Here is a 117,971-nt window from a genome sequence, read left to right on the forward strand (position 1 = left end):
CCTTAGATTCTCACAGGAGTGCAAACCCTACTGTGACCTGCGTGTGTGAGGGATCTAGGCTGGACACTTCTTATGAGAATCTAATGCCTGATGATCTGAGGTGCAACGGTTTCATCCCGAAATTATCCCCCTTCCCCACTGTTCTTGGAAAAATTGTCAAAACCGAACCCTGGTGCCAAAAATGTTGGGGACTGTTACTTTATAGAATGTAACTTCACCCATGAACAATCTGGCCTGGGATTCCACAGGATTGAAGGCATGTGGTTTTAAAATGTCACTCTTTTCATTTTGATCTTCTTTTCTATGTCATGGGACATCCTCAGTGAGGTCAACTGTTTTCCATTCACAGGCTGCCAATTTGAGCTGTGGAAATGAGATTGCTGGATTCTTCCTTTGTCTTAGGATTCTCTTGATGGCAGATGATAGAAAGCCAGCCCAAGGAGCTTCGGCAAGAAGGAGCCTGTCTGCCCCAGAGTTGGTGTGTCTGGTGGAGAACACAGGGCCCGTGCCTGGTCCCACCACGTCCCTCTGTCCTTTGTCCCTTCTTGGCTCCAGGCTTCCTGCAGGTGCACCTCACCCAGGGAGTTTCGGCAGCTAGTCCTGTGAGGGCAGGGGCAGACATGGCTCAGGGAGATGGGGGCCTACGAGGAGGGCAGGAAAGGGTCTCCTGTCCCCGGCAGAAGGCAAAGCTGTGTCCCCATCAGGAGCCTGTCTGTGTCCCGGGTCACACTCTGCTCTCTGGGTGGTGAGGCTGAAAGATCCAGGCTTTCTTAGACGTGGCACTGTAGGAAACTCAATTTCTATATCACAGGAGGAGGGCACAGCAACCGTGAAATGTCAGATAAGGAGGAGGAGTGTGCTGGCCTTTCCTTCTCTCAGGAGAGGCCCCTCTCCGGGATGAGATTTTCCGCTCCTGAGATGCTAGCACTGGGACCCAGAGGACTGAGATGCCACCTGAGGGGACAGGGCACCATTACTGCCCCTCCCGTGTTGGCCACACTCAGAGGCAGGAAGTCAGAGGGGCTGAAGGAAAGTCCCCCAGGTCCCTGAGAACTGGATTTCGTAGGGAAGGAGATGCTGATAAACGGGAAGGAAACATTGCTTGCTCTGGTCTTGCTGTTTGCACCCCCCCAAAAATATGTGGGTTAAAACCCTAACTCCCAAAATGATAGTGTGAGGAGGTGGAGCCTTAGGGGGGTGACAAGGTCACGGAGGTAGAACCTCCCGAGTGGGATCAGTGTCCTCACACAGAGGCCCCAAGAGTGGCCTCGGCCCTGGATGCAGTGAGGACTCGGGGACAGCGCCATTCCAGAACCAGAAGGCTCTCACTAGACAGTGTCTGCTGGCACCTGGATCTTGGACTTCCAGCCCCCAGAACTGTGGGAAAGAAGCTCTAGTGTTTTATAAGCTACAGGGACTATGGTGTTTTGTTAAAGCAGCCTGAATAGGCTAAAAAGCTACTCAACAAACACTAATTAAAATTAAATGCTAGGCCACCAGAATATGAAGGAGAAGAAGACAGAAACACTCGCCTCCTGATCCAGCGTCCAGGATGCACTGGGGCCCAGCAAGAGGCTGTGGCTCGCATCTTTCTCATATCTGATCTTGGCCTCCATCCACCTGCTCCCTGGTTCTTGGCTGTGCCCCTGATGCCCCAGTGTGAGAATGTGGAGTTTCTTAAGGCTCCTAGGCAATTCTCATATCATATTTTCCCTAATCGTCACAACAAACTGACAGGAAAGTTGTTATTACACGCATTTTGGAGCTGGGAAGCAGAGCCCCCGTGGGCGGAGCAGCTGGCCCAAGTCCTCAGCCCTTGTGGGGAGGTGTAGCCCGAGTGTGACTGTCCGGGTTCTCAGATGGGGGCGTCCCGTTGAGGCCCTGCCTCTTGGCCAGGCTGCAGCCCAGGACCGTGCCAGGCGTGTGTTATTTATATTTGGACACACGCTGTGCGAAACGACGGGCACCCTGCGGTTATCCGTGTGGTGTAGACGCCGTGGGCATCTGCGGTAATGGCTATAAATAAGCCACGACTTGCCCAGTAGGCACTGCTCCTCTTCTGGGTCGGCAGTTCTTGCTAAAATAGCCCTAAGATGCAATCGAGTGAAGACCTGAGTCGTTCTTGAAATGAAAAAACGAACAAACACACAAACACACACACACGTGCGCGCACACAAACCCACAGGCTTGCACATCTGCTTCCGCCACAGCTGACCCCAACTCGGGAGTCCAGGCCTGCGAATGGCCCACATGCTCACTGAAATCCCCGTCATTATTAAAGAATCCTTCGGGGATATCAGTTTATGTGCCAGGGAACCTGTAGCTCGAAAGGGTTGGAGATATGTCTGAGGATTCACACCTAAGGATTAGAACTCGTGGAGGAGAGTCGCGGGAGGGAGCGTGGGAAGTCAGCGTCCTGCCCTCTCTTTCTGGGTCAGGGGCTGAAGTGTCACACCCGGTTTCCTGCGAAAAGTGCACTTTGGGACTCAGAAGGGACACGTTCCAGTTTTGAATTGTGATTTCCACCGCCCTCCATTTGAGTAAGAAGCTTTTCCTCCTGAGGTCAGGCTGGTGATTTATGATGCAGGCATCGATGTGGGGAGAGGCAGGCCCGGGCGTCTATATATAGCAGCTCCTCAGACCTTAAACTGGAGGGAGGCACAGGCGCCTGCAGGAGTCAGCTCTGCCTTCCTTGGCTGGAGTGTGGGTGGCTTGGTGAGCTGGTGGCCAGGGCTTCTCTCTCCTCCTTGCAATTTTCCTTTCTGTCTGGGTAAGTGTCTTTCTCTTCTTGCCTTTTCTAATTTGTGGCTTTAAGGGGAGGACTGGTAACTTCTGCACTCACATTTTCTAAGTGGCTCTTCTTCAGGGTCAAGCAGAGAGAGCCCGTGCACCCCCTCGCAGGCACCCTTCACCATGGAAAACAGAGCAATTAGTTCTGGGCTCTGTATTTCTTTGACGAAATTTTATGCTCAACTAACATTTTATTTCCCATAGCCATGGTCTTTGCTAAGTGCCGTCCAGCACCCTGCAGTGTGTGCTTTGGATTTTAACCCTGGTCTCAGCATGGCCCCAGGAGCCCCCCAGTCAGGGGACAGATGTCTGCAATTTTCATGAGATTCTCAGAAATGAAAGCCTCCCCAAGGGAGAGAGCTGGCTTATAAAAGTGTGAAATAATAAAACTGGACATTTTCTTAGGGGAAAAGAGTTGAGAGTCATTCAGCTTAGACCTAGTCTATATTATCCAGGGTATGGGAAAGAGAATAATCCTTGCCCAAAAATGACAGCGTGCTCATGGCTGTTTTCTTCTTGGTGCCGTTGGGTGTGCTGTGAACCTGCAGACTTCTGCTGATAGAGGCTGTGCCTTCTCAGGGTGCACTCTTGATGAAACCTGCTGGAGAAAGCCAGTGGGGCTGGGTGGTTGCTTGTGGAAGGGGTTTGCCGTCGCTGGGAACACCTGGCTTTTTCTAATTCTCCATTTCACATTCCTTTCTAAGTAGAAGTAAAACAGGACTCAAAGAAAGCATGGAACAAAGATAATTTAAGGCGTTATTTAATAAACCAAGTCCTGAGCTAAAACTTGTCTTGGGAGCCAAGGACTTAGCCACTTGGGGCACAGGCCAACGCTGTGTGTTTGGGAGTCCATTTCCCCTCTAGAAATGCTTTAATTTGGTGTATTTATTGACTTTGACACTTTTAACTGTACAAACAACAATTTCCTTCATTAAGTGGAAGTCAATGTTTTGTACTTCAAACATTTTTTGCAAATTAAAACACATCTGGTGACATGAGGAATGGGCTCCACATACTGTTGGCAGGAGGATTAGGATGGGGATATCAGACACACAGTGCCCTGCACTGGAGGACAGGCTCACGTTTCATCCTGGTGTCATGATTCCTAAACGTGTCAGGAGCATTCCGGGAGTGGCTGGGGAGCCGGGCTGTGGTGGAAAGTGGGCTGGACGCCGTCAGGAGACTCAGCTGGCGCCTGGGTTCGGCCGTGGCCCTGCCGGTGACCCGGGCGAGTCATATTTCCCTGGGGACGGTCTGTGCTAACAGCGCAGTGTGGCTCCAGGATTACCTACACACACACTGTCCGAGCCGCTGGACTGTTAGCTGCCACCTTGCTCAGCCTCCTGGTTTTACAGCAGAGCAGGTGGAGGCCCCTGAGCTCAAGGTCAGCAGGTCCCCACTGGAGTCGCAGCTTCCCAATGCCCCTGAGCCCCAGGGACTCACACCAAAAACTGCCCTGCCAGGAAAGGCTGTTTGCGCTCTCTCTCTCTCTCTCTCTCTCTCTCTCTCTCTCTCTCTCTCTTTGGTGTGTATAGGGGATATTTAACACATGTCTGAGATAGTTCCTTAAAAAGGAAAATAGCTTTTTGCATAGGCAGTGGAGGGACATTGGGGTGCTGATTGACCTAGGTCCTGCCATTTTCTTTATAGTGTCATAAATAGTACAGGTTGATCATTCCAAATCTGAAGATCAGAAATCCAAAATGCTCTAAATTCTGAAACTTTCTGAGCGCTGGCGTGACTCTCAAAGGAAATGCTTATGTGAGCATCTCAGGTTTCTGATTTTTGGATTTGAGTTGCTCAACCAGTAAATATAAATGCAAATATTCCACAGTCTGAAAAACAAATCAGACATTGGAAACACTTCTGGTCCATGGATTACAGATCCAGCATTCTGGATAAGGGATGCTGGACCTGTAGGGTGCACTTGGCAGGTCCTCTCCAGGGTTCCCTGCACGCAGAAGGGCCCTGTGCCGCCAGGGCTGCAGGCACCCAGCACACGATGAGTCCGTGGGAATTTGCTTCCCCACTGACTCAGGAGGGCCATCACGCCCAGCCAGGAGGTGGTGGCCCAGGCTGGGTGAGGGACGCTGGGGAAGTTCTAACGTAGGAAGTCTCCCGAGGAGTGAAGAGATTGCAATGGGACACACATTCCGGGTGGCTGAGGCTGGACGTGCCGTCCTGCTGGTTTCTGGGTTGGGCATGAGATTGATAAAGGTGGAATTGAGGGCACACTGGCACTGGGAGTCAAATGCACAGAAGACTTGAGGCTGCTACTCCTCTGAGCCAGGAGCTCTAAGATGTTTTCATTGTTGAAATCCAAGGGTTCTGATTCAGGCTTGGCTGGCACATGGCAATTGCCATTCTTGTGGAATGAACTGAGGCTGATGGATTCTGCAAAGCCTCTGACACCTCCTGATTTTGGTGGTCTTGAGCATGAAGTGAGCAGGGAATACACGTGGGGATAAATGCAGCAAAGTGCCTACAACCCCCATCCAAAGACGCCCCAGGGAGACTTCCACAGTACGGTACCATTGGAGTGAGGAGTGCAGGAAGTGTGCACACTTGATCCCAGCTCTGCCTTGCTAAGCACTACAAAGTGTAGCCCCTCACACATGAAGTGTTTGAAGACTTCCAGGCCCAGAGGACTGGGTGTCAAGTCAGTGATACGTGGGCTGCTGGTTCTGCACACACACTGGACAAGACGTTCCAGACTAGTTGAAAGATAGCTAGTCTGTGAGCTCTCAAGGCCTGAGCCGTTTCACGTTGTTCCACGTCTTAGGTCTAAGGAGGACGATTTCCATCCAGGGCGATTCTCCTCTTTTTTCTCCTTTGACCTAATAGGTTGTATTTTTACTCTTCCGTTTGCCAAGAAGTACAAACACATCTGAGGCGTAACTCAACATAAATGTAAGTAAATACTGTGATGACACTTGAGCCTGTGCTGCAATAGCAGGTACTGGGGATGGCTCACGTGTCTGCTGGAGTGGAACTGCCTGGTATTCGTCAGGCCAATCCCAGAAGAACCTTGGATAGGACACTGGATGGAAGCTGAAACATCTTCCCCAACCTTGCTCCAACTTCAGAGAGCTCTTCCCAGCACCCTGCTGGTGAACCCCAGAGAGAGTAAATGGGTTTCCGAGCAGGAAGCGTTTCTTGAAGATCCACCTTGATTAACTCATTGGAAAATCCCAGTGAGCTGCATCGGGGGAGATTTCAAATAGTAAAGCAATACATAGACTTTCTCAGATACCTTTTCCTGTCTGCAGAGTTCTTGAGCCACGATAACAGTCGCAGTGTAACAGAGACAGCTACCGATCTCGGTACCAGGGCCAGTGCCAGGCGCGGTGCAGATTCAATATGGAACACCAGAGCTAGAGGAGCTAGAAGCTACCCAGGCCTCATCCGAATGCTGGAGTCAGAATTCGATCCCAGGTCTACCAGACGTCAAAACCCGGGTGCTTGACCTCTGCGCTATGACGCCGCCTTCGGTATTGGGGCGGGCGGAGGAGATGTGCTTTTACTGTGTTCCGTCAGGTGCCACGTTCTGTTTTATCCGTGGAGTAGAATGCATGCTGATGTACTCTGAAACACGGCTGGGCCCTCCCGGGGTGGGGTGGTTGGTTGACTAGTTGAATTTTAAGAGGCAACAATGAGAGAGTTAGTGTGGCAGAGCAATAAAGGCCCAGAATAAGGATGACCTCGGGGCAGGGGTAGCCTCTTCTACATGGTTTTGAGGAAGAATTTCTCCTTTCTGGCCCGTGTGTCCTGTTTTCTTCCCTGTAGAACAGGAGTTTGGATAATCCCTAGTGATCTTTCCAAGTTCTACAATAGTGTCGTTCTCGGAGATCACAGAGTTCAAAGGAAACAGATCGTAAGGAGTGCCCTTGGGGCAATTTATGTGTTGTGGTAGGTTTTCTAGCACGTACCCTGGAGATCCGAACAACGACACATTCATCTCCCAGCAGCCCTTGGCATTTTCCACCCAAGTCTCATTCCCATGGGCCGGAATGTGGGTGGCCTCCCTGCGGCTGTGCCATGGGGCCTTACCGAGGAGTTTCTGCCTTTAAATAAGGACAGATTCTCCTTGTTTAAACAAAAGAGTCAAAAATGGAGCTCAGGTTGTGAGTCCTTTCACACCTTGTTTGGGAAACTAATGACTGCAGAGATTTAGCAATACGGTCCCCGCATCACTTTGTAGCGATGATCGAGTCACTCAGCATGTTGGCATTTTACGTATTCTGGGTGAACGTGTACAACAGATTGCCATGTCTAATACCTGTAATGCTGCAAGTTCCCAGAGAAAAGGATGGAACGCGATGATTTCTTGTTTGGGGAGAATTTCATCCACGCTCTCGAATTTCCCCACATCCCTGAGGCTTTGATGCCAGGCTCCGTCCTCACTTTCCTGCTCACCTCCTACCACACCGTCTACTGTAACCAGCGAGACTTCAGACGGCAGATTCCGGGGGGCGTCTCCAGCCAGTCCCTTTTTCCATGTCCCCCTTTGCGTGGTGGAACAACCCCCGGCTCCCCAGCCAGACACCAGCCACCTCTGCTTGCGGCTGCATCTTTCCACAGTGATCTCTGGTCACACCCCTGCAAATCTCCCACGATCCTGGATTCTCCTGCCCCAACCTTTGCTCACGGGCTGCCCTCCTTTCCCACCTCCGCCTGGCAGTCCTGCCTGTCCACCAAGGCTCCTCTCAAATGTCACCTGCCTCGCGGGCCACTCGGCCGTCCTCAGCTCCTGCCATTCCCAGGACACCTTCTATCTCCCCCGGGCTCTTGGCTCTTATCGTATGTTCTCTTGTATTGTAAGTGTTTGTTTACTTCTCTAATCTGCTTTAATTATTTTTGTCCTTCCCACTCACATTGCTTTGAACTTTGCCCTGAACACACCAGGGGTTCTAGGAATACTTGTTGAGTTCACAGTTAAATGAAACACCAGCCCAATCTTCCAACTGTTATGGAAGAAAACAAAAAATAAAGTTGGATCCCTGGGAAGTTAATAGGCTTCCTGACTGCTGGTCTAAGGTGATTTCTGGCTACGTAATCTTCCGTTTTTTCCCCTTCCCAAGGGGGTTTTATTAACTGGAGTTCATTTTCCCCTTGGGAATGATGCAGAAATTGCAGAGGCCTCCTGATGCCCGCGAGGGAGCCCAGTGTTGTGTGTGACTCTCTTTGTAGGAGCCAAGATGTCCCTTGTGACCGTCCCCTTCTACCAGAAAAGACAGAGGCACTTCGACCAGTCCTACCGCAATATTCAAACTCGGTACCTGCTGGATGAATACGCGTCAAAAAAGTAAGCTGACGTTGGCTGATGAGACGCGCGGGGCTTTGATTATGGGAGTCTGACATTTAACGGCTTTTCCAGTCCTGTCAGCCCTGCAGAGGCACGGGTTTGCAGGAGTCAGAGAGCAGGGATGGCAGCCTCTCCCGTGCCCAGGTCCCGCCACGGAGCCGCATTGTGTGGAGCTGGCGCCGTGTCCTGGCAGGTCCTGCTGGCCGGGCTCTGAGCTCCTGGTTGAGGTGGGGAGGCAGGAAGTCCTTTGTATAAGCTCATTGATTTTACTGCTCATCGCATGCCTTCCAGAACTAGGATCTAAAAAGCCACCCAAGATAAAGATAAATGAGGTTGAAACTAGTGGGAAAGGCTGTCGGTAGGAGAGAAATTAATGGGTGGCAAAGTAAAGACAGAATGGGAGGCAATATTAGTGATTTTGCTACATTGATAATGGATGTGCCAAGATCAAGAATCTCTGCCTCTGGGGCCGGTGTGCAGCCACACCTTCCGGAAGCTTCTTGGGGATGGCCTCATCCAGGATGGCAGCTCACGCCCCCATGGACACTGTCTAGCAGCAAATCTGCAATCTTAATGGGCTGATTGGAAGGCTGTGGTGAAGAGAGGGAGGGACCACAGGCAGGCGTTCTGCGGCCCAGGTGCCTGCCTCATGTCACCCACACCCTATATTTAGAAACGCTTAGGGTACTTTTATTTAGTTGCCATCCCTTGTACCAAACAAAGCCAAACATTTGCAGCCCCTCCCAGCAGCCTTGGGGTGTCTCAAATCCCTCAAGATATATATAATCCTGGCATGGAGCCAGAAGGACTGTGGCCGGCACTGGCTGGCTCTGAGGGGAGGTGGCACCAGCCACAGTGAGCTCAGGGAGAAAGCACCCCAGGGCGGGTGTGTGTGGGTGTGGGTGTGGGCACACAGGGACACAGGCTTGGTTTGCCTGTGTGTAAGCGTGTGTGCACTTGTGTAGGTGTGTTTATGTGTGCACACGAGTGTGTGTATGCATGTGCATGTGCTTGTGGGAAGGCACGTCCTTGCATTTATGCATTTATTTGCATACACGTGTGTATATGTGTATTGTATGTGCATATGTGTGCATGTGTGGCCGCACACGTGTGTGTGGGCATGTGCATATATGTGTTTAGGTGCATGCCTCTCATATGCCTGCGCATATGTGTGCTTGTGTGTGCTCTGCGTATATGAGTGGTTTGGGGTGTGTAGAGAGAAAGTGATGTGTGTCAGGATAAATTTCTGTACTGTGCCTGCGTGTGCATCTCCTAATTGTGTCCATGTTCCTGAAGGCGAGCCTCCACCCAGGCATCTTCCCAGAAGTCCCTGAGTCAACGGTCATCTTCGCAGAGAGCCTCCAGCCAGACGTCCCTGGGAGGAACCACCTGCAGACTCTGTGCGAAGCGGGTGAGCACGCAGGACGAGGAGGAGCAGGAGAACAGAAGCAGGTGAGCGCGTGGCTTCCCTGACTCTGCCTGTGCCCTGCGTGGTGTCGCAGTGGAGGGACAGTGAGGAGGGAAGGGAAGAGCGACCTTAGCTGAGAGGGAAGACGGAGGAACACAGGCCATACCTGGGGCGAGGGAGAACCCTGCTGTTTCCCAATCACCTGCTTCTCTTTACCATCATTATCTCAATTAATCCGAACAAGAAAACCACTGGGCACAGGCTTCCCACCGTTTTGCAGAAGAGACCGTTGCTGTCCAGAGCGCTCATGCCACTGTTCAGGGTTCCATGTCTCACGCACGTCCCAGTCGGGCTTAGAGCTCTAGGGTCTGTGGCTTCTAAGCCAAGCTCAGCCCCTCTCCACACAGAGCAGGATAAGCACGCTTGAAAACATCAAGACCTAGCAGCGTGAGATTAATTCTGAATTTCCACTTGCAACCTCTGCAGCTATGCAGGAACAGCCGCCGAGGGCTGCAGATTCAAGCAAGGTCATCTTCCTAAGCGGGAGCCAGGGTTTTAAACAGTTGTTGTGTGGAAACTAAAGAGTTGGGAAGGGATTCTATAAATTGTCATGCTTTACATTTCAACAGAGGCAGCTCATGGGGCTAAATGTCATAGGAACGGGATGGATTAATAAAAATGCCAGTCTTAAAATTATTTCCAGATGACGGAGAAACAGGTGGTGATATTGCTTTGATCTTTTAAGGACGAAGTGAACAGTTAAATGTTCACGGAGGCCTTGTTTTATACCTGCTATATTTTTTCCCTCATCTCCCCCTGCTACTTCTGGGAATTTTATCTATAGCTTCAAAGCACTTAAAACCTGAAGGAAAAATGAGATTCGAGTAAACATCTTTCACTTTGAAAGTTTCAGAATGATGAAGCCATCTGTTGAATATAAACAATGTATAGCCAAGGAGGTTAACCTTTATTTTAAAAAATTTGAATTTTTAAAAATGTCATAGGATAATTTTGCCATGTAAATGAATTCTAAAGTGAAGATTTCTTTTGTGAAAGAATCTGTTTGAAATGTAGACGTTAACACCATCCAGATTTTTACGGATTGGATTAAAGAGTTCTTCTACCTATATTTAGGTTTTGGAGGCCACAATAGAATACTTGAGCTTATCATTTTATTTTTTATCATTTAAACATTGATGTGGCCTTGAACATATTGCATAAACTTCCTATGGCTCAATTTCCCCGCTGGTAAAACGGTAACAGTGAGTGGCTTACTGTGATTCATATGGTTTCGGCAGCAAGGACTTTCATGACAGCCTTGGCTGTTGGAAATTGTCCTAAAACCCATTGGGCTATGCTCTTGCAATACCAAATCTGACTCAAAGAAGGGATTTGAATGACTGGTGATGGGTTATGTTCTCACTGCACCTCTGATGCTCACGTTAAATGCCAGTCTGTCTTGTACATAGTAGAGACAGGGGACGAAGCCCAGGGGCTGTCCCAGCCTTGTGTGGAGCCCACGGCTCACGCTCTCCATGAGATTTTCTTCAGCAGCCCCCCAGTGTTGTATTCTCCTAACCCATGTGCATGTCTTCCATGGGGAAGGTGGTTTTGAAATCAGTTCTTTCCTCCTTTAAAGGTAAATATAAGTCGTGGGGATCTCAGTGAGTTGGGCAAGCACTAATTGAGATTTATTGTGAAGCCTCTTCTATTACCATCGCGCAGAAGGGCCCGGGAGGGATGAGTGAGCCCCGTGCTGAGTGATGTGAGCAGCTCCGTGGATTCCAGCCCTTATTAGAATTCACCACTCTCATGGGCTGCAAACATCATTGCAAGCATGTATTTCTCCCCGACCTCCCAAGGTGGATATTAGTTTAATGCACTGGACAAGTGGGTCCTTTGCAAAAGATGAAATTGTGGGCTCACTGATGTGAGTTACTGCTGATGTCCCTGTGTTAAATAAATACTGAAGAGATGTCAGCGCTCTGAAGGCACTCAACACATCCTTCTGGAAGATATGGCCTGTTGGAAATGTCCCTCTGACATCTTCCTTCAGTTCCAGTGAAAAATGGGCCTCCCCGAATCTTGCAAGCAACCTGTCCCAGGGCTTGTCATCTGCAATCAGTACATGACAAATGACATTACTTTGCATGCGTGGGCTGAAGTCACGGTCAACTGATCATCGACCGGCAGAAATATTTCCTCAATGCTCTGACTTGGGGTTGGGTGTGGGAGGAATTCCAGACCAATTAGTTATTCTGAATCATAGAGGGTTAGAGGATAGTGGTGCTGTTGACTTAAGAATAAGCTGAGGCTCTTGTAACTCAAACATAAAGAGCCCATAGAAACGTAAACGGCATCAAGAGAAGACGTTCACGGCGCTGCGGGGCACAGACCAAACTTTGTCTTCTCGATCTCTGCAAGTCAGTGGGATTCACTCCCTGTAAGAAGGCTTGTTCCATGCAGGACGTCTGAGGCCGTAGCTCATTTCTTGGACACATGTTCCTAGAATTCCTCCTGGCATCTGGCACCTGGATACCGGGGGAACCAAGTACATGGATACCGGGGGAACCAAGTACCGGGATACTGGGGAACGAAGTACCTGGATACTGGGGGAACCAAGTGGGCATTTTCCCGCTTGGTTGGGATTCAGAGTCACAGTACAGGGCTGGTGTCATTCAACACGCACATGCATGTGCTTACAGCAGTGGCGAGTGCTGTGCAGGAGGAGGATGAGGACGTATGAAAGAGACCAGCAGGGCTGTGATTTGAGGGTGGCCCCAGGGGAGAGCCTCTGAGGGAGAGACCCGTGTGTTGAAAGCAGGAGGAGCAGAAGCCAGCCCATTAGGGGTTGGGAGGAATCTGCCCCAGGCAGAGGGCATGCAGGACAGTGGAGGCCCAAAGAGACTGTTCCCTAAACGTTGGAGGGAAAGGCGGTGTGTCGGATCTGAGTGGGGACAGGGAGGTGGGAGGTGAGATCCCAGTTTCCTAAGGAGGGAAATCCACATTCCTTTTATGGTTAGATTTTAGTGTTCCTCCCACCCTGTTTCTGTATGAAGAGGCTGCAGACTTTTCTGCAATTCTGACTGCGAACTTCCCAAATGCCTCACACCAGGCCTTAGTCTTATTTGCTGCAGGGGAAGCGCTGGTCCATGGGAGCTGTGTGGGGTGTGGAAGCACCTCAGACAGAGGCCCTGCACCCTGGGCCTCCGACAGCCCTTACCGCCAACCTGCAGCGGGTCTCGGACAGCCCTCCCCATGTCTCCGGACAGCCGTGACCCTGTGGTCTGCTCTAGCTTCGACAGTGGGACTTTCTGTGCCGTGTGGCCCTGGCTGAACAGCCTCTTGGTGGCTCACACAATACCGCAGGCAGCGCTCCGGCTCCACCACCTTTCCCTCCACCGCCTCCTTCCCAGGCAGTCTGTGCAGCTTCCCGTCCCTGCCACTCGGGAACCAACCTCCCCCAGCCTAGCTTAGACTACTGAGTATTTATGAGTCATCTTCTGTGTACTGAATCTGGGGAATACAGAGGTGAGAAGTAGCCAACCCTTTCTCCCGGGAAGGATAAAATGTATGCAAATTATGATCATAAAGGCCCTAAGAGAAATAAAAAGAGGTCTGGCGTTTAAGGCAGAGCGGGGAGAATTAGGAATGGCTCCACGGGAGAGATGGCATTTGAGATGGGCCTTGACGGAAGGATAGAGTTTTGATTGAAAGGGATGGCAGCGCGACTCTTCTCGCGAGTGGGACAGAATCCCAAGACGGCAGCAGAACAGTGAGCGTCCTAATTTCGGCGAGACCTTGGGAACACGATGGTGAGGGAGGGAGATGAGGCTGAAAGAGCTGCTGGAGCATCTCAGAGCATGGAGGCAGCCCGGGCCTGGCAGTGTTGGGGTGCGATTTGTGGGGCTCACAAGATGGCACGTGAGCCGTGAGGATGTGGACATTTCTCAGCCCCTACGGATTGAAGATGCTGAATCTTTTATTTAATCCTTTATTATTATTTTTAGCATTCAGACATTTCTTATCTGTGTTTTTTTTTAACTCAAAATACTTTAATTCAGTCTTAAAATCCCTCAGAAACTGCATTCTTCCCAGGAAAACACACAGCTTTTATTTGCTGCCCTGCAGAGGAAAACTCACACAAAGGGACATCACCATTTTCCTAAATTTTCAAATCATGGAACTGACTTCAGAAGCACCCCTAGCCCAGCAGCACCTAACAGTTTTGAGTCTCAGACCTGGGAAAGCATCAAGCCCTTTGTCTGATAAATCCACAAAGCTTCCCTGATTTCCCGAGGTGCCCTGTCTTTACCGAGCACCTGCGGCATGCGAGTTTCTGGGCACGCGAAGATGCGGAACGACGTTTCTGTTTTTAAGAGAGCAGATTAACTTCCCGACTCTGAGTGGGGGCCTGTTGTCTTTTGCGGCTCACAGCAATTCTCCAAAGCATCTCTGAGGGCCTCCAAGCGGTTGCAATTGTGCACTCTTGGTGGTGAAAGAAAGTTGGGGCTGGCACCTCCTGTATTTTCTTTTTTATTAATAAATCACATACACGTTCTTCTTTACAACTTCATCATGCATGGCATTCACACACCAAAATATACTCTTGACGATAGATACAGATGAGCAGAAGTAGCATTTCTCCTGTTCTCTTCTTGAATGCACTTAAGGAAATCCCAGGGGAGAGAACGGCCTGCTCTTTCTAGTCTCCAGGGGCCCCGTGGTTTTCTCTGTGACTCCTGAAACTGAGGTGGCTTCTTGGCTCCCGCAGGTACCAATCCCTGGTGGCCGCCTATGGCGAGGCCAAGCGACAGCGCTTCCTCAGCGAGCTGGCCCACATGGAGGAGAATGTCCACCTGGCACGCTCCCAGGCCCGCGACAAGCTGGACAAATACGCCATTCAGCAGATGGTAGGAGGGTCTCGGGTGGCTGGGTCTCTGGGATGCGTGGACTAGATCTTAGCTTGTTTGCATGGTGCTCAAAGGGCTGAGGGCAGAGTGTGGCTCGCTGCCTGGGAACCTGACCATCCTTGCTTCTTGGGGCAGATGGAGGACAAGCTGGCCTGGGAGAGACACACATTCGAAGAGCGGATAAGCAGGGCTCCTGAGATCCTGGTGCGGCTGCGATCCCACACCGTCTGGGAGAGGATGTCTGTGACGCTTTGTTTTACTGTGCAAGGATTTCCCACACCCGTGGTGCAGTGGTGAGGCGCTCTGTTCCTAGGGGGTTAAGAAGTCCGTTCTGCGTTTTCGTTAAGAAACATCCTAGTTAAGGAGACCAATGCCATTGAGCCTGTGCTGGAGGCTGCTTGCGTTGAAACTTTATGCGGAAATATGTTTATAGAAACTCTGAACATCCACTTTAACTAATATGCACACATTTTAATTTTCATGACATTGAGTCCACAAATTTTTCAAGGGCTTTTTTTTTTTTTTTTGAGATGGAGTCTTGCTCTGTTGCCCAGGCTGGAATAAGATGGTGCAATCTCAGCTCATTGCAACCTCCACTTCCCTGGTTCGAGCGATTCTCCTGCCTCAGCCTCCTAAGTAGCTGGGGCCACAGGTGCACGCCACCACACCTGGCTAATTTTTGTATTTTTAGTAGAGATGGGTTTTCATCATGTTGGCCAGGCTGATCTTGAACTCCTGACCTCAAGTGATCTACCTGCCTTGGCCTCCCAAAGTGCTGGGATGACAGGCGTGAGCCATGTGCCTGGCCAGAGGGTTTTATTTAAAAGTCACTGCCCTGAAATGAGCCTGGCTGTCGTCCTGTTTGCAAGAGCACACGCGTGATTGCTGAAGGTACACAGAGCTGGAGAGTCTGCTTTTCAATGTGAAAAACTCATAAGTGGAAAGCGTAAACTCTGAAGCTTTGGGACCGCAGGGCTGCAGTTAATCAAGCTGTGATAATTGAAGAATTACATCTTTAAGCCCTTGAGACCCTTTTTGTATCAACATGTATTGCTAAAGTTATACCTAGATCTATGTGCATTTATACGTGGGGTTGGGACTCTGAGCCACAGACCGGGCGCATTGTGGCTGATGGCTGGATGCTGAGGTTCTCTGGAAGGCAGGCTTGGGAGGCGGAGGCTCGCCTGCTCGTGATGTGGAGGTGCCAGGGTGGATGTGGTCCTGCCTTCTGGATGGAGCCATGAAGCCAGCTTCCCTTCCCCAGGGTCAGTGCGTTAGGTCCCGCAGAACTCCCTGAGACACTAGCTCCACTGCAGCTTAAGTAGGTGGGTCCGGGACCCAGCACCCCAGTTTTCCTCATGGAATGACAAGTCCTGAATTCCCAACAAAAGTCAAGCAGGTGTTGGATCTGCCAGGTGGGGAATCCCCTGAGAGTCTGAATGAGGCAAGTGCTGCTCTCGCCTTAGAAATCAAAATCAGTGCGAGCTCTGGGCCGCACCCTCAGGGCTGTGTCCTCCTTCCACCTGAGGCTCTAAGGGAAACATGCAGAAATGGGCAGCAGCACGTCCGAGGGGCGCGGGGGAGCTGGGGCAGAATTGCACACACACAAAATAACAACTCTGCCTTTAAACTAAAAACGTGTTTTCCTCATTTAGGTACAAAGATGGCAGTCTGATTTGCCAGGCGGCTGAACCGGGAAAGTACAGAATTGAGAGCAACTATGGTGTGCACACGTTGCAGATCAACAGGTATGGCCGCGGTGGGGGCTCTGGACACTGGTGTCCAGTAATCAGCACTGCAGACCCCAAAGAAGAAGTCAGATGGGTAACTGGAGGCCAAATCACACCTGTCTGTTTGCACCCCGGGTGACTTTAAATAGCATTTATGAGTTAATGGTACTGGTGCTGGAAGCTTCCCTTTGTTTTTCCTTCGTGTCTGGCCAGAGGAATGCAAACTCTGGGAATAAAGACAGTGGATAGTTTAGGGAAAGGTAACGGCATCGGGGTGGAAAGGCCTCCATGCAGTGCAAGAAGGTTTCACTGACACCTGCTGCCAGGTTCGAGTAACACACCCTAAGTTCAGACTGTTCAAAAAATAATAACCTTGATTTTCTTATAAAAAATCAAAAAAGTATATGAAATGTAGACAAATAAAAGAAAGACAATCATCTGTACATCCAGCACCCAGTATGTTGCTGTATAGCTGGCATTTCTTCTTTTCTCACGTGACACACACACTTCTTTTTTTTTTTGAGACAGAGTTTCACTCTTGTTGCCCAGACTGGAGTGCAGTGGCACGGTCTCGGCTCACCACAACCTCCACCTCCCAGGTTCAAGCGATTCTCCTGCCTCAGCCTCCCGAGTAGTGGGGGGATGACAGGCATGGGCCACCACACCCAACTAATTTTGTATTTTTAGTAGAGATGTGGTTTCTCCATGTCGGTCAGGCTGGTCTCGAACTCCCGACCTCAGGTGATCTGCCCACCTCGTCCTCCCAAAGTGCTGGGATTACAGGCTTGACCCGCTGCCCCCGGCCCACACATTTCATTTTTTAAATAAAAGTGAGACCCTGCTGTTCTTTTTCTGTTTCTCTGTATACACGGTTTTTACTTTTCACAAAGGACCCTGACATTACACAAGTCAGCTTTTTTCACCAGTAGTGTATCATGGCACCTTCCCATGGCTCTAATGTTAATTTTTCCAGTGAACCTGACAGCCTGTTATAGAACTTAAGGAGCACACCCTTGTCCAGGAGCCAGAAGGCCACATTTACCGTGTGACTTTGGATAAGCCATTAACGTCTCCTGAAAACAATTATCAAGAGACAGTAACAATTTTATCTTCGCTATAGGACTCACAGAGTTGCTGCAAGAAGATGCACTTTGTGTTTATATATGTTTATATATATATGTTTATATATATAATGGGATGTTTGGGGGGTGTGTGCTTGTATGTGTGGTCAGTTATATCAAATCCCTTCTAGGAAAACATGAGGGATATTAATAAGGTAAAAAGTAAGCGAGACATTGGAATATACGATTTGATTGATTTTATTCTGACTAAACTGTAAAGCAGTGAGTGTGTCATTGTTAGGCCTCGTTTCTTCAGAGGAAAAGGTGCCCACTGATTCCCAGAGGGAGCTCGGAGGAGCTCAGAAGGTGATCATCCCTGCCTCTTCTCCCCAGAAGCCTGCTTCGAGTGAAAGTCTTGGTTTTTCTGTTTGTTTGTTTTTTGTTTTTTAAAGCTTTTATACATTGGATCCTGTTAAAAAGTTATCTTGACACTTGTTCAGGACGTTAAGAAAGACTTTCTTCCAGGACCACAGGGAGAGAAACCGGGCTCAGCTCTGAGTACAGCAGGAAAGTGGGAGTGAGACCAGGGAGCAGGGTAGGGTGGATGGGAAATTACTCAGAGAGACGGGGGTGACGGGGTTCACGCCGAGCCTCCCCGGCAGGGTTCCGGCTGAAGGCAGGCTGGGGCCGTCAGACATCCCTGGGGATGAAGGGGTGAGGAGCCCATCTGCTGTCAAGGGAGGGGCTTGAGCTTGGCTGAGCTGGTGGGATTCTTACTCTTGAGGGCCCACCGAGCATGGGGACTGGTCCAGAAGAGGGTTCCAATGAGTTGTCTCCGGTTTAGTGAGGGAGGGCGTCTCCGTCCCCTCCAGCCCGGTGTTTAGTGAGGGAGGGCGTCTCCGTCCCTCCAGCCTGGTGTTTAGTGAGGGAGGGTGTCTCTGGCGTCTCCGTCCCCTCCAGCCTGGTGTTTAGTGAGGGGGGGCGTCTCCGTCCCCTCCAGCCCGGTGTTTAGTGAGGGGGGGCGTCTCCGTCCCCTCCAGCCCGGTGTTTAGTGAGGGGGGGCGTCTCCGTCCCCTCCAGCCCGGTGTTTAGTGAGGGGGGGCGTCTCCGTCCCCATCCAGCCCGGTGTTTAGTGAGGGGGGGCGTCTCCGTCCCCTCCAGCCCGGTGTTTAGTGAGGGGGGGCGTCTCCGTCCCCATCCAGCCCGGTGTTTAGTGAGGGGAGGGCGTCTCCGTCCCCTCCAGCCCGGTGTTTAGTGAGGGAGGGCGTCTCCGTCCCCTCCAGCCCGGTGTTTAGTGAGGGGGGGTGTCTGTCCCCGTCCATCCCGGTGTTTAGTGAGGGGGGGCGTCTCCGTCCCCTCCAGCCCGGTGTTTAGTGAGGGAGGGTATCTCCGTCCCCTCCAGCCTGGCGTTTAGTAAGAGACTAGTCTTTGTCCCCTCCAGCCTGGCGGAAAGTCTGGCTCCTGCCCTGTGCCCTCGCCCAGCATCCTCACCAACTCTTCCTCTTCCTGCCTTCCCTTCCTCCTATTTCTGATTCTGCCTGGGGCTGTGGCTTGAGCCAGTTCTTCCTGATGCTCGCCCCGGTGGCCTGAGCATGGCATCTGCCCGGTGGTGCCCTCCCTGAGTCGGGGGTCCGCCAGCTCCTCTGGGTGAGGGTGGCCTGGGCATGGCATGTGCCTGGTGGTGCCCTCCCTGAGTCGGGGGTCCACCAGCTCCTCTGGGTGAGGGTGGCCTGAGCATGGCGTCTGCCCGGTGGTGCCCTCCCTGAGTCGGGGGTCCGCCAGCTCCTCTGGGTGAGGCTCCCTCCTGCCCCCTCTTCCAAGGAGCCTGCATGAGGCCTGCGGCCTTTCTCCTGCTGGAACTGTCCGCCCGCTGCAGATTCACTAGAGTTGGTTGTTGAAAGGCGATAGTTGAGATTGAAATTTGCGGGGCATCCTGCCTCGTTTCCCCAGATAAATCTGCGTTTCTCTATGAAAGCTGTCCCTCTGGCAGGCTCCTCGGCCCTGCTCACAGAGAGCCTGCTCTGTGCCTGGTGCTGTCCTGGAGGCTCGGGAGGATTCAGGGGTCAAGACCTGGATACCGCCTTCCAGGTCCCACTCTCTGGCATCAGGAGGCAATTGTGAGGGAAGGACAGAGCCAGCCACAGCAGCAGTGCTGGGCACGGGGAGGGGCTGCGGCGCGTTGTGGTGTGAAATAGACGCCAGGTGGACCTTCATGGAGATGTCACGTGAGCAAGGCTTGAAGGCCAGTAGAGGACCCAGAGCTGTGGAGTGGGTGGGCCCCTGTCACAGAGGCTCTGAGAGGTGCATCAGGGGTCCCGGGCTAGAGGGTTGGCAGGGGACAAGCTGTCACAGGCATAGCCAGTGGCCCTGCAGATCAGGGGACCCCGTGGGCCATTGTAAGGACATTGGTTTTGCTGGAGGGAGGCAGGGAGACCCCAGAGGGCTGAGGGGAGAAGGAAGGATGTGACCTTCACCTCGAGAGGATCACTCTGACTGCAGACAGGCTGCAGGGCCTAGCAGGCCTGGTGGGGAGCCCTGGCCAGAATCCAGGAAGGACCAGGGGCCTGGGAGCAGGAGGGCACAGGGCAGCGGGAAGAAGCGGGTGCTCTGGGCAGATTTTGAGGGTAGAGCTAGCAGGATTTGCTGCTGGGCTCGACTGGACATTAGTGAAGAGAGGGGTCCAAGTATTCTCAGAGCTGTGGCCGTCACAGCGGGGTGAGCCCTGGCGTGGGCAGGGGAGTTAGGCACAGGCTGCACGGGATGCCTCACCCGGCAACCTCTCCAAGTTTTTCAGGGAGAAACTTTCTCTCCTTGAATTTCCGAAAGTTGTGGGAGTTTTAATAGACCGTGGGCCGTCATGTCTGGCAAGAGACCATCTGCCTTCATTTCGGACAGCTCGTGGGTGTGTGGGGCTGTCTGCTTTCTACCCTGTGTGTGCCGTGACTGTTTAGGGGTAAGTAGGTTGGTCTGAGTTCCAGATCAGCTTGTTCCCAAGCTGTGTTCCAATAATCGTTTTAAAAAGAAAATAACGATATTCCTTTCTCAAGAATGAAAAATGTCACATTGACTCTGGTGTTGGCAACATTCAAACTTTACCTTGGGAACCGTATGGGCTTTGAACGGAATGGACTCATTTGTGAGATAAAGTTGTTTAATCCGCCCCGGGAACACCACGACTCCATGATCCCCAAATATAGGTCTCCTCTGATGGACTTGGATTTTGCCTGAATATGCAAGTATTTGGGAAACTTGGGAAAAGGAAATTTCCAAGACCAACTTTTCTCTCAGTATTCTTCTTGGTCCTGGGAAGCTCCAAACAAATGAAATGTTAATATGCTTCAGGAAAAGAGCAATGAGATAAGCCCACAAATTACAGCTTGTCTCAGCTATTCATTCCAAACTGCTGAGCCGCCGGTCATCGGATCTGTGGCCATTTTCAGGGGTGGAATGTGTTGGCACCCACGTCTTCATTGGCTCAGGAATGAGCTTTTCCATCTGTGAGATGAGTGACATTTATTCCTATGAATATTCTTTGGCCGCTGTAAGCTGAATTCTTCAAGTGCCGAAAAAGCAGCTCCCCGTTGGCACTATTTGATTTTAAATTTGTAATTGGTAATGTTTTATATGCGCGCAAGATTTTCTCATGGGACTCAGGATGTGAGCCCTCATTCTTCAAAGAATATGATGTTCTTATATTTTTATAAAAATATTTATAATAGAACAATCTATCTGGTTTTCCATAAGTAACAGGCTCACTCCCCACTCACTCCTTGCTGAATTATTTTAGGGTGAAACACTTCTTGTACTTTATTTGTAGAGTTTGCTATTTACATTTTGATTTAATTAAATTACAAATCCAGTGTCATCACCGCTTACAATGTGAGAACATGAGGCCCATGAGAATCGATATGGCACTTAACCTCATGTCTGCTCATCTTCAAGACAGGACAGAACCACTTCTCCCAGGGGGTTGTTTTGGGGGCCTTTAAACAGAGACTCTGGGATGGCAAAGGGCCCCATGGACGTTTATATAAATTGAGACCAGAGAAGACTCTCTCCGTCTATTCTGGGAACCTGTCCGAACAGAAAATAAAACCCTTGCCTCTCCCTCACTCGCTTGCAAGTTCTCACAGCATGAAGCAAAGGCTGGAATTAGACTGAGGGTGAGCCGAGTGCTTGTGTGGGGCCTCGGGAAGGGAAGGAAGACTGGGGTCCTTTGGGAACTGCCCATGGACCAAAGCTGTGATTTGCCTCCAAATCCCGAGTGGACAAAGGCTAAGCTGAGGAAGTCTCCACGCGAGAGTGGCTGACCTTCCTCCCGGGTCTGCTCCGTCCTCCGCCCAGGCCCCCTGTTTCCCGGCCTCGGGGCAGCCAGGGGGCAAACCCCCCAAACCCCGTTTCACCCTTACCTCCCTCCCAGGGCAGGTCTGTGCGTTTGTTTATAATCTACACAGGGACCTGTGTTCCAACACATATCACACAGCATGAAACAAGGACGAAAGAGAAATAGAAAAGGGTGAGATAGCGGGGACCATAAACAGAAGGCCTGACTCACCCGTGCCCACCCTGGGGGTGACTGCAAGCTCCTTAGCGGGGCACACCCTGGATGGACTGGGGCCACCGCCATCGTCAGTGGGTCGGGATCTTTGCTCGGGTGATGGGTCTCCTTACAGGAGGAAGGAGAGCGCTGTCTTCAGAATCAATTCTCTTCGGAATCCATGCTCAGGAGCCCCAGCGTTTTGCATCAGTCGCTGCGGGCGGCGAAGTGGATGGAGGGCTTCTTCCCCAGTGGCTGCTGCCTCTGAGCACCAAGTGCTAATTGGTGATTTGACGAGCTAATCAGTGCTAATGCGTGAGGCTGCACTCCCCTGGGATCTTAATGCCTTAAGTCAATTGAAAAACAAGCTCCCTGCCCTTTGGGAGAGGCTGCTGGCCTGGGAGACACATCCCCCTCCTCCTTCTCCTCTCCTGGCACCAGTGATCCTATTTCCTCCATTCTAAGACAAGGTTTATCCCGTTCCTGGGCCCCTCCCAGCTATCCCCTGCCAAGGAGCTGTGAAACAGCAATTTGTGGCAGTTCTCAAAAGACTTGGAAATTGTGCTGCTATATAGGACCATAAGGGCAAGGAGGGATTTCTGTGGAGGAGAGGCCAGAAGGAATCATCTTTGAACTTTTGGATCAGGAATTCAGCTACTGTCTCTTAATTACTGATACGTAAGATGAACATTACATGATGAAACTACAAAGTGTTTGCAAATACATTGTTTTATTTAATCACCAAAGTAAACCTAGTAAGCTGTGGGTGCTCAATACATGTACTCTAGAAGTCTAAAACACCCTCGATGTGTTTCTTGGAAAGTCAGTAGATAAGAATGATTGGGCTGGTCTCATGAAGGCACCGATTTGGAAGGAGAATTTGAGGCTGGCAGCTGCTGGTGTGTAAGAACCTTGGCAGGCTGGGCATGGTGGCTCACGCCTGTAATCCCAGCGTTTTGGGAGGTTGAGGCAGGTGAATCACGAGGTTAGGAGTTTGAGACCAGCCTGGCCAACATGGTGAAACCCCATCTCTACTAAAAATACAAAAAATTAGCTGGGTGTGGTGGCGCGCACCTGTAATCCCAGCTACTCGGGAGGCTGAGGCAGGAGAATTGCTTGAACCTGGGAAGCGGAGATTGAAGTGAGCCAAGATCGCGCCACTGCACTTCAGCCCCAGTGACAGAGTGAGACTCCGTCTCAGAAAAAAGAGCCTCGGTAACTATTTGTGCCCTGAGTTTTCTTATATCTTCTTATTGCTCAAGGTTTCTTCTTCTTCTCTCTTCTTCTTATTGCCTCATATTGAAAAAAATCCTGAATCCCAGACAAGTAGTTGCAAGTGAAAACATTTTTACCTTGACATCTCAGAATATTATCCGATTACACAGAGGTGGTAGGAGAAGCTCTGCCCGAGGCCCCAGTACCCGTGAGTTAAGTGACTGCGTGAGGTTCGAGTTGGGCTTCGATGCCTGACCGGTGTGTGATGTGCTGAGTCTACACTGACACCACAGTTTAAAAACGGCTAAAACGCACGGAAGAAGGAACGTGCAGCACGCAGGGGAGTTTTGAGTTGAGAGCTGTGGGGCGCAGCGTGAATGCCGTCGATGTTACGTAACAGGCAGCAGCAGGGTTTTTGAGGGGACTGGCTGCAGCCCCGTCCATGCAGCCCACACTCCCGCTCCTCGAGGACAAGGGTGGGTCAAGACATTCACCCCTCCTCACTCAGGAACTGGTCATGACGGTGACCTGCTGGGCTTGGGGACAGCCCGTGCCCTTGTCCAGCCAGGTCACATCCCGTGAGTCCTGCCCTGGTCCAGCAGGGTCACGTCCGGCGGTTCCTGCATGGGAACTGCCCGTGCACCTGCTCTGTGCTTCTCTGGTTTAATGGCTCCCTCCTTGCGAGTCTGAGTCCACCTGGATTGTGCATTCATAGGACAGGCTCCAGGTCAGCAGATTCTGATCAAGCAGATTTTTACAGACCGCCTTGCTCACTTCCATATACACTGGCATTTGAATCCTTCCAGCAGTGCCTGTGGGAGGCTGTCGCCCTTGTTTCTCTAATCTGTTGTGTTATTGCTAGTGGGGGTGGGATTGTTGGAGAGGAAGGGTGAGGGCGAATCCCAAAAGAATATCTTTGGGTTTGGAGAATGCATTTATGAAAACATAATGGTTTTATTATTTAGAAGAAGAAACACGAGCACAAAACAAACAAACAAAATGGAGAAATGCCCATGGGTTCCGCAGAGAAGCAGCTCCTCCTTCCACCCCGGAACCCAGTCCCAGGCATGTTCCGAGAGGCAGCGGCAGGTTACGCTCCCTGTGGGAATGTGTATACGAGTATTATGTGTGAATTATATGGGTAGATCAGCACAGGTTGTTAACGCTTAGCATTGGAGAAAGCCTCTACTTATGGGATTTTTATGTGTTTTACACACACTGTTACTTTGCCCCGGAGACATGGCTGTACTTGTGGTGAATCTGGAAATTGCATAGCAGTGTAGCTTCTAATGAGTTCAGGCTGGAATTGTAGCTTTGCTGATGATTTTGTAGTTTGGCTTGTATTCCTCCAAGGTGAACTAGAAGATAATGCTCTTGGTTTGAAGATCTACCCGGACCGGGCTCTGGGTGTCCTTGTCCCTTGAGCGGTGGCAGCCAGGGAGACCGGATGGCTTTCTCTGACATATTGAGGCTGGATTTGAACTTCAGGAGGAGGGGAAAGAATTCTTGGTAATAGCACAGGTCTCAGACACGCTGTTTCCCTTTTGTTGGAGAAATGGAAATTTTTGGTCTGAGAAAATATGTTCAGCTCCTAGTGGAACAGAGAAGAAAATAAAATTACTGATGACTTCGCAGGAATGGATTTTGTCTCTGGAGGCACTGGCTTCTTGATGCATTTGAAAAGTCAGACTTGAGTAACTCTTGCTTTTCTCAAAAGTGGGGACTTTTTGTGTTGTTTCTTTTCCCAGATTAAGATTCTGCTCAGGTGTCCATGGCTTGGAAAGGAGCTGCCAGAAAGAATGCAATTTTGGAGTCACGTGGACCTTGTTAACCTAGCTTCTTAGCTTGCCATGTTGCTTGCTCACCATCCTAGCGGGATAATGACGTCTATTTCGAGGCTACTTGGGGATGAACATGGAAATGCTGACGTAACGTGACCTGAAGAGGACTTAGTGTTGAGTAAAAGCTCAGCTGATCTCAGCGCCTCTTCCTTACCCCCTCTTGTCTCCGTTTCCTGGGGAAGCTGGTGGGAAGACAGTTCACAGCCAAGAGAAGAAGTTTTAGCTTTAGTGCCATGGATAAGGGGAAGCGGAAGACCCACCCCCACAGGGACTTGGGGTTTGTGAGCCTGGGGTCTCTGGCTATTCCTAAGTCATGTTTTTTTGTTTTTGTTTGTTTTTTCCCCAGGGGTAAACATACATCAGTGTCTCAGGTAGAGTCCAACTCAGACATTTCAATACACCCTTGAGTGGGTGATTCGTATCTGGGGATCATATTACTTTGGGATTCTGGACGTAGCTTCTTATGAGCATGGGAATCCTGCTGGGGAGCCGGGTCGGGCTGTAGAATCGGCTTTTGGAACAGGGAGCTTGTCACTTAGGAGTTAATCGGTCTCTGTTTGCACCTTGGAACCCTTTGTGTGTGCCAGGCACAAGCTGTGTTGAGGGCTTTGATGGGTTCTCAGCGGCTTCATTCTGGGATTCTCATCCCAGGGGCATTAAAGGGTGGGGAGCATCCCAGGTGCAGCTTCTCAATGCCTGCATGCACAGGTGGGGGGCATCCCGGGCGCAGTTCTTCAGTGCCCGTGTGCACCAGGCAGAGAGCATTCCGAGGGCGGCCCCTCAGTGCCCGTGTGCACCAGGCGGAGACGCACAGCATCCCAGGGGCAGCTCTTCAATGCCTGTGTGCACCAGGCGGAGAGCATTCCGAGGGCAGCCCCTCAATGCCCCTGTGCACCAGGATCGCCTGGGAGAGTGGAGCAAAGCTCAAGCTCCTGGACTACCTTAGAACTGTCATGGGATGGATTGCCCACCTGGGAACAACTCCCTGCGTGGGAACAGCTCCCTCATGGAATGGACCTGCCGCCATGGTTCAGGGCCTCCCTGAAGCAGCGCTCTGTCTTCTTCTCTAGCAGCATCCTTGCTCCTACACGGAGCGGGTCCAAGGCTTTCCCCCACAGGCTCTGTATCACCCTATCACGAGTGGTTCTGCTGGAACTTGAGGTCGCGGGAGGCTGTCCATTGACAAGATGAAGCCTCACATTCTATAGAGGTAGTAAAAATGGACCAGAATGGAATAGAGACTTCTCCTTGAGAATGAACAAAGGATTTTCAGGAGTGCCAGTACCATTTTATTCTGAAGGCCAAAGCTACACCATCGTCTGGGATCAGGCCTTCATCTGTGTCTATAATTAATACCGAGTGCTGCCTCACCTTTCCAAGGACAGAGCTGGCATTGTTCTTGTACAAATCACTCATGAACAAATAACCCACGCCATGTGATTTGCTTTCGAGGAATGCTTTTGTGCAATCCGGGTCACTGACTTTTACAGGACGGTCCCACAGACTTTCTCTCGCTTTTTCTCTCCAAGGGCAGACTTTGACGACACCGCGACGTACTCAGCAGTGGCCACCAACGCCCACGGACAGGTGTCCACCAACGCAGCGGTGGTGGTGAGAAGTGAGTGTCGGGTGGGCTTTCACGGAGCGCCTTCCTCCTGCTTTTCTCTTTCTTGCTGTGCTCACTTCACTGTCTTGCAGGGTTCCGGGGAGACGAGGAACCGTTCCGTTCGGTGGGACTCCCGATAGGATGTAAGTGGGTTTTCGTTTCCTTTCTGTGTGGTGAAATGTTTAGTGACATAGCAGACAATTTGAAAACATGGTTTCCTAAGGGCCAAATCTTTTTTTTTTTTTTTTTTGGGACAGAGTCTCGCTCTGTCACCCAGGCTGGAGTGCAGTGGTGCCATCTCGGCTCACGGCAAGCCGCGCCTCCCGGGTTCACACCTAAGGGCCAACTCTTTTTTACAAAAATCATATTTCAGAAAACTCCTCCAAGTTTCTCCTGACCGGTGTTAGCGTGCTGACAATTTGTTCCCATGTCATTCTATGGCTAGGCGGTATTTTTAGACTGGTGAAAACATCACTTGGAGAGACTACATTTTTGAATTGGAAAAAAGAGACACATTCAAATTCTTGACCTGAATGCATCCCGTTGCTGTTTTGTGTTTAAGGAGAGATGGTGTTTTTTGTTTTTTTTTTCCTCCAAAAGTCTCTTGGTCCTTGTAACAAAAAACTTCAGGTCAAAATGAGGGCAGTGCAGCAGGCTTTGGCCCAGAAACCCGCCCCAGGCCTGGGACCTGCCGTGGCCCTGTAATGAGGCGAAGCCGTCTCTGGTCCTGGGCTGGCTTCACCCTCGCCGTCCCGTGGTGCTGGGTGACCCATGCTGGGTGAGGTGAGGAGGTCCCCATGAGGGCATCTGAGAACTGGGACATGATGGATGCACTTTCAATGCAGCTTGTTTATGGCTTGGGAGTGAGTTTTAGAATTGGCCTGAACTTCCCAGGAAGGAACCGTACATTCCGATGGAAGCACTGATTTTACTGTAATGCAAGGCTTAGATGCTCCGGGCCGCGTGCTGGGAGTGGAGAGTTGACCAAAGTGACGATGGAGGGTGGAGCCTCCTGGCAGCTGCTGGACACTGTGGGCGTGGCCTCCGCTTGCTATTTCTGTGTGACTTTTATTGCTGGGCTACATTCAACACTCGGTGAGCCTCCAAGACCACCAAAGGGCAGGCAGGGACCGGGCCAAGGTGAGCCTGGGGAGGCCGGGAGATCTGGGCGTCTGTGTGCAGTTCTGGCCCTCAGGACAGCACGGAGTCTGTGTGGAGAGGTGCCCCAGGCACTGATGAGCTGGGCAGGTCCTGGCGGTCACCTGGTCCCATCCCGGAGTTTCTCCTACCTATGAACATTTTATCTTCCTAAACAAGAACCATGGTGCAGGTACAGCATAGATCACCATGTAAGAATGCTCATGTGTTCACCACCCGTGTTTGACAGGGGGAAATATCTTGCTATTTTTGCTTCACTTGTTTTTCATCGAAGTCCAATTTACATAACACAACATTAGCTATTGTACACTGTACCATTCAGGGTAGCTTCAGTTGTTTTCCAAGAGCTGAAACAATCACAGAAATGATGAAAGCACCCAATGCTGCTCCTGTCCGTCTCCCACACCGTCCTGGCATTTGCAGTGGCTTTTTAAATTTTTTATTTTTATTTATTTATTTATTTTTGAGACAGGGTCTCACTCTGTCACCCAGGCTGGAGTGCAGTGGTGCGATCTTGGCTCACTGCAGCCTTGATCTCCCTGGCTCAAGGAATCAACCTCCCAAGTAGCTGGGACTACAGGTGTGTGTCACCAAACCTGGCTCATTTGTTTTTTTTGTATTTTGTAGAGATGCAGTTTCACCATGTTGCCCATGTTGGTCTTAAACTCCTGGGCTCAAGTGATCCTCCCGCCTTGGCCTCCCAAAGTGCTAGGATTATAGACATGAGCCACCATACCCGGCCTGTGGCTGTTGTTTAAACTTCCTTACGTGCATATATCTGTAAATCATACAGTTTTTTTTGGTTTTAAAAATTCAGTATAGATTTTTTCCTGACATGTATGTACTCCCCCTACCACACATATTTTTGAAATTTAACCAGGCTGACACTTCTGGATCTAGTTACTTCATTTGGGCGAACTCTAAACTCTATGGATACAAACACCACCGTTTGTTTTGAAGAGGAGGCAGCCGTGGCCTCCAAGTCCATGTGACTTGCCAGAAGCCACAGTCTGGGGCTGAGGTTGGACTTAAACCTTTAGTCTTCACACACGATCAGGTTCTTAGCCCTGCCTCTAACGACACCACCAGGTCGACTTTGTGACATTTAATTCTTCAGCAGTGGCTTGTCTCAGCTCCGGCTGCTGGAACAACACGCCATGGCCGGGGCAGTTTATGAACAATAAGCACTTATCCTCTCTGTTCTGGAGGCAGAAGCCTGACACTCAGCAGGCGTAGCTTCTGGTGAGAACCCTCCTCCTGAGTTGCTGACGGCACCTGCTCATGGCGTCCTCACGTGGAAGGGAGGAAGGTCTGGCCTCTTCCTCCTCTTCCAAGGGCGCTCATCCCCGTCCTGGGGCCCAGCTCTCATGATCTCATCCCACCCTCATTGCCTTCCAAAGGCCTCACTTCCTCACACCGTCCCACGGAAGGTCAGGGATTCAACCCTAGAATTTGGGACACAGATATTCCATCTGGAGCACAGACCTGGCTGGGGTGTTCCACACCGTGGGGTGGTGACAAAGACATGTTTTTGTGGTGATGGCCTGAGTGTGTCTGCTTTCAAAGATGCTCTCTGCCCTTCGGTCCTGAAAGCCTCCATCGTTTCTGTGCAGTGCCCCTGTCATCAGTGATTCCGTACACGCACTTCGACGTCCAGTTTTTGGAGAAGTTTGGGGTCACCTTCAGGAGGGAAGGCGAGACGGTCACTCTCAAGTGCACCATGCTGGTGACGCCGGACCTGAAGCGGGTGCAGCCGCGAGCCGAGTGGTACCGTGATGGTGAGTAGGACACAGCCCAGATCTGGGCACACGCCAGGAGGATTTGGGTCGAAATGTCCTTTAAATGTGGGTGTCAATGTGGCTTTTGTCTCTACCACTGGGTCAGCTCCAGGCAGCCGAACAAACTGAGGGACTGTAGAGAACTTGGCGGCCCACCATTGACTTTGAACTTCATCCAGGAGAATCCTGGAGAGAAACCCCAAATCTAGAGCAGCCACTTAGAGACTGATGGCTCGTGCGACCACAGACAGAATGATCTCATGCTATTGAGATTGAGTTTAATGCACATTACTGCATGGAAGGGGCTGGTTAGCAGCTTGTGTACTATCTCTAGACAGAAATGCTACCTTAGTCCTATTACGATTCTTTTCTTCCTTCCAGTCCAGTCATTTTGTTTTCAGAGTTTGGTGATGCAGAGGGTCTATGCTGGGTTCTTTGGAGATGTGACAGTAGCCCCTTCAGACGCACGCCCCTGTGATTCCCTATGGGCAGAGGAAGCTGGTTGGGGCAGTGGCCACTCAGCAGAGAAGCAGGGAGCCCCCAGGTGAACCCAGCTTACCTGAGGACAAAGCTGGCGGCCACTTGCAGCATGTCCCACCTTTACCCACTCAAGTGGCAGCCCGTGCTCTGGGCTGTGGGGTGGCAGCCTGTGCTCTGGGCTGTGTGGGTGGCAGCCCGTGTTCTGGGCTGTAGGTGCTCCATTCATGTATGTGCTTCCATGAAGTACAGCTGTTGGGATTTTACCAGGTTGAGGCTCTGCCTTCCGTGGTGTGCAGCTGCACTGCCCTGTCCTGCTCTGAGACGGCGCTGGTGTCCTCAGGCTTTCTTTGCCTGCCGGGGTGATTTCGGATGCAAACCTTGCGTGTTAACGCTTTTTCTTTCAGATGTGCTGGTGAAAGAGTCTAAGTGGACGAAGATGTTCTTTGGAGAAGGCCAGGCCTCCCTGTCCTTCAGCCACCTGCACAAGGACGACGAGGGCCTGTACACCCTGCGCATCGTGTCTCGGGGCGGCGTCAGTGACCACAGCGCCTTCCTGTTTGTCAGAGGTGTGGCAGGGTTGTCAGGGTGCAGACCTTGTGTGTGCCGGGGAGGGGAGGTGGCCCTGGGAGGAAGGAGGCACTGGGAAAAGGAGTCAGGAGGGTGTGAGACCACTTTGATCCTTGGAGACCCCCGTGTGGCACCGATTTTCCCTCGGTGCACGGGCACACCAGGCGCTTCCTGCTGATGAGCAGACAGAGGAATCAGGACACAATCCAGAATAGACCAGAGTCGTCATTCGTTCATATACTCATGAGCATTTGACAAATGGCTCCCAAGAGTGAGTGCACCAGATTTACTGATTCTCAGGGAAGGTAGCCCGAGGACAAAGAGGGGCACAGTGTTGGAGTCCCAGGGAAGAGCTTCCTTACTCTCCTGCCAGCGACCCACTCCCTCTGGACTTTGGCTTAAGAGAAACAGACGTGAGGATGACAGCCAGTGCTGTGACCTCCACCAACCGCTTTAATGAAACTTGTGCTTAAGACGTTTGTGGCCGGGAGCTGTGGCTCACGCCTGTAATCCCAGCACTTTGGGAGGCCGAGACGGGCGGATCACGAGGTCAGGAGATCGAGACCATCCTGGCTAACACGGTGAAACCCCGTCTCTACTAAAAATACAAAAAAATGAGCCAGGCGTGGTGGCGGCGCCTGTAGTCCCAGCTACTCAGGAGGCTGAGGCAGGAGAATGGCAGGAACCCGGGAGGCGGAGCTTGCAGTGAGCTGAGATCTGGCCACTGCACTCCAGCCTGGGCCACAGAGCAAGACTCAGTCTCAAAAAAAAAAAAAAAAGGCGTTTGTGGCCACAACAGCCATCACCACCGGAGGCTTTCTGTCAGGCAGTGTGCTGGGGTCCTACACGGATTTAGTCTTCACGACAGACTCACTATGGAGGCTTCACTCATTCCATTTTATGGAAAGAAAGACAAAATTTGTGATATACATATATATATTTATAAAATGCCTATTGTATACATCCTATAGGTGTGCGTGTATGTGTCTATACTTACATAAACATCCGTGTATACATAAGCCAGAATTCTTACAATAACAGCAAAAGGAAATACTGTTCTCCATTTTCCAGATGAATCCGTTGAGGCTCAGAGGCAGGAGAACTGTCTCTAGGGTGGAGAAGCTGGGATTTAAATTTTGTTGGAGCCTGAGCTCCTGCTATACAGTTGTAGTGTTTTTGGCATCATGTGACTGAGAAGGAGGGGCCACCTACCCCCCAACCCTTTTTTTTTTTGTTTTGTTTTCCTTTTGAGACGGATTCTCACTCTGTCGCCCGGGCTGGAGTGCAGTGGTGCGATCTCAGCTCACTGCAAACTCCGCCTCCTGGGTTCAAGCGATTCTCCTGCCTCAGCCTCCTGAACAGCTGGGACTACAGGCACCCGCCACCGAGCCTGTATAATTTTTTGTATTTTTATTATTTATTTATTAATTTGTTTTTTGAGACGGAGTCCTTGTTGCCCAGGCTGGAGTGCAGTGGTGCTATCTGGACTCACTGAAACCTCCGCCTCCTGGGTTCAAGCGATTCTCCTGCTTCAGCCTCCCGAGCAGCTGGGACTACAGGCGTGTACCACCATGTCAGGATAATTTTTGTATTTTTAGTAGAGACGGGATTTCACCATGTTGGTCAGGCTGGTCTCGAACTCTTGACCATAAGTGATCGGCCCCGCCTCGGCCTTCCAAGCGTTGGGATGACAGGCATGAACCACCATGCCTGGCCTCACCTACGTTTTTATCAGTGTCTATTTCACTCCCCTCCCGCTTCTGCCCTGGGCGGCATCTCGGCAGCCTCTGGGTTTAGGGGCAGCCTCCTTGCTGAGGCACAGCTGACCTACAAGGAAGGCGTCGGAGCGCTCCTGTGCCATGTGGCTGCTGCTCCTCTCCTCTCCGGGTCCCCGGGCTCCTGGCTCCATCCTGATCAGCCGAGTGTCCTTACCTGCTGCCCAGGTTCTCACCTTCCCACCTGCCTCCAGCTCCAGCGGGGTGCAGGATGCATCTGTACATCGTCATGATTATTTTTTCCATTGCATCCATTAGATCAGAGCTTAAAGGAAGGACTCTATCATTAAAGAATATTTCATCTGAAAAGAAATAGAAGAAATGTTGACCAAACGTATCTCACCCTCCTCACTTCCCACACGATAGCCTAAGCTTGCAAGTCTGTGAGGTTAGACACTTCCACCATGTTTCACTGCTATTATTAGGTGGGCGTTAAATGTCCCTTCCATCCTCTGCATGTGCCTGCTGCTATGACGCTCCACCCCATAAAAAGGCAATACATGCAACATGGTTCAAATCGCCTTGCTCACTCAGCAACAACAACGGGAAGAAATTAAGGCGAGGGTGGGGAGTTTAACCATTTTCAATCGCTTTCTGAGGCTTTTGAATGCGAGAGGAAACTACTTGGCTCAATGTCAGGAAATTCTCAGCTTTTAATACCCTGAGGATATGTGAGCAGGAAACTGGATAGTGCTTACACTGCTAAGGATGCGTCACAGGACAGCCATGGCTACTGAATAAATACATAGTTCAGATAAGAGGGTTAACATTCTGTGTATTAACTTTCTAAGTTGCTCTGTTGGTTTTCATGCAGCTGTAATTAAACCTAATTGCAACATGGTCATCAATAGACTGAGAAATGAATGATACAATATCGTCCCAAACATTGGCTCAAAATTGGCCCAAAGAGTAAATCACCCAATTTCCTAAGGATTTTGAAATAGAATAGTATCTCAGGTGATATTTCTCAGGTGTTAGAAATGCTGAATTGTTGTCACTGTTTCATCCACACCTTTCTGGCCACGTGCCGTTATGCAACATAGCAGCACCAAGAGAAGATGAACTGAGTTCGGGATCTAATGACAAAAATTTGTAGACTTAAGTGTTTTATCGAGGATTCTATGTTTTGAAACTTTTTAATTCATAAATAATTTTATATTTCTTGTCACCAATTTCCACCAGAGTAAGAAATATTCTAGTACTTGGAACTTGAGGATTAAACAGGGGATCAAATCAAGGGGATAGAATTGGAGCTTGGAGGAGCTGTAAACAGGCTTTGCAGTGACCCCAGCCTTTAAATGACAGCTGTGTGCCTTTTCTCTCCCCGCCCCAAGATGCTGACCCGCTGGTCACAGGGGCCCCCGGCGCACCCATGGACTTGCAGTGCCACGACGCCAACCGAGACTACGTCATCGTGACCTGGAAGCCGCCCAACACCACCACCGAGAGCCCTGTCATGGGCTATTTTGTGGACCGGTGAGTGTCTTCTACATGGAATCTTACCATGGACGATATATTGAGAAATCTTTCTCAACACAGGTTGACGTTCCCATTGTTTGATTGGTTCTAGGTCCATGGCTAATTGGTCGTATAAGGTCCTGTTTAGGCAATTGGTAAATACGGCCAAGTAGGCTGAGCCCAGCGTAACCACACTGGGTTTCTTTTTGTTGAAAGTGTGGCCTCATTTGCCTGTTGCACAGTAACCAATTGCCAGTAACCAATCCCACCAATGTCTTCAGGCTTGCTCTGAGCCTCGTGCTGTGCTTCCGTTGAGGTACGGGCTATGCCTCATACTGGAGAGGGCCCTGGCTCTAGCAGAATTCAGGTTTGGAACTGTCCTTCCCTCCTGAGAGACAAAGTGGTGTGAAGAATGCCAGCTCATTTCTACCAAAGTTCTTTCCTTTTCCCTACTGGGGAATATGTGTTCTTCTTGTTTCCAAGGGAGAAATCTTGAGCTTTGAAATATTGGGTTTGTGTTTTAGTTGATAACTTACGTTTAGGTCATCATTGGAGCCAGTGGAGTTTGAACTCTTTGACTTCCCGTATTGGGGACAGCACTCGGAGGCTGGGAAGTACACTGAGCACAGCCAGTGGGTTTACTAGATATGCAATTTATGCCCTAAATACAAATTCCGGTTATTGGAGTAAATTCTAGTTGAGAAAATGAATTTAGAAATTAGAGAGTATTAAGAGGATGGTTCTGGCCAGGTACGTTGGCTCACGCCTGTAATCCCAGCACTTTGGGAGGCCAAGTCAGGTGGATCACGAGTTCAGGAGATCAAGACCACCTGGCCAATATGGTGAAACCCCATCTCTACGAAAAATATAAAAATTAGCTGGGTGTGGTGGTGTGTGCTTGTAATCCCAGCTACTTAGGAGGCTGAGGCAGGAGAATCTCTTGAGCTGTGGAGGCGGAGGTTGCAGTGAGATGAGATTGTGCCACTGCACTCCAGCCTGGCTACAGAGTGAGACTCCTTCTGGAAAAAAAAAAAAAAAAAAGAGGATGGTTCCTGCTAGAAATGCAAAATTTTATATGTATATTAAACAGAAAAATAAGGTGATTAGCTCAGGAAAAAAAGAGGGAATTGGCTTACTTTTTTTTACGCTGATTAAATTCTCTTCCAACAAAGCTACTTGTTTGACTTAAACATTCCCCATCAAAGTAATATTTTGATGTGCTAGAGACAGTTCTGCAGGGACTGCTGTTCAGGGCTTACCTTGAATTAAGCAACAACAGCAAGAAAAACAAACCCTCAAAGTGATCTTCTTTTCTCCTGGGACAGCTGATAACTTCTCTGGCCATGTTGACACAAACCATTTCCTGCACTGTCTCAGTTAACAATCCGCATTCCTCCCCTCATTACAAAAAGAGCAAACGTGAACATCAAAGCAACCGAACGTTTTGGGAATGGGGGTGCATTTGGAAGTGGGGGGTGCAGCTACTCCTCTGTCCTTCCTTCAGGCTTACAACTTGCCAGCTGTTGCCTGAAGTTGAAGGTTTTCCCACCAGACTTTTGGTTTTGACCTTGTTGTTTTCTTTGGCTAAAACAGCCCATGACTTGTGGATCAGAGAGCTTTCATTAAAAGTGCTAGATCCTTAGTGGGAGAGCTGGTTCTTTCCCAGATGAAGGCACCACTCTGGGGTTGAAGTGCTCCCTCCAAAGACTGATTTTCTGAACTGGCTCTTTTCTCCTGGGGATTTAACATGAAGAGTTTTTTCTTACATTTTTCAACCTGTGAAAAATGGAGGTTAATCTTTCCTATATTTCCAGGTTTCTGGTCAGGAATTAATATTTTCAAAAGACTTCTACATTCCACTTGAGAAGCATTCTAGAAAGAAATGCCCTAATGTTATTCCAGGAGACTGGAAGCCAGCTTTCCCGGGGACCCGGGCCCTTGGTCCCACAGAGTAGGATGGGAGCTGGAGGCAGAGTGGGCTGAGCCTGTTTCCCCAGCCTGGGCCTCAGACAGGTCACGCCGCAGCTTAGGGGTGCCTTGACCATGTCACATAATTCGGAAAAAGAACTGTTCAGGATATGTCTAAAATAACTTTTTGAGGAGATTTTTGCCTAAATGTGTTTGATGACAGGAATTGATCTTCAACTATAAATTATTAAGATTCATGGGTATATATTACACATATAATAGATAATACATATAATATATATATTGAATTTTCTAAATAGCTCTGTCTTTTAAAGTTTACCTATACAAGACAATATTTTAGCAGCACAGATTTTACTGGCATGAGATATTTTCCTGTTATAATCGGTGTGTGCATGTATGTATATGCCTATATATATTTAGTAGGTTGCCACATTTGTTATTCTCTGTTGTTTTTCTTTTATTAACTTGAAGATGTGAAGTAGGAACGAACAACTGGGTTCAGTGCAATGATGCACCAGTGAAAATCTGCAAATACCCAGTCACGGGGCTTTTTGAAGGAAGGTCTTACATATTCCGAGTGAGGGCGGTGAACAGTGCGGGCATCAGCCGCCCCTCCAGGGTCTCTGATGCGGTGGCCGCACTTGACCCCTTGGACCTCAGAAGGTTACAAGGTAAGCCGCTCACGCCTCAGTATCCACTGTGCCCAGGAAGCTTTGGCTGCTTTGTGTGTGATCTATTCTCTCTTTCCCTCCCAACTCGTTGCGAGCCAAGAGAATGCCCTGTGTGCAGAGTGTAGCACAGGCTGTTTCACTGTTCTCCAACGTCTCTACCAACATCACTGCAGGAATGAGAACAGGATGACATGTACACTCTAAAATGATTGTGCCTCACCTCCAGAAAGCTCTTTGCTGGAATCCAGTCAAATTGGCTCAGAATTAGACCTTTTTTTTTTATTCCATTGGTGATATAATTTCAACACATAATGACACTTAGAAGGCCATCCTATTTCTGAGTTTTAATTTTGCATGACACAGATTCCTCAATGGGACTGGGCCCTTTGTTATGGTTCTAGGTGAGCCACTGTATTTTCCTTACCCACATGGTCCTTTGCATCCACCACCAAGAGCGGAGAAGTGCTGTTACCAGGACACTTCCAGAATCAGCTCGGATGCCCCCAGAGGACTCACAGGCTGTAGTCCTAATGCAGAGGAGATGCAGAACTGGCACAGAATTAGGAAAGATGGGGGCTTTTTGGGAAACCTTCGCATGTCAAATCAAGTGTCAACCTTTCTCTCTGCAGCCGTTCATTTGGAAGGAGAGAAGGAGATTGTCATTTATCAGGATGACCTTGAAGGTAAGTCGCTCCTTATCACTCCAGCTGCTCGTCCCCTGGGGATTTGGAGTTGTAATTGGAGATGGGAGAGATGGACAGAGAACGCCCCCTACTGGGCACAGCCTCTGCATGGAAAAATGAAAACTGCAGGTCAGGCCTGCAAGCCCTAAGAAAAAAACAAGACAGAGTGAGAGGGTGGGAGGAAGGGTGAAGGAGTAGTGAGTCTTAGACTCACCTTTCATTTGGGGTTTACAAAGGCATTCTTTCGGGCACTCATAGAGAAGAAACCCAACTAAAGCTAAGACTTGGTTCCTGGATGACGTAAGATCCGTTCTCATGGATTGCATTGTGAAATCGATTTCATTTTACATTTTCTAAGCAAAAATTTTGTTCCTGACATTTTAACTGAAATGCATCGAGTCTTTCCTGCCAAAGGGTGTTCTTGGTCCTTATTTATATTTGATTTTGTGGCTATTTCTTCTCCCTGATATTCCTTTTAAAGAGCTTTAGAAAGAATGATGTGTTAACGAGAATCCAACATTATTAACCATAAATCAAAAGATTTTAATTGGACTTATAACTAGAGTTCATAGAGTGCCATAGGTGAAAACTTAAAAAGAAAGATTTCGAATTAGTTTGGAGCCACTGGCTAAGAAGCGGTGATTTTGAGCTGCTCTTTAAAATCACAGCCGTGTTCTCTCTCCCAGAGCTGCAGTCTCAAAAACGTTTTCTGGATCGATTTTCTACATCTGAAGCAGATAGGTCCCCATCTAGTATCCACACATTGCATTTTCTGCCACGTGAAGATTTTTCTCTGGGATCTCAAAACAAACATATGTCCCAATGTGTCCCATGAGGGACATAAACTCCCAAAAGAAGACCTTAAGAGTTCTGGTCAAGCCAAGGTAACCTTTAAGCCTTAGTCAAACCCTCTGGCTCCAGAAAGACCTAGAACTCAGGACGGACACTCCATACGTAAGGAATGAAAGTGAGGGCTTTGGGGAGGGCAACTTCTTGCAGCTTCCTGGGCATCTGGTGTTTTGACTCAGCCTAGTATTCTGTCTCATGCATGGTAAACCCTTTCCATTTTGCCGATGATTAAAACATGGATATTTGAATGACTGAAAAATGGCTCCAAATTCTTTTGGAAGAGAAGGCATGCTTGAGGCTGACCAGCCTGTGTAGAATGAGGTTTGCTTCTGGTCTGTGGGAGGAACAGGCAGCCCAGGCTGTGTGGAATGAAGTCTGGTCCTGGCCTGTGGGAGGAACAGGCAGCCCAGGCTGTGTGGAATGAGGTCTGGTTGCCTGTGGGAGGAACAGGCAGCCCAGGCTGTGTGGAATGAGGTCTGGTTCTGACCTGTGGGAGGAACAGGCAGCCCAGGCTGTGTGGAATGAGGTCTGGTTGCCTGTGGGAGGAACAGGCAGCCCAGGCTGTGTGGAATGAGGTCTGATTCTGGTCTGTGGGAGGAACAGGCAGCCCAGGCTGTGTGGAATGAGGTCTGGTTGCCTGTGGGAGGAACAGGTAGCCCAGGTTGTGTGGAATGAGGTCTGGTTCTGGCCTGTGGGAGGAACAGGCAGCCCAGGCTGTGTAGAATGAGGTTTGGTTCTGGCCTGTGGGAGGAACAGGCAGCCCAGGCTGTGTGGAATGAGGTCTGGTTGCCTGTGGGAGGAACAGGTAGTCCCCCTTCTCACTCCTCACAGGCAGACAGATTCAGGGAGGAGACGGGCAGCCCGGACCATGCTGAGTGGATGTGTAGGATTCCAGCCTGGCAAAAATGAGCCACGGTGAGAAGGTGTAACTTGCTTTGTAAACGTCACATATCTGTGATGAGATTTGCCTTCTGTCCAGGCCATTGTGAAGAGCACTGGGGAAGGGAAATCATGTAATGGAATGAAGCTTCCCCAGGCGGAAGCCCTGCCTTTTTGGAGGGACAGTCTATCTTTCTAGCGAGACGTGATTGTGGTAGGATAGACGTAGCCCGCTGTTCATGACGTGTCAAAGGAAGAAAGAGCAGGTGTCCTGAGGCTTGGTTTGCCAGTTGATAAAATGCAAGTTTGGTGTCCAGAAACAGTAGCTCTCATTTCTTGCTGGAGTAAAGACACAGATGCTATTTTCCATGGTCTCGTGTTTTCCTTGCTTTCAGCAAGGCAGGTTTCTGGCTGGTTGGGCCTGTGCCCTCCTCTGTTGGAGGTTTGCTTCTGGTCTGTGGGAGGAACAGGCAGCCCAGGCTGTGTGGAATGAAGTCTGGATTTATTCATCCTCAGGGGACTTTTCCAAGGCTGTGTTTATGTGGTGGGTCATGGGAGGCTGAGGGTGAGACTCTCAGATGGAAAATTGCTTGACTTGGTACGTGGACACTGCCTGAGGCTCAGCCTCCCGGGCTTCAGTTCTCTGACGTGACGCCTTGTGTACAGTGAACAGGCAATTTCCATGGTCAGAAACGAAGTGGGTATGAAATTGAAATTCTGCTACGTTGATATGGGGGTTTGGAAAGTTCATCTGTTCACCTCAGCCATTTTAAACAAGGAGTAACTCCTCTAACTTAAAAAATCTTTATCCGAAGAAAGAGATCTATAATGTTTCGAAGCGAACCATTTCTGGGTTCAAGAATTTGCTATTAGGAAGTTCCCTTTTCTACCTGTGTCTTTTTTCTTCAGCTGATTTTCTTTTTCTTTTACCATTGCTTTAGCTAGAAAACACTTGGTAAATGCCACCTGTTTTAAAGAAACAGAAACTCAGTACTGTTGTTGGCTAAAAATGGCTCCTCTGCTATTTTTGACTTTTTGCTAAGTTTTCCGTATCGTTTTAATCTTGGGCAATGTCTTCCTTCAAACATTTAAACGGCTATCCATGCTCTTCCCTTAACACAAACCCAACTTGCCCAGTATTTCTTGAATTGCTTCGTTGAAAAATGGACACCGTATTCTTGGAAAGGCCAGAATAGACTCTTGCAGAATTTAATGAGAGTGTTTTTACTCTACTGTTTTACCACGTTTTTCTCTCCTAATTATGCATGCAAGCGTTGGCTGTGCTGTCCTGGGCTGGGTCATCTGCAGCCCACGTGCTCAGTCACTTGCTCTGTGCTCTGCAGGACCCTAGAATTCTGTCAAATCTAAAATAAACTCGGCGTTTCATTTACTTAGAGAAAAATCTCCTGGGGAGGTTGTGGTTTCCTTAGGTGGATGAGGGAACAAAATGCAGAAGTTGGAACCAGAAGACCTAAGTCTGGACCCCAATTCAGCCACCCAGTAACTGTGTGATCTTAGGAAAATGTTATGTTTTTATGAGATCAATTTCTGGAATTTTTTTTTTTTTTGAGACGGAGTCTTGTTCTGTCGCCCAGGCTGGAGTGCAGTGGCCGGATCTCAGCTCGCTGCAAGCTCCGCCTCCTGGGTTCCCGCCATTCTCCTGCCTCAGCCTCCCGAGTAGCTGGGACTACAGGCGCCGCCACCTCGCCCGGGTAGTTTTTTGTATTTTTTAGTAGAGACGGGGTTTCACCGTGTTAGCCAGGATGGTCTCGATCTCCTGACCTCGTGATCCACCCGTCTCGGCCTCCCAAAGTGCTGGGATTACAGGCTTGAACCACCGCTCCCGGCCTCAGTTTCTGGATTTTTAAGTGGAGGAAACCAATAGTATCTTCCTCCATACACGAACAGAACCCAAAATAAGATATTGGATGTGAAAGCATTTTACAACAATAATATATATTATATATTAATAATGTATATAACATAATAATACGAGAAGTATGTGTGTGTTTATCTCTTACTGTTTTCATTTAGTATTGACTTGGCCCATTGGAACAGGGCTCGGGAGCCTTCAGGGCTGAAGCAGAGGTGAGGGCAGTGTCAGTGCCCTGGGGGTAGAACCGTTGGCCAGTGTCTCGCCTGTGCTTAGCGGCATCTCCGGTGTGCTTAGCAGTGTCTTATGTGTGCTTAGTGCTGTCTCATGTGTGCTTATCAGTGTCTCATGTGTGCTTAGTGGTGTCTTGTGTGTGCTTAGTGGCATCTAACCTGTGCTTAGCGGCATCTCGCATGTGCCCAGTGGCATCTCATGTGTGCTTAGTGGTATCTTGTGTGTGCTTAGCAGTGTGTCACGTGCTTAGCAGTGTCTTGTGTGTGCTTAGCGGCATCTCACATATGCCTAGTGGCATCTCACGTGTGCTTAGTGGTGTCTCATGTGTGCTTAGTGGTGTCTCGCGTGTGACTAGCGGCATCTCACATGTGCTTAGCAGCATCCTGCATGTGTCTAGTGGTGTCTTGCGTGTGCTTAGTGGTGTCTCTCGTGTGCTTAGCGGTATCTCACATGTACCTGGCAGTGTCTCGTGTGTGTTTAACGTTCTTTTGCTTTCCCTCGGCTCCCCTCTCAGCTGCAGGGTCATTGCTCATGCCCACCCCCGTGCTTCCCTCTCCCTGGCTTGTGGGACCCTTTTGAACCCTTTTCTCCTCTCTCCATGGTGGGAGCATCTGCAAATCCGCAAGGCTCCTGTGATCACATTGTCCGAGGTGATGACGACGTGAAGAATGACTCAAGTGTCTTGCCCCGGCCGGGGATCACCTGCTGACAAAGCTGTGTTCTTTCTTCCCACCTTGTCATCAAAGGAACTGTCTCTCACTCCGCTTTCTCTGGTCTTTTGCTACGTGCAGGGGCAAAGGCGGCAAGACCGTTCCAAGAGTGTGAACAAGATTCTGCAGTCAGCGGCTCACATCTGCTCGCTGCTTCTGTTCGTTGCCTTGTTCTTTCTGTCCCCTTGGTTTGCTTCCCTCGTCAGCACCTCTGAAATAAACCAGGATTCCATTTTGGAATTTCGGCGTGTATTACAGGAGGATGAGTTTTCCGCGTCTTCTCTCTGGAATGCTTTTTTCTGTGGGTCTCGAGGTGTGGACACGGTGCATGGGTGGAGAGCAGGCCTGTGGAGTGTCCCCCGCCCCGGTTACCTCTGCACTTTCCGGAGACACGCTGACTCCTTGTGTGAAATTCAGCACCTTACCAGAATGATCCCAGCTCAGCCTGTGTTGTCTCTGACACGCAATGCACTGTGCAATAGGGCTCAGGAAACGAAACCCAGTCTTGCTTTGTGCTATTTCTGTGTTCAATTCCTGGCCTGCCACAGAGTCCTGAGGGAGCAACTGGATTTTGAGAAGGGCTCAGAGATGTCCCGGGGAGGTTTCAGACCATTTTAATTATGTGCTAATCTAATTGGAGGTTCATAACATTTTGTATCACAATTTCAAGAACTGTGGGTCTGGAAAAACCTCCACCTCCACTCCTTATGAGAATCTCCTATAAATTAAGACAGAAATCCCCACACTTCATAGTATATTTTAAAAAGATGTATGTCAGAAGAGAGGCATATGGAGCATCTCTGACTGCAAATATTCTAGCATAAGTTATTTGCAAAAGGCTTATTAACATCACTCCAGAATTCAAACATACAGACATGGACTACAGTGCCTGTGAATATGGTACTGAGCTTCTGAGGGAGGAGCAGGCAAGGTGCTTTAGAAGCAGATGCATAATTTAAGTGCTCTGAGGGCACACGGTATAAAGAAAGAATCTGGAGGGGATCCTTAGCGGTGGGGCCACCTCGTTCCGCGGTGCTTCGTATTGCAGAACACAGACTGCAAATACGTTCTCTGCACAGATTCCCAGTGCAGTCAGGGCTCCATTTCGGATGCAATGCCTGGTTTCTTCTGGTAAATCCTTCCCCCTCTTCCAGCAGAATCTCTGGAAGACTTTCAGATGAGATTCCTTTCTTATGAACTGCCTTATATCTGTATCGGAAGCAAAAATGATCTAATGGCACCTTATCCTCTGGTTCCGAAGAAGCAGATCTTTGGGGTTTGTTTGCTTTTCCCAATGGAAATAAGACAAAGTGCGATACCCATGTGGTAGCATCCTCCAGTGCCCCGAGGTGGGCAAAGTGCAATACCCATGTGGTAGCATCCTCCAGTGCCCCGAGGTGGGCAAAGTGCGATACCCGTGTGGTAGCGTCCTCCAGTGCCCCGAGGTGGGCAAAGTGCAATACCCATGTGGCAGCGTCCTCCAGTGCCCCGAGGTGGGCCACGGCGAGGCTGATGGGGGTCCTCCAGCACTCACCGAGTTTATTATTCCTCCAGGTGACGTCCAGGTTCCAGGGCCTCCCACCAATGTGCACGCCTCTGAGATCAGCAGAAACTATGTCGTCCTCAGCTGGGAGCCACCCACTCCCCGTGGCAAGGACCCACTCATGTACTTCATCGAGAAGGTAAACTCTCAGTCTGTGTCCTGGAAAAGCAGATCTCTGCGTGGCCCCCCACTGTCATGATCTCTGCGTGGCCCCCACTGACGTGAGCTCTGCGTGGCCCCCCACTGTCGTGAGCTCTGCGTGGCCCCTCACTGTCGTGATCTCTGCGTGGCCCCCACTGACGTGAGCTCTGCGTGGCCCCCCACTGTCGTGAGCTCTGCGTGGCCCCACAGTGTCATGATGTCTGCGTGGCCCCAGTGTCGTGATCTCAGCGTGGCCCCACTGTCGTGATCTCAGCGTGGCCCCACTGTCGTGATCTCTGCGTGGCCCCACAGTGTCATGATATCTGTGTGGCCCCACAGTGTTATGATGTCTGCGTGGCCCCAGTGTCGTGATCTCAGCGTGGCCCCACTGTCGTGATCTCAGCGTGGCCCCACACTGTCGTGTTTGCTCTGTTTTAAAGATGGTCCATCAGTGGGTCCAGACCCTGCACGTTGCTGGGGAACATGAGGTCACACCACAGCTGGGGCGGAAATTGGCACCGGGGGCTGGGCTGTGCCCTAGCCCGACTTTGCACCTTTGTGTGAGCAGGGAGTCGCTTTCCTCTCTGGGTGCCCGTGTTCTCCACTGCCCCGTGGAGGGTTCCACCATCTCCTTCCTGCTGCAGCATTCCAAGCACCTACGTCTGGGGATTCCAGATTCCTCACTGGCCGTGCTTGTGCACAAGCTGTATGGCCACTGGGTGGCAATCGTGTAGAGGAAATTCACACAAGACGGAGAAGCGTTAGAATTGCCAGATCATCCAATAGAAGGCTTTTTTTTTTTTTTTTTTTTTTTTTTTCCTGAATGCATACAAAGAAATACAAAATACATTGTATATTGCAGTTCTGTAATCACACACAAGTGTATGTAGGTAACCTACAGAATTTCACAAATGATAACCTCACCCAGCACACATTCTCTTTTTAGCCTGTCCTGTCACATTAAAAACACAGGTTGTGACCCACAGATCTGACTTGGTGACCCTCTATTGGGTTGTAGACCACAGTTGGATAAGCCTCCAATGTCCTACAAAGGCTGTAACTATGGTTTTGTGATACAAAATTTATATTATAATATGTAATCCAATAGACAGTATGCACGTGACAGAGAATATAACATATATAAGCTTATGCCACCTAGTACAATAATCACATCCAGCACCACTCAATGCAGCATGGCGGAAACAGAAATGGAAATGAACCATATTTCAGACTCCAGAATGGAGGAGGGCCCTCTGGGCTTCTCTGCTTATTTGCAATGCGTGCTATCTAGGGGGTAGAAACTGGAATTATTTCAGGGTAAACATTACATTATTAATTCTGGGTGACAAAATATCGTTATTTGTGTTACAAAAATACAAGTGGTCAGTCCCTCTGTGGGGCTCTCCTGGGGTGGAAGGTATTTTCTCAGGCCCCTCATTCCCCTCATCCTCCACCAATCCCAGAAACACCAAGTTTGCAAACACACTTTTATTTTTATTTTTGAGACCAGGTCTCATTTTGTCACTCGGGCTAGAGTGCAGTGGCACAGTCATGGCTAACTGCAGTCTCCACTTCCTGGGCTCAAACAGTCCTTCTTCCCCAGCCTCCTAACCCCCAGAGTAGCTGGGACCACAGGTGTGCGCCACCACACCCAGCTGATTTTTAATTTTTTGTGTAGAGAGGAGGTCTCGCCGTGTTGCCCAGGCTGGTCTCAAATTCTTGGCACAAGCAATCTTCCTGCCTCAGCCTCCCAAAGTGCTGGGATTACAGGCGCTTCAATGTGTTGACAGGCCAGGTGAGCCACAACACCTGTCCTGCAAACACAGTTTTAGAAAGAGGACTGTACCGTCGAGCCAGTGTGTGGGCAGAACCACCTGCGGTCGGTATTGATGACATGGCAGACACACTTTTTTTGTAATTTTTATTATTTTATTTTTCCATTAGTTATTGGGGTACAGGAGGTATTTGGTTACATGAGTAGGTTCTTTAGTGGTGATTTGTGAGATGTGGGTGCACCCATCACCTGAGCAGTATACACTGCACCGTATTTGTAGTCTTTTATCCCTCGCCCGCCCTCCCAGTCTTTTTTTCCCCCAGTCCCCAAAGTCCATTGTGTCATTCTTTTTTTTTTTTTTTTTTTTTTGAGATGGAGTCTCGCTCTGTGGCCCAGGCTGGCGTGTAGTGGTCGGATCTCAGCTCACTGCAAGCCCCACCTCCCGGGTTCACGCCATTCTCCTGCCTCAGCCTCCTGAGTAGCTGGGACTACAGGCGCCCGCCACCTCGCCTGGCTAGTTTTTTGTATTTTTAGCAGAGATGGGGTTTCACCGTGTTAGCCAGGATGGTCTCGATCCCCCGACCTCGTGATCCGCCCGCCTCGACCTCCCAAAGTGCTGGGATTACAGGCTTGAGCCACCATGCCCGGCCCATTGTGTCATTCTTATGCCTTTGCAGTAAACACATTTTTAAGAAAATGTAATTTCAGCTTTTATTTTAGCTTCAGGGGGTACCTGTGCAAGTTCTGACAAGGGTATATTGTGTGATACTGATTTCGAGGTACAATTGATCTCCTTACCCAGGTAGTGAGCATTGTACACCATAGGTGGTTTTCCAGCACTTGCCCTGTCTGGTAGGTTTCGATGTCTATCGTTGCCATCTTTGTGTCCATGCGTACCCAGTGTTTAGCTCCCACTTATAAGTGAGAACATGCAGTATTTGGTTTTCTGTTCCTGTGTTAATTCACTTAGGATAACAGCCTCCAGCTGCACCCATGTGGCTGCACAGGACATGATTTTGTTCCTCTTTATGGCTGTGTAGTATTCCATGGTGTGGAGGCACCACGTTTTCTCTCTGCAGTCCACCGTTGATGGACCCCAGGGTTGAGTCCATGTCTTTGCTGCTGTGGACAGCGCTGCGATGAACATACAAGCACATGCATTTTCTGGGTGAATGATTTATTTTCCTTTGGGCACATACCCAGGAATGGGATTGCTGGATGGAATGGTAGTTCTGCTTTAGGTTCTCTGAGAAGTCTCTGCACTGCTTTCCACAGTGACTGAGCTAACTGACATTCCCCCAGCCGTGGATAAGCCTTCCCTTTGTGGACCCACATTCTGAGGTAGGAGAGGAAGCTCTCCTATAGACACCTGGACTGCGGTTGCTTGGGGTTGTGAGGGCCTCAGGCCCGTGACGCCCTGGAGGCTCCCACCGCGAACGCCTGGGGCAGATGCAAAATAGCGACTTTTCACTTCCACCAAAATGAGAGAAAATCTCTTCAAATATGAGTCTGATTTCTAGAAGTCTGGGTTGCTATCTGAAATTTTCAGCAGACTGACCAGGGTCAATGTATATCCAGCTTTTACTACCACAAAACTGCTTTCAAAAAAGGAGTTTTATCTCTATGTGAAAAAATAAAATAAAATGTAATCAAGGTTTTTAAAGTAATTATGAAAGATAAAAAATAAATAAGCAGTATATAAAATTTGGGAAAGACAGAGAAGTTACATGGAATGCAATTAAAATCAACAATAATTCCACCATATTAAATAGTTGTATTAGAGTGTGGTACATATAGTTATAGTCTTTTACTCCATAGATTTTAATGTACTTGTTATATCATACCATTTGCATTCTGTGTTACATTCCACAAAATAACGTAATTCCTCTTATTAGACTAAATATCTTTTCACAGTAATTTAACTGGCTATGTGGTTTTTAATCTATGAACATATCATCGTGTGTCTTACTGCATGGAGAGTCATTTTGATTGCTGTCATTTTATCACTACTGCAAGTAGCTGCAATATGGTAATAATTTTAAATTGAAATGTGAACCACTGAGTTATGATGGAATTTTGCAAATATACTTCTAAATTATCTTTTATTATTTGCAGGTTAATTCTATTTTGCTAAAACTACCACCTGTGTATTGATTCTCTTACGTTTTCTATGTTTAATAATTTACTTTAATGGAAAAATATTTATTAGTAAATATGATCAACTTTGGGTAATTTGTGACTTCCTTCTCCAAACTGGCATCATGTTTCATAAAACTCAGTAAAGATGCATGGCCATCCTCTGTGTGCGAGACACGGTGGGCGAGCCTGGTGGACCTGGGTTAGAGAGAACAGAGCATTTCTTTCTCCTCCACACGCCTCTGGAAACCTCTCAGTTTTCACCGCCAGTCTCGTTTCTCTTTGTAGTCCGTGGTGGGGAGCGGCAGCTGGCAGAGAGTCAACGCCCAGACGGCCGTGAGGTCCCCGAGATATGCTGTGTTTGACCTCATGGAGGGGAAGTCGTACGTGTTCCGAGTACTGTCAGCCAACCGGCATGGCCTGAGCGAGCCATCGGAGATAACGTCCCCCATTGAGGCCCAGGACGTGACCGGTGAGCTGTCACCCTGGGTGGCCTCAAGTCAGGACGGGCTAAGAGTGGGGTTGACACCAAATAGCCTTAAATTATGTGAATAAAGACGTTAATGTTATAAACGAGTTGAAGTTCAAATGGACTTAAACTTCACTTTACGAGAGATTAAGAGCTCTCTGCCATGTTTTGTTTGGTTCTTGACATTTCTCCAAAGCTCCATCTTCTCTTTATGAAACTAGTAAGTGAGTTGAAAATATGGTTAGGAAATGGTCACTTTCATTGTTTTATTTAAACTTTTTTTTAACTTTTATTTTAGGTTCAGGAGTCCATGTGTAGGTTTGTTACATAGTTAAACTTGTGTCCTGGGGGTTTGTTGTAAAGATTATTTTGTCACCCAGGTACCAAGCCTAGTAGCCATTAGTGACTTTTCCTGCTCCTCTCCCTCCTCCCACCCTAGACCCTCTGATAGTCCCCAGTGTGTGTTGTTCCCCTCTATGTGTCCATGTGTTCTCATCCTTTAGCTCCCACTTATGAGTGAGAACATTTGGTGTTTGGTTTTCTGTTCCTGCATTAGTTTGCTAAGGATAATGGCCTCTAGCTTCACTCACGTTCCTGCAAAGGACATGGTCTCGTTCTTTTTTATGGCTGCATAGTATTCCATGGTATATACGTATCACATTTTCTTTATCCCATCTGTCATTGATAGGCATTTGTGTTGATTCCATGTCTTTGCTATTGTGAACAGTGCTGCAATGAACATTTGCATCCACATGTCTTTATGGTAGAATGATTTATGTTCCTCTGGGTGTGTACCCAGTCCTGGGATTGCTGCGTGGAGTCCTGGGATTGCTGCGTGGAATGATAGTTCTTTTTTTTTTTTTTTTAGCTCTTTGTGGAATCATGACATGGCTTTCCACAATAGTCAAACTAATTTACATTCCCACCAACCGTGTATAAGTGCTCCCTTTTCTCTGCAATGGTCACTTTTAAAGTAATTCAAATTTTAAGTACATTAGGGTTTGTTTTTTTTTAATTAGTGTTTTTTTTTTTTTAATTGTTTTGTAGAGAGAGAGTTTCACCATATTGCCCAGGCCAGTCTCTTGAACTCCCGAACACAAGGGATCCTCCCACCCTGGCCTCTCAAAATGTTGGGATTCCAGTGTGAGCCAGTGTGCCCAGCCAGGCACTAGAGTTTCTTATCCATCTGGCTTGACGGTCCCTCTTGGAAGGTTGCACATACAAATTACAGAAATTCTGAATTGCAGTCCCTGGAGTCATAACTCCTTCATGGATGGCAATTAACTAGCATGTAAGCGGAGGTACCCTGGAAATCCCCAGAAGCCTTCGTGGGAGGCACGTTGGTGTCAGGAACACAGTTCTGAGTGCCTGGGTGCCCTCCTCCCTCTCTCTCTATGTCCTGTTTCCTGAGAAAGCCAGATATGGAAATGAACGAGGTCATGAGGCCAGCTGCCTCCAGGGCATCCTCAAGTTTCTATCTGGCTCTGGTTTTAATCAAAGCTCTTAGAACTCATACCCAGAACCACAGGCTTGACGAGACCAGCTGTCTCTCAGCAGGGCCCAGCCTTCTTGTGCTTTATGACGCATGTGAAAAATGACAGTGTCCATCATTGAGAAACACTATGGGGTGTGGCCCAGGTGGCCAGCACGGAGGACACAGGTGGCCCCAAGGCCTTACCGGACCCCAGTCCACAGTCCACTAGTGGGGCCTGGCACCAGATGAGAAGATCTAATGGTCAGGTCATGATTAAATTTTGAGTGCCCCTGGGAGATTCCAACAGATCTGATAAAATTGAGTCTTACTTTCTTAAAATTGGTTAATTTCCAGTCCAAAAAATAGTTATTACCCAGGTAGCCTCATCCCCAGTGCCAACAGAGGATCTTTTTTAACTGCTTTGGTGGGGGACAGGAGGCTTCAGGATAGATGTCATCCTGTGTCTCTAGGAGTTGTGTGGGGCTTGGGAAGAGATAGGAGAGACCAGCACCTCCCAACGGCCCTTGGGTGGTCGGCCCTGGGCTCCTCTCCTGCTCCCGGACCCCTCGTCTGAATTTCTTCCAAAGCCCCCAACCTGGCTGTCCAGTTCCCTGTGGAAAGGGCTGGAAGATCTCTGGTGCAGCTTCCAAAGCTCTGATGCCATCTCACCACTCCTTTTGTTTCCTACAAAAAGTTGTCCCTTCTGCTCCGGGTCGGGTTCTTGCTTCCCGAAACACCAAGACGTCGGTGGTGGTGCAGTGGGACCGACCCAAGCATGAGGAGGACCTGCTGGGCTACTACGTGGACTGCTGCGTGGCCGGAACCAACCACTGGGAGCCCTGCAACCACAAGCCCATCGGATACAACAGGTGTGGCCTCCTTCCCCAGCCCTGGAGTCAGCCCTGAAATAAAGCATGAGAAGCAAGACTGTTGAGGCCCCCGTGGCCCTGGCACAGGGAGTACCACGGCCACAAGGCTTCTGTATAAATGAGTCTGTGTTAGCCACGCACGAGGACTGTATAATTTACAGTTTGACCACTTGGATGAGCTAGTTGCTGCACTCGCTCATCTTGACCGAAACGATTTATTTATGGATGAAAGGAGAGTTTCAGAACCTGTTTTTTTTTTCCTGACATAATTAGCACTTAGGCCTTTTCTTTGAATAGCAGAGTTAAAAATAGCGACTACAATGTGAAAGTCGTTTTATTTTTTTCATATTGATTTTTTTGAACTTGAAAGTTGCTTTGATCACGTGCCTGGTAGTTCTATTCTCTAGCGCCTGATGGAGACCCCACCGGGCGCCAACTCTTCACTTGTTGGGGGGGTGGGGGCAGCTTGGGGGGATGCTGGCTGCTTTGCAGGGGAAAGCCAGTGACCCTGCCTTTGGAGACCCTTCCTCCTGCTGCCTGCTGAGTGTGCAGGGATGTCTGAGGTATTAGGCTTCTCTGGGATACACGTCTTAGGAAAATGTCGGCAGCTGTCAGAACCACCCTTGTGGATGAATGATCAATTATGGCTCAGCCATTTCTCCTTTTACAATCTGAAAAAAATACACTGTAAAAAGCGGTGGCTAACAAAAAGAGATGTCATCGAAAAGAATAACAATTAGATGTTCTTCACAGCCCACACCAAATGTGGAAATATCGATCAGAATAAGAAACTTAAAACATGATTCCAGTACAGGGAAATGGTTAGTGAGTATTTATTGACTATCTATGATAAGTAATAATTGCTTACACAGACTGAGTACCTTCCATACACAAGGCACCTGTGCTAAGTTCTCCACCGAGTTTTCCATGTAGTGTCTGCAACAATACTGTGGGGTAGGAACTATCCCCATCTTACAGATAGAAAAACGAAGGCTTACAGGGGTTAAGGAGCTTGATTAAGGCCATAAAATCTGTGAGGATCTGTGAGGTGTCAAAGCCAGTATTCGAGTCTAGTCCCTCTGACTTCCAAGTCTTGGCCTCTAACCACTGCAGTGTGATTACCGCTCACTAAGTTTTACATACATGGGTTCTTTTAGATAAGGAATGGCATACTGTTGGATAATAGACCTTTGATCCAGACGAGGCCCAGAAAGTGCAAAAGCAAAGGTGAACTCACAGAACAAGTGGCTTTGACACCACGTGTAGTCAGCTCCGGCTATAATTGGGTGCTGTGACCTTACTTTTAGACTCTAAATGTTGAGCTAATTAACTGGAATTGAAAATGAAGGATGTATGTCATCCATAAACATTTTTTATGGAGCGTTCAGGATGATTTTCGCTTCTGCTGCAGGAGAGAAAAAGTGGAGCCTGGCAGTTCTGACCCTGATCCCTGTGTTTCTCAGGTTCGTGGTGCACGGCTTAACCACGGGAGAGCAGTACATCTTCCGAGTCAAGGCGGTCAATGCCGTGGGAATGAGTGAAAATTCCCAGGAATCGGACGTCATAAAAGTGCAGGCTGCACTCAGTAAGTCACTCACAGGCTGTTCTGGGCCGATGGCTCCCGTACACTGTCATTTCTGCATGAATAAACATTTATGATGCCATTCGGAAATTTATTGGAGGGAAAAAGGGGACTCGATTGTTGAACAGAGAACATGCATTTCTTTGAAGCCTCTCGGTTGGCTGCTCATCTTAGAAATGAGGGAGAAATGATAATATGCTAATAAAATGCAAATTAAAAATAGAAGACATTATTAGAGGTCACATGTGTTGCCAAATACCTGTACTCGTGTGAAAATGTATGCTGTAGGCCGGGCGTGGTGGCTCACACCTGTAATCCCAGCACTTTGGGAGGCTGAGGTGGCTGGATCATGAGGTCAAGAGATTGAGACCACCCTGGCCAACATGGTGAAACCCCGTCTCTACTAAAAATATAAAAATTAGCCGGGCGTGGTGGCGCATGCCTGTGGTCTCAGCTACTCGGGAGGCTGAGGCAGGAGAATCACTTGAACCCGGAAGGAGGAGGTTGCAGTGAGCCAAGATGGCACCATTGTACGATCTTGTGTGTGTGTATATATATATATGTGTGTGTGTGTGTACATATATATGTACGATCATGTGTGTATATATATGTATATGTGTGCTATAGGGGATACATTTCTCTTTTCAAAATATGTGGTAAAATACAGCAACATCAATGGCCTGTTCTCAGTTTAAGGAACTTTAATCACTTCAGAGAATGTCACGTTTATGTAACTTTGTGACTTTGTTGGTAAATAGTGGTGTTTAACAGTTTTTATTATTTTGATCCAACGAGACAATTGGGATCCTAAATCTCAGGGACCCTCCCTAGAACAGTTGCTGTGTCAAGCTGTGCTGCAGCCTTCTGGCTTTGCTTTCTCATGAAATGCACCATGCCAAGTAAGTGCACATACTCAGAAACATGTTGAAACACAAAGGCCACACACAACACACTTGGATTCACAGTATTATCTTCCCACTTCAGAGGGAACTGTGTTGCTCCTTGATGATTTTTCATCTCTGACTAAATTTGCTACATTTTCAGAAATTAAAATTTGTCTTCTAATGAGATTGCTGTTGGATTTCCAAGGAATGTCAAATCTGATAACACCTAGCTGGGTACCATAGCACTGACTCTTTTGTTTTAAGATTAATCTCTCAATTTTTTCCATGAGGGACTTTCAAACATTCCCATTTTCTTTTTAAAGTCATTCCTACTAAAGGAAAACCCGTAATTTTCTTTTTAGACTTAGAGTCTCGCTCTGTTGCTCAGGCTGGAGTGCAGTGGTGCGATCATAGCTCCCTGTGACCTTGAGCTTTTGGGCTCCAGTGATCCTCATGCCTCAGCCTCCTGATGGGCTAGGACCACAGGGACGCAGCATCAAGCCCAGCTAACTTTTTGATTTTTTGTAGAGATGGAGTTTCACCATGTTGCCCAGGCTGATCTCCAGCTCAGGAGCTCAAGCAGTCCTCCTGCCTCGGCCTCCCAAAGTGCTGGGACTACAGGCATGAGCCACCGCACCTGACCTGTTTTTATTCTACAATAAGAATCACTTAACTCTAGTCACCTGTGTCTCAGGTACCAGAGGATGGCCACATCGAGGTGACTCAGAGCTGGGCAAAGCAGACTCAGGCCCATCCATTCTCGACTGGTTAGGAGAAGGTGGTCTGTTTCGAATGCCCTGCTCAAACAGGGAAACACAAATTCACACTCATTTGAAGGAACCTGAAGCTCCTGTAACTGTGTGGGGAATTAAAACAAACTGGAATCGTATCTGTCATCTCTGGCCACAGATGCTGAGTAGTTATTCCTTATGGTTGTAAAGGTGAAAGCTCCTTCTCAAAGCTTCTTTCACGGGGCAGGGTGGACAGGCCATCTTCTGCTGTGTCAAATGTTCACACCAGATTCAAACGGTTCACCACCCTTGTCCTATGGAAATCTTAGTGGATACACTTAGAAATAGCAATACATATACAGGAGATAAACTTTTGATTTCTTTTTATACTCATCCCCTTTAAAAGGGTGTAAAGACCAAGGTGGTTAAATGTGGGTTAAGAGGGATCAGAGGGCACAGTGTTCAGGCCCTTCTCCACGTTGCTTCCTCCTCGCTCCGCCACACTAGAGCTGGCTGCCCCGGGACAAAACCCCCAGCTGAGGCCCTCGGTAACTCCCTGGCTGTGCTTCCTTGCAGCCGTCCCGTCCCATCCTTATGGGATCACACTCCTCAACTGTGATGGCCACTCCATGACCCTCGGCTGGAAGGTCCCGAAATTCAGCGGTGGCTCGCCCATCCTGGGCTACTACCTGGACAAGCGCGAAGTTCACCATGAAAACTGGCACGAGGTCAATTCCTCACCCAGCAAACAGACAATCCTAACGGTCGGTTGGTTTTTATTTCTTTGTTTATTTTTGCCTGGGTGGTTCTTTACATTTTTTGGGCAATGTTTCTGCGTTTGATGACATTAGATAATTTGATAGACACAAAAATGGATTAAAAAATAGTATCATGAGATCATGAAGTTTTGGAGCTAAAAAGATCCTAGGAATCATATTCTTTTTCTTTTTGAGAAGCAGTGAAGAAGGGAGCTCAGTGGTGGAGTGGGTCTGACAATGAGTCCATGACCTCTGGTGTGACCAGCATCTGGTCCCAGTACCGTGGTAATGTTCCTTGCCCCAGACGCTGAGGCCTGGAGGGCAGGGATGGAGTCTCACGTGTGAGCCTGAGGGGAGAGTCGTGCAGAATGTCTGTTTAGGAAGAGTGATGTTGGCTCTCTGCTTGTCACCCACCGCTTCCCTGAGACATTCTTGTATGTCAAGCCTCCAAGAGAGTCCCTTGCCGCGGTGCCCATGGTGCTCAGGTGCAGAGTGTAGCAAGGACAGACACACCCTTGGCAGCCATTGTCCTGTTTCCCTGCCCGACCCTTGACCCCTCATCTGAGCATGGATGAACGGCCCTCATCTCACACTGCAGCTCCCATCCTGACCCTGGTGAGCCACAGACCCCTGGGAAGTCACTTACACTCCAACAGGAGGGCTTTCCTTTGTGGAGGCGGTAAGGTCTTAGAAGATCTAATCTTTGTCTACTAGAAAATTCTGCCTTATAAATATATCTCTTTATAATATATTTTCAATATTTTATACACATATTATGATATGTAGGCAACTTCCCAGTTTGTTGTGATGTGACTGATATTTTGCCCGCGTTCAACCTCTGTTTTGACCCCTTACAATGTCTAAATGTTCTCAACTTAAAAATTGTTTTATTTTCAATTGACAAATAATAATTGTATGTATAAAGGGGGTACAATGTGATATTTTAATATATGTTTACATTATGGAATGATTAAATCAAGCTATTAACATCTCCATTGCCTCCCAATACTTATAATTTTTTTGTGGTGAGAACATTTAAAAATCTATTTATTTATGCATTTATTTATTTTTTGAGACAGAATCTCACTCTGTCACCCAGGCTGGAATGCAGTGTCATGATCTTGGCTCACTGTAACCTTCACCTCCCGGGTTCAAGCAATTCTCCTGCCTCGGCCTCCCGAGTAGCTGGATTATAGGCGCATGCCACCACGTCCGGCTAATTTTTGTATTATTTTAGTAGAGACAGGGTTTCACCATGTTGCCCAGGTTGGTCTGGAACTCCTTACCTCAGGTGATCCGCCCGCCTTGGCCTCCCAAAGTGCAGGGATTACAGGCATGAACCACCATGCTCAGCTTAAAATCTATTTAAAAATGTTTTTGAAATGTGTCTACAACACGTTATTATGGGCTAACTCATCCCCAAGCTGTGCAGGAAGCACCAGGACTCGCCCCTCCTGTTCCTGCTGGAACTTTGTCCCTCTGTCCAGCGCCCCCGCCAGCTGGCACTTGCCCTTTCGCTCTCCGTCTTTGTGAGTGCTGCTGTTTCAGATTCCACATCTGAGCGAGATCGCAGAGTGTCTGTCCTTTTGTCCTGGGGTCATCTCGCTCGGCACAACAGTTCTTTACTCGGTACAAGATTCCTGAGAAAAGTACCTGCTTACTTTCTGAATGCTTCGCAGCTCGTCCAGTGAGGAGGATGAAGGCCGTCACCATGGACCGAAGCCGTTTATCCTCAGATATCTTACTTTGGAAGCTATTTTTCGAGACAGTGTTTACCCAGATAGTGTTTTTGTCCCACTAGCCCTGTGGAGTCGAGGCTCGTAGTGTTGGCCAGAGGCCTCCCTAGTGCTTTGTCCTCCAGCCAGACAGTGTCCCTGAGGGCCTGGTGGGTGGCCCTGGACTGCAGCACCCCAAGGACCTGGGCAGCCCAGGGGCTCTTGTCCTGTAGAGTCTGAGTGTGGGGGATGTGGTGGGCTCTGTCCCCAGGGTGACCCCGCCTTGGGTCCAGGGCAGGGCCTGCTCAGGGGCCAGTACGTGGCCTGAGTGCCTGTCTCCTCCAGGCCTCTGCCCTTGCATTGGCCCTGGGTGACCGTCGCCTCTCTGTGCCTCAGTTTCCTTACCTGCCGCTGGGGTATCACCTGTCCCCGACCCCCGTAGGAGCCTTTGGGGATTGAGTGAGGGACACGTAAGGTTTCACGTGGCTGCTGCTTGTCGGGCTCCATCAAGGGCCTTCCTGAAATATTTGGTCCAATTTCCCGACACGGTTCCTTCCTCTCATATTTTATTTCACAAACCAGTTATAACAAATCCTCTGCCTCAGTGGACTGTAATGCATCCTTTATCTCATGTATTAATTTAAACAAAATCCGAATAGGTGGACGGCTTGACGGAAGGCTCACTCTACGAGTTCAAAATTGCTGCCATCAACCTGGCTGGCATTGGGGAGCCCTCGGACCCCAGTGAGCACTTCAAGTGTGAGGCCTGGACCATGCCAGAGCCCGGTGAGTTGCTGCCCCCGGGACACCTGCCTTCTAGTGCACAGGCTGGCTGGGAAGGGGCCTCTGTGGCTGTGGCTCGGGCCTCGCCAGCCTTCACGGCATGCTGTTCCTCTGACACCCGCAGCCGCAGAGCCACCGTGTGCCAGGTGCAGTGCAGGGCTGTGAATCAGGCAGGCCCAGCGTCTAGTTTGGGCTGTGCATGGTCCACAGGCCAGTGATGAGGGCGGAGTAGGAGGCCCTGAGCATGAGGTGGGAGGGAGCACAGGAGGATCCAGACTGTGGGGAGGGACAGCTCCCCATGCATCCCTGACCTATGACAAGGATTTGGCCCAGGTCACCTACCCCAAAGGAGCAGGCAGAGAGGGTCACAGCTGGAGGGGAAGGTGCGAGCCCGGGCCCCAGCTGGGAGGCACAACAGGGTTCTCATTCGTGGGTTAGCTCCTGCTGTCCTCTCACGCCATTTGGGGAGCTCGGGGCTTCCAGTTCTAAAAGGCCAATTGTTGCAGATCTGCATTTATTTAGCTAGTACTCTACTGATTTTTTGTTCTGAGATGAGGTCTCTACATTGCCCAGGCTGGTCTTGAACTCCTGGCCTCAAGCCATCGTCCTACCTCAGCCTCATGAATAGCCGGGATCACAGGTTCATGTCACCCACTGTGCCCCGCTAACATTTTCTCTTTGTTTTCACAAGTTCTCAAGTACCAGATGTTGATTTCTTTGCCTCTAACCTATCAGGAATCAAATGCAATGGATAATATGCTCATACTTTGACAAAGTAAATCCTGAAAGTTGAAGCTGAAAAAGATCAAAGTTCAGAGTGTTTTCCGATGTTACGGCCGGAGTATACTGCCTTTTTCCTTTCAGTCAGCGTCTTTTGACTTAGCAAATCAGCTGCTAAGAATCCAGATAAATAAGTCAATTAGAAAATTCCTCCCTTCCTTCCTTCCTTCCTTCCTTCCTTCCTTCCTTCCTTCCTTCCTTCCTTCCTTCCTTCCTTCCTTCCCTCCCTCCCTCCCTCCCTCCCTCCCTTCCCTTCCTTCCCTCCCTCCCTTCCCTTCCCTCCCTCCCTCCCTCCCTCCCTTCCCTTCTTTCCCTCCCTTCCCTTCTTTCCCTCCCTCCCTCCCTCCCTCACTCCCTCCCTCCTTCCTTCCTTCCTTCCTTCCTTCCTTCCTTCCTTCCTTCCTTCCTTCCCTCCCTCCTTCCCTCCCTCCCTTCCCTTCCTTCCCTCCCTCCCTTCCCTTCCCTCCCTCCCTCCCTTCCCTTCTTTCCCTCCCTCCCTCCCTCCCTCCCTCCCTCCCTCCCTCCTTCCTTCCTTCCTTCCTTCCTTCCTTCCTTCCTTCCTTCCTTCCTTCCTTCTTTCTTTTTTCCTTCTTTCCTTCCCTTTCTCCTATCCTCCCTCCCACCTTCTTTCCTGCCTTCCTGCCTTTCTGGTTTTAATGAAATTAAATTTTCGACCTTAGAAAACCAGCAGAAGAAAAAGCCGTTCTAGTTTCCCGAGCCTTTTTTGAGGGTTAATAGGAGACGGCCTCTCAAGGCTCAAGGCCACAGCGAGACTGGCTGAGGATGGGGCGGGGCTGCCTCTCTGTTCCCCTGCACCGCTTGGTGCTTGCCTGGACCTGGGCCTCTGCACCACACGCCCTCAGAGTTGCCGTGGGTGTTGGTAGAGGACAGGGCTGCAGCGATGTGCTTCTGGCCAGGTGCTTGCCTAAGTGACTATGACTGACAGGTGTCCAGCCCCTTGGAGGGTAACTTGAGAACCCGTCCTCTTCTGCACACCGTTCCTCTCTGTGATAGCATCTGCTGGTCCCGACGATGCAGGGTGGACTTCTGAATGATTCTATGTAGATCCACAATGGCCCCGATGCCCAAAGAAGGGGGTGGCAGGAGCATGAGGCTGGGCCCTCCTCCCCGACCCCCAGCATCACGCTGGGCACCCTCCTTACCCCGCTCTCCAAGAGAGGCTGATGAACATCAGATGGGGAACAGATGCGGATGGTCCTGGTGGGGGGCGTCCCGGAGGAGCAGTAGGTCCCCGGGGCTGGGTCAGGCGGTGGGTGTGCTGGGCTGGCTGTGTGCAGAGAAGCAAGGTGGCATCTGACTTCGCAGGTCCTGCCTATGACTTGACGTTCTGTGAGGTCAGGGACACGTCCTTGGTCATGCTGTGGAAGGCCCCCGTGTACTCCGGCAGCAGCCCTGTTTCTGGATATTTCGTGGACTTCAGGGAGGAGGATGCTGGAGAGTGGATCACTGTCAATCAGACGACAACGGCCAACCGTTATTTAAAGGTGAGTCTTGGCTGGCTGTGGTGACTCATGCCTGCAATCCCAGCACTTTGGGAGGCAGAGGCGGCCAGTCACTTAACATCAGGAGTTCAAAACCAGCCTGGCCAACATGGAGAAGCCCCGTCTCTACTAAAAATACAAAAAAAATTAGCCAGGCATGGCACCATGGCAGGTGTCTGTAATCCCAGCTACTTGGGGAGCTGAGGCAGGAGAATCACTTGAACCTGGGAGGCAGAGGTTGAAGTGAGCTGAGATTGAGCCTCTGCACTCCAGCCTGGGTGGCAGAGCGAGACTCTGTCTCAAAAACAAAACAAAACAAACAACAAAAAATAAAGGTAAGTCTTTTGTCTTGGAGTTTCCCTGTGTGTGAAAGTGCTGTCGATCTCTGTGCAAGCCAGCACTGAGCCCCAAGGTGAACCTGTTCTGAGGACAGGGGCGTGGCTGCGGAGGGTGCAGCCGCTGCGCATCGTGGGTCCCAGCAGATTGGGAGCAGCGCCCTGAGGACGCAGAGCCCTCCTTCCATTCACACCAACATGCTGTTCACTCCTGGGGAGCTGTGCAGACACGCCTATGTTCTTCCACATCGCAGTCTAATAGCTGTTAATTGTCTGTTCATGGGCTACGTCTGTGTGCTTTCCACAGGGATGATGCATTTTGTGTTATGTCCTTCCACTTCATGCCCTGCATTGAATTTACTTAATTCATGTGATCGCTAAAGTCCATTTGATGAACATCACACACAGGTATACACACAGTTTTCCTACATGGAGCAAAACTTTAATGTGGCACTTCCGCCAGCCTCTCTTTCTCCAAATGTTTCGGTTTTCAGCACTTGCGGTTCCTCAGTTACTGGGTCAGGTGTAAGGACTGAGCCCCAGGAGGCCTACATGCTCCAGCTGAGTTGCCAACTGCCTTAACCCAGAGGTTTTCTTCTCTGGGTGCTGGGCCCTGTGGTGGGGCGGGCCTGCGTCCTTCCCTAAAGCATAGTCACGTCTGGGTCCGGTGCCCGAGCATAGGCCGAGAGGGCCTTCCACGGGTGACACCTTCTGGAAACCCTTTGACGACAGGAAACAGCCAGTTTCTTTAGAATGGACGAATCAGCTTCTAAGAATCAGCTACATAAATCAACTAGAAGCTTAGTAACTATATATTGATGTTTATCCAAGCAGGTTTTAATAGGAATAACCCAGGTATGTACAAGTAGAGATGGATTTAATTTTGATGTCCCAATGATGATTTTACACAGTTAAATATCACACTTAAAATTGTATTAGTTCCATAGAATTATGTTAAACATAAACACCAGATTATAAACTAGTCAGTATGATCTTACTTCTGCTTTAAAATACGCAGAGATAAAAAAATGAAAGAGGTTCTATCAGATTGGTAGCAAATGTGTTTATTCCTCCAAAGTCAAATTCTGCACCGCTGTGAATCTCCTCTTCCCTCCTTTTCTAGCTCATTAAGTATCGTGTTTCCAACTGGAAAAATAAGCTATTTTTGAAAAGGTCTATTCATAATACAATCTGAAAAACTCCAAAGTCATCTTTATTTTACCTCCACACATCTGGTGTTTCCTCTGTTGTTTCAAGGTCTGTGACCTGCAGCAAGGTAAGACCTATGTCTTCAGGGTCCGGGCAGTCAATGCAAACGGCGTGGGGAAGCCCTCGGACATGTCAGAGCCCGTGCTGGTAGAGGCGAGACCAGGTAAGGCTTTGCTGTCAGTCATTCAAAACAACAAAAATTACAGAACAGCAAGGATTTGGGGGGAGAGTGTGCATGTATTATGTATGTATGGATGGGTGTGTGGATAGATGAGTGGGAGAAGGTGCATGTATTATGTGTGCATGTATGTATGCGTGTGTGGATAAATATATGGGAGAGTGTGCATGGATTGTATGTTTATGTATGGGTGTATAAATAAATGAGTGGGAGAGTATGCATGTATTATGTGTGGATGTGTGGATGGGTGTATGGATAAATGAGTGGGAGAGTGTGCATGTACTGTGTATGTATGTATGTATGGATGTGTGGATAAAGGAATGGAAGAGTGTGCATATATGATATGTTTATGTATGGGTGTGTAGATAAATTAATGGGAGAGTGTACATGTATTATGCATGCATGAATGGGATGGGCATGTGGATAAATTAATGGGAGAGAGTACATGTATTATGTATACATGTATGGATGGCTGTATAGATAAATGAATGGGAGAGTGTGCATGTATTATGTGTATATATGGATGGGTATATGGATAAATGAGTGGGAAAGTGTGCATGTATTATGTGTACATGTGTATGTATGGATGGGTATATGGATAAATGAATGGGAGAGTGTGCATGTATTATGTGTACATGTGTATGTATGGATGGGTATATGGATAAATAGATGGGAGAGTGTGCATGTGTTATGTGTGCATGTATGGATGGGTGTACGGATAAATGAATGGATGTCTTGTCGTTATTTTAAAAAGATTTGGATGGGCAAATGAAGTATGCACTTAAATCTCTGCCTGTGCACTAATGGCCCTGGGTTAGAAGGAGAGCACGTTGGGTCATCTTCATGGTTGGCAGGGGTTGTTCTTGGAATGATCAAACCATGTGCAGGAAGGACGGCATTTTAAAAATATTACTGCTGGATTTTTATCAGAAAATTTTAAAGCTGTTGGTCATTTTCTTGGTTTCAATGAATAAAACTTCCCTGGAGTCAACCTTAAAAGGGTGAATACTTCTGAAGGCAGGACACATATTCATAGGATACACAGTCTATTTTGTGTTGCTGTAACAGAACACTGAGGCTGGGTAATTTGTTTTTAAAAGTTTATTCGGCTCATGATTCTGGAGGCAGGAAGTCTAAGAAGCACGCGCCGGGATCTGCAGTGGTGGCTCCTGAGGCTCCGGTGAGGAGGGCCTCCCACTGCCCCACAACACGGTGGAGAACTGGGTGTGTGTGGAAATGGACCCAGCACCGGAGGCAGCCTTGCTTTATAACATTTACTCTCACTGGAACTAGTCCACTCCAGTTTAACTAATCAACATCTGTGTTATTAGCAAGAATCTACCCAGTCTTTCCGGAAAGACATGAATCTATTTTAACAACCTCATCACCTCTTTTAGAAAGATTTTTATTATTCTTTTATTTATTTATTTATTTATTTTTTTATTTATTGAGACAGAGTCTCGCTCTGTCGCCCAGGCTGGAGTGCAGTGGTGCGATCTCGGCTCACTGCAAGCTCCGCCTCCCGGGTTCGTGCCATTCTCCTGCCTCAGCCTCCTGTGTAGCTGGGACTACAGGTGCCCGCCACCTCGCCCGGCTAGTTTTTTGTATTTTTAGCAGAGATGGGGTTTCACCGTGTTAGCCAGGATGGTCTCGATCTCCTGACCTTGTGATCCGCCTGCCTCGGCCTCCCAAAGTGCTGGGATTACAGGCGTGAGCCACTGCACCCGGCCTTCTATTTTTTATAGAGACAGGGTCTCACTATGTTGCCCAGGCTGGTCTTGAACTCCTGAGCTCAAGCAATCCGCTGACCTCGGCCTCCCAAAGTGCTGGGATGACAGGCATGAGCTGCTGCCCCCAGTCATTAATCACCTCTTAAAGGCCCCACCTCCCAACACCATTGCACTGGCTTTTACATTTCAACATGAGTTTTGAGGGGATAAACCACATCCAAACCACAGCCACAGAGTGTGACCTGAGTGTCAGGAAGCAGTGCAGCCTCAGACTGTGAAGATCCTGATGGCTCTCTGCGGTGGCCTCTCGTTGCTTCATCTCACCCTGCCACCTGGCTTTCCTTGCATCTGTGTCTTCTTCATAACCCGAGAGCATTGATACTTCATGGCCTCAGTTCCACTCACCAGCAGAGGCTGAGATGTGTCTTGTCATTGGACACATCTACTTCCTAAGACGTAGATTCTGCCTTGCACATGGCCAGATGTTCACCTGGATCAAAAAGTAGCAAATAAACCACAAACAACCCCTACTCCCAAACAAGACAAGGCAAGGCCCTTTGCAGAAGGCAGAGCTGTGTGAAGGGGAAGCTCCGTGGTGGGCACATGGCTGCTGGGCTTCTCCTGAGGGTCAGAGGAGGAGATTTCAGAGAGAACAGGATCTTCAGGGCCTGGAGAGGCAGCCCTGATAGGTTTTCTGCGGTCGTATGAGATGCAGAGAAGGACGTGGGCAGAAATGTGATAAATTAAAAAAATCAGCAACAACAAAACAACCAAGCCCCTCCAGATCCTCCCTAAAGTGTTTTCTATCTCATGACTCTCTGATCAGCCCTGGGTCATTAAATGCAACAGATGATTTGGTGTGAGATGAGGTCTCTGCTTTGGCTAACCTCTGTGTAGCAGTCCATTCTCACGCTGCTATGAAGAAATATCGGAGACTGGGTGCTTTATATAGAAAAGAGGTTTAATTGACTCACAGTTCCTCATGGCTGGGGAGGCCTCAGGAAGCTTACAGTCATGGCAGGAGGTACCTCTTCACAGAGCAGGAGGACGGAATGAGTGCCAGCAGGTAAAACGCCAGGTGCTTCTAAAACCGTCAGATCTCGTGAGACTCACTATCATGAGGACAGCATGAGGGAAACCACCCCCATGATCCAATCACCTCCCTCCCTTGACACTTGGGGATTACAATTTGAGATGAGATCTGGGTGTGGACACAAAGCCAAACCATATCACCCTCTCCCAAAAAAGAGTTGAAAAAACACCGTGTCCCTGAGCCGCTCACCTCATGCTCTTCTTACGCAGGCACCAAGGAAATCAGTGCTGGTGTCGACGAGCAAGGCAACATCTACCTGGCCTTCGACTGCCAGGAAATGACAGACGCATCTCAGTTCACCTGGTGTAAATCCTACGAGGAGATTGCAGATGATGAGAGGTTTAAAATCGAAACCGTGGGGGATCAGTAAGTCAGGCCTGGAAGTTGGATATTGGAAACTTTTAGAAGTTCCTGCCAGTAGAAATGATCGACATTCACCTACTCTTCTTCCTTTTTAGCTCCAAGCTGTACTTAAAGAATCCGGATAAGGAGGATTTAGGGACTTACTCTGTGTCTGTAAGTGATACAGACGGAGTGTCCTCCAGTTTTGTTCTGGACCCAGAAGGTAATATTTATATGGCAGAACCTTGCCTGTTTTGGTTTTATCACACTTTTAAAGATTGACGCCAACATAGAAAAGGCTTACTTGCTTAGAAAAAAGATGTATGTTTGCAGGAGGCTGGCGGTAGGGGCTATATATATAAGCCAAAACTTACTTTAGAAATTAAACAGACTCTAAAGTTTATACTGTTTCCACCAAACAGTTTCTGGTCCTGATATATTGCTTGTACAGCCTTCAACTTGTACTTTTAAAGTTGAATCTTAGTCACATTTTAATAGTTTGGTATGCAGAAGGTAACATATTAGCTAAGAAATCCATGAAATTAATGAGACCTACGGATGGAAAAGTCTTCCCTTCCTTCCAACATGAGAAATCTGGATGATCAAAGAAAAATTTTTTTATGCGTGAAATAATGTTTAACTGCCATAGTGAAAACCTGCTGTTCTCTTACAAATGGAAGACAGCAGAGAGAAGTGAGAAAAGTCTGTTTAGTAATCAAGGGGAAAAATAATAGTTTTCTTAGGTAGGTTCACAGATCTGAGTTCACCAGGCACACAGTCTCAGGCAGGCAGGGCTGATTTTTTTTAAATGTCTGGCATCACGTGTATTTGTGTGGCCCCTCATCTACCCCACTGCAGGGCAGCGTCAGCCTTAGACATTTTAAAATGAAGGGGCAGTGATGAAGCGTGACCTTGTAGGGCTGGGTGGTATCCTCAGATCTCTGGGTTTCTTTGGGTCTTTAAGGCATGTGAGTTTCCAAAAGTTTTCTATTAAAATGCTCTCCACAGATGGCATAAATGATCTCCAGGGATGCCCTACGATTGACAAGCAGATCCTTTAGTTAGCAATCACTGTCCTGGTTGATATCATGCAGAGGCTGTGATCTGAGAACATCTGACCCAGGATGGGTGCTGTGGGCTGGGCAGGAGGATGGGCAGGGACCCATGGCCGGCGCAGCCAGAATCACACTCCCAGCTTCTTGAGTGTGCAGGTCTGGCTCAATGTTGGTTAAATTCGGGAAAACTCATGCACATTTAACAAGACACAGCCGGACAAATGAGGAGGCCTTTCTGGGGTCCTCAGTTCACCGCTCACAGGCAGGGCGAGGAAGGAAGGACCCAAAATCTACTTGCATGCTTTTAAAGCAGCCTCTGCTGGCCCCTCCTCCAGGGTCAGCACAGTTTTGTAACTTCACGACATCCTGAAGAATTCTGAAAAGCTATGCATTCCTCCGCACCATTTCAAAATTTCCATCTTAATTTTAAGTATTTGCAAAAGATAAAATTTCTGCCTCTCTCATATCGTGTATAGACTTCAAATATATTTGAGGCGAAACTTTGCAGTTGAAGATTTAGCTCATTCCATGTATGGAAATTCCTACCAGAAGATTTAACTGGGAAAGCCTGTCCTCTCTGTCAAACCTGCTGCCAATGTGAATTTACTTTTGGTCAGAAAAATCTGACTTCATTTTTCCATTTTGAAGAGACATGTTCTTGAAGGCCTTAGAGCCCACCATCTTGTTTCTGATTCTAATTTTAGGAAGGAAGGAGAAAAAATGAAGTGGCTTAGAGCCTCAGTTTTTCTTACCTTGCTCTTGGGACTTTCTCAGGAATGCAGTGTATTTTGTTTATTTATTTATTTTTTTGCTTTATTTCTTCCTTCCTTCCTTTTTTTTTAAATTCATGGTAATACACTATGGTGATGAAATGAGTGGTATGTATACTTTTCTTTAATGAGATTGAAGAAGGAAATCTTGAGAGGGGAAGGAAAGTCACAGGCCACAAGCATGTTCTCAGCCAGTCCAATCAATTTTAGGAAAGAGCTCACATTAAGTGCAAGCAACTGGAAAAGGCTCCCTTTAACCTTTCGTCTTCCAAGTCTTCCTATATTCCAGGGATATACCTTCCCCTGCCCCCAATTCCTTCATCCCCCTGACTGTACCCTGCCTTGTCCTCAGCTGCCCCTGTACTAGGTGGGTTCTTAAAATGGTGAAGTTTTGGTAAAGCTATCCTCTATGTCCCTCAGACTTGTAGTTTAAATTCCTTTCGTGTCCTCCAATTAAATCCTTGGGGTTTCCAATCTTGCTCGTGTGTAGCCTTGCTGATGTCTACAAACCTCTCAATGTGCAGGTCCAAATCAATTGAAATACTTTTTCTTTGTTTCAGAGCTTGAACGTTTGATGGCATTGAGCAATGAAATAAAGAACCCCAGTAAGTAAGCCTCCAGCCCTGCACCTCTGCTTATAGCCGCTGGCTGGAGAGCCGTGTTCATTAATGCATGAGCTCTTGGAGGAACAGCTTTGGGGAAAGGATGGCCTCATTTCCTGATCCCAGCTCACAGGATTGAAACCTGTTGATTTAAAACAAATATTAGCTTATATTATAGCTTGTTGAAACTTGGCATTGCGTACAGAGTGATCTGAATTTTGGGTTTAGTATAGCTGTTCCTAATCCAAGTGAAATCCAAGATTTCATTTCCTATCAAGTGAAATCTTCTGTTATTGAATTGCATTAAATATAGAAATAATCCAGGCATCTTTACTCATCAAACACGTCCGGAAAGCTGAGAACTCACGTGGTATGAGGCTTTAGAGGCGACAACAGGCTAACTCAAGTTTTATGTTTTATTTTTGGCTTCCATAATCTAATACTCCAGGGTTTCGCGTTCTCAAAAAATTTAATAACTAGGATTGATATTTCCCTACAATTTGCAGCTATTCTTCCTCACAAGGATTCATGCATTATTGACTTGCGATTTCTTTTCTTCTTGTAGCAATTCCTCTGAAATCAGAATTAGCTTATGAGATTTTTGATAAGGGGCAGGTTCGCTTCTGGCTCCAGGCTGAGCACTTATCACCAGACGCCAGCTACCGATTTATTATTAACGACAGAGAAGTCTCTGACAGCGAGGTGAGTTCCTGTGTGAGTGATCTCTGGCTTTGCAGGGAGCCCGCCTTTGTTGTGGTAGGTCAGTTACTGAGTGTCAACACTCTGTCGGTTTCCATCCCTTTTTGAGCCTTAAAGGTTGGGGCGTGGAAGGTTGACAAGATGAATGGAGATGGTTGATTCTTACAATGTTCAAAGGTTTGGTCTGGGTGACAGGAGACATCAGGAGTCTTTAAAATCTGAGCCCGTTGGAATTAAAAATAACTTTGAGCTTGTTTTTGTGAAAAAGGTTCAGGTCAGGTGGGGAAAATATCCTTGATGAATCGGTCCACTTATTCTTGATAATGGTTTTGAAGGTATCTATTTTTTGTTCCATTGTGAGAGAGGCCTCCCTGCACTATCCCCCTGCCGACAGCTTCCCATGGAAGGCATCCCTGAGGAATAAGTTTCTGTGGCTTCCCTACCTGTTTGGGCAGTAATCTTGGTGTGGCAGACTGATCTGACAGTGTGGCTGTCGAGAGCGATGTTCTGGCCAGGCACGGCGGCTCTCACTTGTAACCTCGGCACTTTGGGAGGCCAAGGTGGGAGGATTGCTTGATCCCAGGAGTTCAAGACCAGCCTGGGCAACATAAAGAGATCCCATCTCTACAAAAAATTAAGAAATTAGTTGGGCATGGTGGTGCTTGCCTGTAGTCCCAGCTACTTAGGAGGCTGATGTGGGAGGATCACTGGAGCCTGGGAGGTCTGAGCTGCAGTGAGTTACGATTGAACTACTGCACTCTAGCCTGGGTGACAGCAAGGCTCCGTCTCAAAAACAACAACAAAAAAGGCACATGTGGCCGGGCGCGGTGGCTCAAGCCTGTAATCCCAGCACTTTGGGAGGCCGAGACGGGCGGATCACGAGGTCAGGAGATCGAGACCATCCTGGCGAACACGGTGAAACCCTGTCTCTACTAAAAAAATACAAAAAACTAGCCGGGCGAGGTGGCGGCGCCTGTAGTCCCAGCTACACAGGAGGCTGAGGCAGGAGAATGGCGTAAACCCGGGAGGCGGAGCTTGCAGTGAGCTGAGATCCGGCCACTGCACTCCAGCCCCGGCGACAGAGCGAGACTCCATCTCAAAAAAAAACACAAAAAACAAAAAACAAAAAAAAACAAAAACAAAAAACAAAAAAAAAAAAAAAAAAAAAAGGCACATGTTATGTCACGGTCCAGACACCACCTGGGTTCTGCTTTTGATTGTATAAAATGAATCCTAACAATTATGATAGGTACTCCTTATTCGTCCGGAGAATATTTGAGAAGCCATTGGTTGTGTTTCGATAAATTTCCTCTTTTCTAAGTACAGCATGCCTGGGACCCAGTTAAAGGACAGCCCTATTTCATGGGGACTTTATTGTTCAGTGGTGACTTGGGGCTTTCTCAGAGGCCCCATCTTTACTGCTTCTGCCTTTTTCCCTTAGTGCCCAGTGTAGAGTGTGGTTGGCAACCTTAGCTGCCTACTAAGTCCTCAGTGTTGATTGGTTTGTTCATTACACAAGTTTTAGGGGAACCGTAGGATGCAGGAGCCTCTCACTCTCCCAGGCAGCCTACCTACTGTATTTCTAAGCTGGACCCCTCATTGTAGTCCAGCCTTTGTGTCTGATGGGCATTTAGCAGGACTCAGTTAGATGAATGTTGACCAGACAGAAGTCTTGCGTGGACAAGGATCATAGAATTTTCTTCTTCAGTCAATCTTTTCCATGAGAATCATGACATACTTTAAGACTCACTCCTACATGGGAGAGCTGGCTAGAAAGTAGAAAACATCTAGCTTTGGGCTGCAAAAAAGCCGATGATATAACTATTGCCTATGGGAGACTTAGTTTCTGATCCAGGTAATTGGAGAAATCTTTGAGCAGAGACCATGCCATGAAATGAAATGGAATTTAGGGGAAGTGCACTTTATTTGTGGGATATCTTTTGATGGACATTTCCTACCTGCTGTATAGAGCTTCCTTTTAGGATGGGTGCCCTGGCTCCATGGCTAATCTTTTGGAATATATTTTACTTCTTCAATTAACAATCCACAGGTGCCTTTTACATTTGAAGATTGATGCTATTTTGTGGAAGCCATATGAAAGCCTGTATTTATGACACTCGTAAAATCATTGAACTTCATCTTGCCGCATAATGGCATTAGCAAGAAGCCTAATTATTTTCTAAAACCTACCCAGACATTGCAGCACAGCAGCTAAGAAAATGGAAAAAGCTGCTCTATTGCTAAGACTCTAGTTGATGAGAATCATACGTTTTTCCTACTCAGAGCCAGTTAGAGTAAGTTCCTATCATTCATTCTCTACTCATAGATGTTCGAAGTGAGGATAATGTCGTACAAACAAGGACAGTGCATTTGTCTGATCAACCTGAAGTTTACTTTTGATATTTGAAAGTAAACACTCTGCACTGTAAAGAAACCCGAGGTCCATGGGACAGTGTATCCACTGGAATCTCAGGTCCCTCTCCTGCTCATGGCACCTCCAAGAGCGACGTCAGTCTCCAGGGATGGGGGCAAAGTTGTTGTGCTTCCTGCAATTGAGCCATTTCTTTTTTTTTTTTTTTTTTGAGACGGAGTCTCGCTCTGTCACCCAGGCTGGAGTGCAGTGGTGCGATCTTGGCTCACGGCAAGCTCCGCCTCCCGAGTTCACGCCATTCTCCTGCCTCAGCCTCCCGAGTAGCTGGGACTACAGGTGCTGCCACCATGCCCAGCTAATTTTTTTTAAATGTATTTTTAGTAGAGACGGGGTTTCACTGTGTTAGCCAGGATGGTCTCGAACTCCTGACCTCGTGATCCGCCCGCCTTGGCCTCCCAAAGTGCTGGGATTACAGGCGTGAGCCACCACGCCTGGCTGAGCCATTTCTTAAAATAATCTCCCTCCCTCAAAAACAGTCTGAGGTCATGCCTTCTCATCCATTTCTGTCTCTTTCTATCATTTTAGATGTACCAATTTCCTGTGCCAGTTTTCTGTTTAGAAAAAGTCTCAGTGATCTGACACAGTATACATTGTGTGATCTACATCTCTGATATAATATTGGAATTTCTAATTGTGAAGGTGATTTTTATGTTTATGGGAAATCAAAACCTGGGGTAGGAGTGGAGCAGACTTTATTCACGTAAACCCTGAAAGTCAGATTCAATGAAGCAACAATTGCAGCATCCCCGGGAGCTGTTGGGAGCTTGCGGGGTCCTGTTCCCTTCCCAGTGGATGGCAGCACCTATCCTGTACGTCACCTGGTGAATATCCGCTTGGCCAACGCACCAGCAGGGACAGAACAGTCAGATATGAAGCTGCCCTTACAGAGACTGTCATGGGTCAAAGAAATACACCTTCAAGGAGGGGAGGACAGAGAAGAAAGATAGAACCCAGGTTCTATTAAAACAGTGCAGTAAACACTCTCAGAATTCAGAGAAGGCAGAGAGTTGAAGAGGCTGAAGTAGTCAGGAAGGATTTCAAGGGTAGAGGGTTATTGAAATAAATAGGTGTCAAGGAGGTAGAAATCGGGGCTCGAGGGGTGGGGGTTGGGGATGGGAGGGAGAGAATGAGACATTCCAAGCCGCTCAAGTGCACAGAGAGCCAGGAATGGTCAGGGAATAGGGACACAGGGAAGTGGAGGGGTGGGCTCGACAGAGGGGGCTGTTTGCCTGAGTGATCTTAGGAAATATTTTTGGGAATGGAATGGGTCAGAAGATACAGGCTTTGAATGTCAGGCAGAAGAACTTAGAAACAATGCTGAAGAAAATGAACAGAGAGAGAGAACCTGAACCAAGTGGCTAGTTTGCTAATTTTCCTCTTCTAAAGCCTCTCTGGTGGCACTGGCATTTGCAATATAAAAACAGAAATGTAAACTCAGAAAGAAGAACACTGTGAAAATAAATGCACGTGATTTATCAGAAGAAGGTTGCTAATTTTCTGGCCAAACTTACGTTGTCACCTGCAGATAGAAATTCTCTGTAGTATTGCTGCTAAGGCAAGTGTTGTAAGAGGAGTGTGGTTCTAAGGGCTGACGGAGTCTCCTTTGCTGCCTCATTTGCTGAGCGCCACAGACTATTAGTGTTTTGTTTTGCTCATGAGGCTCCAAGAGCCTCTCTGGGTCCTGGGTAAGATCATTATTCAGGCTGCAAAGCCTTTGCCCCAATTCCAGCTGGGATCAATCCAAAGGTAGATGAAGATCTGTAGAAAATATTGACAGCAGCTGAGACTGCCATATTGCTAACTCTGGGCACGAGGAAGCCGAGGCCGGGCGTCCAGACTCCCGTGATTCTACGGTGGCATGGCTGGGGCGAGTCCCGCATTGGACACTGGATGCCCTCGACGCCGTTCTGCCCTGCATTACTGCTGCATTTAGGACAAGTCACACACTGGGATGTGGTCTTTCTACTGTCAAGACCCTGCTCAATGTCAGACATTGTATCATCCAGGTAGAGTACAATGCAATCTACTAGCAGCCATAAAACCTTTCAGTATCTTAGCGCATCCCAAACGCTGAGTGAGCAGAGGCATGGGGAAGGTGAGCTGGGCGCAGGCGATGGCCTTGGGAGGCCTCTACCCCAGATGCTGCCTGGGTTGGGGCTTCTGTGCCCAAGGTGTGGCTGCACCAGGGCAGGGAGGTCAAAGAGGGTGGTGCAGGGGGTTAGCTGTTGAAGGAAGGGAGGTGACAGGTGCAGCCAGGGATGGAGGAAGGACTGGCTGGGACAGGTTTGTAGTTTCAGCCAATGACTGATCAGGAGGGGAAGGTCTCAGTTGATCAAGAAGGCTTCCTGGGTCTGCACTGGGAAGGACGCTCTGGTCCTGACCACGTCCGTGGGCTCTCACTTAGAAGGATAATTATCTTCTAAAATTGCTCAGTGTCACTCAGTAGTGTCAGAGACCACAGCCACTCAACACCACGGATGGCAGGATGAGTTAAGCCCCCTCCAGCTGATGTTCTCATCAGAACCTCGACGGACATGTGTTTGGTGTTTCTCACTGCCAGGCATGATGCTAGGCACGGCGTGAGGCTGCAGGGATGAGTAAGGCCATGCCTGCTCTGAGGGGCTCATTGTCTAGTGAGACAGACAGCAGGAGGATAGGTAGGCCGGGGAGGGTGCTCCCGAGGGCAGGGTGCTGCTGGGGGAGGGGAGGCACGGCTGTGGACCCCAGAAAACACCAAGCCTCACCCCGGGACATCAGGGAAGTCTCCCTTGGAGCCAGTCACAAGGGCTGCATTCGGGTGAGGTGGCCACGGCAAGGATGGGCAGAAGCTGCTGCATGGTTGCAGAGAGGCCTGCGAGCTCAGAACTGTGGGGCATGGCCCTCGGGGAACTCCAAGGCATGAAATGTATCCCTACATTCATCCCCAAAGCAGCAGAGAGGCAGGTAGTCCAGGCTTCTGTGGACTGTTCCTGTCATACAGTAAAACCTAGAAATCATGAAGCGATGCAGTTTAATGTTCTCAGAGCAACCAACAGCCTCCCCTCCCAATCTTTCTCCCATCTTAGCAATAAGACAGCTGCACTGCAGGCAGGAAGGGGGAATTGTGTGGGCAAATGTTTGTAGTTTGGTCGTATGCACTATATATGGCAAAATTTCTTTTTTCCCCCTTTTTCTGAGACAGAGTCTCACTCTGTTGCCCAGGCTGGAGTGCAGTGGCGTGATCTCAGCTCACTGCAACCTCTGCCTCCTGAGTTCAAGTGATTCTCATGCCTCAGCCTTCTGAGTAGCTGGGATTACAGGCATGCGCCACCATGCCTGGCTAATGCTTGTATTTTTAGTAGAGATGGGGTTTCACCATGTTGGCCAAGCTGGTCTGGAACTCCTGACCTCAGGTGATCTGCCCGCCTTGGCCTCCCAAAGTGCTGGGATTACAGGTGTGAGCCACTGCACCCAGCCCAACAAAATTTCTTTTTATTTGTTTGAGACAGGGTCTTTCTTTGTCGCCCAAATGATCCTCCTGCCCCAGCCTCCTCTGTAGCTGGGACCACAGGGATGTGACAAATTTATATACTGTTACAAAGGAAAACTTGTTTTCAGAATTACAAAGAAGACATGGTTGAATATATTAAGAACATATATTGGCAAAGACCAATACCATATGAAATTGGTTTGAAACAGTTCTAAAAATTACACAGACTGATTGATGTTTTGAAAGGTTCTATTAGAATTAGAGTTATTTAAGTGAAAAAGTGAAATTTAACTACTAATACTAATTTATAATAATTATCAAGCACAAAAAGGTAAAAATATCGAACCCCCAAATAAGGAAACCAGCAAAAAAATAAAAAATAAAATTAAAAATAAAACATAAAAAAGAGAAATAAAGAGAAATAAGCATTAATAAAGGTAGGGAAAATGGTTTTAGTGAAGTTAAAAATTTAATAAATAAACATCACAAAATCAGAGGGAAAAAAATGATCAAATTCACTCAATGCATCTGTGTGTTAGAGAAACACTTGTTCTTCGACTTGTAGGATTACCTAAATAAAATGTGTTTGTATGTATCTGTGCATGTACTGTAGAATAAAATGAAACATTTAAAAAATAAAAAATCAAAAGTGATTAAAAAAAAGTCAACACCTGTTGGAGGTCCATTTATCCTTTCCTCACCTGAAACCCCTGCATCCTGATGGACAGCAGCAGGTTGGAGCTTGTGGGTGCTGTGTCTCAGGAACTGAAGCTGACAGTGGCTGTGGAGATTGCCTGTTGGCGCTATCCATGTGGGATTTTGTCATCAGCTGGCGATCGTTATAATTCATATCAATTGCATATCGTTTTATTTTCTCCTGTGAATTTTATCTGCTTCACGTTAGTAACTCATTCTTGGGTAGGTGTGGAGTCTGCCTAGAAGGTACCTGGTTTGGACTCTCAGATCTCCTCATATAGCCAGGCTTTGTCACTGAGTGACAGCTCATACCCACAAGTTTGATCTGTGTTCACCGGGAGGTTTCCTTGATAAAATTTCATTTTGGTTTCTTCCTGTCATAATCCCTTACGATCTCATGGCTGATGCAATTGTTAAATGCTGAGAAGGAAAACTAGGAGAGATTTCCTTGTATAATTCTCCATTTCCCTTGTTTTGCTTGCAGATACACAGAATTAAATGTGACAAAGCTACTGGCATTATTGAGATGGTGATGGATCGATTTACTATTGAAAATGAGGGGACCTACACTGTGCAGATTCATGACGGAAAAGCCAAAAGTCAGTCTTCTCTAGTCCTTATTGGAGACGGTATGCTATATCGAATATTTCCATATGTCCATAAAAGATAATTCAAATTAAATTCTTTTGGAGAGAAGCAAACATGTTTCATATGTATTTTTTTAAAAATATTGAATTTAGCATTCAGGACTGTGCTGGAAGAGGCTGAGTTTCAAAGGAAAGAATTTCTCAGGAAACAAGGTGAGTCACTGACCTGCTCCTCTGCCCCAAGCATAAAGCAAAGACTTACGATTGGAGTATTTGTCAGAAGCAGATCCTACGTGATCCCAAGCGACCCTAAAGGCTGTTCTAAATGATTAAAGGTTAGGCCAGGCCAGGCCAGGCATGGTGGCTCATGCTCGTAATCCCAGTACTTTGGGAGGCTGAGCTGGGAGGATCACCAGAGCCCGGGAGTTCAAAACCAGCCTGAGCAACACAGGCAGAACCTGTCTTTAAAAAAAAAAAAAAAAAAAAATCAAAAGAAGCTGGGCATGTTGGTGCATGCCTGTAGTCCTAGCTTGATCCCAAGGTTGAAGCTGGAGTGAGCTATGATCACGCCACTGCACTTCAGCCTGGGCAACAGGTGAGATCTTGTCTCAAAAAAAAAAAAAAAAAAAAAAGAAAAGTTAGACCATTGCCATTTCTTAGCACTAGAAATGTGTATACTTTTCTGTTCTTTGTCCTTTACATGTATTTTGCCTGCATTTTAAAAAATGCTTCTACCTTTAAAAGCCCCAGACTCTTCTGTTTAATGTTCACATTTCCTGTTATTATCTTAAGTCAAAGAAACCATCAGTCTAACCAGGATCTGTGACTGACTTGCTGACTAACTACTCTCTTCTATATGCTGCTGGGAGGTGGTTCTTCCGATACACTTATTTCTTTTAGGCGCCCCTTTGCATAAAACGCTGTAATAGCCCCATAAAGCATGCATCAGATAAACGCAGGCTTTCCACAATCTGCACCCACCGCTTAACCAGATCTTATTTCCCACCATGGGGACAACTTCCTGGATGGGCCGGACTGATTTCTTCACCTTGTCCCTTCCTGGGCGTCCATGCCTGTCTCTGTGGTCTTGTCTCTCTTGAGGTCTTTCCAATCTCAAGTCCAAAGTGGGTCTTCCCATCTCCCTGTGGCCTCCCACTGTGGCCTTGCCTGACTACAGGGGCCCCGGCTGTTCCTTTCGTGGGCTCTGAGCCTTTGTGAGGGGCTGGATGTTACCCTGCACTCAGAGGACATGCCGGCTCTTCCGTTGTTTGTCGAATTCCTAATATTTCTTATGGGGCTGAGCATCCCGTAGATGCGTGGGGCTTACCAACTGCATGGGAAAGGAACCCACTTTATAGCCATGAGTGATGAGGAAAGCGTGCCTCTAGCTTTAGTGTCCAGACGGAGTCCAGCAATTTTAATGAAAAAGAATAAAGAATGGGGGTGGAGGAGGCAGGGGCATCATTCGGCTTTGAAATGTAGAGAAGGCAGTAGAGGCTATTCCTATCACCAGGAAATTGTTCATTCTACTTCAAATTGTGGGAGCTTTTAAATTTTCTAACGACAAACAATGTATTTTAACTAGATTGCTTTTACAAATACATGTTAACTAGATACAAAGGAAAATGAATACATTTTAGATTCTCAAACATACCCCAAGGGTTTATTCAAATAATATTTTTATATATGGGATTTCTATACTTCTTGAGAAAAATTAGAATATGAAGTATGAAACATAAAATCAAAACATTCATTTTCATTATTTTTCATTGTTTTTATTTCTAATAGTCACAAATATTTTATTTTACTTATTTCTACATTATGAACATTTTTTGGCCAACTTTGTAGGATGTATTCATGTATATGAAAGAAGTCAACACATACTTTCCAACTCTGCTTTGTATTTTTGCATTGAATGGCAAAAGGGTATTAGTGTATGACTTATTCCTACATGTATTTTAAATAAAAATGATTAACATTTTAAAAAAACCCTACATAAACCCATCTTTGATTTTGAATGCTATCTAAAGAAAATGTGTTTTACACAATTGCTAGGTCAAACTGTTATTTCTTCATCTCATGTCTATGCTCTTATTAAAGATATTATTTCCCGTGTTGTCGAATGTTCGGTTAGACATATACTTTGGGAAACAAAATATAATTATTTCAATAGTCTCCTTTCTAAAGAGCAATAGATGTGAGATGTCAGTAAGGAGGAGCCATCAGATGGTGTGCTCCTACCAGGAAGCACAGATTCCAGTGGAGAATCAGTGTTAACATGTGTCGACATCCCAGGCCTGAAAACTAAATCAGTTTCATTCTGCATAGCTATTGTTTCCGCCAAAAATGCATTACATAAATATATATAATACATGCTTTTGTATTATATATACACACCACGCGTAAATGTGTAGGTATAGATATAATAGCTATATATTTATTTGTTTACTTCCTTTTTCCTTTTTAAAAAGTTGCTTTTCCTTTTTTCCTCCTTAGGCCCTCATTTTGCTGAGTACTTGCACTGGGACGTCACAGAAGAATGTGAAGTTCGACTTGTTTGCAAGGTGAGAAACCTGGTTCTAACAGGGAAACAATAAGTCTCGTTCTGGTTACTATCAGAGGGGCCTTTCAGGGAGCAGCTGTGGCCAAATCTGTGATGCTGGTGATGAAACGTGTGGTGTCTGTGTAACTGCGGATGGGCAGAGTGGCTTTTGGGTTCTGTGGAGTTTTTATTACTTGGACTTTAGTGCTTGTCTTTTCTTCTTCATGAAAAGATTACAGTGTTATGGGATGCAACGGAAGGTTGGATTACAAAAATTTTACTTAAACCATTATTGAGTTTATGAGAAAGCGTGCCCTGGTGAAATATACCTGGAGGTGCTGCTCATACGAGTTCATCCGGAAAGAAAAGGCATGCTTTGGAGACAAGATGCTTTTTTCAGTTTCATTTAACAATGTAGTAATGAAATGTTTTATTACTAAATATAAAAAGCTGTTTTAAGCAGCAAACCTTCAATTTAATAACCCGCCTACTATTTGACTGTCTCAGGATGAGGGGATGGGGGGAAAAGATCAATAATGCATTATTTTTACCCCCAAACTAGTTTCTTATTGTCTACTGGATAAGAGAGAAAAGTAAACAGATAGTTTCAATAAAGAGATGATTCCTGAGCTGCGTGTGCCAAGGGGACTAAGAATTATGCAGGCCAGTGAGTGGGAAAAGATGGTTCCAGGAAGATCCAGCAGCAGGGAGAGACAGAGAAGCAGGGAGGGACAGAGAAGCAGGGAGGGACAGAGAAGCAGGGAGGGACAGAGAAGCTGAACTGTGCACTTAAAAATAAAAACAATAAAAAATCCAAGGCTGATGGGCAAGTGGGGCATTCTCCTGCAGGACCCAGAGGCTGGCCATGGTCTGAGAGGGTGCAGAGCACCTGAGGGCTGTGAGTGCAGTGACATGGGCTGCTTGTTGACAAGGAAGGCTGGAGGTGGCAGGGCTGGAGGGCGATGCTTCAGCAGGCTGCTGAGAGAGGGTAACTCCAGCAGGGCAGTTTCATATCCACAGAGAGGAGATTTAGGATAAACATCCAGCAGTTAAAACCAGCAGGAGTTGGCAAGTAGCTGGGTGTGGGTGAGAGGGAAGGACCGAGTGGGTGTGATATTACTTGAGATCAGCACTGTATGGGGAGGGCCAAGTTTTAGGGTTTTGAGAATACATTCAATTTCACAAAGATTTAGTTATATCCGTGGAATGGGCAATAAGGCATAACCAGCTCACAACGGGACATGTGAACCTGGCAGCAATGGGAAAGTCAACTGGAGCACGTGGATTCATGAGATATTGGGTGTGGATTCATGAGGTATCAGGAATGCTTGGCTGCGGACATGACGCAAGTGGGTCAAGCTGCCAAAGGACAGCCTTTAGAGACAGGAACATCACAAACAATTGGGGCATTCTGGAAAATTCAGATTGTCAGAGGAGAAGAGGAGAGCAGCTCTGGGATTATTGAGCAGAAACCGTCAGAGAGTTCAGAGGGAAAGCAAATGACTTGGTGGCCGCTGGCAGGGAGGGACTTCGGAGTGAAGTGCTGCATGGCCGGGTGAAGATGGGCAGCTGGAGGAAGTGCTGCATGGCTGGGTGAGGAGGGGTGGCTGGAGGCAGCACGGGCTGGGTGCTGTTGGCAAGGCGGGGTCTCTACGTGGTGGGCTGAGGAGATGAGAAACAAGAGAGGATGTGAGCAGGAGCCCGCTGCCCTCTAAGGTGCTCAGCGGGCTGTGAGGGGGAGAGAGGGGAGTCAGGGCAGCTTTGTCTTTCTCTCTTTCTGGATGGGGACACTCAATCCTATTTATAGGCAGAGGGGTCAGTAGAAGAGGAGTCACAGGTGAAGGAAAGGGAGGGCATGGGGACACAGGAGGGGCAGTGCTGGCCTGGAGGGAGATGAGACCAGGAGGTCAGCACAGCCATGCAGGGGGCTGCTTGGCTCCCAGGGCAGCTCCCCGTGAAGGACAATGAGGGGGCGTGGGTGATGCCAAAAACCAGGGCAGAGCAAGCAGCAGATCCACCAGTGTAGCCAGTTGATTTCATGCTCTTTCCAGTGAAAGGTTGGAGGGTGTTGAAGATGAGGAAGGTGGCCCATGGTGGGGTGGGGGGCAGGAGTGGGCTGTGATTGCCACTGAAGGAGGCATGACAGGAGCTCCTTATTAAGAATGGAAATCACTGTTGAGTGAACCAATGTGGAGACAGTTCGTAGTGGCCCAAATAGGGGTGTTGGGATTGATGTTTCCAGATGTGGCCGGTGACCCTGGTGTGAGTCAGGGGATAGATTCATGATTGGGGTCTTGCTGGATGGATGTTGCAAGAAGGGAAGATGGAATAGGAACTTTGGGTCTTGCTTAACTGTAGTTAGTTGGTCAACCAGCTGTCTAAGTTGAGCAGGAAAGTGAGGCCAAGCAGGACAAATGGAGAGGAGGCAGGGCTAAGCCTTGGTGATCTCCGCTGGGCCACCTCGGTGGGGACACTGGGGTGCGAACTCATTGATGTGTGTAAGCGTTGGGTGGGGACTTGCCATGAAGAGGTCTGCAGTGCACTCGGGAGTGGAGCCGGGCACAGGGATTTGCAGGAGGGTGGGCACGGGGGTTTGGAACTAGGTGGGTGTTGAACACACCCTAGATAGGTGCAGGTTGCTCGTAGAAATTTGTGTGATGAAACGAACCTTTCTTACTATTTTGATCATCCTCAGTATTGGTAATTAATTTGCAATTTGATTTCCTGTATATATATATGTGTGTGTATGTGTGTGTGTGTGTGATAACTAGAGCTAAGGCTTTAATATCAAACACACTCAAGGTTGTGGTAAATTTATTAAATACTTAGATTTTTGGTAGTGAATTTCTTGCGCTAGTATGTTTAAAAGGAAGATTCAGAAATGAAAACATTGATAAAAGAAGAGAAGAAGGTTACTTGCAAGGAAGCTGCAAGGGAGGTGGTCTTTAGAAGTCTTGCTCAACAAATGAAAAGCATAATGGATACTTAAAGGGAAGAAACCCACCAGGTGACTGATGATAGCCTGTGTACATAGTCCGTTTATGCTGGAAAAACAACTTTCTCCAATTATTTACCCTACGCAGAAAGGTATGTTTGCTCAAAATTGTAGACATCAGCACTGCAAAAATCAGTTCCTTAGGGAGTCAGCAACTCAAAGCCCAGAGCAAGTCAGAGTGACTCGGTTATGGTGTCCGTTTATTCTTTGTTGTTGTTGTTGTTGTTCTGACCGTGCCATAAAACGTGTGTGTGCACTCCCAATGCCAGTGGCGAGACCCCCGAGTTCTGCTTTCCATGGGCTCTGATATCATCTTAGTGGGATAGAACCGTCTATAAATATTTAAAAGTATTTTAGGTTCCCTGACTAAAGTAATTCATAAATCTTTAAACACAGATATTGGGAAAACTAATATTACTTGAGATTTGAGGGTTTTTTGGTGCAATTTAATACATTTGATTTACGTACTTGTGTCCCTGTCAAGCCTGTGATTCTGTGCACCATTTTGTCTACACGGTTTTTCATTTAATAATGTGCAGATGGTTATTTTAAAAATTATTTACATGAAAAAAGTACATGGAGAAAAATTTATACAGGGATACATTCACATTATAACTTCAGAGAAAATCATTTTTAAAAGTTTAAGACACAGAGAAACCACAATCATAAACATAAGAAAATCTGTTAAACATCTGTTACACAGCAGAAGTGGAGAATTAGCACTGACTTTTAGGAAGTGTGAGTCAGGAATGGGCCATATGTAGCCTAAGAAGTGATGTTATCATCTTTCCTAGACATTCATGTACAGTTTAGGTGCCCATATTTTAAAGAGTTTATGGTAGAGAGAAGTTGAGGGAGTGCAGAGAAGAAACAAATGAGTTGTTTTGGGGAATTAGAACCGCCTCCCCCACTTACAGGACAAATACATTTTTTTAGAAAACAGAAATTGAAGGTCATTGGAAAGGCATTTATTGGAAGGGACCAGCAATGTAAAATTGGAAAGGACCAGCAATGTAAAATTTCTTTGAAGAAGAGAGGAAGGGAAAACAGTATTGATTTAAGAGACAGTAAGCAATTAGATTGGCATTGAAAAGAGACACCAAAGAAAATCTTGAAATGTTAAAGGGGATCGTGTGCTAGAGTCGTGGAGCCTCAGCCTCAGTCCATTCTAAGATTTGTTATCAAGGAGTGGTTCTGACTTTAGAAGGAAGACCCTACTTAGGAGCTCAGTGGGATACCTTCCATCTGCGTATTCCACAAACATTGACAGGACAACCTCTGTGTGCCAGGCAGGCAGCCATGCACTTGGGGACAAGTGTTAGTGAAACAGACGAAACCCCTGCTTCACAGAGATTCAGTCCCAGTGCTGTCAAGAACGATGCCATTTCCCATAGCACATGTGGAAATTCTGTGTTGTACTGTTACCCTAGCAGAGCTGATCACACTGTTGAATTATTTGCAATCTTTTGTCATCAACATCACTCTTCTTGAATCCACATGGATGTGAACGTAGAATTGTCAGACTCGTATAGCGCGATGGGATTCGTATATCCTGCCATTCTGAATATGAACTCTTCCTCGTCCCTCAGAGGAATGCCAGAGCATGTGAATTGGAATGCTCACTTATCTTCGGAGTCCGCAAAGCTTAGTTTCTAGGCAGTGATTGAATTGTGAGGAATTTCAGTTAAGGGAAGGTCCTCACCTCTAGTGGGCATTTTTTGTGTTAAGGTTTCATTTCCTTTGTGTCTCTGTACCTGAAATCTGATGCTGCTAAAAGAGCAGCTGCCAAGCAGCTTTACAGACCCTCAGAATATTCTATATTATTTAGAAATCCCTATATATATTGCTTAAGACTTGTCTTTCTTAATGACATTTCATATAGACCAAAGATCTTTACGCCCTCTAATTTCATGGACTAGAATGACGAGAATCATTTGTCCTTCTGTGAGCAACTGTGAGGACTTAATAATTTTAGAAGCTGGAATTTAGAAATGTGTTTGACGTTATTAGGAGTGATAGCTTTTCCATAAGCCTTCATCTGAGACTGTCTATAGTAAAAATTAAGGTTTTTTGAGGGGGCTCTGTGATTTAAAATTCTAATAGACTTTCTTTTTCTCATGAGTCAGAATGATTTACATACTAAACTTAAGATTTCTATTTCATAGGTTGCAAACACCAAGAAAGAAACCGTTTTCAAATGGCTCAAGGATGACGTTCTGTATGAAACGGAGACATCGCCTGACCTGGAGAGGGGAACCTGTCAGCTGCTCATCCCAAAGGTATCAGGCATTGAGTAATACAAGACGAAAGCAAAACAAAAACGGCACTTTCAAATAACTCGAAATTCTGCATTCCTCTAATTTGCATCCTGAATTTCAGTGGTTTGCAAAGAAAATGTATTAGAGTTTATTACACTTCCTATTGCTGTACTGATTTTACATAAATATGGAATGTGTTTTATTTGTAGTTGTCAAAGAAGGACCATGGTGAATACAAGGCAACCTTGAAAGATGACAGAGGCCAAGATGCGTCCATCCTTGAAATAGCTGGCAAAGGTAAAAGAAAACCTTTGTTCTGTGAACAAGAAATTCCTTTCACCAACAGGATGCGATGTGTTCTGAAGGCAGGTCTATCTCTAGCCTCAGCTACAGCACACTTTGTTTCTTTAGCAGTAACACTGTACAAGAAAATATATTTGTTCTTTGGCTGCCTTCAGAGTTTTTTCAGTGTTTTAGAATAATGCATGATATTACTCTGGGTTTATATGAAATGTCATTTCGGTCCATCATCAGAAGCCAAGTAGCCCATTACTAATGCAGTTAAAATGATAGAAACACTGAGGCAGTGATTCAGTTAAATGTAGAGTTGGATTTATATTAAGTAAAACGTTCTGGATCCTTGTTTAAAAGTGAATAGGTTAGAAGGATTTATTGCACACATAAGCCTTTTATGGATAAAGATTGCCATTTTAATGATTCATTTTTCAACTGAACATCACAATTTCCTGTATCCATTTAATTAAACATTGAAAATGCGGCTTTCTGTTAAAATTACATGTCTTAATGGTGCGTATCCCTTCTCATTTTCAGTGTACGACGATATGATTTTGGCAATGAGTAGAGTCTGTGGTAAGTAAATGCCTTTTAATTTTCAAGTCATTTGGGGTGCTGAAATTACTATTTCCTGAGATGGGCAGTCACTGCTGCGAAAGAGGGCACGATGGCGCGCGGTGGGTGTTCTGTGTGAGGCCCTGGATTGAAGGGCAGGGTGGTGATCTGCTGCCCATAAGGCTTTTTCAAGGACTTCCCACAGTTTTGTCTGGAGTTTGAGTTTTACTTTAAGAAACTGTCTGGACTTCCTGATTAGCCACTTCTTCTATCCTGTCTTAGGTTAACTGGCATGATTGCTTTGTACACAATTGCTGTGAGCAGCTTTGTACACGTGTTGAATAGCCGTAATGAATTTTTACACCTCTCACTTTGCGTTGTACACGTTAAACCATATGTTATCTTTACAAATAAATGCCCAGAGCTGGGATTGCTGGATCACATGTCAGTTCAGCTTGTTTTTGGAGGAACCTCTACACTGTTTTTCATAATGGCAGTATTAATTTACATGCCACCAACCGTGCACAAGCGTAGCCTTCTCTCCTTGCCAGTATTTTATCTTTTGTCTTTTTGATAATAGCCATTCTAACAGGTGTGAGATGATATCTCACTGCAGTTTTAATTTGCATTTCCCTGATGATTAGAGATGTTCAGTATTTTTCATGTATCTGTTGGCCATTTTTCTGTCTTCTTTTGAGAAATATCTGTTCAGATCCTTTGCCCATTTTTAATGGGTTATTTGTTTTCTTCCTGTGGAGTTCAGTTCCTTATGGATTTTAAGTATTAGTCCCTTAGCTAATGCATAGCTTGAATATATTTTTTCTCCCAATCCATGGGTTCTTTCTTCATTCTGTCAATTGTTTCCTTTGCTGTGCAGAAGCTTTTTTAGTTTTGTGCAGTCACATTTATTTACTTTTGCTTTTGCTGCCTTTATTTTTGGCGTCCTATCCAAGTGATCACTGCCCAGATCAATGGGGTGAAGGGTCTCTTTCAAGCTTCCTTCCAGCGGCTTCGCAGTTTCAGGTCTTATGTTTAAGTCTTTTATCCAATTTGAGTTAATTTTCCCTTGTGGCGTAAGTTAAAGCACCAATTTCACTCTTCTGCATGTGGATATTCAGTGTTCCCAGCACCATTTATTAAAGAGACTGTCTTTTCCTATTGTGTCTTCTTGGCATCTTTGTTGAAAACCAATTGACCATCAATGTTTAGTTTTATTTCTGGGCTCTTTATGCTGTTCCATTGGCTGATCTGTCTGTTCTCATGTCAGTGCCATGCTATTTTGGTTTCTGTAACTATATATTTTGAAATCAAGGAGTGCGATGCCTCCAGCTTTGTTCTTTGTCCTCAAGATTGCTTAGACTTAGGCTTTCCTGATTGCATATACCTTTTAGGATTATTTTTTTCTTTTTTTTTTTTTGAGATGGAGTCCTTTCCTGTCGCCAGGCTGTAGTGCAGTGGGTCAATCTCAGCTCACTACAACCTCCATCTCCCAGGTTCAAGCAATTTTCCTATCTCAGCCTCCAGAGTAGCTGGGACTACAGGCACGCACCACCATGCCCAGCTAATTTTTTTGTATTTTTAGTAGAGACGGGGTTTCACCACACTGGCCAGGATGGTCTCCATTTCCTGACCGTGTGATCCGCCTGCTGCAGACTCCCCAATTACATGCTTGAACCACTGTGCCTGGCCAAGGATTATTTTTCTATTTCTGTGAAAAACAACATTGAAATTTTGATAAGAATTGCATTAAATCTTTAGATTGTTTTGGGTAGTAAAAATGTGGCTTTACTCTTATACTCATGAAATTACTTTGTGTTAAAATATCTCATAATGTGCCCAAGGGTCACTCATGGATAACAGAACTGACCAGAAGGTCTTGAAGAGTGAGTGTGTATAAGGCAAATGCAAAGGGCAGAGTCCTCACTGTGTGCTCGTTACCTCGAGGCAGAGATGCAGCCGCTGAGGGGACATACACATTATGTTGGGAGTTGGATAGGGACAGAGGGGACAGGCCCAGAACTTCCCACATCACTAGGGAACCTTTATTCTCATGGGAAACCGGACACCATGGGCCGTAGTCTCTCCCTGACATATCAGAATGAAAGAAGTGGAAGCCACATTGTCAACACACTCACACCCACCCACTTACATCCCCACACTCACACAGCAGTCTCACACACACGATTTCCCACTCACACTCATACACACACCAGTATACCCACACCCGACACACACACTTATACATGCACTCACACGTGAACTCTCACACACTGACACCCACACACTCATACACACACTCACATACTCAAATGGGCACACACTTATGTGGACTCTCACACACCGATGCATACAGACTCATACACAGGAGCCCTGGGAGGCTGGGAGAGCACTGTGGGAAGCTGATAGAGGCTGGGGAAGCACTGGGAGAGGCTGATGGAGGCTGGGGAAGCCCTGGGGGAGACTGGGGAAGCACTGGGAAAGGCTGATGAAGGCTGGGGTAGCACTGGGGGAGGTTGGGGAAGCACTGGGAGAGGCTGATGGAGGCTGGGGGAGCACTGGGGGAGGATGGAGAAGCACTGGGAGAGGCTGATGGAGACTGGGGGAGCCCTGGGGAAGGCTAATAGAGGCTGGGGAAGCACTGGAAGAGGCTGATAGAAGCTGGAGGAACACTGGGGGAGGATGGGGAAGCACTGGGAGAGGCTGATGGAGGCTGGGGGAGCACTGGGGAAGGATGGAGAAGCACTGGGAGAGGCTGATAAAGTCTGGGGGAGCACTGGAAGAGGCTGATAGAGGCTGGAGGAATACTGGGGGAGGATGGGGGAGCACTGGGAGAGGCTGATGGAGGCTGGGGGAGTTGCTTCTGGTCTGTGTGCTTTGCTCTCAGGCTGCTCCGACCCTCCCGTGTTCCGCCTGGTTAGGGTGGTGGTGGTCTCATGAGTCAGTATCAGGGAATTTGAGCGGAGGGAATGGGGTCGGGTGGGGGAATACGGCTCTGCAGTCTGTTAACTTCACCCAGTTCCCAAGCTGTTTTTCAAGCTGTGATTCCTTGAAGGGTGAACTGCTGTCTCCTGGTAGAGGAAACAGAGTCCCACCTGACTGGGGAGGGGAGATGGTGGTCAGGGATCTCTGCTTCTTACAGATTTTCAATAACCCTCTTGTCTGCAGCCGGCCCATATGTGGGGACCCTCCGAGTCCTGAGCTCACTCCATTCCCTGGGCGCTTCTTGGCTTTCTTAGCCCCGCACAGTTCCCTAGACCTCATGCCCCTCCCTCCACCTCCGGAAGCGCTGTGCATGGGCTCAAAGTCTGCCATTTCCTCCCCTGTTGTCCCTCGGGTTCCTGGGTGCTTTCCTCCCTTGCAGTGGACTAGCGGGGTTTAGGGAGGTGTGGAGGTCCAGGCAGGCAGTACCTCGGCATGACGCGGTGACGCAGCCGCAGGCGGCAGTACTGGGGTGTGACGCTGTGACGCAGCCGCAGGCGGCCGTACTGGGGTCTGACGCGGTGACGCAGCCGCAGGCAGTACTGGGGTGTGACGCTGTGACGCAGTCGCAGGCAGGCAGTACGTCGGCCTGACGCGGTGACGCAACCGCAGGCAGGCAGTACCTTGGCATGACGCTGTGATGCAGCCGCAGGCAGGCAGTATGTCGGCCTGACGCGGTGAGGCAGCTGCAGGCGGCAGTACTATGGTGTGACGCGGTGACGCAACCGCAGGCAGGCAGTACCCAGGCGAGACGCGGTGACGCAGCCGCAGGTGGGCAGTACCCAGGCGAGACGCGGTGACGCAGCCGCAGGCGGGCAGTACCCAGGCCAGACGCGGTGACGCAGCCGCAGGCGGGCAGTACCCAGGCCAGACGCGGTGACGCAGCCGCAGGCGGGCAGTACCCAGGCCAGACGCGGTGACGCAGCCGCAGGCGGGCAGTACCCAGGCGAGACGCGGTGACGCAGCCGCAGGCGGGCAGTACCCAGGCCAGACGCGGTGACGCAGCCGCAGGCGGCATACTATGGTGTGACAGCGGTGACGCAGCCGCAGGCAGGCAGTACCCAGGCCAGACGCGGTGACGCGGCATACTATGGAGTGACGTGGTGACGCAGCCGCAGGCAGTACCTCGACGTGACGCGGTGACGCAGCCGCAGGCAGGCAGTACTATGGCGTGACGTTGTGACGCAGCCGCAGGCAGGGAGTACCCTGGTGAGACGCGGTGACGCAGCCGCAGGCGGGCAGTACCCTGGCGTGACGCGGTGACGCAGCCGCAGAGAGCTTCACGCACGATCTCTTCATTCTTCCCCAACTCTGTTACGGAAGGGGTTTTTATTTATTTATTTTTGGTTGATGTTCTTTGTTTCCTCATGTGCATTTAAGGATAAAAGGAAAACAAAGAGCTTCACCATCACAACCGTTTTTATTTTGGTATTATTTCTTTACATAGTTGGAGTCACAAATAGCGTTCATTTTTTGTTTTTTCCCCCACATATTTTATAATAATTTTTTGTTTTATATAGATGTTACATTCACATTAACTTTTGAAAATAATTACTTATTGTTTCATGAATCACAATATCATGGTTTAAGCTCTTTTCTATTGAGAAATTAATGAGTTTTCGTTACTTTAAATAATTGTACAATGCACATCTTTGGGCAAGAAAAGGCTCTTTCAATATTTAGGAATATGTTCTTTGAGTGAACTAGAAGCACAATAACTACGTAGAAAACTAAGAATAATTTTAAGATTCATAATATAAATTTCAAGTTGCTTACTAAAATGAAAAAATACTATTTAAAATGGCTATTTGCTACAATATCCTCCGCAACAGTTGGTGACCATCTTATTTTCCATTATCTGTGCTAATTATGTAAATCTAGTTTTCTAGGTAACTGTATGTGAATGTAAATTTCCAAAGGTTGAATATCTGATAATCTCTACCCAGTTCAGAGCTTCTGCGTTCATCAATGCTACTTCCTTATCTTCTCCTTTCTGATATCTGACCCATAGATCACCTACCTCTATCGAATTAGTCTACATTTTTATTCCAAGCACACTTTATGTGTTCTCGTTTCTTGCATTTTCTTGTGGCCTCTGGGCTTTCTTCTGCTTTCCTTCCTCTGACCCAAGCTTCACTGGTCTTGAAGAACCAACCGAGGTGCTCCCGTCTCCTTGACTGCCACCTGAAAGAGTCCTGCTAAGTCCTTTTGCGGATTTTCTACAATACTTCAGCGTGGGGTCAACTCACATAGCATTTGCCATGCGCTGTTGTTACTTTGCCTCCTTTTCTTAAGCAAAGCTGCTGAAGGGCAGATGCTGAATCTTTTTAGACAATTTTATGTCTTTCACAGTATTCTGCAAAGAGCTTTTCAGAAAATTCTAGCATGATAAGAGCTTGTTTAATGAATGGATACAGCATGGGAATAAAGTATAAGAATTTGTGCCTGGCCAACTTTATGAGAGACACACGTGTGAACAGGATTGCAGGTGGGGACAGGAGGGCTTGCCGCAGCGACGCCTTCTGTGATCGCACAGCAAGCACTCCTTTTCCTAGATCTGAGGATGTTTTATTTTCTGCAGGGAAATCTGCTTCTCCACTGAAGATACTCTGCACCCCAGAAGGAATACGACTTCAGTGTTTCATGAAGTATTTTACAGAAGAAATGAAAGTGAACTGGCAACACAGGTAAGTGTGACAGCAGCCGATGGAAGCCATGCCGTAGACGGGGCTGTCCAGGGCGCACAGCTGGGACCAGGCGTTCCCTGGGGAACATCAAGGCACTGCCATTTCCTCTCAAAATTTTATAATTTTGAGCAATGATGACAACTTTTAGCTCAGGAAAGGGGTCCGTCATGGCAGTGGGGAGGACGTGGAAGAAGGAGGCAGAGGCAAAATTCCTGACAGTGTTACAGACAAATTTCTCCAATGTCTCAGTCACCAAAGGTGGCTTTGCTAGTAACACACATTTTCTCTGGAAGCAAACAGAGAGCTGAGGCAGAACTAATAAATAATGTGTAGAAACCAGACTCCAAATTTCCAGTCTGTTGGATTCCCACTAGATTTGATTAAAAGTAAAAGGACCAAAACAAGCCCAATCATTAAAATTAAAAAAGGAAGAAAACAAGACTAAGTCTGAAGACACAGCAAGGTTTTCTGTATTTCATGCTTCTCTGGGTTGGTACAGGTCACTGAGAAAACTACCAGAGACTTCTCATGCAGTCCATAGCACTGGGCAGGTCCCTGCTACCCTGCCCCGGGGATCTGGTTCCTTCCCAGCCAAAGCACAAGCCAACATCTGAAACAACCAGGTAATCCGCTGGCTGAATTGAGGAGTCCCCGAAAACAGGACTCGCATCAGGGTCACCAACCCCTTAGACATCACTGCAGATAAAAGTGGACTTCAGGTGGGTGGGAAGTACAGACAGAGCAGGGACCGTGGCTTTTCATCGATCTCTTCGCTTTCCAAAGGATGACGTGTTCAGGCCAATTATTTGATGGTGTCAAGGCACCCAAATGTTAACAGCCCTAATATCACTGGTTTGCTTAGGTGACTGTATTTGTAAGTAAACTCAAGTGTTGAAAGCGTATATGTTCTTAGCTTTTTTTCCTATTTCAGTTTTGACATACTATGCTTTCATCTTGTAATGGAGTCAGTACATCCGTGCTTGGAATCTCGCACTTCTTTTAAGTTTACTAGTCTGGTATTCAAACTCAAATGAAGTCACTATAGATCCCATGTTAAGGGATTTGTTAGGAAAGTGTATTAAAGGCAGGGTCTTTTTAAAAAGGACTGTGATAACAGGAGCTTACAGGACTGGAACTCTGGTGTGTTTTTGTGATATAGTTGTTTATCAGGATTTATTTTGTAGGACAATGAGTAAATCTATGTTTCTAGCTGAATCAAACCTTCCCCTGGAAAAGGAGAATTAATCATCAGCATCTTTGAGCTTCCTTGTTATTTACAGCGTATTGTCTTGCTGTGAGTTGTACACAGTTGTAATGTGTGTCCTGCCATCCGTCGTAAACATGTTCATCTTCTGGGAGAGGCCACCACCCTCTTCAGCCTTGTGGGGTTTGTAGTACAGGCCATGCACTGTGCTGGGTCTGGGAGGTACGGAGATTAAACACACATCCACACACAGGATTAAACACATGCCCTGTGTATGTGTGTGAACACACAGGAAATGTGTGTGTCACTATAGGTAGTGTCAGTGTTAACAAGCAGGTGTGTTGTGTTACACATTCAACGCTTGTTATTTTATCTACTCCTCACAAATGCCCTGTGAGTTAGGTATTTATGCCCACATTTTATAGATGTGGAAACTGGGGTTCAGGGAGAGACACATGTCATTTTGTCAGTCACAGCCCTACTAAGTGAAAGAGCAGGGATTAGAATGCTGGCTGGTCTGGTTCTAATCAGTGCTCTCCCGAGAAGCTCCAAGCCCATTGGAGGAGATGGGTCCTGGACAGGCAGGCAGATGGGGGCACAGCTCATGCATCTGACTCTTCAGTGACCCTGGATCAGTAGAAAGCATCCCTAGATACAAAAAGGGAAGGAGGTGTTATTGTAAATTCCACAGACTTCTAAAAGTAACATTATTTCTCTTTTCTCTTCCCCAAACAAATTCATTATACAACAAAACAGGCATTTCTTTAGCACCTTTGTAACTAAACTATAACTTTAAGACCTTAACTTCTTACTATTTGACTATTAAACAACGTGAAACTATATTAGGTAGCCATTATGTATGATTGTAATTCACTGCTTGATGACTAAATGCGTTCTTACTAGATAGCAACTGGAAAAAAAGAATAATACGAAAATTTGTTGGAAAATTTGTTGAAATATACTTTAGCCATTTGAGGCTAAATAATTCACTTCACAAAACCTATGAAGCCAGGGAATGGAGCTGCCAAAGACTGGTGCTGTGGGTCCTGGAATATTTTGTGTTAATGGGTGACAGGGAATCAATAGAGTGCAATGAGAATTTTGTGAAATGCAGACATAAGCAAAGACAATTGTTCTTTAGTTAAAAATGCTGAGTAATACATCAGAGGCTATAGAAGATGTCACTTTAAGGGAAGGTTAGAAACTTAATCAACATGAGTTAGAAGCAGGCAAAGAGGAAATCAGCAAAAATGTTCTTCAGAAAAGAGATTTTGTCCTCCTACTCAAAAGTGAGATTAATATATCATCTAGACATGGCTAGATCTCAAATTCTTAACATATTGACCACTGAAGTCTTGAAAGTTTCTCAGAAACTAAAGAAATTTCAGTCTCTCTTTCTCTCTGTCTCTCTCTGTTTTTGAGACAGAGTCTTGCTCTGTCACCCAGGCTGGAGTGCAGTGGTGCCATTCTAGCTCATGGTAGCCTTGATTTCCTGGGATCAAGTGATTCTCCTGCCTCAGCCTCCTGAGTAGCTGGGATCACAAGTGCGCACCACCATGCCTGGCTAAGTTTTAGATTTTTTGTAGAGACGGGGTCTTGCTATGTTTTCTAGGCTGGTCTTTAACTCCTGGGCTCAAGTGATCCTCCTGCCTTGGCTTTTTAAAACCCTGGAATTACAGGCATGAGCCACCTCACATGCTCCACAGTGTCTTTATGGCATAGAAATAAGAGCATGCTTCAAACTCCAAATGTGTATTTTAATTCAATTCAGGAGATTCCACACACAGAGCCTGGCTTTGTAAATGCTCTCCTAAAATCTCAACTAAATTGAACTAACTGGGAGGAGAGAGGCCTGCCTGACACCCCAGGCGCCTTCCCTGGCATATTTTCATCCTTATGTCCACAGGGTGGGAGGGGCCGTGGCTGGCCGTGTCTCCAGTGGGAAGGGCTGGGCTGTGATGGGGCCTTCCCTGTGGCCTGGGTGTGGCATCAGCTGATGTGTGGGCTGCCTTGCGGTCCTGGGAAGGGCTGGGGCAGTGATGGGGCCTTCGCTCTGGCCTGGGGGTGGCTTCAGCCAACCTGTGGGCTGCCTTGCCGTCCTGGCCTGTGACAGCTGCAGGGGTGGGAGCTCCAGGTGTGTCCAGTCCCCTCTCAGAAAGCACAGGGCATCTCCCGTTCTCTGCATGTGTTCTGATGTTCACTATTTAGACAGCAGTGGCAAAAGGCTGCTGGGTATGTTAAGGTCCCTGTAGGCTGTCCCGTCTTGTGGGGCTCTTCCCGAAGGAGGTCTGCATTCCTCAATACTGTCTTCTCCAGCCTAGAAGCAAATATTTCCTAGCTTTTGGGAATTTTCCTGTTTTATCTACATTTCCCTTCAAAAGGGGAGCAGGATCTAGGTGGAGTTCGCTTGAATGTCAGACCGCACTGAGAAGAGCGAAAGTCTGCCTTTCCAGCTCTGACACCACAGTGCTGCTGAAACCTTAGGGCTATCATCAATAACAACCTTCAGTGGACTCAACAGAAGCACTGCCTCTGAGGCTGCAGCTCTGTTCCTGTGCTTCCATCTACCTGCCTCTGTCAGTCGTTATTATTATTATTTTTTAGTTTTTATTTTTTTGATTCGGAGTCTTGCTCTGTCACCCAGGTTGGAGTACAGTGGCGTGATCTCGGCTCACTGCAACCTCCGCCTCCTGGGTTCAAGTGATTCTCCCGCCTCAGCCTCCCGAGTACCTGGGATTACAGGCACATGGCACCACACCTGGCTAATTTTTGTATTTTTAGTAGAGATGGGGTTTCACCATGTTGGCCAGGCCGGTCTCAAACTCCTGACCTCAGGTGATCAACCCACTTCAGCTTCCCAAAGTGCTGGGATTACAGGCATGAGTGACCACGCCTGGTCTCTCAGCCATTATTGATCTTAGTTTTTAGATTTTTGCACTTGTGTTAGTTCCAACCATTTATTTTACTATATATAATATTCAGTTACAAATATATAATATTTCTAAATCGTTCACTGTGAAATAATTTTAGACTCAAAAAAGTTGGGAAGAAAGTATGGCGTTCCCTTATATCCTCCATCCTCTTCCCCTCAGGTTAACGTCTTGTCTAGCCACCTTACAACCATCAAAACCAGGAGCTGAATGATGATGTAATGCTATTAACTCTGCTTCAGACCAGTTCAGATTGCACCTGTTTTTCCAGGAATGCCCTTTTCCATGTTCTCGTGTTGAATCTCAGGTCCCATGTTGCAATCAGGTGTCCTGGCTCCTGGTTCCCCCCTGTCTAGGACAGTTCCTCAGGCTCTCCTCGTCTCTCTTGGCCTGGGTGCCTTGAAGCCATCTGTTTGTCACTTTGAAGCATGCCCCTCCATCTGGGTTTATCTGGTGTTTCCCATGATTGGGTCGGTGACTCAGTTTTAGCTGGAATACAACAAAAGCCATGCTGATATCTGATCACTGGGTTAAGGCAATGTCTGCCCTGTCTCTTCTTGGGAACGTTATTATTTTTCCCTTGGTAATTAGTAAATACTTTAGGACTTGGCAAGTCTCTTGTCCCCCCGCAGACCTGTGTGCTGAGATTTGAGGTTCAGCAGTGAATCTGGCCTGCAGCACTGATTTCTGAGGGGCTGGGTAGAGGATAATCTTCTAGTTCCCTCTTCCCCCTATGTTTGTTCTGCTGGGAGGCGCTGGCCTCTCCTCTGTGTACCTCCTCATTCAGCTGCTCGGCTGCATCCGTTTGGACTCAGGAATGCTGATTTTATTTTGTGAGCTGTTACTTTGCTCAAATTGTTCCAGCTCTGGCCTTTGGGAGCTCCTTCCGATTGACACCTGCTTGCTCCAGCGTGCGTGCCTGCATCTTCTTAGCAGCAATGTCTTATTTTCTGAGTCCGTAAAATATTCCCAACTCATCTTGTATTTTCTGCCCCAGTTCTACAATTCCAGAAGCCCTGGCTCCTGGACCAAGGGTGGCATCAGAGACTGTCAGTGTCTCAGGGAGCCGCGGGTCTTACACGCTCTGGAGACAGGACTGGGTGACATGTGGGTGCACACGGAGGCACACACTTGTACATCCGTGTCCACTTCTGCGTCTCACCATCTGTGTACTAGAATCTGATAGGATCCCAGTCCAGTCCAACTCCACAGGCTTCATTCAAGCCTTGCCCCTTTCCTGAGCTGTAACTCGGTTCCCCAGGGAGAAGCCTGGCTCTCATCTATTTTTTTTTTTCCCTAATCCTAGTATTTACATCAAGCAGTTTAGAATTAGTAACTCGTATCTCTGTGAGAAAGAAATGTGCAAACTAGAGTTCAGTGTTTCCTGCAATTAATTCCTTTCATCTTTAGCCATACAGTATCAAATCAAAATATTGCTTTCCAAAGCTACTGTATTTCTTTGTGTTCTGGGTGATAAGCAATTCATTTGCAACATCGTTATGTTGGTTTGTTACTGTTCGTATTTTCTTTTGGGTTCCCCTTGCTTTCACCCTGATGTTCCTCATTTATTTTGGGAAATGTGAAAGGCAGTGTGGTTGCAAGAGTCTGAGCTACAGAACTTGAGCCCAGACCTTCCCTCCTCCTCCCTGCTCACCTGCCCCCATGCCCCTTACCTGTCTCCTTCCCACCTACCCTGTCACAGGCGACCGAACTGCTGGTTACTTTTGCACGAAGGAGCAGAAACGTGTGCTTTCTTCTATTCTCCACTGTCTTGTATTAATACAAACTATTTTCACTTTAGTTTGGAATGAAGGAATTTGGTCATGTTTTGTAATCAAGTAATACGAAGGAGAGGTTTTGTCATATTGGGCTCATTTATGTCTCAAACAACAATAATAATAATTTAAAAATCCCTGTATGTCCAAGTCATTGTCTAGGTAAGACAACAGTTATAATTAATTCAGCAACCAGATAGTCAAAGAAATGAACAGCTATTTTTGAGCACTAGGACGTGTTTGGCCCTCTTTTAAGTTGCTCATTCAGGGGAAGCCAAATGAGAGGGCGTGGGGTCTAGGGTGAGACCCTGAAGCTGGGAGTAGGAAGCTGGAAACCAGCATTTGCCCTCAAGGTGAGCAGCCAGGGTTGCAGACATCAGGGACAGCAGGAGCCTCTGCTAATGGTTGTCCATGTTCTGTGAGTGACTTTGTCTGAGTTATATTGAGGGAACAGACTTAGAACCCAGTCCAAGAGAAGTGTGTGTGATGCAAGAGAAGCCAGGGTCAGGACACCAACATGGGCAGCTCGAGGCTGGGATTGGGGTTTAAGACAGGCTCCCAATCCCAAGCTAACGGCTACCTTTCTGCAGCTGCAGCTCAGGGAAGGGTAGTGTCCCAGCTGCAGGCTGTGGGGTCCTGGCTCAGGGCATCTCGCATGCGTGCATGTTTACCCAGATCCCAGGGTGGCAGCGGAGGCCGCAGCTGTGACGAAGGAGGTGGGGCCAGAAGCATGTGGGTTCTGAGAAGGGCACCAAGTGGGCCAGTGTGTGATCTGGTGTTCAGTGGACACCATTCCTTCATTACAGTGGTTTTTACCCTTTGTCACTGGCTGAGATTTGGGTTCAAGTGTTCTTTCCCCAAATTGTGTGGCTGTTGTAAAGAATCCCTCATTGAAGTAGAGGGTCACTTTTTAAACGTGAAACTTGAATGATAAGTCTCCAAAGGCCTAGGGCCGTCAACGTGAAGCCAGTGAAGCAGTTGTTTGCAGTGGGGCCCTTGTCTTCACTGCTGCCCAGCCAGTGTGTCCGGTTACACCAAAGCCAGGAGGCCGGTTGGACACATTTACGGCCATTTTATGAATGCTCGTGTGAAGGCGTACCTTTTTCCCTTGTCACCTGTATAAAAATAAAATTATCATATGGTACATCTAGTTCTAGATCCTTGAGGAATCGCCATACTGTTTTCCATAATGGTTGAACTAGTTTACAATCCCACCAACAGTGTAAAAGTGTTCCTATTTCTCCACATCCTCTCCAGCACCTGTTGTTTCCTGACTTTTTAATGATTGCCATTCTAACTGGTGTGAGATGGTATCTCATTGTGGTTTTGATTTGCATTTCTCTGATGGCCAGTGATGATGAGCATTTTTTCATGTGTCTGTTGGCTGTATGAATGTCTTCTTTTGAGAAATGTCTGTTCATATCCTTTGCCCACTTTTTGATGGGGTTGTTTGTTTTTTTCTTGTAAATTTGTTTGAGTTCTTTGTAGGTTCTGGATATTAGCCCTTTGTCAGATGAGTAGATTGCAAAAATTTTCTCCCATTCTGTAGGTTGCCTGTTCACTCTGATGGTAGTTTCTTTTGCTGTGCAGAAGCTCTTTAGTTTAATGAGATCCCATTTGTCAATTTTGGCTTTTGCTGCCGTTGCTTTTGGTGTTTTAGACATGAAGTCTTTGCCCATGCCTATGTCCTGAATGGTACTACCTAGGTTTTCCTCTAGGATTTTTATGGTATTAGGTCTAACATTTAAGTCTCTAATCCATCTTGAATTAATTTTCGTATAAGGAGTAAGGAAAGGATCCAGTTTCAGCTTTCTACTTACGGCTAGCCAATTTTCCCAGCACCATTTATTAAATAGGGAATCCTTTCCCCATTTCTTGTTTCTCTCAGGTTTGTCAAAGATCAAATGGCTGTAGATGTGTGGTATTATTTCTGAGGACTCTGTTCTGTTCCATTGGTCTATATCTCTGTTTTGGTACCAGTACCATGCTGTTTTGGTTACTGTAGCCTTGTAGTATAGTTTGAAGCCATCCCATTACTGGGTATATGCCCAAAGGATTATAAATTATGCTGCTATAAAGACACATGCACACGTATGTTTATTGCAGCACTATTCACAATAGCAAAGACTTGGAATCAACCCAAATGTCCATCAGTGACAGATTGGATTAAGAAAATGTGGCACATATACACCATGGAATACTATGCAGCCATAAAAAAGGATGAGTTTGAGTCCTTTGTAGGGACTTGGATGCAGCTGGAATCCATCATTCTTAGCAAACTATCACAAGAACAGAAAACCAAACACCGCATGTTCTCACTCATAGGTGGGAACTGAACAATGAGATCACTCGGACTCAGGAAGGGGAACATCACACACCGGGGCCTATCATGGGGAGGGGGGAGGGGGGAGGGATTGCATTGGGAGTTATACCTGATGTAAATGACGAGTTGATGGGTGCAGCACAGCAACATGGCACAAGTATACATATGTAACAAACCTGCACGTTATGCACATGTACCCTACAACTTAAAGTATAATAATAATAAATAAATTTTAAAAAAATAAATAAAAAATAAAATAAAAAAATAAAAAAATAAAATTATCTTTCTTTTGTCTATAAGCAAGTTGCTAATTGTGTGAGTAGAACGGATCACCATCGGAATGGGACATAGTCCAGCAGAACATAAACGCCACAAAGGCTAAAATGCCACCACTTCATGAAGCATTTGCAAGGTGACTTAGCGGCCCAGTGAGTTTCACCTGTTGGACAAAGCTGTGTGCGACGTGGCTGATACGGTGGAAACTTCACTAGCTTTTCTTCATGGCTCCGAGTCTAAACAGTGAGATTTCGGGAATGTTTGCAGTTTTACCCCATGGAAGAAATTCTAGTTTCTCTCTCTTTCTCACACACACACAAACACACATACACACAGAGCAGAGGTTTGAACATCTTCGTCTATACATCTAGGATGCAACAGGTTTGGCACATAATTTAGCTCTTTGAAGAAGACATATTTGAGTTAATGGAGATCAAGAAAACGCTGTCTTCTCCCTAACACTCACGTGGCATGTGGGAGGATGAGCTCACACAGGGGGATGAGCTCACACAGGGGGATGAGCTCACACAGGGCGGCAGCGATTGTTGCATCCTCTCGGTGAGACTGACCAGCGTCAGCACAAACACAGCGTTTGGTGCAGGATTCAAGACACCAGGCATGACAAAAATCGTCCCCTTATCCACAAGCAGGGAGCTCATCAAAAGTCCCCAAGCAGCGTCCAGGCTTTGCAGGGCAGGGAAGCAGGGTGGGGCCGGGCAGGACCGAGGGCCTTATTGATGTGTGGAGTCTCAGGCTGGAATCCTGCTCCATGGGTCTTTGTGTGTGCAGGAAGCACATATAGCCAAGTTGGCAGTGCCTGGTTGTGTGTGTGTGTGTGTGCGTGCATTTGTTAGAACTTTGACCCTCATCAGTTCCAACAAGAGAGGGTGACAAGATGACTAAGGCCCATCAGTGTTGGCAAAACAAGTTTTTCTGACTCTCACCAGAAGAATTCCACACCCTTGTTGAACCCTGTTTCCTTGGATGGGGTACATTTAGTCAATAAATGATTACAGCGGGCTCAGTTCCCCACTGATCTGTAATTTCCAATCCGCTGATTGGTCTGTGAAGTGTTCAGCTGTAAGTGCATATGGGCGGGGGGTGGGGGGATGAAGAAGTCTTTCTTCATCAAGCTGTGATGTCCCTACAGTGTGTCAGTGTCTCTTTACCTTCAGGTCTCTGCACAGATGGGCTTTCTTGCTGCTGCTCGCATGCCAGGGTTTGGGATTGACTGGCTAATCCGCTGCTTGGTATATGTTCTGTGCAAGGTTTTTCTTTTCTGCAGAGCTGAGAATCACCGTGTAAAGTCTAATTTCCCTTTTGTACACAGGGATGAGTAGGTCTGAGTGCTGGAATGGCCCATCAGTCACTTTAGTACTGGCGACCTGCTGTGAGCTCACAGGACGGCCGGTGTGGCCACTGATGCTCACCTGCCCTTGGCCACACCACGGATGGAGAACCTGGCGAGTCCGTGTCGCCTGGAATGTGAGCGCCAGCCTGCAGCTTGCAAACATGGCACTGTCGGCCTGGCCGTCTCTGGCTTCTGAGTGCTGGGGTCCTGGGGTCCTGGCCTTATCGCTTCTCCTTCCCTCTCCTGCTCCCCACGCAGCCCCTGCTGACTGTGGACTGAGAGCAGCTGGGCAGAGCATGGGGCTGTGTTGCAGGGTCAGCCTTTGTGAGGCTCCCGGGTCAGCAACGTACAGAATTCCAGATGTGGGACTGAGATTCCTGAAGGATTGGCCGGTCTGATTCTCCTGCTGCTTTCCGGGGAGGGGCAGCTCATGGGAAAAGGGAGATAATTAACATACTGTGAAGGGCTAAAGGGGTCCCTTTTACATTATGTGCGTTCTAACACCGTTTTTAAAAGTTTAGGTAGAAATCAAGTGTTCACACTGCCCTGCCTTCTAAGGCAGCACGAGCTCGTCCCTCATTGGCAACAGGGGAGGCCGACCTGATGATTGTAGACAAATGTGTATCAATTATGTTCCAGAGTTGCTTCAATAGATGTTGATCATATCTTCTTGGATTCCTAAAACAAAACCCCACATGGGCAGTGTTAGATCCTCCCTTCTCTGTCCAGGATCCGAGACGCTAAGTCTCAGGCCGAAGCCAATCCCACAAAACCATCCCTGGGAGCAGCCGTTCCGTCCTCTCTGGCTTAGTGTGCACCAGGATCCTGCTGTGCCCTCATGGAGCTCCCACTTGCTATCTGGACAAACTCGATTCTGACACACACTGCCAGCACCACCACCAGAGGCCAGGACACAGAGCCAAGCATTTATTTTTACATATATACTTTTTGAGACAGGGTCTCACTCTGTCGGCCAGGCTGGAGTGTGATGGTGTAATCACAGCTCACTGCAGCCTTGACTTTCTCTGGCTCAGGCAGTCCTCCTGCCTCCGTCTCCTGAGTAGCTGAGACTACAGGTGCTTGCCACTATGCCCGGCTAATTTTTGTGTTTTTGTAGAGACAGTCTTGCTTTGTTGTCCAGGGTGGTCTCAAACTCCTGGGCTCATGTGATCCTCCTACCTCGGCCTCCCAAAGTGCTGGGGCTACAGGCATGAGCCACTGCACCTGGCCCAAGCTGTGCATTTATTATAGGCTTAAGATATATTTGTTGAAGGGAAGAATAGCAGAGAAAAAGGCTATGATGGTGAGGAGGGCTGGAGAATTCTTTTTCCTGATGGGACTCAAGGCATTCTGGGTTGCCGGCAAGGGTAATGAAAGATGCCACAAGCACCACAGCTGGCTCTCTGTGCAGCTGACACAGCCCGTTTCCCTGAGCTCCAGCTGCTCTGGAGCTGGTGCCTGAGAGAAACAGGTCCACATTTCAGCTCTTGTGTGGCCCTGGAGTCAGTCCTGTTTTCATGCGCCCGTGACTACGACTTCCACAAATCTCTCAGGCTCCCTCTAAACTGAAGTACTGTTGGGAAATAACTTATACACATTTGTCTGCAGTAAACAGGTTGGCCTTATACGTTGCAGATATGGGAATCTTAAAAGGCAGGAATGGTATGAGCACCTTGTTTTTATCTAAACTTTAAAAAATTGTGGCATGATACACATACTGTAAAAGTTAACATTTTAACCATCTTTAAGGGTACTGTTCAGTGGTGTTAAGTACATTCACATCATTGTGTAGCCACCACCACCACCCAGGACCTTTTCATCCTCCCAAACCGAAACTCTGTTCCCATTAAACCCTCACTCTCCGTTCCTCTCCCCCAGCTCCTGGTACCCACAGTTCTACTTCCTGTCTCTGTGAATCTGACTACCTAAGCCCTTCATAGGAGTACATGTTTGTCTCTTTGTGACAAGCTTATTTTATTCAGCAAAATGTCCTTAGGGTTCATCCACATTGCAGCAGGCGTTGGGATTTCCCTCATGTATTTATGGGCCACAATCTGTTGATCTACTCATCACCAATGGACGCTTGGGCTGCTTCCCCACCAGGGCTGTCGTGAACGATGCTACTAAGGATGTGGTGTGACAATCTCTCTCCAAGACCCTGCATTCAATTCTTCAGGCATCTACGGAGAAGTGCAATTAATGGATCATATAATAGTTCTAGATTTAATTTTTTGAGGAACTGCCATACTGTATAGAATAATGTTAAGTCCATTATGTTGTGACAAGTATATATTAAATAATAATATACCTTTGAAAATTAAGATACATTTAATGTTAGAAGGTTTTCAGATCTGATTTACTGATGTGGTCAATACATTCATAACAGCCAGAATAATCTATTGTGATATTGGCATCAGCAAGTTAGAGAAGGCTGTCACAGCAGCAGGACATTGCCCCGTAGACATTGTGCATGTGATATGGAGACCCTAACTTGGATACGTTCCTGTTGCTATTTTAAAGAGATGCTAAGATCTCATCCAGTGAGCATATGAGAATCGGGGGGAGTGAAGAGATGGCCTGGCTGCAGATATGTGAGCCGACGGAGAAGGATAAAGGAAAATACACTTTTGAGATTTTTGATGGCAAAGATAACCATCAACGCTCCCTCGACCTGTCTGGACAAGGTAAGAGAATTCTTCTTTAGCATTTAATAATCTCTATTTAGAAATCCATTTAGATGCTGAAGGGAGGGAATACGATATGAATACAGGAGACAATATGAATTTACGATTTTCATTTAGAGAAAATGAAAAAATCACTTTATTCATTCTTTCAGTATATCAGTTTTCATGAACCAGATTCACTGGTAGAATATTTGAGTGAATAAATAAAATCTGAACACTGAAATGGTTACTAACATAAGAACTATTTCCTTACAGCTTTTGATGAAGCATTTGCAGAATTCCAGCAACTCAAGTAAGATTTGTGTATTTGGTTACTATGATATCATCCTGGGGGCAGTTGAGTCCCAGTCAATTTGGCTGCATGTGGGAATCTGTATGGAAGCCTGGGTGGCCCAAAGAAAGAGCCATTCCTGGGACAGAAGTGGCAATTTAAGCAATGCAGTATGTGGAGGGGTGGGCATTCTCCTAAACCAGAAATGCGTTTATCAACGGACTGTCCAGGGTCATCGGAACCCCGGATGAATTTCGAAAATCATTATTGTAAGAGTTGAAGAAAGAGGAAAGAAACACGCAAAGCAGCTTAACAGTCAAAGACAGGTTTATTTTGGAGAATAGACCTGAGTGGTGCTTCTGGCAGATTTCGGTCAGAAGCACTTTCTCTTACAGACTAAGGGTATTTAAAGGTTCTGGTTCAGGCTAAGAATGTTTCTGTGTGAAGGAGAGTTTTTTTGTGGGGTTGGAATGCCTCTGGTTGGAGGGGAGGTTATCTAAGGGTTGGAATGTTTTTGATTGGAGGGTAGGTTATCCCAAGGTTGGTATGTTTTTCGTTGGAGGTGTCATTTGTGGTTTATGGTCATGCTGACGTTAGCCTTTAAGCTGATGTTTTTGAGCTGGACTTAGGCGATTTCTAATCAAGGAAAACTTAAAATGGCGATGCTAGTCCAAGATGGTGATGCTGCTGCTGTCAATTATCATCAGTCTGCACATTACACAGAGCAACTTTTTAAGGAAAATTCAGGGGGTTTTCAAATGCACGATCGAGTTTTCGCACATCCAAAGCTGACCACAGTCCTTGGCCTGTGCTAGCTTATTTAATAAACATTTGTTGATTGGGTACAGGGATGAGCAAGATAGATCAGAAACTGACAAGTTCCAAAAATATCTCAAGTCTCTGGTGAATTTGTGGAAAAAAAAAAAATCTCTTCAACCTGTGAACTGGAATGCTAAACTTTTCTGTGGGTTTTAGCATCTGGATAATAGGGCATTTTCCACCTCAAAATGGGCAGTGGGAACCATCAGGAAAAAGCGATGATATCCATGCTGGGATCCTGTGATCTGAACGTGTTCCTCTAAGAGAATGCAGACGTATTTCCTTCTTTCTTTTGCTCTCATCGCTAGTGAGTCTCTCAGCTGTACATTTTGTTGGAAGTACTTTCTCATACTCTCTTTTTGTTCTCTCCTCTCTGTCCCCTTTAACTTTTAGAGCTGCTGCTTTTGCAGAGAAGAGTAAGTACCTGTTAGATTGTAACCAGGATGGTAAATTGTTTTGGGTGGGGCAAAAAGGTCTATATTTTAGAGTACCAACTTTGTGTATTAAATAATAACCAGCAACCCCCCACCCTGATGTAACAATGCTAGCAACACTGCACCCTGTCCTGGAGCCCCACGTCCTGCACTACTGGTCCCTGCACTGCTTTTGGCCTTAGCCCCGTCACCCCTCGGGCCCCCACTTTCACTCCTGTCCTCCGTCTTCCCTTGCAGAATCTGCAGCCCAGACACCCAGGGCCCTTTCACTTTTCTTTCCCTTCCCTTCCATTCCCTTCTCTCCCCTCCCCTCCCCTCCCCCTCCCCCTCCCTTCCCCCTCCCTTCCCCCTCCCTTCCCCCTTCCCTCCCCTCCCCTCCCCTCCCCGCCCCCTCCCCTCCCCCTCCCTTCCCCTCCCCCTCCCTTCCCCCTCCCCTCCCCTCCCCTCCCCTTCCCTCCCCTCCCCTCTGCTCCCCTCCTCTCCCCCTCCCCTCCCCTCCTCTCCCCCTCCCCTTCCCTCCCCTCCCCTCCCCTTCCCTCCCCTCCCCTCCCCTTCCCTCCCCTCCCCTCCCCTCCCCTCTGCTCCCCTCCTCTCCCCCTCCCCTCCCCTCCTCTCCCCCTCCCCTCCCCTCCTCTCCCCCTCCCCTCCCCTTCTCTCCCCCTCCCCTCCCCTTCCCTCCCCCTCCCCTCCCCTCCCCTCCCCTCCCCTCTCTTCCCTTTGCTTCCCCTCCATTCGCCTCCCCTCCCCTCCCCTCCCTTCCCTGTCCCTGTCCCTTTTTCTCTTCTCTTCTCTCTTTTTCTTTTTTTTTTTTGACAGAGCCTTGCTCTATCACCCAGGCTGGAGTGCAGTGGCGTGATCTCGGCTCGCTGCAACCTCTGCCTCCTGGGTTCAAGCGATTCTCTTGCCTCAGCTTCCTGAGTAGCTGAGATTACAGGCACCTGCCATCATGCCTGGCTAGTTTTTGTAGTTTTAGTAGAGACAGGGTTTCACCATGTTGGCCAGGCTGGTCTCTAACTCCTGACCTCAGATGATCTGCCCACCTCGGCCTCCCAAAATGTTGGGATTACAGGCGTGAGCCACCACGCATGGCCAGGAACCCTTCACTTTCTGCCCAACTCGGACAGACGCAGCTCTCCAGGCTTTCAGTCCTTGGTGAATTCTTCACCCTTCAAGACCGGCCCCTATCTCACATTTCCTCTGGAGTGTTTCACCCCCGGCCCCTTCACAGAGTCTATTATCTCCTCACCTACCTTCCCTTGGCTTTGGTTTATCCCTCAACTGTCAACATATAAATCTTTTTCTTTGGTGCTCTCTCTCCTGGGCATAAACTCCTCCCCATGTTCACCTTGGTACCCACTGCTGCTTACACGGCCCCCGCTCGGCGGGAACGCTCCACAGGTGTTTTCCCAACTGAGGCGCTTTCCCTTTCCCATTGCAGATCGTGGCAGGTTGATTGGCGGCTTGCCTGATGTGGTGACCATCATGGAAGGGAAGGTGAGGATTCTAAACTCGGCCAGGGTGGGGTGTCAGCGCGGTGCAGTGCACGCAGCCCCTCCTCTTGGGGCAGAGCAGAGGGAACCCAGCGAGGGGCTTCTGTGTCCTCACTCAGCCTGCAGGGAACCCAGAATCCCCCCCACTTTCCTGCCCCTCCTCGACGGCCTGGGATAACCCCTGTATTCTCCAAGGAAGGAATCGCGTAACATTCTGAATCCACAAACCTGTGGTCACAGGAACACATCGTGCCACTTGGGCACCTCAAGGCAGGTGCTGTGGCTATGGGTGTTTCTAGGCCCTCAGGGTCTGCCGGGGTCTGGTGCCACATGCCCCTGTGGCCATTCACCCAGAGGAGCAAGTGCAGGACGAGGCGGCCACACCCGCCGTGGCCTGCCTGCCTGTGTGAAGGTGCAGGCCCCCTCTTCCCATGTGAGAGAACACAGCTTTTACTACACGGAAGAAGAAAATCGCTGCTCCCACTCTCAAGGTCACTGTGGAACACATGGTGGAAGCCGCTTACTGGAGTGTAATTTGTTGCCTGTCAGGAGAATTATTGATATCTAATTGATACTTCTCTGGTTGCTTCAGTGGGTCTAACTCAACGTCACAGGGACAGAGATACTTGAGAGAATTTTATTAGGCCAGAAGACAAAAGTGTATAGACTTTTTCTTTAGCAGTTAAAGGAAAAGCCTAGAGAGCCTTGAGATGTCATCTTAGGATGTAATTGAGAAATTAGCAATCGTTTCACTTTATCCTAGGCTGAAAGCATATTTTAACTAAGCTTCAAGAATGCATTTTTTTTTGCCTCCGGTTTACCAGTTATAAGACAATATATTCATGGGGTCCGCCAGAGGAACTGGTAAGAGGGACCCATACGTCTAAATAGATAGGAATTTGGGAGCAGGCTGGATATATCTACTATAAAACATAGAGCTTAATTAAATTACTTTCAAATTAGTTAATTGACTTAGGCTATGGGTAAAAGCTGAGAATAAATAGGACATGTGCTCACTGATTTTTTTATGAGCTCCCCTGTGACACAGTGAACCTGTTCCCTACTGTCCTCTGGCTGCTCTGTCTAGAGTGGTGCTTATGTACATAAAGCCTTGTTGCTAAACAAACAATTGAAGGACCAGTACGTGTCACTGAGTGTGACCTGGAGCACACCGTCTGAGGCGGTGATAGGACTTTCCCTTTTCTAACTCTTCCTTCTCCACCAACCTCTTCCTTCCGAAGACCTTGAATCTCACCTGCACGGTGTTTGGAAACCCCGACCCCGAAGTGGTTTGGTTCAAGAACGACCAGGACATCGAGCTCAGCGAGCACTTCTCGGTGAAGGTGGAGCAGGCCAAGTACGTCAGCATGACCATCAAAGGCGTGACCTCTGAGGACTCGGGCAAGTACAGCATCAACGTGAAGAACAAGTATGGCGGGGAGAAGATCGATGTGACGGTGAGCGTGTACAAACACGGGGAGAAGATCCCGGACGTGGCCCCACCCCAGCAAGCCAAACCCAAGCTCATCCCGGCGTCTGCCTCGGCGCCAGGCCAGTGAAGGCGTTTTCCCGGCCTGGAGAGGGGAAAATATGCTTGGCAGAGACAGGAGTGCTGTGTGTTTGTTCCAGAGGAGCAGCCGGCGTCCGGTGGCGTCCTGTGTGGGCCGGTAGTTGATCACACATTGTGCTTTTGATTTTTGCGTTTGGTGATGATTATACCCGTCTAAGGGAGAAAGCTAACATTTTCCACAAGACAGAACAACATGTTTACACGAGGGTAGACGGCAGGCACCTGACAGAGAGGGGGTTGGCAGATTACACACTAGCATTTGCACGGGTGTGGGCACATGGGCGTGGCACCCGGACGTGTGGAGCATGTGGCGGTCTGTGTGAAGCCGCCGAGAAGCTGCCGTGCTGCTCTTTGGGAGCTGCGGGATCTAGCAGCTCTGAAATCTTGGCTGTGGAGCCTTTGAAGCATGTGTTACCTGGTTAAGCTTGTTTTTTCTTGCTTTAGGCAAATAAAACTTTAAAAATCACCTTGTTGTGGTTTTCCTGTACCAAATCACACCTACCTGCACCTGCTCACCCTCCTGGCTTGTTTAATTATGGGGTATCATGCACTTTCATGGCTGGTGGGGTGCAGACAGCGCACTCACACTCCAGAGGGCAGGGCATGATGAATCACACCTCCAAAGCCCCTCCGACCTGCGGGGCGGGGCTGCCAGCCCCAAGTGGCACCCAAGACAGCACCAGTCTTAAGAAGTGTGCGTTTTGTGCAAGGCTTAGAAAGGTCACCTAGTGATTATACCACAGGGAAAACAAAATGCATAGATGGCTCTGTTCTTTTTTAGTGTGCTAATGAATTAGGAAGGGATATCAAAAGAAAAAAGGCACTCATTTGGAATGATCACTGTAGTAGCCATGGAGGAAAAATAAAAACTTGGCGGCCTACACAAGGCCTCTTGGTGAAGTTAAAAAACATGTTTAGGAGGAACATACCCTCTCTTTGAACTTTTTCTTCCTTTGGAAAGAGGCTGAAATTCTTCTGGCATAAAAATCCCATTTCAATATTTTAGTTTTATTGTTGCTTTATAACAGGAAAAGCTTTGATAATTAAGAATGTTTTACCTTTCTGTCTCATTAAGGGCAATCCAAATTTTACGAGATTTTGTTATATTTTTCTAAGGTAATAATACAAATCCTGAGAATTAAATATGTCCCCAATAACATAAAGCTGGCTGAGCTGGTTTCCATGGCAGTAAAGTGAGTGTCAGCAAGAATTTTATTTTTATTATTTCTCCCTTCTCTGTCAAGCAGGTGAACTTTAGCGGAGTTTGTTCTTACTGCCTGGTGGAGCCGCATTTTCCAAAGCGGCTTGGCGAGGGTAGGCACAGACAGACTTGTCTCCATTTGACCTTGATTCAGGTAAACAGATTTTGTTTATTTTCCAGTTTAAACAGTCGTTTTTGTTTAGCAATTGTGGTTCATGGGAAAGAATTCAAATGGTTGTGAATTTCTTAAAGCCATATATACTATTTTTAATAGATCCCCTTTTTGAGCAGTTTTAGGTTCACAGCAAAGTTAAAGGGAAGGTAGAGATCTCCACTCCAGCCCCTGCCCCAACCACAGCTTCCCCCACGACCAACACCTCCCACCAGAGGGGTGTGCTTGTTACACCCACTGCACTCACACTGACACATCACCATCGCCACGGGGCAGAGTTTACCCTGGGCTTGCTCTTCGTGCTTGCTACAATCGCTGCACCCACACTGAAGCCTCACCACTGTGGGGGGCTGGAGTTTACCCCGGGCTCACTCCTGGCGCTTGTTACAACCACTGCACACACACTGAAGCCTCACCACTGCGGGGGGCTGGAGTTTCCCCCGGGCTCGCTCCTGGCGCTGTCGGCTCTGTGGGTTTGGTTGGGTGATCAGGACTCATGTCCACCACTGTTGCATCATGCACAGTCTTTTCTCTGCCCTAAAAATCTTCCCTTCAACCCCTGAGCATTTTACTGCCTCCATAATTTTGAGTTATAATATTTTTTAAACAAGTTATTTTTTTTTAATGAATAGTCTCAGACATGCAGCGAAGTGTCTTTACAACAGTGCAGAGAGCCCCAGTGGACTCCACACAGTCTTCCTGTTGTTCACTTCTCGTGTCCCCGTGGGGTGAGACGATGGCCTCACCTCCAGGCGGCCTTTGGACCTTGCTGGGTTTCCCCAGCGCCCTCTCTCTGTCCCAGGACCCATTGAGGACACCAGATGCATTTGCTGGTCACGTCTCCCAGCCCCTCCAGCCTGTGACGGTTTCTGTCTGTCCTTGCCTTTCATGACCTTACTGGCTTGGAGGAGGCTTGCTGGGTATCTGGTAGGATGTTCCCCAGTTGAGGTCCCCAGTCCATGGAAGACGATCTTCCCGTGATGAGATTGGGGGTGTGTGATTTTGGGAAGAGGAGTCACATGACACCATGGCGCCCGACATCCACTAACCTTCATCACTGGCTCAGGTGATGTCTGCGTGCTGTCTCCCATGAAATGCCTTTTTTTTCCTCTTCTCCTTCTATTCCTTGGGATCCTGTCTCAGCCCAGGCCACCCTCAAAGAAGGAAGAGTGTGGAATCACGTTCACCTCTCGGAGCAGGAGCATCTACCTCTGTTATTTATAATTCTGCAAGAAAGATTGTCTCCTCTCCCGATTTATTTATTTATCCCGTCATTTACTGATACCTGCATGGACTCTTGTGCTCTGTTTCATCTCTGAGATGTGACCCATGCTCCGCCGTGCGTTTTCCTTTCTTCCCTCCCTCCCTCCCTCCTTTCTTTTTCTTTCTTTCCTTTTTTTTTTCCCCTTGAGACAGAGTCTCCCTTCGTTACTTTTTACGAGCCGCCACCGCGCCCGGCTAGTTTTTTGTATTTTTTTTTTTTTTTTTTAGTAGAGACGGGGTTTCACCGTATTAGCCAGGATGGTCTCGATCTCCTGACCTCGTGACCCGCCCGCCTCGGCCTCTCAAAGTGCTGGGATTACAGGCGTGAGCCACCGCGCCCGGCCCCTTTCGTCGCTTGTTAAGAATCCGTGCATGTGGCAGCGGAGGCAGCAAAGGCTCAGCACGGGGAGGGCGGTGGTCGGAGTTCGTCGCTTGAGTCGTTTCATTTGACGGCTGTGAGGATGACACCGGGAGGGTACAGAGTCCTTTGCCGAGGTCTTGATTCTGTGAAAAAAAAAAAATTAACTTTTCCTAGAGCCATTTGGAAATACATTTCATACGTCGTCGGCGTCACACTTCTCTGTCTTAGTTGTTTCCCAGGAACAAGGAGCAGAGCGTTGCCTTGTGTTTTCACAGCACAGCTCTCAATGTTGAGGGACCGACCATCACACAGCAGCGCCATCTGTAATCCGTAGGCTAACCTCGCCAGTCATCCCGACAGCGTCCCTGGAGGGGTCCCCCAGCTGGAGTTCAGGATGCAGTTTGGGCTCACGTGTTGGGTTTAGTTGCCACAGCTTGCTTTCTCTGGAAGACCCTTCTTTGTCATTAGTCAGGTGGGTAATTTTGGAGCGCGCAGGCCAGTGGTTCCACAGAGCAGTTCTCCTTCCGGGGCCTGCCGAGGGCTCCTCCTGACTCCATCAGGGCTGCGTATCCTGGGGGTGTGACTGTATCCCGGGTGTGTGACCGCACGTGTACTCTGAGAGCTCAGTTACAGAAAGAATGAGTTTGGCATTCACATGATTATGAAATGTGGGGCTTGGGTGTGGAAGTGAGGCTTTTTAAATAAATCAAGTATCTGCTAAAAATGTCTATCAGTTCAACAACTTCTGTGGCCACCTCTTGAGAATCGTTAGATAAAAGTTGCTGACACCCAGCTGAAGAAGTGATCTTCCTGGGAGATGCTGAGCCCAAGAGAGTAAAAGTTGTATCTGTGGGAGTGTAAATAGTGGAAATTTGACTCAGCATGGAAAAAAAAAAAACCCAATAGTTCATCAAACTAACAATGTTAGGAGTCGTTGGCTTCCAAAACGGAGGCGAGGGCTAACAAGAGTGAGACAAACAGTTTTTGCAGACTAACTCATTCCTGCTTATTTCCTGGAGAGTCTGCTAGTGTGTTCAGCTCATGTGAGAAACAGAAGGATTTTGCTTTTTACAAAAGAAAGTAAGACTGCCCGTAGACTAATTTTTAGGCTTGATTTTAGCCAAAGGCAGAGAAGTGATCATATCCCATTTTTAAGAAATAATTTTGAAGCCAATTAATTCATTTCAACTCTAGCTTCTCAGGCCTCGCCAGAATGAAACTGTGTAAGATTAGAAAATGAGCCCAAGATCCCTTACTGGGAACCACATTTTTTTCCCAAGCCTCAGAAGGGCATGTTGGAGGAAGTGCTGCTTTGTGCAGAGAGAGAGAGACCCAGGAACAGACACCATTTATTTTGTAGGATTAAGTAGACCTCATTTTACGTTAAATGGATATGGAACAGGGAGATGTAGTGCAGATAAACGAAGAGGCATTTATACCATTTATTTAAAAATTGGCTTCTTTCTGAAGGATTCACACAAGGTTTCTTTACTGTACAAACATTAAGCCAAGACCTGTTCCTTATACTGTATCACAACTGCACTTCCATTTTCGGAAAAGGAGGATCATTCTATATGTGTTTCGATGGCTGAGAGTGAAAATACACACCACAGACAGGGCTTGCATGGAACACGCCAGCCTCACTCCATGGGTGACTAATATGTGGCTGACGGCAGGGCATGCATTTTTTTTCTTTTTCTTTCTTTTTTTTTTTTTTTGTGAGATGGTGTCTCACTCTGTTGCCCAGGCTGGAGTGCAATGGCATGATTGATCTCGGCTCACTGCAACCTGAGCCTCCCGGGTTCAAGCCTTCTCCTCCCAGGTAGCTGGGACTATAGGCGCCCACCACCACGCCTGACTGATTTTTATATTTTTAGTAGAGACGGGGTTTTGCTATGCTTGCCAGGCTGGTCTTGAACTCCTGACCTCGAGTGATCTGCCTGCCTCAGCCTTCCAAAGTGCTGGGATTAGAGACATGAACCACCATGCCTGGTCAAGCGTGTATTTTTTTTTCCCCCACAAAACCTTTAACCCAAGAGTACAGTGGGAGTCATCATGGGAACTTTAAAGACTTAGAAAATTAGAAACCATAAGCAGATTTAGGAATTAAATTTCAAAAAAGTACACTTACAGTAATGATGACATTCAACAAAAGAACAGATGCATACTTGTGCATATTTTTTTTTTTTTCTTAGACAAAATCTCACTCTGTCACCGAGGCTGGAGTACAGTTGTACAATCTCAGCTCACTGCAAACTTTGTCTCCCAGGTTCAAGTGATTCTCCTGCCTCAGCCTCCCAAATAGCTGGGATTACAGGCATCTACCACCATGCCTGGCTAATTTTTGTATTTTTAGTAGAGACAGGGTTTCACCATGTTAGCCAGGATGGTCTCAAACTCCTGACCTCAAGTGATCCACCTGCCTCAGCCTCCCCAAGTGCCGGGATTACTGGTGTGAGCCACCTCACGCATCCAATTTTAGGCCATTCTTTACCATTCCTCTTTGTGCGTGTGTGTCTACATGATTATTTTTTAATATTTTTAATTGACAAATAATAACTGTAGCATATATTTACAGGGTGTGCTGTGAAGTTTTGCTATATGTTTACCATGTGGAGTGACTAATGGGCTAATTCACACATCCATCACCTCACATACTAGCCATTTCTTTTTGTGGTGAAAACATTGACATTCTGCTCTTTCCGCAATTTTGAAATATACAATGCATTATTATCTATGATACTGGCCATTCCGTGCAATCAATCTCTAAGCTTATCCCTCCTGTCCTACTGAAACTTTGTACACTGTGACCGTCATCTCTCCTTTCTCCATCCAGCCCTCACCCCAGCCTCCAGTAACCGCCATTTAACCACCATTCTACCCTCTACTTGTATGAGTCTGACTTCTTTAGATTCCACATATGAATGAGAAGATGTGGTCTTTGTCTTCCTCAGCCTGATTTATTTCACCTAGCGGAATGTCTTCCAGCTTATCCATGTTACCACAAAGGACAGGAGTTCTTCTTTTTTTAAGACTCACTTTGGTATTCCATTTCTACATTTCCATTATCTTCTCATCCTTTGATAGACACTGAGGTTGATTTTCTGTCTGGGGTACTGTGAACAGCGCTGCATGAACACGGGGGTGCAGGTTCTCTTCCACACACTCATTTCATTTCCGTTGGGTACGTAGCCAGAAGCGGGATGGCTGGGTCGTATGGTAATTCTATTTGTAGTGTTTTGAGGAATTTCCACACTGCTCTTCAGGATGGCTGTATTAATTTACATCCCCACTGACAAAGCACAAGGGGTTCCTCCTCTGCACACCCTCACCAACACGTGGCGCCTCTTTTCAACAACAGCGTCTGAACAGGTGTGTGTGAGTGACAGCGCATTATGGTTTTAATTTGCATTTCCCTGATGATTAGTGATGTTGAGCATTTTATTCTGATTGGCCATTCCGATATCTTCTTTTGAGATATGTCTGCTCAGAGCCTTTGCCCCAGTTTTTAATTGAGTTATTTCTTTTATTGTGACTGAGGTGTTTGAGTTCCTTATGTATTTTTGGATAATAGTCCCTTGTCAGATAAATGGTTTGCAAATATTTTCTTTTCTTTTTCTTTCTTTCTTTCTTTCTTTTTTTTTTTTTATTTATTGAGACAGAGTCTCACTCTGTCGACCAGGCTGGAGTACAGTGGCATGATCTTGTCTCACTGCAACCTCCACCTCCCAGGTTCAAGTGATTCTCCTGCCTCAGTCTCCCGAGTAGCTGGGACTACAGGCACCTGCCACCACGCTCGGCTAAATTTTGTATTTTTAGTAGAGATGGGATTTCATCATATTGGCCAGGCTGGTCTTCAACTCCTGACCTCAGGTGATCCACCTGCCTCGGCCTCTTGTTCTGTTGTTTCCATTGCTGTGCAGAAGCTTTTCCGTTTGATGTAATCTCATTTGTTTATTTTTGCTTTTGTTGCCTATACTTTTGGGGTCATATCCAAAAACATCTTTGCCTGGACCAGTGTCATGGAGCTTTCCCCTGTTTTCTTTTAGGAGCTTCACAGTTTCAGGTCTTACATTGAAGTCTTTAATCTATTTTGAGTTGATTTTTGCATATGGTGTCTGATAACAGCCAATTTCACCCTGTGCCTGTGGAGATCCAGTTTCCCCAACACCGTTGATTGAGGACACTGTCTCTTCTCCATTGTGTGTTCTTGGCACCTTTGTCAAAAACCATCAACCACACGTGTGCGGGTGTGTTTTGGGGCTCCCTCTCCTGTTTCACTGTTTACCATTTATCTTCATGGAAGTTTATATGTGGAGTCTGGGTCTCTCCTCCTGTCCCACTTGTATGTGGTCTTACCGATGTTGAGGGACTGTTCTGTCCTTAGGCTTCCTCTTCACATCCTTTTTAAAATGAGGCTGTGGGAAAGTTGGGCTTGTTCCTCATTGCTTTCAAAATTGTTTTGTACCCCTAGGAGTAGAAAGTTGACTTCTGCATACATTGCTGGCCATAATTAACACAACCGTCAAAGTATGTATCTCCATCACAAACGTCTAGATAAAACTGTAGATGACATTTGTGATTCCCACATAAAGTAAATCACCAACACCGAGGTTTACCTTTGTCTATCGGGGCACACGCGCACCACAGCACACAGGAGGTGACTCAGTGTGGAGCCCTCGGCTTGCAGTCAACTCCAGCCGATAGCCCTGGTGCTGAGATGCCCCTACTGGCCGCTCCGGCTCGCTCTCAAGCACTGTGTGGCCTGGGGCAGGTGGGCTGGACATTGGCCAATCACACAGACCTCTGCGCTTTCTTCTGAGACTCTCGGGCTGAAAGCACGGGCCACTTGGGGTGGGTTTTTTTGTTGTTGTTGCTGTTTTGTTTTTTGATTTTTTTGACAGAGTCTTACTCTGTCGCCCAGGCTGGAGTGTTTGATCTTGGCTCACTGCAACCTCTGCCTCCTGGGTTCAAGCGATTCTTCTGCCTCAGCTTCCCAAGTCGCTGGGATTACAGGGGCCTGCCCCCACACCTGGCTCATTTTCTGTATTTTTAGTAGAGATAGGGTTTCACCATGTTGGCCAGGCTGGTCTCGAACTCCTGACCTCTGGTGATCCACCTGCCCAGGGCTCCCATAGTGCTGGGAAAACAGGCATGAGGGTGTTTTAAAAACACATTTGCTTCGCTTAGATCACCTTTGATGCCCACCTTGTTAGGAAAGGAACTGTGTATAAAAGCCCTTCCGAGGCCGGTTCGCAGTGGCTTGGAGTTTCGAGCTCAACTGAGGGTGGCGTTTTATGGGAGAGCTCTCAGTGGTTTCTCTGTGTCTTCATACAATTTGCCCAGACCCCTTCCTGTGGATGCTGCCTCTCACCCGGTTGCTCTTTCTGCGCCCCTTGGGAGTCATGCAGTGAGGCAATCGTGCCCTGAAATGCTGTCATTCTCAGCCTTTAAAACATTCTTATGAGTAAATTCAGTGAACCTGGAGAAAAGTCCTCCCACCTGCTTCCCTCTGCTGCAGGCCCTGTGAAGCCTCTAGATGTCACTGGGAGAACAGACACGGAGCGCCTGCCCCACCGCCAAGCCAGATCCGTCTTTCTGATGCAAACACATCACTTAGTGAATGGAAGATTATTAAAGGCATTATACTTACCCCAGTGACAAGGACAGACAGGTCCAGCAAATTACAGTTTCCAGGAAATAGCAGGTCATTTTGAAGGCAATAATATAGCTTCTTAATCTGCACATGATACACATTAGGAGGGATAAAACATATCTTTTGAGATATTACAAGGCTCTTATTACACCAGTGAAGTCATAAAAATGTGTGATCTATCTATACATTAAGTTTGGGTATGAATTTTAAATATTCCATGTTTCAAAGAGGCATGTCAAAGGGAGCAGGCTCACTCATTTTTCAAAGCAGTAAATTACAGCATTGAAATACTTCGCATTAAGCATATGATGCTGCAAAGCTATCACAGGGCAAGGCAGGACCTGAGTCAGGAGTTTCTGGGTCTTCAGGGAGCTGTGTTCACCCCGGTATCCTGATCTGCCCTTGAACATTTTCTCCGTGGTGGTTCTGCCTCTCAATTTTCAAAAAGACTTTCTCATGTTTGGGATAAAGCAGTGGCTGGGAGCCATTAGAAACTTCTCTCATCCTTTGTTTTGTAGAGGCTAAACGTGGTCAACACTGGTGGTCTTTATTTTTTAAATTGCCTTTTTGAGCTGCAGTTAAATAATGAATGGAAAGAAAGATTGCATATAATAGTCTCATTTTTCACTGGCTTAAAAATAGATGAATGTTCTACTTAGACATCATTTTACCTGTAGGATCATGACCATATTTTTTAAACAAAGCAGGCATATTTAAAAGGTATATTGAAGGGAATAATAAAAGGGAATATTAGAAAGGTACATTAAAATGAAAATTAAAATAGACAATCCCAAACTGATTGAACTTTATGACACCAAAAGAAACACCCAGCTCCCCCCCACCCCCTGTGCTTCTTTAATTCCTTGTGTCCACTCTGGTTCATCATTCACATTCATTCGTATCTGCTTTTGTGTTACTAAGATGTGAGTCTACTTCCCAGGAACACAAACATCACTTCTTTTAATATATTGCTGACAAAAAACAGTGAACCTCAAGTGCACCAGGAAGAACACAGAATCCAGCTTTGGTCCTGGCTCTGTTGGAGCCTGGGCTGTGCACCTGATAGGGTTCACCTTTGTGTCCCCACCCAAATCTCATCTTGAATTGTCACCCCAGAATGCCTATAGTCCCCACGTGTCAAGAGAGGGACCAGGTGGAGGTGATTGAATCATGGGGTTGGTTTCCCCCATGCCGTTCTCCTGATAGTGAGTTCTCACGAGATCTGATGGTTTTGCAAGGGGCTCTTCCCCCTTCACTCGGCACTTCTCCTTCCTGCCGCCTTGTGAAGAAGGCACCTTGCTTCCCCTTCACCTTCTGCCATGATTGTAACTTTCCTGAGGCCTCCCAAGACATGCTGAACTGTGAGGCAGTGAAACCTCTTTCTTTATAAATTACCCAGTCTCAGGCAGTCCTCATAGCAGTACGAAAACAGACTAATACTGCACCCTTGGACAAATTGCTTTTCTTTTTCTGTGCCTGTTTTCTTCTCTGTAAAAGTCGGGTCAGCAGTTCTCAAATCGAGCTCCATTCACGTGCCCAAGGGGACTTTGCTTTCCCCCGCTGTGGCCCCCATCTCCCAGTCACACCCCCCAGTCACACCCCTTGGTCACACTCCCCAGTCACACCCCCCGGTCACACCCCTTGGTCACAGGCTTGGGTTTCGTCTTTTATGTTGCTCTTTCCCACAAGAATCCTCTCCCAAAGGTTCTTGGGTCTTTGTTTTTCAGGTAGAATCATATAGTTCAAAGGTTTTCTAAGCTACTTCTCGGATCTAAAATTTTAAGGCATTATAATTTCTGTCTTTCTCATTTTGATTACTAGCAAATTCAAAATCTCTGCTCCTAACCTTTAGATGTGCTGAGGGCTGAAGGCAGCTGTGCCCATCAGGTGAGTGTCTGGGAATAAACACACCCCTTGCCCTTGGCCTTCTGCACTGACCACTCATGGCTCCTTGTCCAAGTCAGTTTGCAGAAATCTCAAGTCTGTTAGAGATCTTCTCTTGGTTCAGTGATAGCAGAGGCTGCACCATCAATTCAGACACGTGGCTGTAACAGCAGCCCTCACCATTTGTCTGTTTCCTCTTCATTCCCATATCCTAGTCAAACCATTAACAACGTTTAAAGAAACAGATCACCATACTAATGAGGATGGCAGGTCTCCAAGCCCCCACTCAGCGAGAAACTAAGAATCAGGTGGTGTTTGAGCAAGTTAATCCTGATACTGCAGGACTCACCTGCAACTGGCAGAAATCGGGCCCAGACAGGAGGGAGCGGCACCCAGGACCCAGCCCAGGTGAGCTCGCTAATGAGGCAGAGAGTGCCTCCCAGGCAGGTGCTGAGGAAGTGCCAGACTGGATGTCAGGACAGTGGGGACAGCAACAGCGTGTAGACCTAGGAGCAAAATAAGACTAAATCTTCTGGAGCTCTGGCACCAGCGACCTCAGAGCTCCCTGGTGGCACAGAAGGGAGCCTGGGTCCAGCACCGACCTTCTTGCTCTTTGACTCGGAAAGGGATTGTATGCTGGTTGTGGTAGCCTCAGCCAGGCTGCAGCCTGCCAGAGGGACAGGAGCCCAGGGACATGCTTCAGCAGGTGGGCGTGGCCAGCTCCACCAGGTGGGCGTGGCCAGCTCCACCAGGTGGGTGTGGTCAGCTCCACCAGGTGGGTGGGGCCTGCATCAGCAGAGCCTGCTCCAGACGTGGGCACCTTCCAACCCCACGTCCAGGCTGCCGTTTGCTGTCACACAGTGGCTGTTTTCAGTATGGCTTCAGTTCTTTTGCCCCAATAGAGGAAAACTTGCAGGTATGTGTTTCCATGTTTTTTCTTTTAAAGATTAAAACAAAGAAAAAAACCCAAGTCCTTCTATTTATCTGTCAACTAGGCTACCTGAGTACAAGGAGGCTTTTATTTTTATATTTGCTTATTCATTTTGAGACAGAGTCTCCCTCTGTCGCCCAGGCTGGAGTGCAGTGGCTCAGTCTGGGCTCCCTGCAATCTCTGCCTCTCAGGCTCAAGCGATCCTCATGCCTCAGCCTCCAGAGTAGCTGGGATTGCAGGCACGCACCACCGTGCCCGGCTAGTTCTTGTATTTTTAGTAGAGATGGGGTTTCACCATGTTGCCCAGGCTGGTCTCTCCTGGGCTGAAGCTATCTGCTGGCCTCGACCTCCCAAGGTGCTGGGATTACAGGTGTTAGTCACTGTGCCCGGCCATAAGCAAGCTTTTAAAAAATGTTCCATGTCTACACCATTGCTACCTGCTTTACAGTGTTTTGAGAAAATACGTCCTGCCTCTATCCAGCAGTGACACCATTCATTCATTCCATCGCTCATTCCCCGAGCATTTGAGACCACCCAGTCCTGGGCTCCACTGCCTCTTAGTGCCGTCAGTGCACAGAATAGCTGCTCACTAGGGGATAGAATCAAGCAGTCCGTCAGTGGGTGGACACTGCATTTATTACAGCAAGAGTTCACGTTATTGACGGATCTACACAATGCTGGTACAATCTTACTTTCTTTGGGCCCTTTACCGTGAAGTGTGAGATAACTTAGTTTGGCACTAACGTAAATTTTGTTTAGAATTATCCATGAGCAAAAGATTTACTGAGCAAAAGAGTGAACGTGAACAAGGTCATAGAAGAAATGTTTACACTCACTAACTCTGTTTTCTGGTAAACTTGCAGCACGATTGCAAACATGTGGCAATTAACGCACGGAATCCTTGGTATTTATGTGCCGTGGTGCCATGAGGGCAGCACACCTGTGTTCTTCACAGCTGCACCTTTGCTCTGAGAGTCCTGCCTGGCCCACAACAGGTGCTTCACCAATATTACCTAAAGTGTAAACAAATCAAAGCAAATCACATCAGAGCCTCTGCTAGATTTGTTCTTATTAGTCCACCTGGCAGGACTAGAGACATTTGAGGAAATATCTAGTTAAAAATAACCTGTGAATCAGCCCTGATACATATTAAAGCAAACATGACTGCATATATTATAATTTATCAACCCAGATGAGCTTATTCTCTCTGTATATATAGCCAAATCAAGAACAACTGTGCCACTTTGTAAATTTTAAAGGATAATTTTGGAAATTTTTG

General features: G+C 47.5%; 2 protein-coding genes across 3 annotated transcripts; one reads left to right on the plus strand and one right to left on the minus strand.

Annotated features, from left to right (window-relative positions):
* Positions 1-2,650: 2,650 nt before the first annotated feature.
* Positions 2,651-105,690, plus strand: MYOM2 (myomesin 2). 2 transcript variants are annotated; one of them, XM_005562519.4, is made up of 37 exons: positions 2,651-2,770; positions 7,981-8,095; positions 9,392-9,547; positions 14,278-14,416; positions 14,552-14,709; positions 16,072-16,164; positions 26,330-26,418; positions 26,499-26,549; positions 29,178-29,342; positions 30,227-30,388; positions 33,499-33,640; positions 36,023-36,222; positions 36,852-36,905; positions 43,005-43,132; positions 47,333-47,516; positions 49,682-49,856; positions 51,320-51,441; positions 53,630-53,817; positions 56,186-56,312; positions 58,416-58,594; positions 60,184-60,298; positions 63,346-63,502; positions 63,595-63,701; positions 65,864-65,908; positions 66,471-66,607; positions 73,685-73,829; positions 73,941-74,000; positions 76,284-76,351; positions 81,490-81,603; positions 81,792-81,879; positions 82,414-82,452; positions 87,992-88,097; positions 100,477-100,640; positions 100,896-100,932; positions 102,124-102,146; positions 103,603-103,658; positions 104,896-105,690. In XM_005562519.4, the coding sequence occupies exons 2-37, from the start codon at positions 7,989-7,991 to the stop codon at positions 105,211-105,213; spliced, it is 4,398 nt and encodes a 1,465-aa protein (XP_005562576.3). In that variant the 5' UTR covers positions 2,651-2,770; positions 7,981-7,988; the 3' UTR covers positions 105,214-105,690. The 2 variants fall into 2 exon arrangements, with proteins under 2 accessions (XP_005562576.3, XP_073856313.1); XM_074000212.1 differs by lacking the exon at positions 2,651-2,770 and adding an exon at positions 7,728-7,827.
* On the minus strand, positions 82,270-86,657 carry LOC123575149 (uncharacterized). Its single transcript, XM_065518731.2, has 2 exons — positions 85,840-86,657; positions 82,270-84,139 (listed from the first exon to the last, which is right to left on the minus strand). Exons 1-2 carry the CDS (start codon positions 86,495-86,497, stop codon positions 84,126-84,128), a joined length of 672 nt encoding a protein of 223 aa, XP_065374803.1. The 5' UTR covers positions 86,498-86,657; the 3' UTR covers positions 82,270-84,125.
* Positions 105,691-117,971: the final 12,281 nt, after the last annotated feature.

The sequence above is a fragment of the Macaca fascicularis genome, chromosome 8 (assembly GCF_037993035.2).
Source record: "Macaca fascicularis isolate 582-1 chromosome 8, T2T-MFA8v1.1".
NCBI classification, from domain to species: domain Eukaryota; kingdom Metazoa; phylum Chordata; class Mammalia; order Primates; family Cercopithecidae; genus Macaca; species Macaca fascicularis.

What these genes read in the sequence shown, in the direction of transcription:
- LOC123575149 (XM_065518731.2), bottom strand. Translation starts at nt 86,497, where the DNA reads ATGCCGCGTCACCGCGTCTGGCCTGGGTACTGCCTGCCTGCGGCTGCG.
- MYOM2 (XM_005562519.4), top strand. Translation starts at nt 7,989, where the DNA reads ATGTCCCTTGTGACCGTCCCCTTCTACCAGAAAAGACAGAGGCACTTC. An exon ending in CGCCTTCCTGTTTGTCAGAG is followed by an intron (nt 30,389 to 33,498) that starts GTGTGGCAGGGT and finishes CCCCGCCCCAAG; the next exon opens with ATGCTGACCCGCTGGTCACA. An exon ending in TGACCATCATGGAAGGGAAG is followed by an intron (nt 103,659 to 104,895) that starts GTGAGGATTCTA and finishes TTCCTTCCGAAG; the next exon opens with ACCTTGAATCTCACCTGCAC.